Consider the following 144,179-nt stretch of genomic DNA (forward strand, 5'->3'; position numbering starts at 1 on the left):
CAGGGCGGTGAGTAAGTGCAGGAGCTGCCTCAGGCTTTCTGGCAGCATAATTGTTTTGCGGTTTTAGGGTCTAAAAGCCTGCAAAAAAAATGCACCGCTTTTATACCCTAAAATCTGAAAATAATCATAACGCCGGGGAGGTTGATTCTACCCCCCCCCCCCCCCCATGTTGCTTCTGTGCATTGTCTCTATTTATTTGTCTACCTTAAAAATTAGCTTTGTTCAATTTTTTGTGTATGTGGGTGGGGGGATATAGAAGATTTGTGTTGGCCTGTATGTTGGTCTCTAATAGGCTTTCTCTATTACCCTACAGGACTACCCTCTGTCAGATGGTGATGTCCTGCCCATCCTGAAAAAAGCGAAGGAACTTCAGGATTCCAAATAAGGGTGGGGGTGTACCGGACTCTGCTCTGGGCGGAGCCATCCTGGCTGACACTCCGCATGGTCACTTGGACACTTCGCTCACTTCAGCCTGGCAGGTTCAGCAGCTCAGTCACTGCTGATATTGGCTTAGGTGAGGACAGGTCAACTACCCCTGCACACTTGTGTTACATGGACAGACATGTTCAGTGAAGTGTTACTGTGTCAATCATGCCTTGAACACTCCTGATTGAGGGACTTTCCTTGTGGGCGCTTGGCCGGGACTCGCCGTGCTCCCCCACGTGCCTCCGTTTCGGCCTTTTCACGACTAGCCATTGCACTATAGACCTTTTTGACCTTGAAGTGGCTTTTGTGAAAGCATGTTTGGCACCTTGAAGTGCTCATCAGTGTATAACAGGTAATAGATGACTGGTAGTGATTAGTTGGAAGCGCCCGGCTGCTGAAGGGAACGCCCACGGTGGATCTAAGCTGCCTCGTCGCTGTGGCCCTGGGGCCACTGCCTGTAAAGTATTTCTTGATTTAAAGATCATGTTTCATTTCTTAAAAGAATATTTTACTTAGATTGTGTAAGGGCCAATTATTTTATGTGTTTTGTTTTGTATTACTTTTTCTATGTATGCTATTTCTTTTGAAACTGTTCCAGTGAAGTAAGGAATTGGGCAACTTAGGTACTTGTATATCTAGCCAATCTGCAAGCTCCAGGGTAAAGTTTTGTTCAGTAATTGTTACAGTGCATCAGGGGTCGGGTTCGGTCTTAAAACACACACAAGGAGACATGTGGCATGATGAAATAGAATGTGTATGTACAGTGGCAAGCACACACATAACTAGGCTGTGTTCCTTTTTTCTTTCTCTGCCTGAAAGAGTTAAACATCAGGTATGCAAGTGACGGTCTGTCCGGGTCGGGACCAGGTTAGACCCTAGTGTTGCCTGCATTGATAAGGAACCACAACCATAAAACACTTTCCTGTCTGTAAATTGCTTCGGAGAGCAGGAAAGAAATAAATAGGGTCAATAGTTCACAGATTTTAGCTCTGGTGTACTTTAATGAATGTGTCATTGAGAAGACCACGAAACAGTTAAAACTGTAAACTGTAAAAACTTAAAAAGTAGATTTAAATATAAATAGAAGTGTGGGATATCTTAAAAAAAGGTCATGTTTAGGAAGAGGAGGGTAGATATAATTGTTTATCTCATCAGTTTATGTTTACCTCAGATGTGGTTTAAGATGGCCATTAACAAAACCATTCTTCGAACAATCGATTATCCGATTCGATCATAATATCGATCGTTCGGACCCAATAACAGAAGTAAAGCTGGTATCCAGTTCAATCATCAATTAATGGAATGGATCTGAAAAATGGATCGATTCGATCAATGTTCGGATTGAATTGGAGAATGGATTGTCCGAAGAATTGTACTTGCCACTTTAATAATGATTTTCTGCAGAAAGATTCAATATAATCGCACAGCACTGGTCACCTTGATTTCTGTAGAGGAATGTTATTTAACTGTATCATACTTATTTGTTTTCTTTTTAGTATCTTTCATAAACTACCTGATTCCTATATGTGGATGATGTACACTGCTGATGTGGTACAGGCCTAGTTTAAAAAAGGAGAGAAAGAGATATGATTGTTCCCATAGCAACCAATCAACATTTCTTTCATTGTCAAGTCTACACTCAGGGCCTGAACACACTCAAAGGACACCCGAGGTGACGTGACATGATGAGATAGACAGGTGTATGTACAGTGCCACGCACACAAATAACTAGGCTGTGTTCCTTTTTTTTTCTTTCTCTGCCTGTAAAACACTAGGTATACAAGTGACAGTTCCTGTCCGGGTCAGGACTGGGTTGGTTCAGGGACAGTTGATAAAAAATAAAAATCCGAATCCACTTACCTGGGGCTTCCTCCAGCCCGTGGCAGGCAGGAGGTGCCCTCGGCGCCGCTCCGCAGGCTCCCGGTGGTCTCCGGTGGCCGACCCGACCTGTCCAGGCCGGCGGCCAGGTCGGCCTCTTCTGCGCTCCATTGTGTGTTCCACGCCGGCGCGCTGACGTCATCGGACGTCCTCCGGGCTGTACTGCGCAGGCGCAGAACTACTGAGCCTGCGCAGTACAGCCCGGAGGACGTCCGATGACGTCAGCGCGCCGGCGTGGAATGCACAATGGAGCGCAGAAGAGGCCCGACCTGGCCGCCGGCCTGGCCAGGTCGGATCGGCCACCGGAGACCACCGGGAGCCTGCGGAGCGGCGCCGAGGGCACCTCCTGCCTGCCACGGGCTGGAGGAAGCCCCAGGTAAGTGGATTCGGATTTTTATTTTTTACCAACTGTCCCTGAACCTTCCCTTTAAAGGGAACCAGAGACGAATGGCCAGCTAAAATAGAAAAATATTTTATACATACCTGGGGCTTCTTCCAGCCCCATAAGCCTGGATCGCTCCCACGCCGCCATCCTCCTCTTCCTGGATCCGCCGGTACCGGGCCCGTCACTTCCGGCGGACGCGGCCAATTCTCCGCATCACAGGGGCTCCCTCCATGCCCGTACGCATGCGGCTGCGCAGTAGGCAGCCACATGCGTAACTGTTTGGAGAGAGCACCCTGTGATGCGGAGAATTGGCCGCGGCCGACTGGCGGTAATGACAGGACCTGGTATCGGCGGATCCAGGCAGCGGAGGACGGCGGCGTGGGAGCGATCCGTGCGTATGGGGCTGGAGGAAGCCCCAGGTATGTATACTTCATCCTCTCTGGTTCCCTTTAAATCTGAAATCAAAAATAAATATATCAATTAGAAACAAATTAAATAATCCAATTTTTCCTTTTTTGCTTCCCACCAACATTTCCAGTTAATATTGTTTTGTGAACAATTCTAATGCCTGGTACACACCATGCAATTTCCTATCAGATTGACTGTCTGATAATTTTCGACAGGTCCAATTTGATTTCTGATCGCTTGTTTGATCCATTTTGTATAGAAGTGATCGATCAATCAGAAAAAGGATCGGTAATCAGATCCGCCCTTTTGGAAATTATCGATTGAACCGTCAATGGGATGGAAAATTGTATGGTGTGTACCAGGCATAACAATGCAAGAGCAAAGTCCTCAGACTTGGTGATTGATGCACTAATCCCATTGTTCTCTATGAATCTTATTTTTAGTACACTGCATCAAAGCAAGGCATGTCTTGTACTGGCACAGCTTGCCAGTCTCACCAACAAGTGGAACTTATAACAAATATATTTTTATTTGTGATCGTTTATCTTTCACCTGACACAACAAAAACCACAACATTTTCTATATTTTTGTTTATCTGCTACCTACTTAATATATAAGCCCTACTGCCGACCGCTCCACGCCAATTGGCACGAACTCGGCAGCAGCCCCAGGACCGCTCAACGCCAATTGGCGTGAAGTCCTGGGATGGGGTTTTGCAGGTGATCGCACGCGCCTATCCGTGCTCCGCCCCGTCATCAGGCCGCTAGGAGACTATTAGTATTTACATTGTACAGCGCTGCGATCTACGGCAGCGTTGTACTGGGGGACAGCTGTGACACTCAGCTGTCCCCCTGAGAGACTCAGAGAGCGATCGGCTCTCATGGGCTGATGTCTATGAGAGCCGATTTCTGTGATTGCCTGGGAGGGAGGCTGCGGAGGGAGGGGGGTAGTGAAAATAAAAAAAAGCACATTTTATTTAAAAAAATAAACATTGTGGGAGCAATCAGAGCCCCCCAACAGAAAGCTCTGTTGGTGGGCAGAAGGGGGAAATCACTTGTGTGCTGATTTGTACGGCTCTGCAGCGAGGCCTTAAAGCTGCAGTGGCCTAAATTGTAAAAAAAAATAGCTTAGTCACTTGGGGGGGTGGGGGGGTGGAGGTGTACCCTTGTGGTCCTGAAGGGGTTTATATATGAGCTCTTTTACACTGAGGCTGTGTCTGATGCAAGTACACATTCGTATCCCTGCAAAAATGCAACCGACCGTCTGTTATTTTCCATGCATGTAATTCCGCATCCAAATTCATGTGTGGTAAAACGGACGGTTTTCGCACCAATAGAAATTGCCCTTGGGAGGATCCCAGCCCCTGAAAGCTCTCCCTTAAGCCTTATATACATGCTTTATTTCCATCACCTTAACATTTGTTCATTAGGGTGACCGTATTAGGGATGAGCCCTGTACAGACGTAGTTGAGCATGAGAGTTGTTCTATGGATAGGAGAGCAGGGCGAGAGGCCGCAAACAGACGTGCGAGCAGCGCCCCGTGACACGGAAAGCACAAGATAGTGCTGCTCATTTGCTGCTTGTCATTTAGCGATTCACAATGGCAAATCACTAATCAGCATCATGAGGCAGTTGTACATTTGCTATATTATCAGCTGGGACAACCCTAAACTATCTCAGCTGAGGATGATGTAGAGTGTGCACAGAGCAGTATTCCAATGATCGGTCAGATGCTGCTATCAGGGGGTGACAATGCTGGAATGAGGGGAAGGCTCTATAGGTCCCAGATCCTTAGGTAAGCATCAGTTTTGTTTTCCTTCACCTTACATTGGCTTTAAAGGACTTACGAGGTGACATTTGTAAAAAAAAAAGTTCAGTACCTGTCTTTATTCTGTATGCACGGAGGATGCCATCCGCGCCCTTTGTTTATTTCCGCCGGGTCCCTCGGTTGGCTCCCGACCCCACAGCCCGGGCTCTCATGCCACAGGTAAAATAGCCGCCGGATCTTGCTGGGGCTGTGCAGCTCTAGGGCCTTCCCCGATGCATGCACAGGAGACAGCCTGTAGCGAGGGAGGGCGGGAGGAGCCCTAGAGCTGCGAAAGTGCACTTGCATCTATGCGGACTGCACAGCCACGGGAAGCTTCGGCGGACATTTTACCTGTGGCATGAGAGCCCAACCTGGGCAGTGGGGTCGGGAGCCGACCGAGGGTCTGGCAATGAGCGAGGGACCCAGCGGAAGTAAACGAAGGGCGTGGATGGCGTCTTCCGTGCACACAGGTACTGAACTTTTTTTTACAAATGTCACCTCATAAGTCCTTTAGACTTAGATGTCGCCTCAACCCATCTCGCGTGACTCAACACTAATCCCAACAGATGCCTTTCTGGAGCAAGTAAGGGATATGTGCAGCTGTACTAGTGCTCTTTCCATGGCAGTGGGGCCGTTCTAGTGCTCTTTCCATGGCAGTGGGGCCGTTCTAGTGCTCTTTTCAGTGCTGCGGGGTCTGTACTAGTTCTCTTTCCAGCACTGCGGGGCCGTACTAGTGCCCTTCACAGCACTGCGGGGTCGTACTAGTGCTCTTTCCAGCGCTGCGGGGTTGTACTAGTGCTCTTTCCAGCGCTGCGGGGCTGTACTAGTGCTCTTTCCAGTGCTCAGGGGTCGTTACTAGTGCTCTTTCTAGTGCTGCGGGGCCGTACTAGTGCTCTTTCCAGCGCTGTGGGGTTGTACTAGTGCGCTTTCCAGCAATGCGGGGGGTGTACTAGTGCTCTTTCCACTTGAAACAAAAAGAAAAACCGAGAGCCCAATATAGTGCAGTAAGTCTAACAATTGTTGGCGAAATAATTAACAGATGTGGATATACTCACAAACACGGGTTACCACATAGGCAACCACTTGAACTGCAGGTGGGGAGTATTAGAACCTGACCCCACTCAGGTTTAAGAAGTCGCTCTCTGTAGATAGAAAGAAGGGGACAGTCCCCTCCACCCAAGGTGGACTATATACTGTGCAAATTTGGACAGAGGCGCCAGGCAGGTTAAAATGATCTAAAAACAACTAAAAAGGAGGAGTACAGGTGGACTTACCTCCTGAAATGATGGACAATCAAGATTGTTCAAATCGCAAATAACAATTTATTTTGGCACTCCGCAACGCGTTTCGCAGGTATAACCCGCTTCATCAGGCAAGGAGTGCAAGCTCAAAAAGGTCCAATAGTGGCAATGCGCCTCTGTGTCAGAGGCGCATTGCCACTATTGGACCTTTTTGAGCTTGCACTCCTTGCCTGATGAAGCGGGTTATACCTGCGAAACGCGTTGCGGAGTGCCAAAATAAATTGTTATTTGCGATTTGAACAATCTTGATTGTCCATCATTTCAGGAGGTAAGTCCACCTGTACTCCTCCTTTTTAGTTGTTTTTAGATCATTTTAACCTGCCTGGCGCCTCTGTCCAAATTTGCACAGTGCTCTTTCCAGCGCTGCGGGGCCGTACTAGTGCTATTTCCAGTGCTGAGGGGTCGTACTAGTGCTCTTTCCGGTGCTGTGGGGTTGTATTAGTGCTCGTTCCAGCTCTGTGGAGCCGTACAAGTGCACTTTCCAGCGATGCGGAGCCGTACTAGTGCTCTTTCCGGCGCTGCAGAGTCGTACTAGTGCTCTTTCCGGCGCTGCGGAGCCGTACTAGTGCTCTTTCCGGTGCTGCGGGGCCGTACTAGTGCTCTTTCCGGCACTGTGGAGCCGTACTATTGCTCTTTCCGGCGCTGCGGGGCCATACTAGTGCTCTTTCCAGCACTGTGGGGCTGTACTAGTGCTCTTTCTGGCGCTGAGGGGTCGTACTCGTGCTCTTTCCGGTGCTGTGGGGCTGTACTAGTGCTCTTTCCAGTGCTGAGGGGTCGTATTAGCGCTCTTTCCGTTGCTTCGGGGCTGTACTAGTGCTTTTTCCAGCACTGCGGGGCTGTACTAGTGCTCTTTCCAGCACTGCGGGGCTGTACTAGTGCTCTTTCCAGCGTTGTGGGGCGGTACTAGTGCTCTTTCCAGCGTTGCGGGGCCGTACTAGTGCTCTTTCCAGCGCTGCGGGGCCGTACTAGTGCTCTTTCCAGCGCTGCGGGGCCGTACTAGTGCTCTTTTCAGCGCTGCTGGGTCATACTAGTGCTCTTTCCAGCGCTGCGGGGCCGTACTAGTGCTCTTTCCAGCGCTGCGGGGCCGTACTAGTGCTCTTTCCAGCGCTGCGGGGCCGTACTAGTGCTCTTTCCAGCGCTGCGGGGCCGTACTAGTGCTCTTATCAGCGATGCGGGGCTTTACTACTGCTCTTTCCAGCACTGCGGGTCTGTACTATTGCTCTGTCCAGCCCAGCGGGGGTCATACTAGTGCTCTTTCCAGTGCTGCGGGGCTGTACTATTGCTCTTTCCAGCCCAGCGGGGGTCGTACTAGTGCTCTTTCCAGTGCTGCGGGGCTGTACTATTGCTCTTTCCAGCACTGCGGGGTTCTACTAGTACTTTTTCCAGCACTGCTTCCTGATTACTTTTCAACTGAATCGAATATTCCAATGAAATGGATTTTTACTAAGAAGTGCTGGTGATTCACTCTGTGATCTTTGCTAAATCTGTGTATTGTGTTTTTGTTCTTTGTGTTGGAATGTTGAGCGATCCATGAAAAATATTTCTCAGACTGTTAAATGTCAGTTTTGTTTCCCTCAATAAATTTGGTATTTGTTTGCAGTGTGTGTTCATGCATTACTGGGAAGTGGGAGTTTATGTTGTGGGTATAAAGCAGGAGTCCTGTACTTCAGACTGCCGGGGGGCCGGAACATACATAAAATGATGTTGAAAAACATTATATTGAATCTAGATATTTATTCCCCCAATCGTGCCTGGAGAACTCCCAGCAGCAGCTATTCAGTCATGAGGCGCTGAAAAGTGTCTTTGTGCACTAGACAGTGAAGCATACCCAGGTGATAACCTGCTGTCCATTTGGACAGCAGTGTCACCTGATGTAGAATTGGATTGGAAGCCGGCAAATGCTCGCTGGCTTCTACAGTATGTGGATGGGTGATACCAGCACTGCTATTCTATATGCAGGCAGCCGATATTTAAAAGGTACAGTGGGCCGCATTTATAAGTTATAGATTTTGTGTTTGTGGGGCCACTGCAAAAGCCTCGGCGGGCCGCAGTTTGAGGACCACTGGTATAAAGGATCTTCTATTTCTCTAATTGTCATCCGGGACAACCTGAGATCCGGTCCCGCCCCGGATCTGTGGAAACACGAATCCAAGAAGATTAAAAGCCCCCGCCCACCCTCCATCCTCAGTTCATCTGTGTTTCCGCCACGGAAACACCTTAGAAGCAAAGCTCCCGTTTTTTTGTTTTCTGGACTCACCAGAGGGTGAGTCTTGAGTACGCTGGAAGTTTTTTTGTGTGGTCCTTAGCGGCAGCAGGCAGAGCAGAGGCGGCCTCAGCAGCAGCGCGGACTACAGACCTCTTGGAGCGGTGTACGGCTTCCGCGTGGTGTATGGCCGTTACGCCGCGCCTCCTCCATCAGACGCCGGCTCTGCAAGGCGCATCCGGAGAGCTGATTGAACGCCGGAAGTGAGGTCAGACGTCGCGTGGCGTCTGACGTGGGCGTGGAGGAGGAACATTGGAGAAAGCCAGGAAGTGAGGCAGCGTGGTCCTGGCGTCTCCGATCAGACCTGCAGGCAGCAGCGGTGAGATGTCGCAGCCTCACAGGGGAGAGCAGCCTCAGCAGCAGCGTGAGTCGGAAGCGGCGAGTTCTGCTCCCAGATCCTCTTCGCAGGTCCTGCCATCAGGGTCCAGTGGGGTAAGCCTCCAGTTGGAGGATATCTTTCCTACTACCACATTTGACAATGTAATGTATAGGATGGCATCTCAGTACTTTGTCTTTGTTGTTTTTATTGCAGACAAAATCTGAGCCTAAAACTACTACTACTACATCCACTCAAGCTAAATATAAAAGATGTAGCTTATGTAATAGTAAAATAGCCTTAGAAGCCCCAAGAAATTTATGTCAGGCTTGCATAGATGCTATTGTGGCCTCCCAGACTCCCAACATCCTAAAGGAAGTTATGGATACTGTTAACAAAAATATGCAGGAAACATTAGAAAAATTTAAAGAGTCCTTGGTGCAGCCAATTAAGGAGTCTCTGCCAGGACCCTTTTCCGGCACTCCTTCCCATCACTCCTTTTCTGATATTTTTGGAGCTGACGAGGAAGAGGAGGGAGAAGAGGAAGGGGAAGAGGTGTCAGTATCCCAGGAGGAGGGAGAGCAGCCTCAGTCGGGGGGTTCAGAGGGGGATGATAGGGTAAAAACGCCTAGATTTTTGTTTTCCCCCGAGGAATCTCGAGTTACTTAAGGCAGTATATACCACGGAACAGATAAAGGAATCAGTTCCGGAAATTACTCCCCAGGATCAGGTGTATCTTGGGTTAGGTCAGTCCTCGGGCAGAGTTTTTCCTATCCACAAAACTTTACAGGATATTATTACTTCCCAGTGGCAAAATCCTGAGAGGCCGCTGTTCGTTCCCAAGTCAGCAAAAAGAAAGTATCCCTTTTCTCAGTCAGAAATTGACAGATGGACTAAATGTCCTAAACTTGACGCATCCCTGTCCCAATATTCTAAGGACTCGGATCTATCCTTTGAGGACGCAGGTGTCCTCAAGGATGTGATGGATAAGAAAATTGATGCGCTTCTCAAAAAAGCTTGGGAATCGGCTGCCTTTGGTTTCATCCCAGGTATTTCAGCCACCTGTATTTCCCGAAACCTTAGAATTTGGATGGATAATCTTATTGATCAGATTTCTAAGGGTGCTCCGATTAAGGATTATGCGGCGTCCTTGCCGGTCGTCCTTAAAGCCGTCGCTTTTTTAGCGGATGCGGTTTCGGAACTGATTCGGGTATCAGCTCGCACTACGGCTCTCGTTAACTCGGCTAGGGGAGCAGTGTGGCTGAGGACCTGGGAAGGGGACCAGACCTCAAAGAACAGATTATGTTCTATTCCATTTGAGGGTAGTCTCTTGTTTGGATCTGGTCTGGAAGAAGTATTATCCCGTTCAGCAAAAAAAGGGAAACAGTTTCCTAACAAAAAGAAGAGTTTCAAGGGAAAGAGACCGTTTGTTCCCAAGAAACAGGACTCTAACCTTCCAAAAAATAGGAATGTGCAGAGGAAGTGGTCCTTTCCCAAAGGGAAAGGAAAAGGGGGGTTCACTCTCGGAAAGACGGAGCCCCCCAAGCCGAGTAAATGACGATTTACCAGTTGGAGGGAGGCTAATTTATTTTCAAGTCGAATGGGAAAAGTTAAATCCCGATCCTTTTGTTTTTCAGATAATCAAGACGGGTTATCGTCTTCAGTTTTCAAGCCCCCCTCCACAAAGAAAATTTGTGAATCCAACTCCAAAGGACCCAGAAAAGGCCAGGGGTTTGGAGATGGAAATTTTGAAACTTTTAGAGAAGAAAGTTATAATTCCAGTACCCCAGGAGAGATTATTCCAGGGTTACTACTCCCATGTCTTTCTAGTAAAGAAGGCAAATGGGGAATTCAGGTTCATCCTGAATCTGAAATCTCTCAACCCATTCCTGACATACAAGAAGTTCAGGATGGAAAGCATTTATTCAGTGAGGGCCCTATTACAGGGCATTGAATATTTTGTGTCAATAGATCTTTCCGACGCATATCTGCACATTCCCATTTATTCCACAGCGGTCACCTGGGCCCAACACCACGGCAGAGATCTCCGGTCTCTGCTTTTGGCAAATTGGGACAGGTCCAAACTTTCCCTAGACTCACAGATAGCTATCCCAGAGGTAGTGAAGTCCAGTCTGGTCTGGTGGTTGGACTCTCAGAATCTAACCAAAGGACGTCTTTGGAGACAGGAGGAACCAATAAAGATCTTTACAGATGCAAGCTCTTGGGGATGGGGCGCAACGATGTTGGGCCATCATGCTCAGGGGCATTGGACGCAGCAAATTGCAAAGAAATCGTCCAACTTCAGAGAGTTACTGGCAGTGCAGAAAGCACTTCTATCTTTTCAATCCCTGATAGAAGGGAAGCACGTGTTAGTATTTTCCGACAATATCACGACGGTGGCTTATCTGGCAAAACAAGGAGGCACGAGATCAATCGAGCTCAGGCGCCTATGCTCAGAGACTCTGGACTGGATAGAACCTCAGGTTCTATCTTTGTCGGCGATCCACATAAAGGGGACTCTCAATGTAGAGGCAGATTTTTTAAGTCGTCATCAGGTGAATCAGTCAGAGTGGGAACTTCATCCGGAGGTTTTTCAGATGGTGATAAACAAATTCGGTATCCCAGAGGTAGATCTCTTTGCATCCCCGACGAATGCAAAGACGGACCAATTTTTCTCCCTGCACAGGTGCCAGAGATCTCTGGGGTTGGACGCCCTCAGCTTCCCTTGGGACTTCAACCTCTCCTATGCATTTCTTCCAACAGTACTGTTACCTCAGGTATTGGGGAAATTTCAAAGGGAGAGAGGGAACATGATCCTGATAGCTCCACTATGGCCGAAACGACCATGGTATGCGACCCTGCGGAGGTGGGCAGTGGCTCCGCCTTTTCTCCTGCCAGCTCGGCCAGATCTGCTAATCCAGGGCCCTCTCATCCACCCCAGGCCACAGTTATTCAGACTGGCCGCCTGGATCCTGAAAGGGTAATCTTGAGGAATAAGGGCCTTTCGGAGAAGGTAATTGACACTGTAATGAAATGTAGAAAGCCAGTAACTCAGAAGGTATACCGAAAGGTTTGGAAGGTTTATCTAGCCTGGTGTGGAACTAGAACTAGAAATCAGAATTTGACTAGTTCAATTTTAGAGTTTCTTCAGGAAGGTGCAGACATGAAGTTGGCACTTAGTACCCTTAAGGTTCAATGTTCAGCACTTTCAATACTATTAGATAGGCATCTAGCGCAGGAAGAGTTGGTAAAGAATTTCTTCAAAGCACTACAGAGGTCTACACCAGTAAGACAGAAAGTATTTCCACAATGGGATTTATCCCTGGTCCTCAAGTGTTTAACAAAGGCACCCTTTGAACCCATTGAAGAGATTGAGATGAAATTCCTTACCTTGAAATTAGCATTTTTGATCGCAATTACATCGGCTAGACGTATAAGTGATTTACAGGCGTTATCTATCAAAGATCCCTTTCTAATCATTTGCCCTGATAGTGTCAGGCTCAGGACTGATCCGGCCTATCTACCTAAGGTAGTCTCTGAGTTTCATAGGTCTCAGGACATTATTCTTCCTTCCTTTTGTGGCAACCCTTCGGGACAGAAGGAGGAAGAATTTCACTGTTTGGACGTAAAGAGATGTCTGCTAGTATACCTTTCGAGATCAAGAGAAATTAGAAAGTCAAGCAGCCTATTTATCTTATTTTCAGGGAAAAATAAGGGGCAGCAGGCATCCAGACAGACCATTGCTAGATGGATTAGACAGACCATATCTATAACATATGAGTGTAGTAATTGTCCCTTACCACCTAATATTAAGGCTCATTCAACCCGTTCTCTATCTACATCCTGGGCGGAAAGAGCAGGAGCCACCATTCAACAAATTTGTCAAGCGGCAACATGGGCAAGTGCATCAACTTTTATCAAGCACTACAGAGTGGATGTACTGTCTCAACAAGATCAATCGTTTGGCAGAAAGGTGCTCCAGGCGGTGGTCCCTCCCTAGGTTAGTCTTTTTTTGCTATAAAGACTTTCTTGTTTATCTCTCAGGTTGTCCCGGATGACAATTAGAGAAAGACTCCTATTAGACCTACCGGTAATGGAGTTTCTGATTGTCATCCGGGACAAACATTATAACCCTTTCCCTATCTCGACTGCGCACCTTTCTTGTTACAGTTAAGATCACTGGGATCTAGTACATTCACCTTTTTTGGTGTTTTATGTCTTCCTTCATCTTGGTGTTTCTAGTCTTATATACTTTCAGACGCACTGAGGATGGAGGGTGGGCGGGGGCTTTTAATCTTCTTGGATTCGTGTTTCCACAGATCCGGGGCGGGACCGGATCTCAGGTTGTCCCGGATGACAATCAGAAACTCCATTACCGGTAGGTCTAATAGGAGTCTTTTTCCCCAAGATGCAAACGGAATCTTCTCCAACCTGCTGTCAGGTGAGAATAGCCAGAACATGCAAGATTATTATTATTAATAATTTATATAGCGACCAACATCTTTCCATAGCACTATACATAGTACGTGTGTGTGTGTGTATACAGGTCCTTCTCAAAAAAATTTGCATATTGTGATAAAGTTCATTATTTTCTGTAATGTACTGATAAACATTAGACTTTCATATATTTTAGATTCATTACACACAACTGAAGTAGTTCAAGCCTTTTATTGTTGTAATATTGATGATTTTGGCATACAGCTCATGAAAACCACCAATTTACTATCTCAAAAAATTAGCATATTTCATCCGAACAATAAAAGAAAAGTGTTTTTAAAACAAAAAAGTCAACTTTCAAATAATTATGTTCACTTATGTACTCAATACTTGGTCGGGAATCCTTTTGCAGAAACGACTGCTTCAATGCGGCGTGGCATGGAGGCAATCAGCCTGTGGCACTGCTCGGGTGTTATGGAGGCCCAGGATGCTTCGATAGCGGCCTTAAAGGGAAGGTTCAGGGAGGGTGGGTAAAAAATAAAAATCAATTTCCACTTACCTGGGGCTTCCTCCAGCCCGTGGCAGGCAGGAGGTGCCCTCGCCGCCGCTCCGCAGGCTCCCGGTGGTCTCCGGTGACCGACCCGACCTGGCCAGGCCGGCTGCCAGGTCGGGCTCTTCTGCGCTCCAAGGCCCGGAACTTCTGCGTCCCACGCCGGCGCTCTGACGTCATCAGACGTCCTCCGGGCTCTACTGCGCAGGCGCAGAACTACTGCACATGCGCAGTAGAGCCCGGAGGACGTCCGATGACGTCAGCGCGCCGGCGTGGGACGCAGAAGTTCCGGGCCTTGGAGCGCAGAAGAGCCCGACCTGGCAGCCGGCCAGGTCGGGTCGGCCACCGGAGACCACCGGGAGCCTGCGGCACCTTGATTTCCGAATGACATGCAAAAGTTGCTTTCATCCGCAAAAAGTACTTTGGACCAATGAGCAACAGTCCAGTGCTGCTTCTCTGTAGCCCAGGTCAGGCGCTTTTGCCGCTGTTTCTGGTTCAAAAGTGGCTTGACCTGGGGAATGCGGCACCTGTAGCCCATTTCCTGCACATGCCTGTACACGGTGGCTCTGGATGTTTCTACTTCAGACTCAGTCCACTGCTTCCGCAGATCCCCCAAGGTCTGGAATCAGGCCTTCTCCACAATCTTCCTTAGTGTCCGGTCACCTCTTCTCGTTGTGCAGTATTTTCTGCCACACTTTTTCCTTCCCACAGACTTCCCACTGAGGTGCCTTGATACAGCACTCTGGGAACAGCCTATTCGTTCAGAAATGTCTTTCTGTGTCTTACCCTCTTGCTTGAGGGTGTCAATGATGGCCTTCCGGACAGCAGTCGGGTCGGCAGTCTTACCCATGATTGCGGTTTTGAGTAATGAACAAGGCTGGGAGTTTTTAAGAGCCTCAGGAATCTTTTGCAGGTGTTTAGCGTTAATTAGTTGATTCAGATGATTAGGTTAATAGCTCGTTTAGAGAACCTTTTCATGATATGCTAATTTTTTGAGATAGGAATTTTGGGTTTTCATGCACTGTATGCCAAACTCATCAATATTAAAACAATAAAAGGCTTGAACTACTTCAGTTGTGTGTAATAAATCTGAAATATATGAAAGTCTAATGTTTATCAGTACATTACAGAAAATAATCAAGTTTATCGCAATATGCTAATTTTTTTTAGAAGGACCTGCATTTTGGTGTCAGCGGTGTGGCACGCTCACCGCACCATCAAAAACAGGCCTTCATGAAATATCGCGTTACTACGCGGTATTCCCCTTTTGGCTTCCGGCCAAACAGGAAGTACAGTACGGTGTTGGGGAAGGTAGCAGGCACCTCATGGGAGGGTAGGTGGCACAGTATGGTTTAGGAGGAGGGGAGCAGGCACCTAATGTGAAGGGTAGGTGGCTCAGTATCGTGTAGGGGAGAGGGTAGGTGGAACAGGATGGTGTAGGGGGAGGATAGCTCTCCTTGGTGGTCTTGTGGCTCCACTCCCCTTGCTCTTCCTGTTGGTCCCCCTTTACACTTCCATTGTCTTTGGCTTCTATAATGAGAGGAAGGGAGAGACACATTGCTGAGGTAGGGAAAGCGTTAGCTAGGCCTCTTTTTTTGACTTTTCTGCCAACACCAGCAGGTGGAGTCCTGCTACAAATAAAAAAAATTTCTGTCGTGTACATTCCTAATTTTTCTGGACTATGGTTTTGAAATGTGGCTGCAAAAAAAAAAAAAAAAAAAAAAACATGATGTACATGATGTCAATTCCCCTTCATATGCATTACCTTGTCATGGTGAAGTGGCTTGCATGTCACAATGAACCAATGACCTATATAAGTGTGTTGGGGATACACCCAAGAGGATAAGGTTGTTGCTTCATTGTGGACAGACCAAATTCGATCGATGGGCTGGATACGTTTTGGCTCAACCTTTGGTCACCTCAGGTGATCATTCAATAAAGCCTACTAGGCCAACACTGGGTCCACACAGCAGTACCAGTGTTTTCTGGATCACTTTACGGTCATTAAGCTAGCTCAGCCCAACCATGGGGGCTGGAAAACTGCCATGGCCGGGACTCAAGCCCCAAAGTGTTTGCGTTGGATACTGGGGGTGGTCAAGTTATTGGCTGCTGTTGACCTGAGGTTTGTGGTAATACTCAGAAAATGGTACATGTAGACCATTTACACTTTAATAAAATTGAAACATGTGAACACTCTCACAGGAAATCATTGCATAAGAACTTTTAGTGCGAATTCTAAAATCGCCAGCGCTGGAAGAATTCTGCAAATGCTGATAGTGTGAACAAGCCAGAGCTGGGACTAGGTCCTCCGGCACCCAAGGCTGAGACACCAAAGTGGGCCTCTCATTTCCTCCCACCCCAGCCGTCACACACTGATTGCTATTAGACTAAGAGGCGCCCCAGGGCCCCAAACCACCCAACACCTTAATCTCTAGTCATGTTGCCTGCAATCACTGCCATGTATCCCCTTTTCTTATTTCTCTCTGCTTCAAACACAATAGGGGAATGATAGCTGAGTGAGTTGTGGGCCCCCTCCTACACTGAGGCTGGAGCATCTCTAGCCTCTGCCTCGCCCCCTCCTACACTGCGCCCTGAGGCTGGAGCATCTCTAGCCTCTGCCTCGCCCCCTCCTACACTGCGCCCTGAGGCTGGAGCATCTCTAGCCTCTGCCTCGCCCCCTCCTACACTGCGCCCTGAGGCTGGAGGATCTCTAGCCTCTGCCTCGCCCCCTCCTACACTGCGCCCTGAGGCTGGAGCATCTCTAGCCTCTGCCTCGCCCCCTCCTACACTGCGCCCTGAGGCTGGAGGATCTCTAGCCTCTGCCTCGCCCCCTCCTACACTGCGCCCTGAGGCTGGAGCATCTCTAGCCTCTGCCACGCCCCCTCCTACACTGCGCCCTGAGGCTGGAGGATCTCTAGCCTCTGCCTCGCCCCCTCCTACACTGCGCCCTGAGGCAGGAGCCTCTCTCAGCCCCTGCCTCTGTCCGGCGCTGGAACAAGCCCTTATACTACATAGATTTGATAAAATTGGATGAAAAAATTTGGATCTTTAGTGCCCTCCTGCAGGTTAAATTGAGTGAATGTATTGAATAGGTAATTTAGGCAGTCCATGTTTGCAGCATGTCAGATCCTCTCGATACGAGGACAGCCATTGGGGTTGTGTAAATTACATCTGGTCGGCTCAGATGTTTCCTTGCTTTTCCCTTTTTGATGTTTCAACCGTGCACTGCATACAAGGCTAACAGACAATACTTTCTGCAACTTGGCCTGATGAAGGGTCCTGCTGGGCCCGAAACGAGCGTGTCGTTGCCCTTTTATATTTGCATTAAGTTTATGAGTGAAGTATATGTCTGTGCTATATCTTTTTGACTTGAAGCACCTGCAAGGAATTTCTCACAGAGAATTTTAATGGAATTTTTTGGAAATTTATGTCAATAAAATCTTTTGATACTTTTTTGTACTTTGAAGATTTTGTACGAGTTTTTTCAGAATCCTTTCTATACAATCCAAGTCCCTAAAAGGACAGGTGAGAGAACAAAAAGAAAAACAAGATCTACTTACCTGGGACTCTCCTCTAGCCCCTGGCAGCCTATGTGTCCCTCGCCACAGCTCAGGTGTCACAGGATCCCCTCCGTTGCAGATGCCCATCTTGCCAGGTCGTCATCGCCTGCGCAAGCACGTGTCCGTGTCACTCACAATTGCGGTCACATAATCTGGAATGATCTGCGCAGGTGAAGAACTACTGCACCTGCACAGAACACTCTAGACTATGTGAGTGTGATGGCAAGGTGGGCATCTACTTAAAGCCAATGGGAACCGGGGGTTAAGGGTGGCCACTGACGATCCAATCTTTTTCATCCAATCTTACCAAATCTATGTAGTAGAAGAGTAAACTGAGTGATTATACTTGAACAGATACTATAGGCAGGCCCTTCTATTACATAGAAATGGTAAGATTGGATGAAAAAGATTGGATGGTTAGTGGCCACCCTAAAATACAAAGCCGGATACTTACCCCAGGAGAGGAAAGGCTCTGGGTCCTAATGAGCTTTCCCTCTCCTCTCCCGGTCCTCTCGTTCAGGCGGCAGCTCCTCCATTCATTCAAATCCCCTGCTGCACGGGACTTCAGAAGTCTTCAGGAGCCGAGTCCTACCGAAGACAGGCGGCTCCAAACTGCGCACACATTAGTGCGCGTGAGTGGCCGCTCGCGCATGCGCAGTTTAGAGAGGCCCATCTTCAAGAGCACTCGGGCTCCCAAAGGCATTTCGAAGCCTCCGTTCCAAACAAAAACGCAGCATGCAGTACTGATGTATCGCAAATCTGAATTGCATGTAAAACCACATCAAAATCGCATATAGTGTGCAAGAGGCCAGAGCCAAAAAGATGAGAAACTGAGGGAGATGGCATGTACGATGAGCTGTCCAGATGCCCACCGCTCTCCCGTTCTCCTCCTTTGCCTGATAAATTAACACCGGCAACCTTTTCTGGGTCGCCGGAGCCGGGCAGCACCACACCTACGCTGGACCGGTTGCGTACACCCGACAGCACTCGAACCCAACTGGGAGCTGTCTGCGCATGACGTCAAGATGACATCATGCGCAGTGCACTCCTGGCCCCAATTGCGTGCTGTATGATGCACACAGATGGGCCAAGGTAGGCGCGGTGCTGCCCATCTTCAGCGAACCGGGGAGAACTTAGCAGGCAAAGGAGGGGAACGGGGGGAGCGGTGGGTATCAGGAAAGCTCATTGTACCTGCCTGTCCCCCCACATTTCTAATAAGCGAGTCGGCTCCGGTATCCTTTATGGTGATTTGCTCTTGGAATTCACCCTGACTGCACGGAAAACAATACTTTACTCTGTGACTGGACACATACTTAAAGGACTTACGAGGCGAAATTACTAAAAAAAGTAAATTATCTGCCTCATCTTTTAAGGCACAGAGGACGCCGTCCGCGCCGATCCGCCGGGTCCCCCCGCTCATTAGCTCCCCGGGCCGGTTGCCGACCCCACGGCCCGGGCTCTCCTGCCTCTCGCAACATGGCGCTTTCTCTGGTCGCGGCTGCGCAGTCCACCTGGCCGCGAGTGCGGCTGCGCAGCTCTAGGGCCAACCCCCCCGATCCACGATACGTAGCGTGGATCGGGGGGGTTGGCCCTAGAGCTGCGCAGCCGCACTCGCGGCCAGGCGGATTGCGCAGCCGCGGCCAGAGGAAGCGGCCATGTTGCGAGAGGCAGTAGAGCCCGACCCAGGCCGTGGGGTCGGCAGCCGGCCCGGGGGGCTAATAAGCGGGGGACCCGGTGGATCGGCACGGAGGGCGCGGATGGCGTCCTCCGTGCCATAAAAGATGAGGCAGGTAATTTACTTTTTTTTAGCAATTTCGCCTCATAAGTCCTTTAACCCTCCTGGCGGTTTGCTAAAAAATCGCCAGGGGGCAGCAAATCTTTTTTTTTTTAATTTTTTTTTTTTCATGTAGCGAGACAAAGTCTCGCTACATGATAGCCGCTGCTCAGCGGCATCCCCCCAGCCCCTCCGATCGCCGCCATGGCGACGGGGCGGGATGACGTCACCGACGTCAAAGGGGAATCCTATCCACCCCATAGAGCTGCCTGGCACTGATTGGCCAGGCAGCGCACGGGGTCTGGGGGGGGCGGCTGCGGCGCGACGGATAGCGGCGGATCGGTGGCGATCGGGCACTGCACGCAGCTAGCAAAGTGCTAGCTGCGTGCAGCAAAAAAAAAATTATGCAAATCGGCCCAGCGGGGCCTGAGCGGTGCCTTCCGGCGGCATAGCCCGAGCTCAGCTCGGGATTACCGCCAGGAAGGTTAAACTCCGTGGTAACAGGTAATCGGGACAGATAGTGTCAAGACAATATATACTGTACAGCGTTGTGTAAAATGTTGGCGCTATATAAATACTAAATAACGATAATATATCCCAACTAAAAAGTGTCTTTGCTCCTGGTAGTTATCTCACATAAAATAGGTCTCGCCTGCTAAAAAAAAAAAAGTGCAGTGACTATATTAATGTGGAAACTGAACAGCAGCTAGACAGCTGATTGGATTCCAGTCTCAGTATTCTAAATCAAGCACTTCTGACTGCTGTCTGCCCTGCAAATTAACCTAATGTCCTGTCAGTAATCTTCTACAATCAGCCACGCGCATTACAATAGACCCCATTCACAGCACGGAAGTGCTGCGGATCGATTACCATTGGAGGGCAGCTCTGCAGAAGCACAATCTGAGCTGTGCTATGTCTGATTGTGCTGCCTTCTCTCTGTGGAATGATAAAGTAATGTCTGCCATGGAGGGCAGCTTTGAGGCAGCGTAATCAGACATTACACCAGGCTCTGAGTGATGAGCCAGCCAGAGCCAGTACAGGGAGGGGGCGTGGCTTGACATAGAGCCTGAGCATTGAGCAGGCAATGAAAAAAATTGTCCTCCTATGCTCCGCCCCTCCATTTGAATAGACTAGCCGAGCCCGGGAAAAGTGACTCCTCCTCTCAGTGCCATTTTAGATCACTCAGGAAGACAGCAGTGAGTGCATGAGGAGGAGGTCGGGTCGGGAGTCACTCGGGAGACACTGGAAGTAGCTGCTACTGCTGCAGCCCAGCCAGCTAGTTCTCGGTCTCAGCTACTAGACCACTCGCCCAGACAGACAGGTACACAGCAAGCCCCCTCGCCCAGCTCAGGCAGCAGGCCACCAGCAGCTACCCAGCCAGGGTCACAGGCAGCAGACCCCCCCCCCCCCCCCCCCATTTTAATAGACTAGCCGAGCCCGGGAAAAGTGACTCCTCCTTCTCCTCCCTCGGCGCCATTTTAGATCAAGCAAGAGGACAGCAGCGCATGAGGAGGTCGGGTCGTGAGACACTTGAAGTAGCTGCTGCAGCCCAGCCACCCAGCTAGTTCTCGGTCTCAGCTACTAGCCCACTCGCCCAGACAGACAGGGCCCGAGCTGCCCAGCTCAGGCAGCACAGCAGGCCACCACCAGCTACCCCAGCCCAGGGTTGCAGGCAGCACAGCAGGCCACCAGCTACCCAACCCAGGGTCGCAGGCCTCAGCCGCCCAGACAGTAGGCCACCACCAGCTACCCCAGACCAGGGTCGCAGGGTCCAGGCAGCACAGCAGGCCACCACCAGCTACCCCACCCCAGGGTCACAGGCAGCACAGCAGGCCACCAGCTACCCCAGCCCAGGGTTGCAGGCAGCAGGCCACCACCAGCTACCCCAGCCCAGTGTCACAGGCAGTAGGCAGCACAGCAGGCCACCAGCTACCCCAGCCCAGGGTCGCAGGCCCCAGGTAGCAGGCCACCACCAGCTACCCCAGACCAGGGTCACAGGCAGCAGGCCCCAGCCGCTCAGGCAGCACAGCAGGCCACCACCAGCTACCCCAGCCCAGGGTCACAGGCAGCACAGCAGGCCACCAGCTTCTCCAGCCCAGGGTCGCAGGCCACCACCAGCTACCCCAGCCCAGGGTCACAGGCAGCAGGCCCCAGGCAGCACAGCTGGCCACCAGCTACCCCAGCCCAGGGTCGCAGGCCACCAGCAGCTATCCAGCCCAGGGTCACAGGCAGCAGGCCACCAGCTACCCAGCCCAGGCAGCAGGCCACCAGCTACCCAGCCCAGGGTCACAGGCTTCAGGCCACCAGCTAGCTACCCCAGCCTAGGGTCACAGGCAGCAGGCCACCAGGTCACAGGCAGCAGCCAGCAGGACCCAGCTAACCAGACAGAGCCAGCCGGGCCGAAATTTAAAAAGACCAACGTCACAAGGCCCAACACCTATCCAGCCAGCCAGGACGACAGAGGTCACAACTGCTGTGAGTATTTTTTTTTTTTGGGGGGGGGGAGGATCCCTGATCCAGCAGTGTAACTATTTTTAACTATCAGTCCTCCCTCCTCCATTAGGCGCTGTTAGCTGACGCAGCGCATGAGGAGGAGAGGAGCGGGAGACACGAGGGACTGTGAAGCCAGACTTGCCTGCTGCAGCCCAGCCAGCTCTCTCTCAGAAGCTTAGCTACCCAGGCAGGCCCAGCTATCTAGTTGCCCAGCCAGCCTTTGATATTCAAAAATTGACATCACGTTATCTGGTGTCTGCACTCATTGCGAATATTCTCTGGTGTTCTGCTGCACTCATTGCGAATATTCTCTGGTGTTCTGCTGCACTCATTGCGATTATTCTCTGGTGTTCTGCTGCACTCATTGCGATTATTCTCTGGTGTTCTGCTGCACTCATTGCGATTATTCTCTGGTGTTCTGCTGCACTCTTTGCGATTATTCTCTGGTGTTCTGCTGCACTCTTTGCGATTATTCTCTGGTGTTCTGCTGCACTCTTTGCGATTATTCTCTGGTGTTCTGCTGCACTCTTTGCGATTATTCTCTGGTGTTCTGCTGCACTCTTTGCGATTATTCTCTGGTGTTCTGCTGCACTCTTTGCGATTATTCTCTGGTGTTCTGCTGCACTCATTGCGCTCTATTCACAAACGCACAAGCGGTAAGATTTTTTTACTGCTATATTACCGCCAGTTATAACTACTGCATTTTTTCCACATTCACTAAAAATGTTACGCATGTTTCCCGCATGTGGGAAACATGCGTAATTACATAGTAAACATGCGGAAACCATGCTGAAAAAAGTGTCATAAAATTTTTTTTAAAGTTCAGCAAACACAGCACTCAAGGCTCCAGACTCCATTTAAGTCAATGGGAAGCGAAAAATCACCAAGTACTAGTAGGTGATAAAAAGAAAACGGTAGTTTAAGTCAATAAGGCGCCTCCTTTTTTTTTTTGTGAATTTGGATTTTTTTGCGGGAACTACCGACTTTTGCAGACTTTTACCGCATTTTTTACGCATGTGGGTAATTAATGTGTAAAATTTTACGCATGTGGTAAAAGTTCATGCGTACATTTTTGTGAATGTCAAGATGGTCTCATTTCAGTCGGGAATTTACTGCAAGTGCATTTCTGCATGCGGAAAATGATTGAGAATAGAGCCCATTGCGTTTATTATCTGGTGTTATGCTGCACTCATTGCCAATATTCTCTGGTGTTATGCTGCACTCATTGGGCTCTATTCTCAGACTTCCCGCATGCGGTAAAGTACATGCGGGAAGTTTGCACCCAAAATACCGTCAAGTTGGAATTCTCAAAATGTTCCGCATGTTTTTTCCGCAAAAGTCGGTATTTTCCGCAATAAAAGATCAATTCTCAAAAATGTTCAGGCGCATCATTTCGTCGATTACCTTTTTTTTTTTTTTATCGCCTACAAGTAGTAGGTGATATATTCCGCATCCCATTGACTTTAATGAAGTGTGGAGGCTTAAGGGCTGTGCTTAACTTTTTTTTTTTAAACACTTTTTCATGCGACCTTTTTTACCGCACGATTCCCGCATGAATAATGGCTGTTTCCGCATCTCTTTTCCCGCACGCGGAAAATATTAGTGAATGTGGAAAAAATGCGGAGTTTACCGCTAGCGGGAATATAGCGGTAAAATTTTGCGGAAAATTTGGCTCTTTGAGAATCGAGCCCATTGCGTTTATTCTCTGGTGTTATTCACTACAAGGATTGAATGTGTGCATTGAACACCTGACATATCTGGCTAAGCAAATTTGGCCTGCGGGAATTCATGCTACAATAGCACTATCCAGGAGCGCCACGAGGAGGCTTCCCAATGCCCCCATGCAGTGCTATTGCAGCATGAACTAATTCCCGCAGGGCTACCGCTTTGCGGCATTGGTTTTTCACCCTGCATAAGTTGGAGTGCGAAAGCGAATGCATATTTGCATGAGCATTGCCTTATGAATAGCCAATTAGACCAAATTTGCTTAGCCAGATATGTCAGGTGTTCACTTGGTGTTTAATGCACACATTCAATTATGTGTAGTGGTTCTCTGGTGTTATGCTGCACTCATTGCGATTATTCTCTGGTGTTATGCTGCACTCATTGCGATTATTCTCTGGTGTTATGCTGTACTCATTGCGTTTTTTTATTCTCTGGTGTTATGCTGTACTCATTGCGTTTTTTATTCTCTGGTGTTATGCTGTACTCATTGGGTATCATTCATAAAAGTGTTGTCGGTAATTAGAATCAGTGCGGGAAAACACCGCTGTCGATATTTAAGGCTTCTGTGTGGGCATTCATAGAAAAGGATACAGTTGCGATCAGGGCTGTGGAGTCGGGCAATTTTGGGTGCCTGGAGTCGGGAAAAAATGCACCGACTCCTAATGAATTTGTAACTGTAATTTAAAATAGAAAATATGATAAATGTTCTATTTCTCAGATAATAGTCATTAAAAATAATGTATTAATACAGTAATAGCTGTGCTTAGTCCACAAAAATGAAATAAACCAATCAAAATTAGTTAGTTGTGCTGCTTCAATAAAGCAGTCCCCGTATTATAAGGTCAGATATACATATCTGATTGTGACTGTATATATGATGTGTACACAGGAATCTCTTATATATACTAAATAACATCTATGCTGTAAGAATAAAGCCTGATGTGTAGCTGTGTCACTAATAGAGATGGTCAATGAGATGGAAATAATTCTGCACTGATGCTGATTTATGCAAATGTATGCACGCCCTTTGCTGATGAAATAAAATAATTTGATATGTTAAAATTTGGTTTGGTGACTAAAAATTAAAGGGTACCTGAGACGGATGAAAAGTAAAGTGTTTTTTTTTTTTTTTACATACCTGGGGCTTCCTCGAGCCCTCTTCAGGCTAATCAGTCCCTCGCTTTCCTCCACCACCCAGATCTTCTGCTATGAGTCCTGGTAATTCAGCCAGTCAGCGCTGTCCGGCCGCATGCCGCTCCCACAGCCAGGAACATTCTGCACCTGCGCAATAGTGCTGCACAGGTGTAGTATGCTCCTGGCGGCGGAGTGTGTGCATGCGCACTACGCCCGACTGGCTCAAGTACCTGGACTCATAGCAGAAGATCCAGGTGGAGGAGGACAACGAGGGACTGATTATCCTGAAGGCGGCTGGAGGAAGCCCCAGGTATGTATAAAACTTTAATTTCATCTGTCTCAGGTTTACTTTGTTACACAGTAGTACTATACTCTACATATGCACTCCCCACAGAGCTGCAGGGAATCCACTGAGAATGCTGTGCACATTGAACACAGAGGTGTTGTCTGTCACCCATAAACCTTGTTCAGATTGTGCATGAAGAATGTGTAATAGAGGAAGAATCTCCTCATTCCCCTGCAGAGTACCTGCACATCTATCTTACATGTACCCACACTTACATTGCCTAGGGCCTGATAGATGTTCTTTGTTCCGGTTTGTACCTTTTACAAGTACTCTTACCAAGGACTAGTTTTAGTCTAAAGGGAATAAATATAGTAGTCTACATATCCTTCTCACTTCAGTTGTCTTGTAAAATTCCTAAGCGTTGGCAGTTAAGAGACGAATTTCATGTTACATACTTTTAATCAACAAAATTGTAATATGCAAATTAGAGGAGTCGGTGGAATCCTAAACTGAGGAGTCGGAGTCGGTGGATTTTTGGACTGACTCCACAGCCCTGGTTGCGATGGCAGTGCGGAGATTCCCCGAACTAGGCTGGCGGTAGGCTTGCGGAAACAGAAGCTGCCGAGTTGATACATTTCTCCGTGTTCCGCTCTACTGCAGCTGCCTGGGAGGTCTGTGTCTCCATTAACTTAACATTATTTCCACATCAGAGGGGGTGGTATTCCCTGTCCTCATACCGCTTGCGGTAATCTTTAGGAATTAACAGTTTGTTACATTTGTTACGATAATCACCGCACAAGGCGATGATTTTATTGCTCTTCTCGGAAATGTCAGCTTCGCATGCGGAAAGAGCCTTTATGAATGGAGACTTTGCTAAGTGGTGGGTAAAGTGAGCTGATTTCAGCATTTCCGCATGCGGAAATGCTTCATTAACCAGTTCGCATTCAGTCGTTTTTCGCTTCATGCATCCGAACAATGTTCACCTCCCATTCATTAGCCTATAACTTTATTACTACTTATCACAATGAACTGATCTATATCTTGTTTTTTCCGCCACCAATTAGGCTTTCTTTGGGGGGTACATTTTACTAAGAGCCACTTTACTGTAAATGCATTTTAAAAGGAAGAATAAGAAAAAAACGGAAACAAATCATTATTTCTCACTTTTCGGCAATTATAGTTTTAAAATAATACATGCCTCCATAATTAAAACCCACGTATTGTATATGCCCATTTGTCCCGGTTATTACACCATTTAAATTATGTCCCTATCACAATGTATGGCGACAATATTTTATTTGGAAATAAAAGTGCATTTTTTCCGTTTTGCATTCATCACTATTTACAAGCTTATAATAAAAAAAAGAAATATTTCATCTTTACATAGATATTTAAAAAGTTTAGACCCTTAGGTAAATATTTGTGTTGTTTTTTTTTTATTGTAATGTATTTTTTTTTTTTTTTAATTAAACATTTTATGTGGGTATTTTTGGGAGGGTGGGATTGAAATTGTTTTTTTTGTAAATATGTGTATTTTTATTTTTACATTTAGATGTAGTTTACTTTTTGGCCACAAGATGGCAGCCATGAGTGACGTCACTCTAAGCGTACCACGTACGCTTAGAGCGACATAGGAAGCAGAAAAAGCGTAGCTTCCGAGAGAAGCTGTCGCTTTTTCTGCGGGGGAGAGGAATCAGTGATCGGGCACCGTTGCCCGATTCACTGATTCACTGGCTAACAAACCGCCGGCCGGGAGCGCGCGTGCAATCGGCCGCGTGGACGCGCAGGAGCGCACATGGCTTCCTGGACGTGAGTTTCACGTCCAGGAATGTCAAATAGTTAAAGAGAATTTGTATTGTTAAAATCGCACAAAAGTAAACATACCAGTGTGTTAGGGGACATCTCCTATTACCCTCTGTCACAATTTTACCGCTCCCCACCGCATTAAAAGTAGTCAAAAACAGTTTTAAAAAGTTTGTTTATAAACAAACAAAATGGCCACCAAAACAGGAAGTAGGTTGATGTACAGCATGTCCACACATAGAAAATACATCCATACACAAGCAGGCTGTATACAGCTTACTTCTGAATCTCAAGAAATCACTTGTGTGTGTTTACCTTCTGTCCCCAGCTTCTCTCATGCACTGAACATTACAGGCTTCCTGCAGACAGCTCTGCCTATGTCGTTAATTCCTCAGTATGTGACAGACCAGCTCCTTTCACAGCCTCCAGAGGAGGATTTTTATCCAGCTCTCTTCTATCACTGATAAGATAGCAGAGAAGCTGCTGGCTTATGTAAATAAAACACACACTGGAGTGTGCATAGAGGAACAGTTCAACACTGAAGAACTTGGCAGCCTTCCAGACACAGGCCGACAAGTCTGACAGGGGAAAGATACATTGATTTATTACAGAGATGGTTATAGTAGAAAGAGCTGCAGTGAGCCAAAACAGATTAGAATAGGTTTAGGAACTTGTAGGATGGTAGAAAAAACGTTGTAATTTTTGTTACAGAGTCACTTTAAAGAAGTTATCAGGCAAATGTATTACAATATAAGTGGCCTACCTTCCGCTGTTCAGTAGGCTAATGTCAGCAGGGTCGCATTGTTGTTTCCCCCCTCCGGTCTTCCCCGGCTCCGCAATTTGGGCCGTTTGTTTCGGGTGCCCCGGAAGTAGATGGTGTGGCTTAATTTGTAACTTCCCTGTTCCTGTGCTTGGAACGCAGAGGGAAGTTACTTATCTTTGCGTGCAGCCGTACAGTTCGTTACGGCTGCGCACGCGTAGTAGAGCGCAGGAGGAGGGTTTGGGCTTGCCTACGTCAAGCGCAAGCCAAACCCTCCGCTTCTGCCACCGCTTGTCAGGCCCGCCCACTCCTTCTCCCAGCCCACTCCTTCTCCCAGCCCCCAGCCCACAACTTTTCTGCAAAATGATTCTCCGCCAGCCTCCGCTTGCCTGCGCCTCTCATGCACGGATGATCTGTGCTTGGAGCGCGCATAGAGGCAAGGCGGCAGCTGTCGGAGTGGGCTGGCCAAAGGAGTGGGTGGGCCTGACGAGCGGTGGCAGAAGCGGAGGGTTTGGCTTGCGAGTGACGTAGCAAGCTCAAACCCTCCTCCGGCAGTTCTAGTACGTGTGCGCAGCCGTAAGGGAACGTACGGCTGCGTGCATCTGAAGTCGCTGCGCCAGCGTCCAGCAATACATTGCGCCTGCGGTGCCTCATTAGTTCCGGGTCGCTGGGGAGCCCGACCTCGATCGGGTCCCCGACCGGGGCTGACCGAAGAAAACTGGTGCGTTTGGACGTGGATTGGAGGGGGCGATCCAGCCACACAAAAGGTTAGTTGCACGCAGGCATGGGTGTTTTCAATTTAAGAAATTGCCTGATAACTCCCTTAATGATAGCCATTGCGTTTATTATCTGGTGTTATGCTGCACTCATTGCGTTTATCTGGTGTTATGCTGCTGTTGCGATTTATTTTATCTTATGGTGAAACGTTGCCCCATTACGATTATTTGGCACCTATTTTCGCAAGGGGCCCAGTGATTTCTAGTTACGCTCCTGACTACTACCTAAACTGGGGATACCTATAAACCTGGCTATCTATACTGGGGACACCTATAGTATATGTCTAGATTGGGGACACCTATAGACCTGGCTACTTTATACTGTACTTATACTAATTATTTATATAGCGCCAACATATTACACAGCGCTGTACAGAGTATGTATTGGCTTGTCACAATCTAATCCCTACCATAGTCATGTGTATGTATGTATCGTAGTCTAGGGCCAATTTTTAGGGGGAAGCTAATTAACTTATCTGTATCATATGGAATTGGGATATGGGAGGAAACCAGAGTGTCTGAAGGAAACCCACACAGGGAGAACATACAAACTCCTTGCAGATGTTTACCTGGCTGGGATTCGAAACGGGAACCCAGCGCTGCAATGCGAGAGCGCTAACCACTACGCCACCATGCTGCCATACTACTGTGCTATATTGTACTGCCATCTTCAGCAGTACTTCAGAGTATGTAGTCATGTCGCTGACTATCCTCTGGGGAGCTTACAATCTAATCCTGCCACAGTCTAATGTCCTACCATATTATGTAGTTATATAGCACTGGCATCTTCTGCAGCACTTTGAGAAAAGTCAGTAACATGACTGTTCTCTGCAGAGGAGCTCACATTCTAATACCTACCAATATTTTGTGCGAGAGAACACTGGCTAATGTTTTTTTATTTGGGAACATTTCCTACTTGCTTTTTAGGGTCACTTTACTCATACCCAGGGAGAAAACATGGCCCCACCGACTTTGGGCTGCACTCTTACCAGGAAATTTTAATTGGTCACACCCACTGTATGTTATGGACACGCCCACTGCATTCTGTGGCCACACCCATTTTTTCCTGGCTTGGTGTGGGGGAGCGCCATAGGTTTGGGGTGCCTAGGGGAGCCCAAACCCTAAATACAGCCCTGTGTACAAATGGACAACATGTAGCATTAACCTAAAACAATGGAATTTTTAATTTGTGCTGATTGGAAGTGGGGGTGACTTTAGGGAGCCGTTTTAGATTAGTTAATATTTTTATGGAAGATTCTCAGTATTTAATTTAATTACAAAAGCATTCCATGGAAAGGATCTATACAAGACGCTGTCCAGTCTCCCTACTCGCATGCACTATTGGCCAGTTGGACTGAGCAACTGCCATTCAGTAAGTGTTTTGTTTTTTTTGTTTTTTTTTAAATGTTTGAAAATCTCTCATGAGGCGCTAGACTAGTCCAATAACCTGTCAAAACTGTTAGTTTTTACTTTTACAGCCAGTTTTATTAATCTAACTAAAAAGTAGTTTATTGCCTTTTACTCTGAAACCTTTCTATATATAACTGATATGCATACATATGGAATTAAAATTGTATCACTTTTCATGATAGTGGTCTTTTATTTCTTATCCTCTCATTCACTCTTGTGCCGCACAAGACTATGTGCTTTTTATCCCTTACATCTAACGGTGTTGGCCCCTTTGGTGCCATCAAACCCTCCAAGGGAACCTTAATTGAATGTAAAAAAAAAAAGTTTAACTTACCTGTGGCTTCTACTAGCCCTCTGCAGATATCCTGTGCCCACGCCAGGACAAATTCTCCATTCCCCTGCAGCGAGCCAGTTTTGGTTTTGCCAGCTGATGGTCACTGCAGTATGAAAAAATCGTGATCGAGGACGCATGTGGCCAGGGTTGTTCAGGTGCAGTGACCATCAAATGGCCAGTCGGCAAAACTGATTCGCTGCAAGGACTGGAGGGTCGGTTTGTCCCGTTACGGGCACAGGTCTTCTGAGGGGGCTAGTAGAAACCTCAGGTAAGTTTAGATTCAGTTAAAGCGGTATTGTCACCATAAAAATAAAATTTCAACAGCAACTGGTCTGAGTGTATTAAAGAGAAACTCCAACCTAGAATTGAACTTTATCCCAATCAGTAGCTGATACCCCCTTTTACATGAAAAATATAATGCTTTTCACAAACAGACCTTCAGGGGGTGCTGTATGACTGATTTTGCGCTGAAACCACTCCCACAAGAAGCTCTGAGTACCTCGGTACTCTGGGCAATCTGCCACAATGTAACAAGGTTCACAGACAGGAATTAGCTGATTACAGCTGTCTCTAACAGCCAAAACAGCTAGGAGCAGCTACATAACCTTAACAAACAATGTAGTGGCAGTGGAAAAATTTAAATAGCAGGACCTACACCCCCTACTGAATTGACCAAAACCGAACCATAAATGGAAGCCTCAAATATAGCAAAAGAGTGTATAAATTTTATTATAAGTCAAAGATGTAATAAAATCAATAAAAGGTACATGGGATGGCCACCCCGTCACAACACAAACCATCCAGAGCTCCATGCACACCACCAATCACTCGCCGGCATCTAAAGGATCATACCCAAAATATGGGGTCTATTTGAAAAACTCCTAATGAACAAAGATGTCAGGACAGTTCAAAAGTGCCAACATTACTTCATAGAGCATAATATCCTGTTGATGTATAGTCCACCAAGATAAATTCAAACTTGTGTAACGGATTGTTAATCATTAGGGTTAGAGGCACAAGCAAAGTATAAGTAGATAATGTTGCAGAAAGTCCATGCAAAAGCCAGGCAGCACCGAAAGAAACACAGATAGGATCTTCAATGATCACAGTTCATATACGGTATACAGTGGTGTGAAAAACTTTGCCCCCTTCCTGATTTCTTATTTTTTTGCATGTTTGTCACACTTCAATGTTTCTGCTCATCAAAAACCGTTAACTATTAGTCAAAGATAACATAATTGAACACAAAATGAAGTTTTAAATGATGGTTTTTATTATTTAGTGAGGAAAAAAAACTCAAAACCTACATGGCCCTGTGTGAAAAAGTGATTGCCCCCCTTGTTAAAAATAACTTTACTGTGGTTTATCACACCTGAGTTCAATTTCTGTAGTCACCCCCAGGCCTGATTACTGCCACACCTGTTTCAATCAAGAAATCACTTAAATAGGAGCTATCTGACACAGAAGTAGACCAAAAGCTAGACATCATGCCAAGATCCAAAGAAATTCAGGAACAAATGAGAACAAAAGTACTGTAATTGAGATCTATCAGTCTGGTAAAGGTTATAAAGCCATTTCTAAAGCTTTGGGACTCCAGCGAACCACAGTGAGATCCATTATTCACAAATTGCAAAAACATGGAACAGTGATGAACCTTCCCAGGAGTGGCTGGCCGACCAAAATTACCCCAAGAGCGCAGAGAAAACTCATCCGAGAGGCCACAAAAGACCCCAGGACAACATCTAAAGAACTGCAGGCCTCACTTGCCTCAATTAAGGTCAGTGTTCACAACTCCACCATAAGAAAGAGACTGGGCAAAAACAGCCTTTATGGCAGATATCCAAGGCGCAAACCACTTTTAAACAAAAAGAACATTAATGCTCGTCTCAATTTTGCTAAAAAAAACATCTCAATGATTGCCAAGACTTGTGGGAAAATACCTTGTGGACCGCCGAGACAAAAGTTGAACTTTTTGGAAGGTGCGTGTCCTGTTAAATCTGTCGTAGAAGTAACACAGCATTTCAGCAAAAGAACATCATACCAACAGTAAAATATGGTGGTGGTAGTGTGATGGTCTGGGGTTGTTTTGCTGCTTCAGGACCTGGAAGGCTTGCTGTGATAGATGGAACCATGAATTCTACTGTCTACCAAAAAATCCTGAAGGAGAATGTCCAGCCATCTGTTCGTCAACTCAAGCTGAAGCGATCTTGGGTGCTGCAGCAGGACAATGACCCAAAAGACACCCGCAAATCCACCTCTGAATGGCTGAAGAAAAACAAAATGAAGACTTTGGAGTGGCCTAGTCAAAGCCCTGACCTGAATCCTATTAAGATGTTGTGGCATGACCTTAAAAAGGCAGTTAATGCTAGAAAACCCTCAAATAAAGCTGAATTACAATAATTCTGCAAAGATGAGTGGGCCAAAATTCCTCCAGAGCACTGTAAAAGACTTGTTGCAAGTTATCGCAAACGCTTGATTGCAGTTATTGCTGCTAAGGGTGGCCCAACCAGTTATTAGGTTCAGGGGGCAATTTCTTTTTCACACAGGGTCATGTAGGGTTTGAGGTTTTTTTTTCTCACTAAATAATAAAAACCATCATTTAAAACTGCATTTTGTGTTCAATTATGTTATCTTTACCTAATGGTTAATGGTTTTTGATGAGCAGAAACATTTAAGTGTGACAAATATGCAAAAGAATAAGAAATCAGGAAGGGGGCAAATATTTTTTCACACCACTGTATGTAATGCCCAACAAAAACCTTCAAAATGTGCAACAGCTTTTCTCACCAGACCACGCAGAGGAGTGACAGCTTTATCTCGTAGGCATTAAACAGTGCACTTCAGCCAATGTTCCGAGCGAGTGTACAGAAGGGTGCACGAAAGTGGCATCACAGGTCCAAGCAATCTCCAGCTCGGCCCCGGGACCGAGCGGCTTGCACGGCTAGATGTCAGTGCCTGACGGCAGCCCTGTGATGCGCTGGATGGAGGTCGGGACGGCGTGGCGTCCCATGCAGGAAGTGAGCGGCTCCCCCCGACGTTTCTCCGGCTTTCTCAAGGGGGCGTGGTTGCCATAACACTGTTTCCCCTCATCCTTTACCTAGCCAACAACCAATCAACCTCACGCAAAACACACGCTCGTTCCCATAGAAACTGGGAAACATACTGGGCATGCAGGACGGGAAGCGCTGCGTGAACGTCCCAATGACGCGATGCTGCCAATAAAGCGGCAGGCGCATAATATAAAGATTGCCCCACACAGGACCATCCGCCCAAAGGAGATAAACAAGGGGGAGGAAACAGTAATATGTTCCCACTCCGGCATCTACCAAAATGGAGTATCAGCAAAAGTGGCCACTGTGTGGAGCTTGAATGTGCCTGCCTCCACATGGCCCAACGCTGCGCTCCCAGCTCTACCCCCACTACATATAACCTCTAGTGGAAGCGTGCTTTGCAACGCCCCCAGCCAATTGAGAGCTTTTCAGCCATAGAGGGCAGCACTGCTTGGTCAGCTACGTCCATTGTTCGGTCGGCCGCGCCCCCCAGCCAATCAGAGCACTCTTTAGCTATAGAGGGCAGCGCTGCCTTGTCAGTCACGCCCACCGCTCTCTCTGCGTGTCACAATACTCTGTTAAAGAGAAACTCCAACCTAGAATTGAACTTTATCCCAATCAGTAGCTGATACCCCCTTTTACATGAGACATATAATGCTTTTCACAAACAGACCATCAGGGGGTGCTGTATGACTGATTTTGTGCTAAAACCCCTTCCACAAGAAGCTCTGAGTACCTCGGTACTTTTGGCAGTTTGTTACAATGTAACAAGGTTCACAGACAGGAATTAGCTGATTACAGCTGTATCTAACAGCCAAAACAGCTAGGAGCAGCTACATAACCTGCCCACAGTAAAAATGTCACCATGTAATGTCAGAATGTAAATTAGGGAGAGGAAAGATTTTACAATGAGCAAACACTGACTAAATCATTTATACATAATTATGGTAAAAAATGAAGCACTTTTTTTACTACATTATTTTCAGGGTCAGGCATCAGTAAGGCTGTTTATGTGGGGGGACAGGGTCAGGCATCAGTAAGGCTGTTTATGCGGGGGGACAGGCATCAGTAAGGCTGTTTATGTGGGGGGACAGGGTTAGGCATCAGTAAAGCTGTTTATGCGGAGGGTCAGGATCAGGCGTCAGGAAGGCTGTTTATGCGGGGGGACAGGGTTAGGCATCAGTAAAGCTGTTTATGCGGAGGGTCAGGATCAGGCGTCAGGAAGGCTGTTTATGCGGGGGGACAGGGTCAGGCGTCAGGAAGGCTGTTTATGCGGGGGGACAGGGTCAGGCGTCAGGAAGGCTGTTTATGCGGGGGGACAGGGTCAGGCGTCAGGAAGGCTGTTTATGCGGGGGGACAGGGTCAAGCGTCGGAAGGCTGTTTATGCGGGGGGACAGGGTCAGGCGTCAGGAAGGCTGTTTATGCGGGGGGACAGGGTCAGGCGTCAGGAAGGCTGTTTATGCGGGGGGACAGGGTCAGGCGTCAGTAAGGCTGTTTATGCGGGGGGACAGGGTCAGGCGTCAGGAAGGCTGTTTATGCGGGGGGTCAGGCGTCAGGAAGGCTGTTTATGCGGGGGGACAGGGTCAGGCGTATGGAAGGCTGTTTATGCGGAGGGTCAGGATCAGGCGTCAGGAAGGCTGTTTATGCGGGGGGTCAGGCGTCAGGAAGGCTGTTTATGCGGGGGGACAGGGTCTGGCGTCAGGAAGGCTGTTTATGCGGGGGGACAGGGTCTGGCGTCAGGAAGGCTGTTTATGCGGGGGGACAGGGTCTGGCGTCAGGAAGGCTGTTTATGCGGGGGGACAGGGTCAGGCGTCAGGAAGGCTGTTTATGCGGGGGGACAGGGTCAGGCGTCAGGAAGGCTGTTTATGCGGGGGGACAGGGTCAGGCGTCAGGAAGGCTGTTTATGCGGGGGGGGGCAGGGTCAGGCGTCAGGAAGGCTGTTTATGCGGGGGACAGGGTCAGGCGTATGGAAGACTGTTTATGCGGAGGGTCAGGATCAGGCGTCAGGAAGGCTGTTTATGCGGGGGGTCAGGCGTCAGGAAGGCTGTTTATGCGGGGGGACAGGGTCAGGCGTCAGGAAGGCTGTTTATGCGGGGGGACAGGGTCTGGCGTCAGGAAGGCTGTTTATGCGGGGGGACAGGGTCTGGCGTCAGGAAGGCTGTTTATGCGGGGGGACAGGGTCTGGCGTCAGGAAGGCTGTTTATGCGGTGGGACAGGGTAAGGCGTCAGGAAGGCTGTTTATGCGGGGGGACAGGGTAAGGCGTCAGGAAGGCTGTTTATGCGGGGGGACAGGGTCAGGCGTCAGGAAGGCTGTTTATGCGGGGGGGCAGGGTCAGGCGTCAGGAAGGCTGTTTATGCGGGGGGACAGGGTCAAGCGTCAGGAAGGCTGTTTATGCGGGGGGACAGGTGTCAGGAAGGCTGTTTATGCGGGGGGGGGGGGGGGGGGGGGGCAGGGTCAGGCGTCAGGAAGTGTTTTATATAACACTAAACATCTTCCGTAGCGCTAGTACAAAACAAATATTCTGGAACATATACATAAGTAAGACACGGTACAGTCATCACATCCAGTAATACAAATACATACATAGTTAAAGGACTTACGAGGCCAAATATCGAAATTTTGGTCATTACCTGTTTGATATTAGAATCCATAGGTGATTTCCTCTGCTCCCTCTGTCCCATTCCGCCTCCAATGCATTTTTTACATAGCCCCCAGGCTGCGACCCGACCCCACAGCACGGGCCGTCTTGTATGCCACAATCAAGATGGCCGCCGCCAAGATCCGCGCCTGCGCAGTACGCATGGCGGAGAGTGCGGCTGCGCAGCTCTCCGCCCTCGCCCAACCGCGTACTCTATGTCAGCGTCCTCCTAGCGTGGCAGCGGGCGCGCTAATGGCGAGGGCGGAGAGCTGCGCAGCCGCACTCTCCGCCATGCGTACTGCGCAGGCGCGGATCTTGGCGGCGGCCATCTTGATTGTGGCATACGAGACGACCCGTGCTGTGGGGTCGGGTTGCAGCCTGGGGGCTATGTAAAAAATGCATTGGAGGCGGAATGGGACAGAGGGAGCAGAGGAAATAACCTATGTATTCTAATATCAAACAGGTAATGACCAAATTTTCGATATTTGGCCTCGTAAGTCCTTTAAAGGACCACTATTTCGAAAATCGTAACATTTAAAATACATGTAAATACATACAGATAAGTGCATTTCTTCCAGAGTAAAAAGACATAAATTGCTTTTCTCCTATGCTGCTGTCTCTTTCAGTAGGTAGTAAAAATCTGACAGAACCAACAGGGATTCTCAGGGTTTTCTTTATTTTCAAAAGCATTTAGTTGCTCTGTCCAACTGTCAAAAAGTGTGAAACCAGCAGGGAGGCTGGCCAGCATCTTTGTATAAATACTTTTCAGGGAATGTCTTTGCCTTGCTGAGAATCCCCCATGAAGAGATGAACTAGTCCAAACCCTGTCGGTTCTGTCAGATTTCTACCTACTTACTGTAAGTGATTTATGGCTCATCTTTCTCTGGAAGAAATGTATTTTGTATTTGCATGTGTTCACATGCATTTTAAATTTTACAATTTTTTGCAATAGATATCCTTTAAAGAGAACCCGAGGCAGAATTTTTAAATCTTAATAGTGGCCATAGGCATGTCATGTGCACAATGACATGCCTCTCTGTCCCTCCATCGCTGCTGCTAGTGCCCCCTTCGCTCTGCTGTCCCCCCTGAAAATATCGCCGGGCTGGCACCAATCTGCTTGTTGCTAGCCTGCTTTGTTTACCTGAGTCTTTTTTCAATCATGCTGCCTCCATTACAGGCTCTCCCCGCCTCTGCTAGCTTCCTCCAATCGGAAGCCAAGCCACGACCCAGGAAGTACTTGTGATTGACAAGCCTCAGGTAAACAAAGCAGGCTAGTGACAAGCAGATTGTAGCTAGTCTGGCGATATTTTCGCGGGGGGCACTAGCAGTAGGCATGTCAATGTGCACATGACATGCCTCTGGGCCCTATTAAGATTTTAAAATTCCGCCTCAAGTTCGCTTTAATGTGTGGTTTGAAATATCATTAAAATTGGTACACATTCATATGGTAAACTACAGCAAAATGAAAAGCAATAGGGGTTGGTCCCTGCCCTTGCGAGCTTACAATCTAGAGCAGGGGTCCCCAAACACTTTTTCGGTCTAGGGCCGGATCAATATACTTCAGACTGCTTGGGGACCGGAACATACATAAAATGATGTTGAAACACATTACATTGAATCTAGCTATTCATCCCCCCCCCCCACCATGCCTGGAGAACTCCCAGCAGCAGCCATTCAGTCACGCGGCAGAACGTCTTTGTGCACCAGACAGTGAAGCATACCCGGGTAACAATCTGCTTTCCAGTTGGACAGCAGTGTCACCTGATGCAGAATTGGATTGGAGGCCAGTGAATTACTGCTCGCTGGCTTCTACGGTATGTGGATGGGTGATACCAGCACTGCTATTCTATATGCAGGCCGCTGATATTTAAAGGTACAGTGGGCCGCATTTATAAGTTATAGATTTTGTTTGGGGGGGGGGGGGGGGGCAGTGAAAAAGCCTCAGCAGGCTGTATTTTGAGGACCACTGATCTAGAGGGTATACTTGGGCTATCTTCTGTTCAGTTAACCTTTAACTATGATTTATTTGCATCCAGTTTACCATCCCTATCCATGAGCATGTCAGTAACCACTGAATACAGAAGTAAAGGCTACTGACAGTTATTCCTGTAGTGTAAGGAATGGCAGTGACAAGCTTGTAGCTGAAAGTGTGTGTGTGTGTGTGTGTGTGTGTGTGTGTGTGTGTGTGTGTGTGTGTGTGTGTGTGTGTGTGTGCGTGCGTGCGTGCGTGCGTGCGTGCGTGCGTGCGTGCGTGCGTGCGTGCGTGCGTGCGTGCCCCGTGATCACTCAAACGCCTTGACTGATTTCAACAAAACTTGGTCTTACTACCTGGGATGATATGTTCTGGGGGTCGCATTCTCACAGAAATAAAGCCAGAGTCCCCAAACTTGGCACAGTTGGTCACTTGGTGACCAAGGTGAAAATTGACAGTGGGCAGAGCCTAAAACAGCCATTCAAATTACAGTAATTCATTGTCAATGGGAACATGTAAACAGCCATTCTTACTCTGTGCCGGAGAGATGCCATGGGGCTGGTTCCTGAAAGCAGGATTCTCAAACTTGGCACAGTCTGTCACTGGGTGACTAGGAATTATAATCAGGAAAGTGGGTGGAACCTACAACAGCCATTCAATATTCAAAACCTATTGATTTTCAAGGGGAATATTGAAACTGCTGCCATTTTTAAACTGTTAATAGCAGGGGCCTCAAAACTGCTACAATCGGTCATTGCATTAAAATTCAGAAAAGGGGGCAGAGCCACAAACAGTCAAACAGATTTGTTTACTTGATTTCAATGGGATAATTTAACAGGGCTGTGGAGTCGGTATAAAAATCCACCGACTCCTCAGTTTAGGATTCCTCCGACTCCTCTAATTTGCATATTACAATCTTGATTGGAAGTATGTAACATGAAATTTGTCTCTTATCTGCCAACGCTTAGGAATTTTAAAAGACAACTGAAGTGAGAAGGATATGGAGACTGACATATTTATTCCCTTTAGTCATAGACTAAAACTAGTCCTTAAGGGTACTTGAAAAAGGTACAGGCCGGAAAACAAAACATCCATCAGGCCCTAGGCAATGTAGCTGTGGGTACATGTAAGAGTGATGTGCAGGTACTCTGCAGGGGAATAAGGAGTTATTGCACATTCTTCATGCACAATCTGAACCAGGTTTATGGGTGATAGTCAACACCTCTGTGTTCAATGTGCACAACATTCTCAGTGGATTCCCTGCAGCTCTTTGGGGAGTGCATATGTAGAGTATAGTACTACTGTGTAACAAAGTAAACCTGAGACAGATGAAATTAAAGTTTTATACATACCTGGGGCTTCCTCCAGCCCCCTTCAGGCTAATCAGTCCCTCGTTGTCCTCCTCCGCCACCTGGATCTTCTGCTATGAGTCCAGGTACTTGAGCCAGTCTGGCGTAGTGCGCATGCACACACTCCGCAGCCGGGAGCGTACTACACCTGCGCAGCACTGTTGCACAGGTGCAGAATGCTCCTGGCTGTGGAAGCGGCATGCGGCCGGACTGCGCTGACTGGCTGAATTGCCAGGACTCATAGCAGAAGATAAAGGTGGTGGAGGTGGACAGCGAGGGACTGATTAGCCTGAAGGGGGCTGGAAGAAGCCCCAGGTATGTATAAAACTTTTTTTCTTTTCATCCGTCTCAGGTACCATTTAATTTGTAGTCACCAAACCAAATTTTAACATGTCAAATTATTTGATTTCATGAGCAGAGTGCATACATTTGCATAAATCAGAATCTACGCAGAATTCTTTCCATCTCATTGACCATCTCTATTAGTGACACGGCTACACATCAGGCTTTATACTTACAGCATAGATGTTAGTATATGTATGTATGTATGTGTATCTCTATCCTTATCTCGAACCTCTATCCTTATCTCGAACCTCTATCCTTATCTCGAACCTCTATCCTTATCTCGAACCTCTATCCTTATCTCGAACCTCTATCCTTATCTCGAACCTCTATCCTTATCTCGAACCTCTATCCTTATCTCGAACCTCTATCCTTATCTCGAACCTCTATCCTTATCTCGAACCTCTATCCTTATCTCGAACCTCTATCCTTATCTCGAACCTCTATCCTTATCTCGAACCTCTATCCTTATCTCGAACCTCTATCCTTATCTCGAACCTCTATCCTTATCTCGAACCTCTATCCTTATCTCGAACCTCTATCCTTATCTCGAACCTCTATCCTTATCTCGAACCTCTATCCTTATCTCGAACCTCTATCCTTATCTCGAACCTCTATCCTTATCTCGAACCTCGACCCTCTATCCTTATCCTTATCTCGAACCTCGACCCTCTATCCTTATCCTTATCTCGAACCTCGACCCTCTATCCTTATCCTTATCTCGAACCTCGACCCTCTATCCTTATCTCGAACCTCGACCCTCTATCCTTATCCTTATCTCGAACCTCGACCCTCTATCCTTATCCTTATCTCGAACCTCGACCCTCTATCCTTATCCTTATCTCGAACCTCGACCCTCTATCCTTATCCTTATCTCGAACCTCGACCCTCTATCCTTATCCTTATCTCGAACCTCGACCCTCTATCCTTATCCTTATCTCGAACCTCGACCCTCTATCCTTATCCTTATCTCGAACCTCGACCCTCTATCCTTATCCTTATCTCGAACCTCGACCCTCTATCCTTATCCTTATCTCGAACCTCGACCCTCTATCCTTATCCTTATCTCGAACCTCGACCCTCTATCCTTATCCTTATCTCGAACCTCGACCCTCTATCCTTATCCTTATCTCGAACCTCGACCCTCTATCCTTATCCTTATCTCGAACCTCGACCCTCTATCCTTATCCTTATCTCGAACCTCGACCCTCTATCCTTATCCTTATCTCGAACCTCGACCCTCTATCCTTATCCTTATCTCGAACCTCGACCCTCTATCCTTATCCTTATCTCGAACCTCGACCCTCTATCCTTATCCTTATCTCGAACCTCGACCCTCTATCCTTATCCTTATCTCGAACCTCGACCCTCTATCCTTATCCTTATCTCGAACCTCGACCCTCTATCCTTATCCTTATCTCGAACCTCGACCCTCTATCCTTATCCTTATCTCGAACCTCGACCCTCTATCCTTATCCTTATCTCGAACCTCGACCCTCTATCCTTATCCTTATCTCGAACCTCGACCCTCTATCCTTATCCTTATCTCGAACCTCGACCCTCTATCCTTATCCTTATCTCGAACCTCGACCCTCTATCCTTATCCTTATCTCGAACCTCGACCCTCTATCCTTATCCTTATCTCGAACCTCGACCCTCTATCCTTATCCTTATCTCGAACCTCGACCCTCTATCCTTATCCTTATCTCGAACCTCGACCCTCTATCCTTATCCTTATCTCGAACCTCGACCCTCTATCCTTATCCTTATCTCGAACCTCGACCCTCTATCCTTATCCTTATCTCGAACCTCGACCCTCTATCCTTATCCTTATCTCGAACCTCGACCCTCTATCCTTATCCTTATCTCGAACCTCTACCCTCTATCCTTATCCTTATCTCGAACCTCTACCCTCTATCCTTATCCTTATCTCGAACCTCTACCCTCTATCCTTATCCTTATCTCGAACCTCTACCCTCTATCCTTATCCTTATCTCGAACCTCTACCCTCTATCCTTATCCTTATCTCGAACCTCTACCCTCTATCCTTATCCTTATCTCGAACCTCTACCCTCTATCCTTATCCTTATCTCGAACCTCTACCCTCTATCCTTATCCTTATCTCGAACCTCTACCCTCTATCCTTATCCTTATCTCGAACCTCTACCCTCTATCCTTATCCTTATCTCGAACCTCTACCCTCTATCCTTATCCTTATCTCGAACCTCTACCCTCTATCCTTATCCTTATCTCGAACCTCTACCCTCTATCCTTATCCTTATCTCGAACCTCTACCCTCTATCCTTATCCTTATCTCGAACCTCTACCCTCTATCCTTATCCTTATCTCGAACCTCTACCCTCTATCCTTATCCTTATCTCGAACCTCTACCCTCTATCCTTATCCTTATCTCGAACCTCTACCCTCTATCCTTATCCTTATCTCGAACCTCTACCCTCTATCCTTATCCTTATCTCGAACCTCTACCCTCTATATACAGTCACAATCAGATGTGTATATCTGACTTTAAAAATACAGGGACTGCTTTATTGAAGCAGCACCAGTAACTAATTTTGATTGGTTTATTTCATTTTTGTGGACTAAGCACAGCTATTACTGTATATATAAATTATTTATGATGACTATTATCTGAGAAATAGAACATGTTATCATATTTTCTATTTCAATTAGTTTAAATTCATTAGGAGTCGGTGCATTTTTTTTTCCCGACTCCAGGCACCCAAAATTGCCCCGACTCCACGACTCAGACTCCACAGCCCTGAAATTTAAACTGCTCCCATTCTCACATTATTGATGCCAAGGACCCCAAAGCTCACAAACTTGGTCATTGAGTTACTGTGTCAAGGTTACAAAAAGTAGTCAGACTCAACAACCAAATACATACCTGAGCAACTCCAGGTCTTCAGCTTGTAATTACACTAAAACTTATTTGTTGCATTTTACAGGACATTCCCCTCTGAACAATGTCTTCAGCTGACTGTATGCGGAAGAAGTGATAGTTGCAATCTGAATATTATATCCAGTTCGGCCTTTCTGGACGAGCTTTCTCGTCCAGAAAGGCACTGCTGCTTTCAATGCGTGGTGCGCGCGATCGGGCGCGCGCACCCGCCGCTAGCCCCCCGATCAGTGAATGGGAATATAATTCCCATTCACCGATCTAACTTCCCCGCAGAAATACCGGCGCTTTCTCTCCAGAGAGCGTGGTATTTCTGCCCCCAGGAAACAACTCCTCTAAATTTCTGTTCCTGGATGCGAGATCGTTCGCATCCAGGACTTTTCTCACTGTGGCCATCTTGTGGCCAAATAGTAAACTGCACCCACATACATTTTTAATTAAAGAATTTGCTTATTTTACATGTAAAATAAGCAGTTTCCCTCCCACACCAAAAATTACCCACATACATTTTTTTCATTAAATAAAAAAATACAATTCAAAAAAAAAACAGTTACCCAAGGGTCTAAACTTTTTAAAGGAATACTTAAGTCAAAAAAAAAAAATGACATTTACTCACCTGGGGCATCCCTCAGCACCCCGAAGCTGGATGGTGCCCTCGCAGCCCCGCTCCGATCGTCCTGTCCCCGCCGGCGGCTACTTCCGGTTCGGCGACAGCCGCCGACAGGCTGGGAACGCGGCTGATTTTCCGCGTTCCCAGCCGCTGCTATCACTCTCTATGCTGCTATTGCGTCTATATAGACGCTATAGCAGCATAGAGAGTGATAGCAGCGGCTGGGAACGCGGAAAATCAGCCGCGTTCCCAGCCTGTCGGCGGCTGTCGCCGAACCGGAAGTAGCCGCCGGCGGGGACAGGACGATCGGAGCGGGGCTGCGAGGGCACCATCCAGCTTCGGGGTGCTGAGGGATGCCCCAGGTGAGTAAATGTCTTTTTTTTTTTTTTGACTTAAGTATTCCTTTAAATATACATGTCAAGAGAGTATGTTATTATATTATTTAAAATTATAAGCTTATAAATAGTGATGGACGCAAATTGAAAAAAATGCACCTTTATTTCTAAGTGAAATATCGGCACCATAAATTGTGATAGGGACATCGTTTGAATGGTGTAATTAACGGGACAGATGGGCAAATAAAATACATGGGTTTTAATTACGGTAGCGTATATTAATTTCAAACTATAATGGCCAAAAACTGAGAATGAATTTTTTTTTCATTTCTTTCTTAATCTTCCTGTTAAAATGGATTTAGAAAAAAATAATTCATAGCAAAATGTAGTACCCAAAGAAAGCCTAATTAGTGGCGGAAAAAACAAGATATAGATCAATTCATTGTGATAAGTAGCAATAAAGTTTATAGGCGAATGAATGGGAGGTGAACGTTGCTCGGATGCATGAGATTTTCGGCACTGCGGTGCTGAACCGGATATGCCATTGTGAAGATGACTTAGAAGCAAAGTTTTGCTTTCAGGGGTGTCCCTGGCAGTCGGAGCTGCGCTGGGTGCTGGAGTGATCCACTGGAGACTGCGGGGGGAGCCTGCACCCCCCCCCCTATCCCATCGTACAGGCAGCTTCAGAAGTATCCCTGCCCTCCGCTGTGACATCACTAGGTTTGCCCTGCCAGGCTTCAGCCAGCTGAAAATCCGCAAGCCGCACGTTCTTAACTGACACCCGGCTGCGGGGCCCACCGTGGGTTCTAGAGCAGCTGAACGTGGAGCGGATACGTGGCACTGCTGACAGGCAGAACTCTGAGTTCACAGAAGATGAGTCTGTACATCCTTACCATCGGGCCAGCAACTTGAACTACCAGGGCAGTGGCTTTGACCGGGGACATCTAGCAGCAGCTAACCACATGTGGAACCAGCAAGCCATGGATGAGATTTTCATACGGAGTAATGTGTACCCGCAGGTCAGTACGGCTACCCTCCCCCATCAGTAATATACTTATATCTGATTCAGTATGAAAGCAACTTTGATTCCCCAGATGTTATAGGACAGTACAGATGAGCAATAAGATGTAGATGTTTCCAGCTTGTGTGAAAGTTTAATGACCATTTATGCAGCTTGGAATTGGACCAAAGAAATATACTTCCAATGTTGGTTGAATTCCCAGCAGGGGTGTACTCGAGCACTATTAGTTTCTGATTTTCCTGATAAATTTAAAAAGGCCCTATGGCGGCACCCACATTTTCATCGCTGGGGGCTATTAGGCATCAGGAAAATGGGGGGGTGTGGAGGTTTAGGCGTCAGGCAGGCTGTTTATGTGGGGGACAGGGTCAGGCTTCAGTAAGCCTGTTTATGCGGGGGGGACAGGGTCAGGCGTCGGGAAGGCTGTTTATGCGGGGGGGGGGACAAGGTCAGGCGTCAGTAAGCCTGTTTATGCGGGGGGACAGGGTCAGGCGTCGGGAAGGCTGTTTATGCGGGGGGACAGGGTCAGACGTCAGGAAGGCTTTTTATGCGGGGGGACAGGGTCAGGCGTCAGGAAGGCTGTTTATGCGGGGGGACAGGGTCAGGCGTCGGGAAGGCTGTTTATGCGGGCAGGACAGGGTCAGGCGTCAGGAAGGCTTTTTATGCGGGGGGACAGGGTCAGGCGTCAGGAAGGCTGTTTATGCGGGGGGGACAGGGTCAGGCGTCGGGAAGGCTGCTTATGCAGGGGGACAGGGTTAGGCATCAGGCTGTTTATGCGGGGGGACAGGGTCAGGCGTCAGGAAGGCTGTTTATGCGGGGGCGACAGGGTCAGGCGTCGGGAAGGCTGCTTATGCAGGGGGACAGGGTTAGGCGTCAGGCTGTTTATGCGGGGGGACAGGGTCTGGCGTCAGTAAGCCTGTTTATGCGGGGGGACAGGGTCAGGTGTCAGGAAGGCTGTTTATGCGGGGGGACAGGGTCAGGCGTCAGGAAGGCTGTTTATGCGGGGGGACAGGGTCAGGCGTCAGGAAGGCTTTTTATGCGGGGGGGACAGGGTCAGGCGTCAGGAAGGCTGTTTATGCGGGGGGGGACAGGGTCAGGCGTCGGGAAGGCTGTTTATGCGGGGGGGGACAGGGTCAGGCGTCGGGAAGGCTGCTTATGCAGGGGGACAGGGTTAGGCGTCAGGCTGTTTATGCGGGGGGACAGGGTCAGGCGTCAGTAAGCCTGTTTATGCGGGGGGACAGGGTCAGGTGTCAGGAAGGCTGTTTATGCGGGGGGACAGGGTCAGGCGTCAGGAAGGCTGTTTATGTGGGGGGACAGGGTCAGGCGTCAGGAAGGCTGTTTATGCGGGGGGGGGGGGACAGGGTCAGGCGTCGGGAAGGCTGTTTATGCGGGGGGGGACAGGGTCAGGCATCAGGAAGGCTGTTTATGCAGGGGGACAGGGTCAGGCGTCGGGAAGGCTGTTTATGCGGGGGGACAGGGTCAGGCGTCGGGAAGGCTTTTTATGCGGGGGGACAGGGTCAGGCGTCGGGAAGGCTTTTTATGCGGGGGGACAGGGTCAGGCGTCAGGAAGGCTGTTAATGCGGGGGGACAGGGTCAGACGTCAGGAAGGCTTTTTATGCGGGGGGACAGGGTCAGGCGTCGGGAAGGCTGTTTATGCGGAGAAGGCTGTTTATGCGGGGGGACAGGGTCAGGCGTCAGGAAGGCTGTTTATGCGGGGGGACAGGGTCAGGCGTTGGGAAGGCTGTTTATGCGGGGGGTCAGGCGTCAGGGGGGCTGTTTATGCGGGGGGACAGGGTCAGGCGTCAGGAAGGCTGTTTATGCGGGGGGACAGGGTCAGGCGTCGGGAAGGCTGTTTATGCGGGGAGGTCAGGCGTTGGGAAGGCAGTTTATGCGGGGGGACAGGGTCAGGCGTCAGGAAGGCTGTTTATGCGGGGGGACAGGGTCAGGCGTTGGGATGGCTGTTTATGCGGGGGGACAGGGTCAGGCGTCAGGAAGGCTGTTTATGCGGGGGGACAGGGTCAGGTGTCAGGAAGGCTGTTTATGCGGGGGGACAGGGTCAGGCGTCAGGAAGTGTTTTTATATAACACTAAACATCTTCCGTAGCGCTAGTACAAAACAAATATTCGGGGACATATACATGAGAAGTAAGACACGGTACAGTCATCACATCCAGTAATACAAATACATACATAGTTAAAGGACCACTATTGCGGAAATCGTGAAATTTAATATACATGTAAATACATACAGATAAGTGCATTTCTTCCAGAGTAAAATGAGACATAAATTGCTTTTCTCCTATGCTGCTGTCTTTCAGTAGGTAGTAAAAATCTGACAGAACCAACAGGGATTCTCAGGGTTTTCTTTATTTTCAAAAGCATTTAGTTGCTCTGTCCAACTGTCAAAAAGTGTGAAATCAGCAGGGAGGCTGGCCAGCATCTTTGTATAAATCCTTTTCAGGGAATGTCTTTATAAAGAAGAAAGGCCTTGCTGAGAATCCCCCATGAAGAGATGAACTAGTCCAAACCCTGTCGGTTCTGGAAGAAATGTATTTCGTATTTGCATGTGTTCACATGCATTTTAAATTTTACAGTTTTTGCAATGGAGATCCTTTAAAGAGAACCCGAGTGTCACGGACGGTTGCGGGGACGCAGGCGCGTCCTGGAACCGCCCGTGAAGAAAAGAACGATCGCACTCGATTCCTGCATCGATTGCGCTTCAGATCAATAGAACCAAGATTTGATGTGTAGTATCTCTCTGCCTAGGAACAGCTGGGGGATCTGTCTTAGCTGAAGTGACAGCCTGGGGGGAAGGTGTTAATTAGCTTGGACATATTCCCTGTGGAAGGCACAATTCCCCTTTTGGTTCTGGGAACCAGGTGACACTTAGCTGATCTCATGGAGATGTTAATTAACCAAAGGATGCCTAGGTACAGCCAGGCAGGCTACGAATCCACGGGAGGTCTTGACACTTTGCTCCCTAGTAAAGATCAAAGGAAAGTCAGCTGTTAGCAGCTAGAACACACCCTGAATAAACCTGAAGTCTCATGGCATAATCCATAACTTCCCAGATCTGTAATATTTCTGGGGTTCCTGAGATGGCAGCTTCACCAAACGTGGGGGAAGTGTAGCATGAGCCCCGGTGCTGGTTCTGAGGAAGTGTCAGAACATTCTGAGGTAAGGACTGCCAGTTAGGCAGTTTGAAAATGCCCTGATGATACCACAGGGGACCCACCCCTCATGTCTGGTATCAGGGCGCTGGGTAAATCGAGACAGACCTGAAAATGTTAATAAATCTGCCCTGACCTGTACGGTTCTGTGAGATAGAGCCCATATATGGGTAGATATGATTTCTAGCCCCCAGGATAAGGGGAGGGCTCATCTCATCTTCTAAGGGGGTGTATGGCTCCCCGCCCTCACTCCCTCCTACTGAAGCAGGGGCATAAGAATGGCTGAGGACCCAAACTCAGTGTCCTCCACACTGAAACATCTTGAATTCATCAGATGCCAGCTTGAGGATATGCTGGCATCCACCTGGTCTGAACTCTGAACTCAAATTGAAACCCAGAACTCTGTTTTCCCACAAAAAGGACATCTTTCCAGGAACTAAGTATTTTTCTCCCTTCTTTTATTTTTTATACTGGCTATTACGGTTTTAATAATTGTTGATTTTAATAATTGTCTGTATATATTAATTATTTATATTGCGTGAATAAACGACTTTCTCCAAGTCATTCACTGTCTGCTACCCTGCTTATCAGCACACACAGAACTGATCCCGGGTCTCTGAAGATACGCTACTGTTTGTTTGTTGGCTAGACAGAATACCGTGTGTTTAACCGTTTTATTCGCAGGACTAGTCAGTCAGTTAGTGGGCTCCACGGTCCCATGGTAACCGCGGTGGTGGCAGTTTACTCTGAACCAGTAGGTGACGTTGTAATTACCCGTGTCTCACAGGCTCCCTTCTGAGTTGTCTGCGGCTAATTCTTAACGGTTCCTGCGCATTGACTGCGACCAGAGTTCGCACGATCTGTGCGCTGGCACCGTTTAGAAGGCTAAGTGCGGTCAGCAACTAGGGCTCCTGTGACACCGAGGCAGAAATTTTAAATCTTAATAGTGCCCATAGGCATGTCATGTGCACAACGACATGCCTCTCTGTCCCTCCATTGCCGCTGCTAGTGCCCCCTGCGCTCTGCTGTCCCCCGTGAAAATATCGCCGGGCTAGAGCCAATCTGCTTGTCGCTAGTCTGCTTTGTTTACCTGAGTCTTTTCAATCATGCTCCTGCGAATTGCTGCCTCCATTGCAGGCTCTCCCCGCCTCTGCTAGCTTCCTCCAATCGGAAGCCAAGCCGCGACCCAGGAAGTACTTGTGATTGACAAGCTTCAGGTAAACAAAGCAGGCTAGTGACAAGCAGATTTTCTGGGGGGACAGCAGAGTGCCGGGGGCACTAGCAGTGGCAGTAGGCATGTCATTGTGCACATGACTTTCCTCTGGGCCCTATTAAGATTTAAAAATTCCGCCTTGCGTTCGCTTTAATGTATGGTTTGAAATATCATTAAAATTGGTACTCATTCATATGGTAAACTACAGCAAAATAAAAAGCAATAGGGGTTGGTCCCTGCCCTTGCAAACTTACAATCTAGAGCAGGGGTCCCCAAACACCTTTTTTCGGTCAAGGGCCAAGTCAATATACTTCAGACTGCTGGGGGGGCCAGAACATGCATAAAATTATGTTGAAAAACATTACATTGAATCTAGGTATTGATTCCCCCCAATCGTGCCTGAAGGAGAACTCCCAGCAGCAGCCATTCAGTCATGGGGCAGAACGTCTTTGCGCACCAGACAGTGAAGCATGCCCGGGTAACAATCGGCTGTCCAGTTGGACAGCAGTGTCACCTGATGCAGAATTGGATTGGAGGCCAGTGAATTACTGCTCGCTGGCTTTTACAGTATGTGGATGGGTAATGCCAGCACTGCTATTCTATATGCGGCCCGCTGATATTTAAAGGTCCAGTGGGCCGCATTTATAAGTTATACTGTATATTTTGTTTGGGGGGGGGGGGGGGCAGTGAAAAAGCCTCAGCAGGCTGTAGTTTGAGGACCACTGATCTAGAGGGTATACTTGGGCTATCTTCTGTTCAGCTAACCTTTAACTATGATTTATTTGCATCCAGTTTACCATCTCTATCCATGAGCATGTCAGAAACCACTGAATACAGAAGTAAAGGCTACTGACAGTTATTCCTGTAGTGTAAGGAATGGCAGTGACAAGCTTGTAGCTGTAAATGTGTGTGTGTGTGTGTGTGTGTGTGTGTGTGTGTGTGTGTGTGTGTGTGTGTGTGTGTGTGTGTGTGTGTGTGTGTGTGTGTGTGCGCGACTCATAAACGCCTTGACTGATTTCAACAAAACTTTGTCTTACTACCTGGGATGATATGTTCTGGGGGTCTCATTCTCAAAGAAATAAAGCCAGAGTCCCCAAACTTTGCATAGTTGGTCACCGTCACTTGGTGACCAAGGTGAAAATTCAGTGACAGTGGGCAGAGCCTAAAACAGCCAATCAAATTACAGTAATTCATTGTCAATGGGAACATGTAAACAGCCATTCTTACTCTGCCGGAGAGATGACAAGGGGCTGGTTCCTGAAAGCAGGATTCTCAAACTTGGCACATTCGGTCTCTGAGTGACTAGAAATTATATTCAGGAAAGTGGGTGGTACCTACAACAGCTATTCAAAATTCAACACCTATTGATTTTCAAGGGGAATATTGAAACTGCTGCCATTTTTAAACTGTTAATGGCAGGGGCCTCAAAACTGCTACAATCGGTCATTGGGTAACTTGCATTAAAATTCAGAAAAGGGGGCAGAGCTACAAATAGCCAAACGATTTGTTTACTTGATTTCAATGAGAAAATTTAAATTGGTACCATTCTCACATTATTGATGCCAAGGACCCCAAAGCTCACAAACTTGGTCATTGAGTTACTGTGTCAAGGTTACAAAAAGTAGTCGGACTCAACAACCAAATACACACCTGAGCAACTCCAGGTCTTCAGCTTGTAATTAAACTAAAACTTATTTGTTGCGTTTTTACAGGACATTCCTCTCTGAACAATGTCTTCAGCTGACTGTATGCAGAAGAAATGATAGTTGCAATCTGAACATTATGTGCCATTGTGAAGATGAGACTGGGAAGCAGTTTTGCTTTCAGGGGTGTCCCTGGCAGTCGGAGCTGCGCTGGAGTGATCCACTGGAGACTGGGGGGAGCCTGCACCCCCCTCTATCCCATTGTACAGGCAGCTTCAGAAGTATCCCTGCTGCCGGCGTCACTAGGTTTAGTCTGCCAGGCTTCAGCCAGTTGAAGAGCCGCAAGTCGCACGTTCTCAGCTATGACTCTCCGCTGCTGGGCCCGTGGGTTCTAGAGCAGCTGAATGTGGAGCGGATACGTGGCACTGCTTACAGGCAGAACTCTGAGTTCACAGAAGATGAATATGTACATCCTTACGATCGGGCCAGCAACTTGGACTACCAGGGCAGCGGCTTTGACCGGGGACATCTAGCAGCAGCAGCAGCTAACCACAAGTGGAACCAGCAGGCCATGGATGAGACTTTCATACTGAGTAATGTGTACCCTCAGGTCAGTACGGCTACCCTCCCCCTTCAGTAATAGGCTTATATCTGATTCAGTATGAAAGCAACTCTTGATTCCCAGACGTTATAGGACAGTACAGATGAGCAGTGCGATGTAGATGTTTCCAGCTTGTGTGAAAGTTTAATGACCAATGTATGCAGCTTGGAATTGGAACAAAGAAATGTACTTCCTGCCAATGTTGGTTCAGTTCCCAGCAGGGGTGTAACAATAGCGGCAGGGGGGGTGGAGCAGGAGCTAGGCGAGGGTGGTAGGGCTGCACGATTTTAGGGGAAAATTGAAATTGCGAATCCCCCCCCCGCACTCAGAAATTGCGATATTGATTTTTTTCACTTTTTTTTTTTTTTTTCAAAGCAAGCTTTAGCACTAAATTGCACATGTATGCTGGTGGGGCCTTTTGTGAGGACGCTGGGCTGGGGGCAGTTAACAATGTACAGCGTATTGCCAGGGCCGGATTTATACATTTTTACCGCCCTAGGCCCACCATCACCAGCCGCCCCCCGACCTACAGCATCTCAACCAAACCCCCCCCCCCCTCCCCATCTTACACACACTCACTCACTAGGTAACCTCACCTAACCTTCCTGCATTATAGGTATCCAAATTACCACACACCCCACTCCTCTCCTGCAGTATACGGTAGGTAGCCATGTGACAAACCCCCCCCCCCCCCCTCCCCATCCAGTATAGGTAGCCAGATGACCTACTGCCCCCTATAGTATAGGGTAGAGACCACCCCCCCCCCCCCTCCTCTGTAGTATACATAGCCACTGGTGGTCGGACATTGGGCGGCAACAGACCTCCTGCAGAATTGCGAGTGGGAGGAGTATAGGCAGTAGCTTTAAGGCCCGGTGCACACCAAAACCCGCTAGCAGATCCGCAAAATGCTAGCAGATTTTTAAACGCTTCTTTAAAAAAATTTATGAGGCGTTTTGCGGATTGCTGCTGCGGATTTCAGTGTAGCATATTTCATATATTGTTACAGTAAAGCTGTTACTGAACAGCTTCTGTAACAAAACTGCCTGGCAAACCGCTCTGATCTGCCGTTTTTCAGAGCGGTTTGCGGTTTTTCCTATACTTAACATCGAGGCAGAAACTCCTCCGCAATCCAAAAAATGCTTCACCCCGGGAGGATTAGTTTCTGCAAAACGCCTCCCGCTGTGGTGTGCACACTCCCATTGAAATACATTACCCTAGCGTATACCGCACTCGCAAGCGGCTGCAAAAGCGCTCAAAAAGCCGCTCGGTGTGCCCCAGCCCTTACTTCTGAGCTTTGCAATCATTCAATCACCGCTTCTGGCTGGAACAGAGTACACTACAATACCGAAGCTTTCTCTTCCCCTTAGCTGCCGCTGTTTGTCTCTCTACCCGGCATCTCTCACACGTGATTTACCGAGATGTCCGGTGGAGGAGAGACAAGCAGACGCCAGCTACGACTAGCAGTGCATATTTTTGAATGTTAATGGGGGGGGGGGGGGGGGGGTGAGTCCAGTCCAGAGCGGCACACAGCGCCACCAGTCACTGGATAGAGATGGTATGACGTAGGTGGAGCTGTACCCTCTGTACAGCTCCGCCTACCCCCTCCGTCATACCATCTCTATCTAGCTATTGGTGGAGCTGTGTGCCTCTCTGGACTGCACTCGCTCCCTGCTGCGTGGCTCATTAACAGTCAAAAATATGCACTGCTAGTCGTAGATTCTGCCAATCAGTGACTCTTTGTGGCGGTAGGCGGAACCATGTGGCCAAGCGCAGCGAGCGCTGAAAAAAAACGGAGCTACTGACTGAAGATCGTCTGCACGTGAATCACGGTTTCGGTTTTAAACTGCAAAACCGTGCAGCCCTAGAGGGTGGGTCCTGTATTTCGTTAATGTACAATGCAGTGAAGCATTATACGGTACCAGGAAATGCATGCAAATTACATGAAGCGTGGAACCAAGGCATAACTACTTTATGGCCGTGTACACCCCCCCCCCACCCCCCCCCCCCCCACACCTCCATCATATGAGAGGGGGAGCGGGCCAGGAGTAAGGAGGGCCAGGCCCTGTACATAATGCAGAGCGGCAGCTTATGTTATACATTTACCTGCTTCCAGCAGTGATACAGGTCTTCTTCACTTCCTTTCCAGTTTACAGGAGCCATGCAGTCAGCCAATCATGCGGCTTCCATCCCTGTCACACGACACAGGATGGAAGCATGGTCATTGGCTGGCTGCACAGCATTGTAAACTGGAGAGGAAGTACCGTGGACCTATGTCACCGCTGGAAGCAGGTAATGTATAACGTTCTGCTGCCACTCTGCATTATGTACAGGGCCAGGAAAAGTTAGATAACTGCATGTTTGGAAGGCACGGAGGACGCCGTCCGCGCCCTCCGTGCCGTTCCGTCAGGTCCCCGCCACTTAATAGCCCCCCCCGACTGGCTCCCGACCGCACGGCCCGGGACGGGCTCTCCTGCCTGCATAAAGATGGCCGCCGGAGCTGACCGCGGCTGTACAGTCTGCATAGCTGTGAGTGCGGCTGCGCAGATCTAGGGCCAACCCCACGAAATAGTCTGTTACCTGGATCGGGGGGTTAGCCCTAGAGCTGCACAGTTGCACTCGCGGCTATGCGGACTGTGAAGCCGCGGCCAGCTCCGGCGGCCATCTTTGTACAGGCACGAGAGCCCGAGCCGTGCGGTCGGGAGTTGTTCGGGGGGCTATGAGTGACGGGGACCCGGCGGAACGGCGCGGATGGAGTTCTTCGTGCCTTCCAAACAGATGCAGGTATCTAACTTTTTTTTCTTTTTCAAAATTTGGCCTCGAAGTCCTTTAAGATCTGGGGAGTTTCCAGGCCATGGACCCAAAATTTCAATGTTTTGGTCCCTAAGCCACTAAGAAGTTGCCATTGGAGGGTGTTTTGGTACCATTTGTTATTCATGGCTGTGTTTTTTTTTTTTTTTTTTTTTTTTTTTGGGGGGGCAAAATTGTGAGTGAGCCCACTCCCTTGGATGAGAAGCAACCCCACACATGAATGGTGTCAGGATGCTTTACTGTTGGCATGACACAGGACTGATGGTAGCGTTCACTCTTTCTTCTCCTGACAAGCCTTTTTCCAGATGCCCCAAACAATCGGAAAGGGGCTTCATCAGAGAATATGACTTTGCCCCAGTCCTCAGCAGTCCATTCACCGTACTTTCTGCAGAAGATCAATCTGTCCCTTGTGTGTTTTTGGGAGAGACGTGGCTTCTTTGTTTCCCTTCTTGACACCAGGCCATCTTCCAAAAGTCTTTGCCTTAAAGGAATACTTTTAAAGTTCTACTAATTTCTGGCAACAGCATGAATCAATATGCCAACAGTAAGAATGAATACAGTATATGTTTCTTCTGTGCAGTGTTTTTTTTTCTATCTACCTTACCGACGGCGTCCCCTTAAGAAACTGACGGCGACGGATAATGGACGAGCTCATTATAGAGGCGATTCCTCTTTTTGAGCGTGGCAGTAGAATCTCCTATTGTGAGGCTCCCCCAAACCAGAGCGCGTTATACAGCGCGTGCCCCGCCGAACTAAGGTGCTATGAAGAGCGAGAGACAACCGCTCTCGCTCCTAATCTGCCCCTCATCGTGAAAGTAACTTTCATTAGCGAGGAGCCTCTTCTTCATTGGTTGTTTGCCGTTGCTAAGCAACAGCAAACGAATGAGTCGGAGGAGGGCGTGTCATTGCTCCGAAAGGAGCCGAAGAGGGGGACTTTATTGGGCGGGGGGCGGGCACAGCCACAACCACAAGTAGTCTCTGTGGAAAGGATTCCACAGGCTACTGTGAGGAGAATGCGGCCAGCAGATTACTGAAGGGGATTTTGACACGCCCTCCTTCGGCTTCATATTCGGCTCCTTTCGGAGCAATGACGTGCCCTCCTCCGGCTCATTCGTTTACTGTTGCTTAGCAACGGCAAACAACCAATGAAGCAGAGGCTCCTCGCACATGGAAGTTACTTTCATGATGAGGGACAGATTAGGAGCGAGAGCGGTTGTCTCTCGCTCTTCATAGCACCTTAGTTCGGCGGGGCACGCGCTGTATAACGCGCTCTGGTGTGGGGGAGCCTCACAATAGGAGATTCTACTGCCACGCTCAAAAAGAGGAATCGCCTCTATAATGAGCTCGTCCATTATCCGTCGCCGTCAGTTTCTTAAGGGGACGCCGTCGGTAAGGTAGATAGAAAAAACAAAACACTGCACAGAAGAAACATACTGTATTCATTCTTACTGTTGTTGGCATATTGATTCATGCTGTTGCCAGAAATTAGTAAAACTTTAATAGTATTCCTTTAACTGTGCATGCAGATGCGCTCACACCTGCCTGCTGCCATTCCTGAGCAAACTCTGCATTGTTGCACTCCGATCCCGCGGCTGAATCCTTTAGGAGACGATCCTGGCGCTTGCTGGACTTTCTTGGACGCCCTGAAGCCTTCTTAACAAGAATTGAACCTCTTTCCTTGAAGTACTTGATGATCCTATACATTTTTGATTTAGGTGCAATCTTAGTAGTCACAATATCCTTGCCTGTGAAGCCATTTTTATGCAACGCAATGATGGCTGCATGCGTTTCTTTGCTGGTCACCATGGTTAACAATGGAAGATCAATGAGCATCCACCCTCCTACATGTCAAGTCTGCCATTCTAACCCAATCAGCCTGACACAATGATCTCCAGCCTTGTGCTCGTCAACATTCTCACCTGAGTTAACAAGACGATTACTGCAATGATCTCAGCAGGTCCTTTAACCTCTTGACGACCAGCTAACGCCGATTGGCGTAAACTGGTCGTCTGCGGGTTACCATGGAAACGGCCGCTCGATCGAGCGGCCTTTCCATGTCAGTTCACGGAGGGTGTCTCTGTGAACAGCCGGAGAGCCGCCGATGGCGGCTCGCCGGCCAAATGTAAACAGGCGGGGAAGAAATCCCCGCTGTTTACATCATACGGCGCTGCTGCGCAGCAGCGCCGTAAGGCAGATCGGCAATCCCCGGCCTCTGATTGGCCGGGGATTGCCGGCACATGATAGGCTGAAGCCTATCCTTCAATGCGCAGGACGGAAATCCGTCCTGCGCAGCACACAGGGGAAGGGAGAGGGAGGGAGCTGGCGAGAGGGCTGAAAGCGCTGCGGAGGGGGGCTTTGAAGAGCCCCCGCTAAGCAACTGCAGCCAACGGCGATCAGACCCCCCCCCCCCCCCCAGCAGGACATCCCCTTAGTGGGGAAAAAAGGGGGGTAGTCTGATCGCCCTGCTGCACTCCTGATCGGTGCTGCGGGCTGTAGAGCCCACGCAGCACCGATCAGTGTAAAATCCCCTGGTCGGCAAGTGGTTAATGACAGCAAATGAAATGCAGTGGAAAGGTTTTTTTTTGGGGACTCAGTTAATTTTCATGGCAAAGGCCTATGCAATTCATCTGCACACTCTTCATAACATTCTAGCGTATATGCAAATTGCTATTATAAAAACTTTAGCACCAACTTTTCTCATTTCTAATATTTTTGACAGTCTTAAAACTTTTGGCCAGGACTGTAGTGAACTCCACAGGACCAGTAAAAAGTAGCTTACTATATCAGAATTGGTCATACATTATGTATTTATACAGACACAATTGCTGGGACCTGAGGACTGAGTTTACCATATCCAGAGGTTTACTATAACGAGATTCTACTGTACTATATATCTATGCTTTGTGTAATACTGTTGTATTTGAACACATCGATTGCAGCCATGAACCTTGATCCAGTCGTAGCTTTCATTTACAATGATTCCTGGTCATACAAAAAATGCAAGCTCTACTGAATAGCATGGCACTGTATTACTACTGCTCAGCTCCACCCTGAACTAAACATGGCCTATAAACCTGAGCAATGTGCTGACAAACTATTGATCTCCTCCCTTCCTGCTACTCAGTAGAAGCTCTTCAGTAAGAGAGATAAATCTTAAAACGTTAAAATAATTCAGTAGCAAAGATCCACTGGTAAGGCTAAGAAGCAGCAGGTCCGTAACATGTAATTCACCGGATACTGCTCCATAAAGGATTAGATTGCAGCCTGTGGTGTAATTTGGTCATGTTAACGCGGACCTGAACTCAGAACTTTCTCTCATCTGTAAAAGATAAGCAGCAGCATAATATCCTTGAAAGAAAAACATTTGTTACAGCTGATACACATCCTGCAGTGTGTCTACTTCTTGCTTTTATGGTAGCAGACAGGTTTAACATCCTGCCGAGGCAGCCAGCTGACACTGCTGAGAGATCAAATTACAGTCATGATTACTCACAGATGAATGGGGAATTATACCGGCTAAACTTTCTAAATAAATTTCTATATGTTTTCCCTCTGTCCTGTGCAAGAGTTCAGGTTCACTTTAAAGAGAACCTGGGGCGACGCTCAGGTTCAAAAACACAAGTACCTAAGGAGATGGAAGCCTCTGCATCCTAGTGAGGTTTCCATTACTGTCGTCCACCACTGCCCGGCTGATCTGGGCTGCACCCCCTTTCTGGCAGAAGCATGGCAGCGCCTGCACAGTACCACAAACCACTTCTGCACATGCGGCTCTGGCTTACTGCAGAGGCGTGGCTGTACTCAGGCAGGTGCTGTATGGCTGCACTTGTGCTTGAACAGGAGCGTGGCCCCGATCAGATTACCAACAAGCCCTTGTCTGTAACCTTTGGAAGGTCCGTGCTTGGCCAGAGCTGTGGAGTCAGAGCAATTTTGGGTACCTGGAGTCAGTGGTTTCATAAACTGTGGAGTCCGAGACGGAAGTTGGATGACTTTTGTAGCAAATCCACAGCCCTGGTAAGAGTCGAGGAATCTGAGTCAGAGTAACTTTAGGTACCTAGAGTCGGAGTTGGTTTCATAAACCTTTGAGTCGGAGTTGGAGTCAGATGATTTTTCTTTTACCGACTTGACAGCCCTGCGCTCAGCAATGGGGGATCAGGGACAGGGAGGGAAGCCTCGTTGGGATCCACATGCGTCCCTTTTCTTAGGTATGTGATTTGGGTACACTTTCAGGCCCCTTTTACACTTGCATTGCCAGTGTGCGTTGTGTTGCCGTGTTTTACCGCAGGGTAACGCAACCGCAATGCAAGTATATGGGGCCTTGCACCCGTATCACGTTGCAGCGGAAGCTTCTGAATCGCCACAGAGCCGGCGCAAATTCTGCAGCGCGTTACCGTATAACTTCTGCAGCGACACAGCGGTGGTGGGAGTCATTGGAGTCAAAGGGCGAAGGAGGAATTTAATCGACCGGAGCTGGGTGCATTGCGATGCGCGGTGCGGTGGTAATCCCAGTGGCGTACTTTCTGCCCAGCAGGTCATGTGTTTGTCATTTTTGCGTTGCGGTGGGATGTGGTAGGAGCATTGCTTCACCACCGTAACACAAATTAGCGTAAATCCGGCCTCAAGGTTGAAATTTAACCTTCTAATTATTCTTTCAGAATCCAAACTGACCCAGAATGCCTGGAGCGACTTGGAGAAATTCTGCAGCTCTCTAACCAAGAGTAACAAGAATGTGTATGTGTGCACCGGTCCTCTCTTCTTACCCAAGTAAGTCACTTGTGTAGCTAACTGGTTAACCTGCTTAGCGGTAATCACGAGTACAGCTCCGGGGTGGAAAAAACATGCCAGGAGCAGTAACCCCGAGCTGAACTCGTGGCAGCCGTCAGAGGTCTATGCAGAGCAATTCGCACAGCGGTCGTTACCAGGGCTTCGGAGTCGGGGCAATTTTGGGTGTCTGGCGTTGGAGTCGGGGAAAAAATACTCTGACTCCTAATGAATTTAAACTGTAATTAGAAAATATGATAATGTTCTTTCTCAGATAATAGTCATAACTAATTTACAGTGGCTTGCAAAAGTATTTGGCCCCCTTGAAGTTTTCCATTATCATATTACTGCCTCAAACATGAATCAATTTTATTGGAATTCCACGTGAAAGACCAATACAAAGTAGTGAACATGTGAGAAGTGGAACGAAAATCATACATGATTCCAAACGTTTTTTTACAAATCCATAACTGCAAAGTGGGGTGTGTGTAATTATGCAGCCCCCTTTGGACTGAGTGCAGTCAGTTGCCCATAGACATTGCCTGATGAGTGCTAATGACTAAATAGAGTGCACATGTGTGTAATCTAATGTCACTACAAATACAGCTACTCTGTGACGGCCTCAGAGGTTGTCTGAGAATATTGGGAGCAACACCATGAAGTCCAAAGAACACACCAGACAGGTCTGGGATAAAGTTGTTTTGAAATCTTTTTGTAGCCTAAGTCTGCTTTAAATTTCTCAAGCCTTGAACATCCCACGGACCACTGTTCAAGCGATCATTCAGAAATGGAAGGAGTTTGGCACAACTGTAAACCTACCAAGACAAGGCCGCCCACCTAAACTCACAGGCCGAGCAAGGAGACCACTGATCAGAAATGCAGTCAAGAGGCCCATGGTGACTCTGGACGAACTGCAGAGATCTACAGCTGAGGTAGGGGAATCTGTCCATAGGACAACTATTAGTCGTGCACTGCACAAAGTTGGCCTTTATGAAAGAGTGGCAAGAAGAAAGCCATTGTTAACAGAAAAGCATAAGAAGTCTCATTTGCAGTTTGACACAAGCCATGTGGGGGACACAGCAAACATGTGGTTGAAGGTGCTCTGGTCAGATGAGACCAAAATTGAACTTTTTGTCCAAAATGCAAAACGCTATGTGTGGCGGAAAACTAACACTGCACATCACTCTGAACACATCATCCCCACTGTCAAATATGGTGGTGGCAGCATCATGCTCTGGGGGTGCTTCTCTTCAGCAGGGACAGGGAAGCTGGTCAGAGTTGATAGGAAGATGGATGGAGCCAAATACAGGGCAATCTTGGAGTCTGCAAAAGACTTGAGACTGGGGCAGAGGTTCACCTTCCAGCAGGACAACATCCCTAAACCTAAAGCCAGGGCAACAATGGAATGGTTTAAAACAAAACATATCTGTGTGTTAGAATGGCCCAGTCAAAGTCCAGATCTAAATCCAATCGAGAATCTGTGGCAAGATCTGAAAACTGCTGTTCACAAACGCTGTCCATCTAATCTGACTTAGCTGGAGCTGTTTTGCAAAGAAGAATGGGCAGTCTTTAGATGTGCAAAGCTGGTAGAGACATACCCTAAAAGACCGGCAGCTGTAATTGCAGCAAAAGGTGGTTCTACAAAGTATTGACTCGGGGCTGAATAATTATGCACACCCCACTTTGCAGTTATTGATTTGTAAAAAAATGTTTGAAGTCATGTATGATTTTCATTCCACTTCTCACGTGTACACCACTTTGTATTGGTCTTACACATGGAATTCCAATAAAATTGATTCATGTTTGTGGCAGTAATGTGACAATGTGGAAACCGGCAAAGGGGCCGAATACTTTTGCAAGCCACTGTATACATACAGTAATAGCTCTGCTTAGTCCACAAAAATGAAATAAACCAATCAAAATTAGCTACTTGAGCTGCTTCAATAAAGCAGTCCCCGAATTTTTAAAGTCAGATATACACATCTGATTGTGACTGTATATATGATGTGTACACAGGAATCTCTTATATATACGAAATAACATCTATGCTGTAAGTATATAAAGCCTGATGTGTAGCTGTGTCACTAATAGGTGGTCAATGAGATGGAAATAATTCTGCGTTGATGCTGATTTATGCAAATGTATGCACTCTCATTGCTCATGAAATCAAATACTTTGATATGATAAAATTTTATTTTGGTGACTACGAATTAAATGGTACCTGAGAAGGATGAAAAGAAGTTTTACACATACCTGGGGCTTCTTCCAGCCCCCTTCAGGCTAATCAGTCCTTCGCTGTCCACCTCCACCACCTGGATCTTCTGCTAGAAGTCCTGATAATTCAGCCAGTCAGCGCAGTCCGGCCGCGTGCCGCTTCCACAGACAGGAGCGTTTTGCACCTGCGCAATAGTGCTGCGCAGGTGTAGTACGCTCCCGGTGGAGGAGTTTGTGCATGCGCACTACGCCAGACTGGCTCAAGTATCTGGACTCATAGCAGAAGATCCAGGTGGCGGAGGAGGACAGCAAGGGACTGATTAGCCTGAAGGGGGCTGGAGGAAGCCCCAGGTATGTATAAAACTTTAATTTCATCTCTCACGTTTACTTTGTTACACAGTAGTGCTATACTCTACATATGCACTCCCCACAGAGCTACAGGGAATCCACTGAGAATGTTGTGCACATTGAACACAGAGGTGTTGTCTATCACCCATAAACCTGGTTCAGATTGTAAAGAAGGAAGAATCCCCTCATTCCCCTGCATTCCTCATGCACAGAGTACCTGCACAACACTCTTACATGTACCCACAGTTACATTGCCTAAGGCCTGTTAGATGTTCTTTATTCTGGTCTGTACCTTTTACAAATACTCTTCAGTGTTCTCCCCAGAAATTTTTTCCAGCCGGGTGGCACGAAAAAGTAGCCGGGTGGCGTTCGAGGGGGGGAAGCAAGGCCAGTGCAACTATGCTTACAGAATAAAAGGAGGGTGAGGAGGCAAGCCGATGTACCTGCTAAGTACACACAATGCAATTTTCTGACAGATTTACTGTCTGACAATTTCCAACAAGTCCGATCTGGTTTCCGATTTTCTGTTCACTGCTATAGGAAATGGTGCGAAAATCAGATTGGACATGTTAGGAATAATCGACCCGACAGTAAATCTGTCAGATAAGTGCATTGAGTGTACCTAGCATCAGGGAGAGGTGGTTTCAGACTAAGGTTCTCAGGTCACTTTTTAAGCCAACCTGAGCTCAGAACTTCCTCTCTGCTCTAAAAGATACACAACAGCATAATTTAGCAAGCAACCTTAAAGGACTTACGAGGCCTGATTTTTAAAAAATAAACAAAAAAAGTTAGATACCTGTATGTTTTTGTAAGGCACGGAGGACGCCGTCCGCGCCCTCCGTGCCGTTCCGCCGGGTCCCCGCTGCTGAATATCCCCCCGACCGCACGGCCCGGGTCGGGCTCTCCAGCCTTCACCAAGATGGCTGCCGGAGCTGGCCGCGGCTGCGCAGTCCGCATAGCCGCGAGTGCGGCTGCGCAGCTCTAAGGCCAACCCCCCGATCCACGTAACAGAAAGTAGACACTGCAGATTTATTACAGGATTTGTATCAGCTGTAACAAAGAAATGCTTTTCTTTTAAAGGACTTACGAGGCCTGATTTTTAAAAACTAAACAAAAAAAGTTAGATACCTGTGTGTTTTTGTAAGGCACAGAGGACGCCCCCCCCCCCCCCCCCCCCCGACAAAGTAAAGACAATAAACATGCTGTGCTCAGAATAGGCACCACTTCTGTTTTCCGAGCCTCCCCCAGCTGGATTAGACCAGCAGCTGCAGGTGGTTACCTGCAGTCTGGGGGAGGAAGCCGATAATTAATTAGTAGCTCTGTGCTGTCCAGGACTGCTGGACCCACGTGGCTCTCATCTCTGTAACCCCTGGGAGCTGCTTGCCCAGGGTTGTGTGGGTGTAATTGCTTAGCTGCCTCTCCATTGACGAGAGAGGCACGGCCATAACAGATCCTACTTCTCATTGGAGGGCAGGAGGGAGAATCGGAGCAGGAGCCCCGCCCCTTACAAGCCACCCAGCCAATCCCTGCCTCACCAGAAAGCTCGAGGTGACAGGCAGAGGAGCGCTCCTGCAGAGTACAGCCTCAGCTTTAGCTATGACAGTTGGCGCTGATTGAAAGAAGGAAACGGAGCGCTGCTCTGTGCATAATGAGGTTTTACAGCGCAGGCTTTTAGAAGCAGGCAAGCACATAATAGGCGGGCAGGGTTTCAAATCAGCCAGGCGGCCCGCCCACTTAATTGGCCCTGGGGAGAACACTGCTCTTACCAAGGACTAGTTTTAGTCTATGACTAAAGGGAATAAATATGGCAGTCTCCATATCCTTCTCACTTCAGTTGTCTTTTAAAATGACTAAGCATTGGCAGTTGAGACGAATTTCATGTTACATTCTTTCAATCAACAAGATTGTAATATGCAAATTGGAGGAGTCGGTGGAATCCTAAACTGAGTCGGTGGATTTTTGTACCGTCTCCACAGCCCTGGTTATCACTCACCTCCCGGGGGATCCTGACATCAGCCGCCATTCTTCTTCCTCTCTCCCGAGGCTCTGCTTCCCCCTGGTGAGATGATGATCGCCGTCTGTCGTCATGACAGCCGCAATCTCACTATAGGGTTACAGGGCCACTTGGAGGACGTAGGGAGAACTGCAGTGCTGTATCCCAGGGAGGTGAGTGCTGAGTTGCTGCAGATCTCATTAGCAGCATGATTTTTTTCCCCATGTTTTAGGGTCTGAAAGGGTGCAAAAAAATTGTACCGCTTTTAGATCTTAAAATCCGGAAAGAATCATACCAACAAGGGGGTTAGTATATGTTCTCCAATGAGGACATCAGACTTTATAAGATCCCCGCAAGTCACGTAACTGTAGCAACACAATCCACTTAAAGCACACCTGAACTGAGGGATATGGAGGCTGACATATTTATTTCCTTCTAAACAATGCAGATTGCCTGGCTGTCTTTCTAATCCTTTACCTCTAATACTTGTAGCCTTGGCCTCTGAACAAGCATCCAGATCAGGGGTTTCTGACTGAAGTCTTACTGGATTAGCCACATGCTTGTTTCAGGTGTAGACCAGAAAGATGAGCAGTACTGCCAGGCAACTGACAACTAAAAAGAAATAGATATGGCAGCTAAGGCTGCACGATTTCTCGGCTTTAAACCGAAACAGCGGTTACTGTGAAGACTATCTGGGGATCGTCAGTATCCGCCGGTTTTCGGTTTTTAGTGCCCGCGCTTGCTTGCATGGCCATGGTCCGCCTACCGCTGCGCCGAACCACAGAAGCAGTGCATATGATAGATGTTAATGAGCCGGGGGGAGGAGAGTCCAGTCCAGAGCGGCACACGGCTTTTCCAATCGCTGGATAGCAATGGAATGATGGAGGCGGTAGGCGGAGCTGTACGCTCTGTATAGCTCCGCCTACCGCTGCCATCATACCATCGCTATCCAGCGATTGGAGAAGCTGTGTGCCGCTCTGGACTGGACTCGACTCTCCTCCCCCTCCCCCTTCCCTTACACAGCATGGGGGGTTGGAGAGCCTCTTTCACAGTCACCCCAGCTTTTAAAAATGAAGCCACCATACTGAAGGCAGTGCACAGCCATTACAAACCAGGATATAATTACAAGTAAAAAATAGAACTGTTACTAAAAAGCATGAAAGTCTTTGGGCATTGAAAACAGTGGAGGAAGGAGATGATGTCCACAATAACCAGACAGCTGCTATTTAGATAGACTTTTTTTTTTTTCCCCCTCTTTTTTTTTTTTTTTTTTTTTTTGCTATAGACTTCTGAAAGTCTCGCACAACCCCAGCCCCCCCCCCTCTGCCCGGCTCACTAGCAAATATGCACTGCTTCTGCCAGTGGATCCGCCCCCTGGCACTGACCCCGCCCCCCGCTAAAGCTTGTTTTGAAAAGAAATCGTAAATCGGAATCACAATTTCTGAGAGAAAAATTGCTATTTCGATTGTTACCCAAAATCGTGCAGCCCTAATGGCAGCCTCCATATCCTTCTCAGTTCAGGTGTCCTTTAACTGGTGGGTGGTTGCAACTGAATTGACTGCCACAACCAGTCACTGGGGAGGTGCTGGTATGGTTAAGATGGCAGTAAAGCTGTTACAGTATCGTTGAAAAATCATATCGCACTAACTTTTAGCTAACCGATTCTAGTGGCTTTTGACAGCCTTCAGAATTTCCTAGATTTTGCATATGAACAAGGGGATGATGCCCCTATGGAGTATACAGTGGCTTGCAAAAGTATTCGGCTCCCTTGAAGTTTTCCACATTTTGTCACGTTACTGCCACAAACATGAATCAATTTTATTGGGATTCCACGTGAAAGACCAATACAAAGTGGTGTACATGTGAGAAGTGGAATGAAAATCATACATGATTCCAAACATTTTTTACAAATAACTGCACAATGGGGCGAGCGTAATTTTTCAGCCCCCTAAGTCAATACTTTGTAGAACCACCTTTTGCTGCAATTACAGCTGCCAGTCTTTTAGGGTATGTCTCTACCAGCTTTGCACATCTAGAGATTGAAATCCTTGCCCATTCTTCTTTGCAAAACAGCTCCAGCTCAGTCAGATTAGATGGACAGCGTTTGTGAACAGCCGTTTTTAAGATCTTGCCACAGATTCTCGATAGGATTTAGATCTGGACTTTGACTGGGCCATTCTAATACATGGATATGTTTTGTTTTAAACCATTCCATTGTTGCCCTAGCTTTGTTTAGGGTTGTTGTCCTGCTGGAAGGTGAACCTCTGCCCCAGTCTCAAGTCTTTTGCAGACTCCAAGAGGTTTGCTTCCAAGATTGCCCTGTATTTAGCTCCATCCATCTTCCCATCAACTCTGACCAGTTTCCCTGTCCCTGCTGAAGAGAAGAACCCCCTGAGCATGATACTGCCACCACCATATTTGACAGTGGGGATGGTGTGTTCAGAGTGATGTGCAGTGTTAGTTTTCCGCCACACATAGCGTTTTGTATTTTGGCCAAAAAGTTCAGTTTTGGTCTCATCCGACCAGAGCACCTTCTTCCACATGTTTGCTGTGTCCCCCACATGGCTTGTGGCAAACTGCAAACTGGACTTCTTAGGCTTTTCTCTTTTAACAATGGCTTTCTTCTTGCCTCTCTTCCATAAAGGCAAATTTTGTGCAGTGCACGACTAATAGTTGTCCTATGGACAGATTCCCACACCGGAGCTGTAGATCTCTGCAGTTCGTCCATAGTCACCATAAGCCTCTTGATTGCATTTCTGATCAGCGCTCTCCTTGTTCGGCCTGTGAGTTTAGGTGGACGGCCTTGTCTTGGTAGGTTTACAGTTGTGCCATACTCCTTCCATTTCTGAATGATTGCTTGAACAGTGCTACGTGGGATGTTCAAGGCTTTGGAAATCTTTTTGTAGCCTAAGCCTGCTTTAAATTTCTCAACTTTATCCATGACCTATTGATGTGTTCTTTAGACTTCATGGTGTTGTTGCTCCCAATATTCTCTTAGACAACCTCTGAGGCCCTCAAAGAGCAGCTGTATTTGTACTGACATTAGATTACACACAGGTGCACTCTATTTAGTAATTGGTACTCATCAGGCAATGTCTATGGGCAACTGACTGTACTCAGACCAAAGGGGGCTGAATAATTACACACACCCCACTTTGCAGTTATTTATTTGTAAAAAAAAAAAAAAGTTTGGAATCGTGTATGATTTTCGCTCCACTTCTCACGTGTACACCACTTTGTATTGGTCTTTCATGTGGAATTCCAATACAATTGATTTGTTTGTGGCAGTAATTTGACAAAATGTGGAAAACTTCAAGGGGGCCGAATACTTTTGCAAGCCACTGTATATCAACAAAGGCTGGCACATCCCATGCGATACTTTATTGTACATGTAAAAGCTCAAAGCCAACATTTCTAGACCACGTAGGGTCCCTTTATCAAAGCAATATGTGCTCAAGGCACTAATCTGTGTGCCGAACACTGAATATTGCTGCTTTGTTAGCATGTCGGGTAGACACCTCTGAGCACTCTCACCAAGTAATGTGCATTGAGCGAGCGTGCCGTGCCTTGAGAACATATTGTCCTGATAGGGTTTCTTTTATTTCTACACAGTGTCATCAGTAGCCAGGTTGAGTAGTGTGTTAAACGCCATTGGGATATTCTAAAGGACTCTATCAAGGAATTTAATCGTGCCCCCCCCCCCCCCAATGTTTTGCTATAAAAGTTCACCCTCTCTTAGCAGTAAGTTGGTACATTCTGACAGAAGAAAATGTAATTAACCAAATGTGGCACATTTCCATGTCTTCGGTGTCACATTTGTAGTAGTCTTATTAAGGGTAGTGTTTTTACCATCCCACTAGTGGTAAATGTTATAACATACATGATAGATATGTGTGATTGTAGTTGGGTGGTTAATATGTTGAAATGCCCTCATGGCAAATGCTATTTTGGTCAGACTACCCAACTACCCAGAGGCTTAAAGGGGTTCTTTCACGAATGAGGAAACAAAAACAAAGTGGTTTATGCATAAACTATTAAAAATTCTTCTAAAATAGTGTGAAAAGTTTTTCAAAAAAAAGATTGGTTTCATCAATACAACATGTAATACAGTGACTGATGACGGCTGGGAGGCTAATCCATTTGTTAGTAGTGTTTTTGTTTTTTTTACATTCACAAATAACTGCTTCCTAGTTTTCCTTTGTGTAATCTAGGGCTGTGATGACTTGTTGTTGAATTGCAGTAACCACTGTTAAAATAACGGCTCAATTGCTCTGTAGTTTCTTCATTTACTTCCTCACAGAGAGAGGACTCGTGCCCCCCCCCCCCCTTGCAGTCAGACTTCGGGGCAGCTCCTCCATGAGCACATCACTTGTTTACCTGTTGCCTGGCAACCAGACTCTAGCATCTGTGCAGAGTACTTCCTCCTATCCTCTGCACTGCAAGCCAGTAATCTGTTTATCCCTGCTGTGAGAAGCTGTATAAAATAAGTTTTAAAACGAGTGACTCCAGCATCTCTGCAGGAGTTACTTGTTATCAAAGGTGTTCTTATTTTGTTTTAGCTGACAAAACTATGAGTTCATTGTTACACAGTGAGCCATACCATCTGTTATTTAGCTGCAAGGAAAAGCAGCTAGAAAAAGTTTTATTCTCTGGAATTGGTAGTGATCTGACAACGTTCATTTTATGTCAATCTTTGTTTTTAAAAGTTTATGTACATTGCTATAAAGTTTTGAATGTATGGCTCATATATATCTAACATCACATTTCACACCCCTATGATATACTTACCCGGGACTTCCTCCAGCACCTTGAAGCCGACATGTCCCACGCTGCATCTCCAATCACAGCTACCAGCCCGGGGTCTTTGCCGTGTGCAGAGGCTGAACGTGAGGTCATCCTTACTGCGCCTGTGTTAAGCGCCGCTGTCAATCAAATCCACACTGTCCATTAAATCCATGCTGTCTACAGCGTACTGCGCAGGCACAGAACTACTGCGCCTGCGCAGTACGCTGTGGATAATGTGGACTTGACAGCGGCGCTTAACACAGGCGCAGGAGAGGAGGTTGGACTCATCACACGGCGTGGGCCATGGGCTGGCAGTGGAGGCTGTGTTCGGAGGCTGCGCAGGGGTCTCGGGAGGAGTTCCTTATGCGGCGGGTAGCAGCGCGGCGGTGATCGTGCCCCACACACAGCTAGCAAAGTGCTAGCTGCGTGTTTTAAAAAAATTGTGTAAATCGGCCCGGCAGGGCCTGAGCGGTGACCTCCAGCGGTCATGGACTAGCTGAGCTCGTCCATACCGCCAAGGAGGTTATAGGGTCTTCCAACACGTGTCCAAATAGGTTTGAATCAGTGCTGTGGAGTTGGGGCAATTTTGGGTGCCTGGAGTCGGGAAATAATGCTCCGACTCCTAATTAATTTAAACTGTAATCAAAATAGAAAATATGATAAAATGTTCTATTTCTCAGATAATAGTCATCATAAATTTATACATACAGTAATAGCTGTGCTTAGTTCACAAAAATAAAATAAACCAATCAAAATTAGTTACTTGTGCTGCTTCAATAAAGCAGTCCCCGTATTTTTAAAGTCAGACGTACACATCTGATTGTGACTGTATATATCAGGGGTAGGGAACCTTGGCTCTCCAGCTGTTAAGGAACTACAAGTCCCACAATGCATTGCAGGATTCTGACAGCCACAGTCATGATTAATAAAGGCAAATGCATGCTGGGATTTGTAGTTTTATCACAGCTGGAGAGCCAAAGTTCCCTACCCCTGGTATATATGATGTGTACACAGGAATTGCATATATATGTTACGGCCAGAACCCGAAGTTTGGCCACTTCTAGTTCTGGCCGGCCACTTCGGGTTCTGGCCGGCCAATGCGCGAACTGGCCGCTGCGCTGCGGCCAATGTGAGGAATGGAATGAATCCTGTAACATTCATGTATATTCTGGCCCCAGCGCAGCGGCCAAACCTATCGCAACTTAGTTATTTTAATGAAATTAAGCCGGCGGCTTTTTCTCTGCCTCTTTCTCTCTCCTCCCCCCCCCGCCTCTCTCTCCTTCTCTTATTATTGGCAGCACTACGTGTCCCCCTCCAGAGTCGTTCGTCGCACCAGGGAAGCCTGCCGTTCCTGCAGAGCGGGGTGCTGGCAGAAGCGATGTCTGCAGCCTCCCCGCTCTGCTCTCCCTGGCGCGACGAACGACTCTGAAGGGGGGACACGAGTGCTGCCCATAATAAGAGAAGGAGAGAGAGGCGGGGAGAGGAAGGAGAGAGAGAGAGGCAGAGAAAAAGCCGGCGGCTTCATCTGTTTCATTGCCGCCGGCTTAATTTCATTAAAATAACTAGGTTGCGATACATTTGGCCGCTGCGCTGCGGTCAGAAGATACATGAATGTTACAGGATTCATTCCATTCCTCACATTGGCCGCAGCGCAGCGGCCAGTTCGCGCATTGGCCGGCCAGAACCCGAAGTGGCCGGCCAGAACTAGAAGTGGCCAAACTTCGGGTTCTGGCCGTAACATATATATTAAATAACATCTATGCTGTAAGAATAAAGCCTGATGTGTAGCCGTGTCACTAATAGAGCTTGTCAATGAGATGGAAATTCTGCGTTGATGCTGGTTTATGCAAATGTACGCACTCTTTTCTCATGAAATCAAATAATTTGATATGTTAAAATTTAGTTTGGTGACTATGAATTAAATGGTCCTGAGAAGGATGAAAACATTTTTATGCATACCTGGGGCTTCCAGCTCCCTTCAGGCTTATCAGTCCCTCGCTGTCCACCTCCACCACCTGGATCTTCTGCTATGAGTCCTGGTAATTCAGCCAGTCAGCGCAGTCCGACCACATGCCGCTTCCACAGCCAGGAGTGTACTGCGCAGGTGTAGTATGCTCCCGGCGGAGTGTGTGCATGTGCACTACGCCAGACTGGCTCAAGTACCTGTACTCATAGCAGTAGATCCAGGTGGTGGAGGAGGATAGCGAGGGACTGATTAGCCTGAAAGAGGGAGGAGAAAGCCCCAGGTATGTATAAAACTTTATTTTCATCTGTCTCAAGTTTACTTTATTACACAGTAGTACTACACTCTACATATGCACTCTCCACAGAGCTGCAGGGAATTCACTGAGAATGTTGTGCACATTGAACACAGAGGTGTTGTCTGTCACCCATAAACCTGGTTCAGATTGTGCATGAAGAATGTGTAATAGAGGAAGAATCTCCTTATTCCCCTGCAGAGTACCTGCACATCACTCTTACATGTATGTACCCACAGTTACATTGCCTAGGGCCTGATCAGGGCTGTGGAGTCGGGGCAATTTTGGGCACCTGGAGTTGGAGTCGTGGTTTCAGAAACCGAGGAGTCGGAAGATTTTTGTACCGACTCCACAGCCCTGATAGATGTTCTTTGTTCCGGTCTGTACCTTTTACAAGTACTCTTACGAAGGACTAGTTTTAGTCTATAACTAAAGGGAATAAATATGGCAGTCTCATATTGTCTTTTAAAATTACTAAGCGTTAGCAGTTAAGAGACAATTTTCATGTTACATTCTTTCAATCAACAAGATTGTAATATGCAAATTAGAGGAGTCGGAGTCTGTGGAATCCTAAACTGAGGAGTTGGAGTCTGTGTATTTTTGTACCGACTTCACAACCCTGGTTTGAATACATTTTTTAATTTAACGTATGTATGTTTATATTTTTTGTAATTGTACATATGTATATATACATATGTATATATACATATTTATATATGAATATAGGTATATTTATATACATTTTATATTTGCATATAGGCATAAATATATGCATATACCTATAGGTTTATACTTTAAGACCCCTCTACAAAAAATAAATAAATAAATAAATTTCCCCCTGGCAGATACTTACCTCGGGAGGGGGAAGCATCAGGGTCCCAATGAGGCTTCCCCTTTATCTGTAGCTTGGGGGAATCCAGCGCTGGTTTCCCCTCATTCTTCGACAAAGCCTGACATTTACTGCGCAGACACGGTAATAATTACCTGATGTAATCCTGCATAGGCGCTGTAGTGGCTGTTAGTTCGGGCTAAGGCGGAAATAGTGAAGCCCGATCGTATCCGCTGTACTGTCAAGGCGAAAGTACTCACACCTGCGCATTAGAGCGGATACGATCGGGCTTGGCTATTTTTCAGCCGTAGCCCGAATGAAGAGCCGCTACTGCGACTGTGCTGGATTGTGGCACAGCGGCAGGTAAGTATTTGCCTCATCGCTCTGTGTGGAGTCGCAGGGCTGGATTGTCGTGACGGGGAAGCCTCGTTAGGATTCAGAGGCTTCCACCTCATGATGCAAGTATCTCCAGAAGAGGGGTGTTTTTCTGTTACAGGTTTTCTTCAGATATGTCATATGTATATGCATATAATTATATGTATATTTAGCAGTATATGACTATCAGAATAGCTGTATATGTGTATGCAGGGGCGTAACTAGAAATTACTGTGCCCACCTGCAAAACTTTGGATGGGCCCCAGCCCAGGTATCCTCCTAACCCCCACCCTACGTATTTGTGCTCTCAGTATAAATAGCTAGGTATAGTTGCCCCCAGTATAGGCAGGTACAGGTTCCCGCCCCCAGTATAGGCAGGTACAGGTTCCCGCCCCCAGTATAGGCAGGTACAGGTTCCCGCCCCCAGTATAGGCAGGTACAGGTTCCCGCCCCCAGTATAGGCAGGTACAGGTTCCCGCCCCCAGTATAGGCAGGTACAGGTTCCCGCCCCCAGTATAGGCAGGTACAGGTTCCCGCCCCCAGTATAGGCAGGTACAGGTTCCCGCCCCCAGTATAGCCAGGGATAGGTGCCCCCAGTATAGCCAGGGATAGGTGCCCCCAGTATAGCCAGGGATAGGTGCTCATAGTATAGTCAGGCATGGGTGCCCCCCAGCATAGCCAGGCATGGGTGCTCATAGTATAGTCAGGCATGGGTGCCCCCCAGCATAGCCAGGCATGGGTGTCCTCAGTATAGCCAAGTATAGGTAGCCAGTTAGGTGCCCCAGACCTAGGAGCACAGTGCTTCATGAAAGGCTGCACACAGCGGCGGGGAGGGGGGCCCTTTCCCTCCTCCTCCCTCTTCAGCGCTTCCTCCTCCAGCATTGACGGCAGCAGCAAGCAGGAAGGGAACAATGAACACTGACATACTTCCGCGTTCCATGCAACACAGATTGTGCCGCTCTGTGTAGCCATAGTTCCTCCGTCATGCACTGCGCCCCCTCCTGCACCCCCAAAAACCCGACCCTAGGCAGACATCCCTTGCAAGTGTGATTGTTGTGCTACAGACAGATATGAATGTATACAAAAAGTAGAATGTATGTACATGAGAACATGTTTGTATTTGTACATATGCGTATTGAAATGTGTGTATGTAGATGTGTAAGTGTATATGCGTAGAGGCACTTGTGTTGGTGCACAGATATATTCAGTCAAGATATTGGAGTAGGACCGTTCCTAACTTATTGGAGTGAGAACGTTCGGTAAGTATAAATGGTTAATTAAGTATAACCTAGTTTTTTTTTATTATTTTTTTTATTGAAATGGGTAAGGGGTATGTCCACTATATTAATTTGATCTGAGGAGGGGGAGAGCATCTTGGGGTCACTTTCTGAAAGAGCACACCCAGATGCCACCATGAACCCCATTCAGGATATTTATGCTAAATTGCTTCCTGGGAAAGCGTGCAAAAATCCCCCCCCCCCCCATACACATACACACACCCATGTTAAAGATTATTTTTGCTGCATTATTTAGCACCTCAGTATAAGTTGGGAGGTATAGGTTCCCCCAATCTAGGTATCCTGGCATTGGTGCACCCCCTGTATAGGTAGCTAATAATGGGTGCTGCTAGTATAAGAGCCTGCCATGGGTTTCCCCACAGTATTGGTAGCAGAGCTATAGGTGCTACAGTATAGGTAGCCAGGCATGTGTCCCATCAGTATAGGTAACCAGCTCAGGGGAGGACTGGGACCTTTTGGCCTGGGGTGAAAACACAAACTAGACACCCGTTGTTATGGCAGCACCAGCCCAAATGACGTCACACACGCACCCCACGTGGTATATGCAGGGCAAATACAGCAAGGACACTCGAGGGACAGCTTGACATGTAAAGTACAGGCACCAAGAGCACAGAATACATTTTGAGGAGCAACGTTCAGGGATTCTGCCGTGTCTATCATTTAGCATTATCACACCCCATAAACTACATTGGCCTGAGATTTTACAGAATCTCAGATCGATAGATTTGATCAATTTTTGCCCCAAACTGTCATCCGATTTAGTGATAATTTTGAAAACTGTTGGTAGATCGGCCGTCAATTCAAGAGATATAATTCCCAGAAGCCCATATCCCCCCACCCCACGCGCACACACTTCTGTTCTCCCCTTAAAAACATCTATAATCCCTCAAATATGCCGTTCTTCTATCTCTGATATCCCCCTCCCACTTTACCAAACCATCTCCCTCAGTCAGGCAACACATATTCACTTACCTCCCTCCTGGCACCATGATCTAAACTCCGCTAATGCTAAGTTCTGAAGTTTTGGTACCTCTCCTTCCACCACTGTTGTCACGAATACCCCCCCCCCCCCCCTAAATATCCATACCTTTCTCACCTACTTTTTATTGAGTGACAACTGGCTGAAAATAAATGCAGACAAAACTGAAGTCCTGATTGGAGGGCAGAATTTGACAACAAAATGGCTTAACTTGCAATCTTCACCACTGGGAATAGGAGCCACGGATCTACACGGATCATGTGAGTAGTCTGGGAGTTATAATTGATGGGGATTTAAACTTCATAACTCACATCTCTGCTGTGGTGAAATCATCCTATTTTCACCCGAAGAACAATGCAAAAATCAAACCCCTCATCTCCCCCCCCCTCCCAGAAGATCTACCAACCTTAGTTAATGCCTTCATTACATCCTGACTGGATTACTGCAATGCTCTCTACACTGGCCTTCCAAAAAAGGACTTGTACCACCTACAGCCGATACAGAATACTGCTGCCAGACTGTTAACCAACCAACCCCGTCAATGCCACGCAAAGCCAGTCCTGCACTCCCTTCACTGGCTACCTATAAAATGGAGGGTTCTATTCAAGTTCGGCCTACTGACATTTTAATCACTAAATAATCTGGGCCCTGGATACATGAAAGAAATGTTACAGCTGCGTAGCAATCCCTGCAATCTCAGATCCACAGGTTCTAATAATCTAGTCATACCCAGAGTCCACTTGGAAACTTTTGGTCCCAGAGTCTTCTGTCATGCTGCTCCTACATTTTGGAACTCCTTACCTCAGCAGATCAGGACAGCTCTATCCCTGGACGAGTTTAAATCCAGACTGAAAACCCACCTGTTCAGTTTGGCATTTGCAGAAATATACGGTAACTTTTTTTGTGTGAATACTTCATTCTACTACCAACTACTGAATCTGAGAGAGCCTAAGCGCTTTGAGTCCTATGGGAGAAAAGCGCTATAGAAATGTTGTTGTATTTATTGGTGGCCAGTGGCAATGCATCAATGTCTGCCCATGACCCACTTCAGTATAATATGAAACCCTATAGGCCACGTACATACTCAGTACTGACAGGTGGAAAAGCCATTATGATTCAAAGTGAAAGAATTTGTCAGTAACAATTAATGCATGTATGGACAACTAACACACTATTAACAAGAATGTGGTGATTACATTGTGAGGGCAAGATCCCCCATCTTGATTAAGTAAAGCATGACAGAGGAGAGAGAAGGTGAAGTAGGTGGTTTCAGTGCATGGCACTTAGGGGTAGGTGTTGAAACTAGGCGCTAGCAGCAATGCCGGCACCCTATACCAGCAAGCACTGGACACCAAATTACATTTTCCTTTGAGTTGTGGTGATTCAGAGCGGGAATAGTATGTAATAGCACCGGGGAGTTTAGCAGCAGCAGGGTGAGTCGTTATTCAGCTCTCCCTGCGGGCAACACACTGACGACATACAAATACATACGTAGAGAAAGGAATAGGCAGTGAGGAAAGAGGGTAGAAAAGCTTGAATAGATTCAGGGCTCGTTTCCACTATCGCGAATCTGCATGCGTCCAACGCATGCAGATCCGCACATGTAATACAAGTGGATGGGCCTGTTTCCACTGTAGCGTTGTTGAGGTGCGTTTTTTTCAGCGTGAAAAAACCGCACAAAAGAGCCAACGATTTCGCCTGCGTTGGGAATCCGTGCGAATCGCCGCTAATGTATTTAATAGTAAAAACGCATGCGTTTGTTACATGCGTTTTTACCCGCGATTTCGCGTGCGATTTCGCACCTTTTTCAATTTTATTTAGCCCTGGCAGTGTCATGGTTAATTTCGCATGGCACCCTGCCATGCGAAATCGCAGGCGAAATCGCGGGTAAAAACGCATGTGGAAACGCATCCGCATGCGTTTTTACAAGCGTCGGAATGCGGCCGAAATCGCGTCGCAACAGTGGAAACAAGCCCAGAAGGTATTTGCCTCCCCAGGATTGCACTTTTATTTAACTTTTCTGTATGAGAAGATCCAGTTAGCAAGCACTAGGGGATGGAGGGAAACGAAGGTGAATGAGGGAGGGCTGATACACACCAAGGCCTTGATGCACTAACCGGCGCTAAGCCGGTTAGTGCACCTTAACAGTTTGTGGGCGCAAACCACAGCAATAGGTGGTTTGTGCCCACACATCGTGCACAAACAGCCACACTTCGTGCGTGACATGCGCGCTGCGATAGCGTCCTTTAGTACGCGAGCGGTGTGGCGTTAATGTCACACCGTGCGCCGTTGTCACGCTTCGCGTGAAGTGCGGTGGTTTGTGCGCGATGTAGCTTTGCGCGACTATTAGTGCGCGCAAAGCCACTTTGCAGGCACTAAGTGGCTTTTCACTCCGGCGATAACTTTTTACGCCGGATAGTGAATCAAGCCCCAAGAGTGCGTCTGAGCAGTTTTCAAATTGTCAGCGATTTTAAAAAGCACTTGGCTAATGCTACTCTATGAGGGTGTTCCCACAGCAGCATTGTGATTTTTTTTTTTTTTTCAAAATGGCAAACTCGCTGCATGTAGCATTTTTTGGAGTGTTTCCAGGGGTCGAGTCCTGCGTGAACGTGGGTGGACAACGTCCACCTGCTTTTTTCAGAGGTCGGACGCCGTCCACTCTGGCATGTGTGGAGTGGAAGGAGAGCTATGGGGAAGGGGGGGATCTCCCCCCTCCTTCCCTCACCTTGGGGCTCTCCATCCGTCGCTCTCCCCTCCAGAACTAATGTGCGGCGGCTGGCAGTGGGCGGGACTTGTCTCTTCCTCGATCCAAGCGCTGGGTAAGATCTGCATGCCGCTGCTCTGGCCCAGACTAGCGGTAGCGGATAGCTCCCTCTTGCGCCGGAACGAGGAATAGGCAAGTCCCGCCCGCTGCCAGCCGCCGCACGTTATTTCTGGAGGGGAGAGCGAGGGATAGAGAGCCCCAAGGTGAGGGAAGGAGGGGGCAGATGGCCCCCCCTTCCCCACCGCTGCCCACAGCTCTCCTTCCACTGCGCTGCTCCTCTCATGCTGGGGGGACACCTGACTACCTATTCTGGGGCTATATACCCGTGCCCTGCCTACATATACTGGGGATATATACCCGTGCCCTGCCTACATATACTGGGGATATATACCCGTGCCCCGCCTACATATACTGGGGACATATACTCCTGGCTACATATACCGGGACACTAAGGGCCCGCCCCCCCCCTCCCCCCCCCCCCCCCATTTTGGGCTCACATACACCTGTACTCTAGAATTTTTGCATGCTTTTATGGTAGGGAATAGATTGTGAGCACTTCTGTGGACAGTCTCCAATAGGGATCTGTCCACATGCGGCACGCGCATAAATAAATGGGTGTCAACACGCACTGGAACATCGGCGTGGTCATGAGTCATGGGCAGACTTTAAAGAGAATCTGTATTGTTAAAATCGCACAAGAGTAAACATACCAGTGCGTTAGGGGTCATCTCCTATTACCCTCTGACACAATTTCGCCATTCCCCGCCGCATTAAAAGTGGTTAAAAACCGTTTTAAAAAGTTTGTTTACAAACAAACAAAATGGCCACCAAAACAGGAAGTAGGTTGATGTACAGTATGTCCACACATAGAAAATACATCCATACACAAGCAGGCTGTATACAGCCTTCCTTTTGAATCTCAAGAGATCATTTGTGTGTTTCTTTCCCCCTGTTCTCATGCACTGAAGTTTCAGGCTGCTTGTTTCTTCCTGCAAACAGCTTTGCCCTTGTCTGTAATTCTTCAGTATGTGAAAGCCCAGCCAGCTCAGAGGACTATTTATCCTGCTTGTAAAAGAGAAGAGAGAAGCTGCTCTAATCCTAAATAACACACAGGCAGTGTGCATAGAGGGGCCTGGAAGGGGGAGTTCATAGCAGAACCACAACACTGAAGAACTTGGCAGCCTTCCAGACACAGGCCGACAAGTCTGACAGGGGAAAGATACATTGATTTATTACAGAGACAGTGATAGTATAAAGTGCTGCAGTTTGCCAGAACACATTAGAATAGCTTTTTGAACTTGTAGGATGATAAACAGGATGCAATTTTTGTTACGGAGTCTCTTTAAAAAAAAAACCAAAACAAAGCACAAAATAAGTAGCAGTGTTATTCAGAGATTAGGTCCGACCAGATACATTTTAGATAAAATATTCAAGTAGTTACATGCCTCGTGATAATTCATCAAGTAGTCACATGGCAGCAGATTTTCCAACAAAATGCAATAAGATTGGCAGCAGATATCCCCACTAAATGCAATCAGATTTGCAGCAGATATCCTAAAAAAATGCAAACAGGTTGGCAGCTAATACCCCCACAAAATGCAATCAGATTGGCAGCAGATATTCCCCCACAAAATGCATTCAGTGTGGCGGCAGATTTCCCCACAAAATGCAAGCTCCCCCCAGCTTGCAAGGGGGGCTAGTGGGCACAGAGCAGCGGGGGGGGGGAACCTCCCCCCTCCCTTACCTGGGTCCACCCCCCTTCCGCGCTCCTCCCTGTCCAAAATTGCAGGCAGCAGCGAGCGCAGGAATCACTTACCACTTGAGAATCGCAGACTAACCAGCAAGCTCATGGTGACCCAGAACTCATTGGGGTGTGTAAGGGACTACAGTGGTCCTAAAAGCCCCCTTACTAAGATGTTAAGAAAAACAAAAGTTTGCTTTCCTAAAACAGAAAGAATTTGCGATAATTCAGGTTGGAGTGAGCAGAGATGTCTCCCAGGCACCACTGCTGAATATATGCAAACTAACCATTGTACCCTTAGAAGCTAAACACACCTCCAGAACTTGAGAATCGGAGAGCTCTGCGTGCCGCTGCTGGTCCGGTGTCCTGCACTGCAACATCCAATCACAGGAAGTACTGCGAGAGCGTGATTGGACAGTCAGTGCAGAAGACCAGACCAGTGGCACGCAGAGCTATCGATCTCTGACGGTAAACTATTCCCCGCTGCTGCCGCTGGCTGGCTGACTGCAATTCTGGAGGGAGGAAGGGGGGGGGGCTTCCCCCCCCCTCCCTGTGGCTCACTTTCCCCCCTTCTTGCGCTTAGCCCCCCTCCTTTTCAGCACTGGGGCCCCCAGGAGGCAGGGCGGCCGGGGCCCACTGGTCGGCACTTCAGCGGCTCAGTACAAACCTGCCTGGCTACACATGCTGGGCACATATACCCCTGGCTACATACACTGGACACCTATACCTCTGGCTACATATACTGGGGACTACTATACTCATGGCTACTTATACTGGGGACACCTAGAGACCTTTTTTTATACATATTTGTATACATGTGCATATACAATTACAAAAAAATATAAACATTCATACGTTGAATTAAAAAAAAAAATATACAAACCTATTTGAACACGAGTTGGAAGACCCATTAACCTCCTTGGCGGTATGGACGAGCTCAGCTAGTCCATGACCGCTGGAGGGCGCCGCTCAGGCCCTGCTGGGCCGAAAACTTTTTTTTTTTTTTTTAAACACGCAGCTAGCACTTTGCTAGCTGCGTGTGGGGGCCGATCGTCGCCAATGCGCCGCTACCCGCTGCGTAAGGGACCCCCCTCCCGAGACCCCTGCGCAGCCTGTCCATTCAGTGCCACGCAGCGCTGAGGGGTGGATCGGGACTCCCGATGACGTCACAACGTCGATGATGACGACGGGGGAAGCCCTCGAAGAAATCCCGTTCAGAACGGGATTTCCGAATGGGCTAATGCGCCGGAAGCGATCGGAAAGGTGAGTAAGATGCTGCCGGGAGGGGGGAATCGGGTAGCTAGCGCTAGGCTAGCTACAGGATTAAAAAAAATAGTGCTGCACCGCCACCCTGGCGATCTTAATAGAACGCCAAGGTGGTTTTAAAGGAAGCATCAAGTAAAAATGAATTCCCCATGATATACTTACTGGGGGCTTCCTCCAGCCCCTTGAAGCCATGTCCCAAGCCGCATCTCCGAACGCAGCCGCCACTGCCAGCCCGGGGTCGGCGCCGTGAGGAGTCCGACCTCCTCTACTGCGCCTGTGTTAAGCGCCGCTGTCAATCAAGTCCACGTTATCCAAAGTGAAAAACTTTTCACACTATTTTAGAAGGATTTTTAATAGTTTATGCATAAACCACTTTGTTTTTTTTTTTCCTCATTCGCGAAAGAACCCCTTTAAGGATCATCTTGCGTCGCATAAATCTGCAACTCGTAAAAAGAATATGGATCAGGCAGTATCAGAACATTTTACTAGATTAGGACACAATGTGAGTCAATTAAGGGTATGTGTCATTGATTGAGTGAGGTTAGATGGGGAGGGGGGATCGCCATTCAAAATTATTAAGGCTGGAATCAGTATGGATCAGGGAATTGGACACTGTTAAAGAACAAGCGACACCCATGCTGACCTAGAAATAAAAAGCACAAAAAAACTTATAAGTAGATAAATACTACTTCTACTTACATAAGAGATGTATTGTGCTATCAACGTAATGATTCCTGTGAATTGTATGAAGGAAAAGCAGAAAATCCTATTGTAGGCAGTGGCCATCTTGCCAAGCTAATGCTGACATCATATCCTCGTTGACTCTTGTTTTCCCCCTTCCTTCTCTTGCTCATTGTGTATTCATTAGCTTCCCTCCTCCCAGAGTCTCCAGACACTCCCACTGACGTGTATACTAACAACTGCACTGTCTTTTTCTTGTTTTATTTACACATCCAATCACTGAGTCACCTCAGCTTTGCTTGTAAACACAAGTGAGAAGAGGGGTTTTCTGATCAGCAGCTAGGCAGGGAAATAAATGGAAGAGGAGAAATATATTATAGATAAAAAGAACTCCCAGCGTTCAACTCTTTGGCACTGTTTGGCACTAGGGCCAGTGCTCCTAAAGTATGTGATAATTACAAACCATAATAGCAGAAAAAGATTTTGCAAGTTTTGAATGCAGGGTTAGCATCTTTATCACTTAATACACTCAGACCAGTTGCTGTTGCAATTAAATTTTTATGGTGACAATACCGCTTTAACCACTTGAGGACCGCCTACAGCCGATGGGCGGCGGCAAAGGCTGGGCCTTAACGACCGCAATACGCCCATCGGCGGCGAGTCCTCATGTGGCTGGTGGCCGGGGATCGCGCGCTGTTATGCGCGCGCATACTCCGGCAATAGGCTCCGCCCACCCATGTTGTCAACCCGCCGGCCATTCGGAAGCGCCGGCGGGTTGTTAACCCAACGATCGCCGCATAGGAAGCGTATAATTCGCTTTGTAATGTATACAAAGTGTATTATACAGGCTGCCTCCTACCCTGGTGGTCCCAGTGTCCGAGGGACCACCAGGGCAGGCTGCAGCCACCCTAGTCTGCACCCAAACACACTGATCTGCCCCCCCCCCCCCCTGATTGCCCAGACCACTGTTTGCACCCAATCACCCCCCTAATCACCCATCAATCACTCCCTGTCACTATCTGTCAACGCAATTTTTTTTTTTAATTCCCTAAACTGCCCCCTGGGGACTCCTGATCACCCCCACCCCTCAGATTCTCCCCAGACCCCCCCCCCCCCCCCCCTGTGTACTGTATGCATCTATCCCACCTGATCACCTGTCAATCACCCCCTTTCACTGCCACCCATCAATCAGCCCCTAACCTGCCCCTTGCGGGCAATCTGATCACCCACCCACACAATCAGATTGCCTGCAGACCCGCCATCAGATCACCTCCCAAGTGCATTGTTTACATCTGTTCTCTCCTCCAAACACCCACTAATTGCCCATCAATCACCCCCTGTCACTGCTACCCATCAGATTAGACCCCTATCTGCCCCTAGGGCACCCAATCACCCGCCCACACCCTCAGAACGCCCTCAGACCCCAGCCCTGATCACCTCGCCAGTGCATTGCTTGCATCTATTCCCCCCTCTAATCACACCTTGAGACACCCATCAATCACCTCCTGTCACCCCCTAGCACGCCTATCCATCAGATCAGGCCCAATACAACCTGTCATCTAAAAGGCCACTCTGCTTATGACCGGTTTCACAAAACTTGCCCCCTCATAGACCACCTGTCATCTAAATTTGCAGATGCTTATACCCCTGAACAGTCACTTTGAGGCATTTGGTTTCCAGACTACTCACGGTTTTGGGCCCGTAAAATGCCAGGGCAATATAGGAACCCCACAAGTGACCCCTTTTTAGAAAAGACACCCCAAGGTATTCTGTTAGGTGTATGACAAGTTCATAGATTTTATTTTTTGTCCAACGTTTGTGAAAAAACAATAAAAAATCAATTTCCGCTAAGTGTCATTTTTCACTAACTTGTGACAAAAAAATAAAATCTTCTATGAACTCACCATACACCTAACGGAATACCTTGTGGTGTCTTCTTTCTAAAATGGGGTCACTTGTGGGGTTCCTATACTGCCCTGGCATTTTAGGGGCCCTAAACCGTGAGAAGTAGTCTAGAATCCAAATGCCTCAAAATGACCTGTGAATAGGACGTTGGGCCCCTTAGCGCACCTAAGCTGCAAAAAAGTGTCACACGTTGTATCGCCGTACTCAGAAGTAGTATAATGTGTTTTGGGGTGTATTTTTACACATACCCATGCTGGGTGGGAGGAATCTCTCTGTAAAATTTAGAGATATTTCTCCCACCCAGCATGGGTATATGTAAAAATACACCCCAAAACACATTATACTACTTCTCCTGAGCACGGCAGAACCACATGTGTGGCACTTTTTTGCACCCTAAGTGCGCTAAGGGGCCCAAGGTCCAATGAGTAACTTTCAGGATTTCACAGATCATTTTGCGACATTTGGGTTCAAGACTACTTCTCACGGTTTAGGGCCCCTAAAATGCCAGGGCAGTATAGGAACCCCACAAGTGACCCCATTTTAGAAAAGACACCCCAATGTATTCTGTTAGGTGTATGACCAGTTCATAGAAGATTTTATTTTTGTCACAAGTTATTGGAAATTAATTTGTATTGTTTTTTTTTTTTTTTTTCACAAAGTGTCAATTTCCGCTAACTTGTGACAAAAAAAAAAATCTTCTATGAACTCACCATACTCCTAACGGAATACCTTGGGGTGTCTTCTTTCTAAAATGGGGTAATTTGTGGGGTTCCTATACTGCCCTGGCATTTTAGGGGCCCTAAACCGTGGGGAGTAGTCTTGAAACCAAATGTCGCAAAATGAGCTGTGAAATCATAAAGGTACTCATTGGACTTTCGGCCCCTTAGCGCAGTTAGGGTGCAAAAAAGTGTCACACGTGGTATCGCCATACTCAGCATGGGTATGTGTAAAAATACACCTCAAAACACATTATACTACTTCTCCTGAGTACGGCAATACCACATGTGTGGCACTTTTTTGCAGCCTAACTGCGCTAAGGGGCCCAAAGTCCAATGAGCACCTTTAGGCTTTACAGGGGTGCTTACAATTTAGCACCCCCCAGAATGCCAGGACAGTAAACACACCCCACAAATGACCCCATTTTGGAAAGTAGACACTTCAAGGAGCATAACGAGTCCGAAGCAGATTTCCTTTTTTTTTTTTTTTTTTTTTGTCGCAAGTTAGAAGAAATGGAAAATTTTTTATTTTTTTTTTTGTCTGTCATTTCCCACTAACTTGTGACAAAAAATAAAATCTTTTATGAACTAATCATGCCTCTCAGTGAATACTTTGGGATGTCTTCTTTCCAAAATGGGGTCATTTGGGTGGTATTTATACTATCCTGGAATTTTAGCACCTCATGAAACATGAGAGGTGGTCAGAAAAGTCAGAGATGCTTCAAAATGGGAAAATTCTCTTTTGGCACCATAGTTTGTAAACGCTGTAACTTTTACCCAAACCAATAAATATACACTGAATGGATTTTTTTTATCAGACATGTAGCACAATAAATTTGGACAAAAATGTATACAGAAATGTTACTTTATTTGAAAAATGTCAGCACAAAGTAAAAAAAAAACATTTTTTTTGACAAAATTCATGTCTTTTTTGATGAATATAATAAAAACTAAAACTCACAGCAGCAATCAAATAGCACTAAAAGAAAGCTGTATTAGTGACAAGAAAAGGAGTTAAAATTCACTTAGGTGGTAGATTGTATGACCGAGCAATAAACCGTGAAAGCTGCAGTGGTCTGAATGGAGAAAAAGGCTCTGGTGGCGAAAAGACTGTGGTCCTCAAGTGGTTAACCACCCTGGCGTTCTGATTAAATCGCCAGGGTGGCTGCGGGAGGGTTTTTTTTTTAAAAAAAAAAACTATTTCATGCAGCCAACTGAAAGTTGGCTGCATGAAAGCCCACTAGAGGGCGCTCCGGAGGCGATCTTCCGATCGCCTCCGGCGGCAAGAGATAACACGGAAGGCCGCAATGAGCGGCCCTCCGTGTTTCGCTTCCCTCGTCGCCATGGCGACGAGCGGAGTGACGTCATGGACGTCAGCCGACGTCTTGACGTCAGCCGCCTCCGATCCAGCCCTTAGCGCTGGCCGGAACTGTTTGTTCCGGCTACGCTGGGCTCGGGCGGCTGGGGGGACCCTCTTTCGCCGCTGCACGCGGCGGATCGCCGCGCTGCAGCGGCGATCAGGCAGCACACGCGGCTGGCAAAGTGCCGGCTGCGTGTGCTGCTTTTTATTTCGTGCAAATCGGCCCAGCAGGGCCTGAGCGGCAGCCTCTGGCGGTGTTGGACGAGCTGAGCTCGTCCAGACCGCTCAGCAGGTTAATACAGGCCTTAGTAAGGAATATGATCTTCAGTTAGATTGGTAATTTGGATAACAACATCAAATAGCTGCGCACTTAGATACTGTTTAAGCAAGTGTCTCTCTTTTCCTTGTAAGTCAGTCAAACAATACAATTGAGGTGGAGTCCTCCTTAAATGGCTTCCAGAGTGCAGTGACCACCTCTCACGGAAATTCACCTCCACCACACCCCAAGCAGTGGGAACTCACCGCATATGTATGACCCTCTATTAGATGGGTCTCCAGCGCCTATGGGGTCATCTGGCCGCCCCCTGCCACCTAAGGATTATCCTCCACTGTTGTCACCTTGCTGCAGTATCAATGCACCTCAAAAAAGCATAACCAGAGCTCCCAAAGCGTAAAATTGTAAAAAAAAAAAACGTTTAAAACGAAATGCAAACTTACAAACACATCCGTTGTTGAAGGCACAGAGTTTTAGTGGGCTCTACCCCAAACGTGGGCCGCCGGGTCGGCTGTGCTGCGCTGGTCCTTTGGCTTCCCTTTGGCTCCTCACGTGTCCCCTTAGCTCTGTCCTCGTTTGCTGGCCGCGTGCGCTTTACCGGTTTCGTCGCCTATAGCGACTCCTTAGAAGCATGCGCGGCTCAAAGCAAGCTATCTTTTATACCTATCGAACAGCTTCCCTCCCCTCCTCGCATCTAACCCGGAAGTGATGTTCCCCCCGCTGTCTCCGCCAATGGAGACGCGTCTACCCAGAACTCACTCCGGACACGCGTCTCCTTGGCAACACTACATCACTCTACACGAGAGTCAGTACGTCATACCCACGCGACTACTTGTCGCGTAAACAATGTAGTCTGAGACTGTAGCCATCTAGCGTCCATTTACCTAACTGCCTCTTTCTCAACAGGCGTACATCCCTCTTACTATGCGGATTATTAGCCGCTTTGACGCAAGTAGTCTCAGCCCATGCCCTCTAGTGGCTAAATCCCCTTCAACACCCTCCACCAGAAACTGGCAATGGCATTAAGCCTCATGCCTCAGCGCGCCCCCTGCTTCCCCGGGGACCCTTAGGGGTATCACCCTAACAGCGAATTACTGGATACTCCTATACAACAATTTCTTTACAGGCTTTGTATTTTTCCAAAGGTTTTTTCCTTTTTTCCAAACTTTCCATACAGTTCCCTTAAAATGTACAGCATTATTCATATTAGCTCCATTAAGAACCCCTTTATTGTGCTAAGGTAAACATATCAAACTTAACATATACATGCAGTGCAAATTCCAACGTGCAAAAGTGAATGTCGCCCTTTCTTGAAAGAGCCACTTTTCATTAACTAGTGAAAGTTATTCATAGTATTAATATCCCACCCCTCCCTCCCCCCAATACACACCTTACATAGTCCCCTTACACCTTAGTGACATCGTGGGTGTTCAAATTGTACCTTTCAATCATTACTTAAAAAGCAGACTAGATCGATATCAGAGTTCAACCCTCTCGGTTTCAATGTATCCAACATGTATATCCATTTTGTCTCCTTCTGTGATACCCCTTTCACCAAATTCTCCCCTCTCCAGGGTTTAACTATTTTTTCCACTCCACAAAAGGATAACAACGATGGATCCCCATTATGCACTTTCTTGAAATGGGCTGATAATGTGTGACTCATTAGGCCTTTTCTGATATTCCTCAAATGTTCACCAATCCTCTCTTTTAGAGGTCTTGTCGTTCTCCCGACATATTGGTAACCGCAAGGGCACCAGGCCACATATACTACACATGTATCATTACACGTGATCAATATAAACAACTAGAGAACATAGTGGAACAATATTGGGAGATTTTATTAGCAGATATAGATTTAGGCAAATTACTACCCCCAAGACCCAAATTCATTTATAGAAAGGCCCCAAATCTTAAAAACCACCTGGCTCCTAGCTGTGTAGAACCGAAACAACTGCCACCAAAATTTCTGGGTTGGCAGAAGCCAGGTTTTTTTCCATGCAGGGACTGCAAAGGATGTAGAGATGCCAAACCGCAGAGAGTGGTTCAGGTTAGAACCCACTCTAATAATAGGGTCTTTAAGATAAGAGATTTTATCACGTGTAATGATACATGTGTAGTATATGTGGCCTGGTGCCCTTGCGGTTACCAATATGTCGGGAGAACGACAAGACCTCTAAAAGAGAGGATTGGTGAACATTTGAGGAATATCAGAAAAGGCCTAATGAGTCACACATTATCAGCCCATTTCAAGAAAGTGCATAATGGGGATCCATCGTTGTTATCCTTTTGTGGAGTGGAAAAAATAGTTAAACCCTGGAGAGGGGAGAATTTGGTGAAAGGGGTATCACAGAAGGAGACAAAATGGATATACATGTTGGATACATTGAAACCGAGAGGGTTGAACTCTGATATCGATCTAGTCTGCTTTTTAAGTAATGATTGAAAGGTACAAAAAGTGAATAGAAGCCATTTTTGAACACCCACGATGTCACTAAGGTGTAAGGGGACTATGTAAGGTGTGTATTGGGGGGAGGGAGGGGTGGGATATTAATACTATGAATAACTTTCACTAGTTAATGAAAAGTGGCTCTTTCAAGAAAGGGCGACATTCACTTTTGCACGTTGGAATTTGCACTGCATGTATATGTTAAGTTTGATATGTTTACCTTAGCACAATAAAGGGGTTCTTAATGGAGCTAATATGAATAATGCTGTACATTTTAAGGGAACTGTATGGAAAGTTTGGAAAAAAGGAAAAAACCTTTGGAAAAATACAAAGCCTGTAAAGAAATTGTTGTATAGGAGTATCCAGTAATTCGCTGTTAGGGTGATACCCCTAAGGGTCCCTGGGGAAGCAGGGGGCGCGCTGAGGCATGAGGCTTAATGCCATTGCCAGTTTCTGGTGGAGGGTGTTGAAGGGGATTTAGCCACTAGAGGGCATGGGCTGAGACTACTTGCGTCAAAGCGGCTAATAATCCGCATAGTAAGAGGGATGTACGCCTGTTGAGAAAGAGGCAGTTAGGTAAATGGACGCTAGATGGCTACAGTCTCAGACTACATTGTTTACGCGACAAGTAGTCGCGTGGGTATGACGTACTGACTCTCGTGTAGAGTGATGTAGTGTTGCCAAGGAGACGCGTGTCTGGAGTGAGTTCTGGGTAGACGCGTCTCCATTGGCGGAGACAGCGGGGGGGGAACATCACTTCCGGGTTAGATGCGAGGAGGGGAGGGAAGCTGTTTGATCGGTATAAAAGATGGCTTGCTTTGAGCCGTGCATGCTTCTGATGAGTCGCTATAGGCGATGAAACAGGTAAAGCGCACGCGGCCAGCAAACGAGAACAGAGCTAAGGGGACACGTGAGGAGCCAAAGGGAAGCCAAAGGACCAGCGCAGCACAGCCGACCCGGCGGCCCACGTTTGGGGTAGAGCCCACTAAAACTCTGTGCCTTCAACAACGGATGTGTTTGTAAGTTTGCATTTCATTTTACATTAAAAGTTTTTTTACAATTTTACGCTATGGGAGCTCTGGTTATGCTTTTTTGAGGTGCATTGATACTGCAGCAAGGTGACAACAGTGGAGGATAATCCTTAGGTGGCAGGGGGCGGCCAGATGACCCCATAGGCGCTGGAGACCCATCTAATAGAGGGTCATACATATGCGGTGAGTTCCCACTGCTTGGGGTGTGGTGGAGGTGAATTTCCGTGAGAGGTGGTCACTGCACTCTGGAAGCCATTTAAGGACTCCACCTCAATTGTATTGTTTGACTGACTTACAAGGAAAAGAGAGACACTTGCTTAAACAGTATCTAAGTGCGCAGCTATTTGATGTTAATTGTGATCTTATTTGTTTATAGAGCAGCGCACCACCAGTGAAACCCCGTTTTTAGTATCAGCGCAGTTTTATGGTCTTGTAATTGGTAATTTGGATAGCGTGTGTTGTATTTGTAGCTTATGATTGTTTCTGCTCTATAATGTATTATGCATTTATTTAGATATGCTTTTTAGGTTAACTTTATGTATCTAGCCTAGTGGGGGAGGCCGCTGTGTTCTTCTTGCCAAAAAAATAAATAAATTATTTATTCAATTTTTTTTTTATACTCCTTGTAGTCTCTCGCTCTATGCACGGCGCTTTTGTTATTATTGATGTGTTGTTGCTATGATACCACGCGTCCATGTGCGGCGATTGGTCGGGGCTTTAGCTATATGTTTGCTAGCAACTGCTGGCTGGTGTTATCTAATAGGTCAGCGTTTTAAGTGCGCACACCTCTTTTCACATTCTAGTGGCCGGCACATATGTTTTGTGTAGGGTCCGAAGTGCGGATGCCTGATTGGTTCCGCTATTTTTGGTGTGCACGTCCCGCTTTCTTTCTCCTTCTTACTTTTTCTGTTTTAACCCTCCTGGCGGTATATTAAAAACCGCCAGGGGGCAGCGCAGCCGGTTTTTTTTTTTTTTTTTAAATCATGTAGCGAGCCTAGGGCTCGCTACATGATAGCCGCTGCTCAGCGGCATCCCCCCAGCCCCGCCGATCGCCTCCGGCGATAGGCGATCAGGAAATCCCGTTCAAAGAACGGGATTTCCTGGAGGGCTTCCCCCATCGCCATGGCGACGGGGCGGGATGACGTCATGGACGTCGTGACGTCTAAGGGAGTCCCAATCCACCCCTTGGCGCTGATAGGCCAGGCAGCGCAGGGGTCTAGGGGGGGGGGGGGGGCTGTGTTGCGATGCGGATAGCGGCGATCGAGCGTGGGACGGCGGCGATCGTAGTGCTGACGCAGCTAGCAAAGTGCTAAAATTACTCAAATCGGCCCAGCAGGGCCTGAGAAAACCTCCTGGAAGGTTAAGGTAGCCTATTGGCCAGCGTATGGTCTTCTCCTATTGGATGACGTTTTTTTGTTTATTACGCCATCTAGTTTTTCCATAGGTCGGCGGTTTGCAGTGAGACCTAAAGGAGGGCGTGTATACTTTTCTCTTATTGGTCGGCACTCCGTATTGTGTTGTACAGATACGGAGGCCTTTTCTATTGTTTATTTTTAGTCCTTGTTTATTTTGAACACTGCGACTGAACTCCTTTACATATGATATACTGATGGGTAACTCTTGATGCTTTGGAATGTTTATTAATAAAGCGTTTTTTTGTATTTTTGCAACTGCATTTCCTAGACCAATAGTAATGTTGGGGGTGTGTTTAGCTATTTAAATGAATAGTTCCCCTTCAGGTTCCCTAATTTGTCTATAGATTCTGATTGGATATATGGGTATATACAGTGGACTGTCTTGCCATACAGTTCATTTATTTAGTAAAAAAAAGACATACAAAGTTAAAAAGAAGATACATTCTTGAAGGTGGTGTGGATTACTTCGTCCTTTTTGAATCACTAATAGGTGTCAATGAGATGCAAAGAATTCTGCGTTGATGCGGGTTTATGCAAATGTATGCACTCCTTTTGCTCATGAAATCAAATAATTTGATATGTTGTTAAAATTTTGTTTGGTGACTACGACTGAAAGGGTACCTGAGACGGATGACGAGAAAAGTTTTATACATACCTGGGGCTTCCTCCAGCACCCTTCAGGCTAATCAGTCCCTTGCTTTCCTCCTCCTCCGCCACCTGGATCTTCTGCTATGAGTCCCAGTAATTCAGCAAGTCAGGGCAGTCTGGCCACATGCTGCGTCCACAGCCAGGAGCTTTCAGCATCTGCACAATAGTGCTGCGCAGGTGTAGTCCGTTCCTGGCGGCAGAGTGTGTGCATGCGCACTGCACCCGACTGGCTCAAGTCCCTGGAACCATAGCAGAAGATCCAGGTGGCCGAGGAGGACGTGAGGGACTGATTAGCTTGAAGAGGGCTAGAGGAAGCTCCAGGTATGTATAAAACTTTCATCTGTCTTAGGTTTACTTTAAAGGGACACTTAGGCCAGAAATAAAAAAAAAAAATCAGTTTTACTTCCCTGGGGCTTCTACCAGCCCCCTGCAGCCGTCCCGTGACCTTGCAGTCACCCGTGAAGCCTCTGATCCCCCGCCACCAGCTAGTGTTGTTTTCGCTGGCAGGGAGTCGGCGGGCTTTCTACGCCTGTGCGGGCCTGGCCACGCGTATGTTCATGTTCCCATCCTTAAAGTGAACCTCCGGACTAAAAATCGACTCAGCAGCACTGAAAAGGCTTGGTGTTTGTTTAACAGTTTCACAACATCAGAACTTTGTTTCTCTTATACAAGCCTCATTTTTAGCTGCACAGAAGAAAACTGCCCGGGCTTTTTTCCCCTGATGCTGTGCAAAGCATGATGGGATTTCTGATTTTGTTGTTCTCGTTCTGCTGTTTTGGTGCAATTTTTTTTTTTTTTTTTTAATTTTGAATTTGACATTTGAAGCCTAGCGTGTGCAGCTGGGAGGGGTAATCAGGACACAGGACAGTTGGAACTGTGTTTCCTGCTCCTTGTCACCTCCTTTCAACCAAAAAGATGGCTGCCCCCATGACAAAGATGGCAGCCCCCATGAATCACAAACATTTGCCTGTTCTTTTAAAACAGGGTGGGTAAGAGATTATATTACCTATCTATTCTAATTAACATAACTAATGTAACTTTATGACAGTATGTTTGTTTAGGCTGAAGTTCCCCTTTAATAGTGTCCTGTGCAGGATGCTATTGCAGATGGGAACGAAAAGAAAAATACGCATGGCTAGGCCTGTTGGGCCTGTCAGCAAAAACAGTACTAGCTGGCGGCAGACCGGAGGCTCCGTGACTGACTGGGAGGGAACAGGACGGCAGGAGGGGGCTGGTAGAAAGTAAAACTGATTTTTTTATTCCTGGCTTAAAGAGAACCCGAGGTGGGATTTAATCATGTTAGTGTGCACAACCAGCCTCTGTGCCCCACTAAGACCAGCCTCCGTTGCCCCATGGTGTGCCTCCATGTCCCCCCTGCGCGCCGCTATACCCCCCGCAGTGCTGGCGACACGCAGTGCGTCACCAGCACAATGTTTACCTATGTGCTGTCAGTCAGCGCCGCTCCTCCGCATCGGCGCTACCCGCCCGTGTCCCTTCCCTCCCGCTGATAGGAGGGAAGTGACGCGGGCGGGTAGCGCAGTGGTGCAGTATCGTTAGGTATAATATGATTATATGTTCACAAAGGTGGGTTGCAGTTCCTGCAAGCACCATATAAGCTTTCGGGGTAATTCACCACCCCTGCTCGGTGCTCCAGGTCCTGCCCGATACAGGCCGGCCGCTCTCATGTAGGTCAATACATTTTCCAGAAAACTGTAAAGCTATTACCTCCAAAGGAGGTCTGACTGATGAAAGGGTGGGGTGGAAACAACCCAAATGTATGGGTGTTAACCCTCCTGGCGGTCTATTAAAAACCACCAGGGGGCAGCGCAGCAGTTTTATTTCTTTATTTTATTTCTTAAAATCATGGAGCGAGCCTAGGGCATCCCCCCCCCCCCACCCGCTTCGATCAGGAAATCCCATTTTAAGATTTTAGGAACGGGATGACGTAAGCGACGTTGTGACGTCAAAGGAGTCCCGATCCACCCCTCAGCGCTGCCTGGCAATGATTGGCCGGGCAGCGCATGGGGGGGGGGGAGGGGGGAGTGCACACGCAGCTATCAAAGTGTTAGCTGCGTGTAGCAAGAAAAAAATTATGCAAATCGGCCCAGCGGGGCCTGAGAAATCCTCCTGCATAATTTTTTTCCTCAGATTACCGCCAGGAGGGTTAAAACATAACATGTAAATGAGAGGTAATCGCTTACCTGTCCAGAAGATGGACACCAGTTCAACTGGAAAGATATTTATTCAAGATTGACAACGCAATTCGCAGATCATGGCACGCTTCCTCAGGTCAATAAAAAGAAAATGCCTTCGTATCATGAGTAGAGTGTAGATTCTTCTATAGAATAAAGCAATTACCTTTTGTTTACACGTTATGCTCTAAAGGACAAGTGCAGTGAGAGGGATATGGAGGCTGCCATAATGATTTCATTTTAAGCAATACCAGTTGCCTGGCTGCCCTGCTGGTCTATTTGACTGCAGTAGTGTCTAAATCGCACCATAAACAAGCATGCAGCAAGTCAGAAACACCTGATCTTCTGCATGCTTGTTCAGGGGCTGTGGCTAAAAGGGTCAGCAGGATGGCCAGGTAACTGTATTGCTTAAAAGTAAATAAATATGGCAGCCTCCATAAACCTCTCACTACAGTTGTTCGTTAACCACATAACGACCAGCTAAAGCCGATAAGCGGCGGCTAGTTGTTTGTGGGTTTTCATGGAAATGGCCGCTTGTTCGAGCGGCCGTTCCATGTCAGAGGCGGCACAGGATGGATCTCCGACCTGTGCCGCCCATAGGAAGGAGGGGAGGGCGGGAAGGACAGGGAGGCTGGGAATCGCTGCGGAGGAAGGCTTTGGGGGAAAAAGAGGGGGGAGGGAGGTGTGATCGCCCTGCCTTTTACACGATCTGTGCTACGGGCTGGAGAGCCCACGCAGCACAGATCAGAGAAACCAGCCCTGGTCCTTAAGTGGTTAAAGTTTTAACACCCATATGTAACACCCATATATTTTAGGCAACTTCACCCCACTCTTCTGTCAGATTGTGTAGCTAAGCTCTCATACTACATGTAGGTGGTAAAATTGGCCAATCAAAATTTGGATGTGTGCATGCACCTCTAAGGTGCCCATACAGTGGCTTGCAAAAGTAATCGCCACCCCCCCCCCCCCCCCCTCCTTGAAGTTTTCCACATTTTGTCACATTACTGCCACAAACATGAATCAATTTTATTGGAATTCCACGTGAAAGACCAATACAAAGTGGTGTACATGTGAGAAGTGGAATGAAAATCGTACATTATTCCAAGCATATTTTACAAATAAATAACTGCAAAGTGGTGTGTGCGTAATTATTCAGCCTCCTTTGGTCTGAGTGCAGTCAGTTGCCCATAGACATTGCCTGATGAGTGCTAACGACTAAATAGAGTGCACCTGTGTGTAATCTAATGTCAGTACAAATACAGCTGCTCTGTGACGACCTCAGAGGTTGTCTAAGAGAATATTGAGAGCAACAACACCATGAAGTCCAAAGAACACACCAGACAGGTCAGAGAAAAAGTTATTGAGAAATTTAAAGCAGGCTTGGGCTACAAAAAGATTTCCAAAGCCTTGAACATCCCACGGAGCACTGTTCAAGCGATCATTCAGAAATGGAAGTAGTATGGCACAACTGTAAACCTACCAAGACAAGGCCGTCCACCTAAACTCACAGGCCGAACAAGGAGAGCGCTGATCAGAAATGCAGTCAAGAGGCCCATGGTGACTCTGGACGAGCTGCAGAGATCTACAGCTCAGGTGGGGGAATCTGTCCATAGGACAACTATTAGTCATGCACTGCACAAAGTTGACCTTTATGGAAGAGTGGCAAGAAGAAAGCCATTGTTAACAGAAAAGTATAAGAAGTCCTGTTTGCAGTTTGCCACAAGCCATGTGGGGGACACAGCATCCATGTGGAAGAAGGTGCTCTGGTCAGATGAGACCAAAATGGAACTTTTGGGCCAAAATACAAAACGCTATGTGTGACGGAAAACTAACACTGCACATCACTCTGAACACACCATCCCTGCTGTCAAATATGGTGGTGGCAGCATCATGCTCTGGGGGTGCTTCTCTTCAGCAGGGACAGGGAAGCTGGTCAGAGTTGATGGGAAGATGGATGGATCCAAATACAGGGCAATCTTGGAAGAAAACCTCTTGGAGTCTGCAAAAGACTTGAGACTGGGGCGGAGGTTCAGCTTCCAGCAGGACAACGACCCTAAACATAAAGCCTGGGCAACAATGGAATGGTTTAAAACAAAACATATCCATGTGTTAGAATGGCCCAGTCAAAGTCCAGATCTAAATCCAATCGAGAATCTCTGGCAAGATCTGAAAACTGCTGTTCACAAACGCTGTCTATCTAATCTGACTGAGCTGGAGCTGTTTTGCAAAAAGAATGGGCAAGGATTTCAGTCTCTAGATGTACAAAGCTGGTAGAGACATACCCTAAAAGACTGGCAGCTGTAATTGCAGCAAAAGGTGGTTCTACAAAGTATTGACTCAGGGGGCTGAATAATTATGCACACCCCACTTTGCAGTTATTTTTAAAAAATGTCTGGAATCATGTATGATTTTCATTCCAATTCTCATGTGTACACCACTTTGTATTGGTCTTTCACATGGAATTCCAATAAAAATTGATTCATGTTTGTTGCAGTAATGTGACAAAATGTGGAAAACTTCAAGGGGGCCTAATACTTTTGCAAGCCACTGTATATTTGGCGGCCGATCGACTATCCAATTCGATTTTTATAATCCAATTTTATGAAAATCATTGCCGCCAAGTGCATGACCGACAAAGAGACCAATTTCGGGACAGAAATTGGTCTCTTTGTCTATTGCGCATGCTGCAAGATGTCGGGCCGAAGTTGCTTGGTCGGGTGTGCGGCAATACGGCGGCGATTTTAGAACGATCGACAAGACGACAAACCCCCGCCGCAATGTATAAATGTGACCCCCGTGTGCAGTTATGCGTTACCTGTCCTGTTGCTGCCTTCGCACGGTGTCCATTATCCTCCGGACGGCTATCCATACACGCTGCCGATGCATAGCGGCTGACGTCAGATGCTATGCTATGCTGACAGATACTATGCGCCAGTAGCACATATGGAAAAACCGCCCGAAGGTGACGGGACATCGCACGGAGGCTGCAACAGGACAGGTAACGTATAAATGCATGCACAGGGGGGGGGGGGGGGGGGGGGCTGGTCACATTTATGCATTCGGGGGCAGTGACGGGGCGAACGCGGCGGGCTCCCTCCCCTCCAGTGCGTGTCCGCGGGTCTGAGAGCAAGGGGAAAAAGACCGTCCCCAAAGTACAGGTGGGTGTTTTGTTTTGCCTACAGAATTTTTATTTATTTATTTTTAAAGTACTTTCCTTATTCATACTTATGGCAGTCAGTAGGGAGAAGCTTCTGGATGCTCCAGATGCTTCCGCAATTCTCCAGGGCCCCTCCGCCATCTTCCGCAACCCTCTTCCTCTCTGTTGGTGGATATTTTAACAGAGGAGCTGTCGCAGGAGCCCTAGTGGTCAGACCGCAAATTGCCTTCCAATCGATTTCAGCACACAGACCATGCAAGCTTTGGTCGTGATCTTTGCGCAGAAACAGTCAGAAATTTGGGCAGCAGCCCGACCAGAAGGGAGCCTGTGAGGTACGGTAATTACAACTTACACACTATTTCAGGGTATCTGCCACCACCACTGGTATGGGCCAGTGGACCCAACTGACTGACTAGTCCTGCAAATAAAAACGGTTAAACACACTTTATTCTGTCTAGATATCAACAATAGTAGCGTCTCTTCAGAGACCTGAGTTCAGTTTCTGAGTATGCTGAATAATAGGGTAGCGGAACAGTGAATGACTTTGATAAAGTCTTTATTCACGGCAATATAAATAATATATACAGAAAATTATTAAAATCAACAATTATTGAGACATGAGATAACACAGTATGAAAATAAAGGGGAGAAAAAACGGATACTTAGAGTTCATGGAGAGGTGTCCTTTTGTGGGAAAACTTGTAAAGTTCTTGGTTTCAATCAAAGTTCAGACCAGGTGGATGCCAGCATATCCTCAAGCTGGCACAGATGTGATTAAGATGGAGTTTCAGGGTGGAGGACACCAAGTTTGGCTCCTCTGCCATTCTTATGCCCCTGATCCAGTAGGAGGGAGTGAGGGCGGGAGCCACACACCCCCTTAGAATATGAGATGAGTCCTCCCCTTGTCCTGGGGACCAGAAATCAAATCTAACCATATATGGGCTCTATCTCACAGAACCATACAGGTCAGGGCAGATTTACTAACATTTTCAGGTCTACCTTGATTTACCCAGCAGCCTGATACCAAACATTAGGGGTGGGACCCCTGTGGTATCATCAGGGCACTTTCAAACTGCCTAACTGGCAGTCTTTACCTCAGAATGTTCTGAAACTTCCTCAGAACCAGCGCCAGACAGGGCCAAGCATGCTCTGTTAGTGGAGGGTCTGCCAGCCTGGCAATACAGAAAATATGACACATATAGCAGTTTATGGAATATGGTATCCATCTGGGATTTACAGCAGGTCATTCCCAGGCAAAGGCTCTTTTGAAGTTTGGGGGCAGCCAGCTACGTGTTAGCTCCCCTGCTGGGATTGTAGCCAGAATGTCTAACTTTCCCCAACTAGATTGTTTCTGCCATCCTGCTTATCAACTATATCTGATGGATGGGCCATCAGCACAGCTTGAAGCCAGGGACACTCTGCAGCAGGCTCGTGCCTTTTGGTGGGAGGAGGGAAAGGACTGTCTTTATTATTAAAAAAAAAACAGGAATGTCAGTTCTGCTCGCTGCAATGAGTAGCCGATCTGACCAAGAAATCGGAGAAACCGACGGCGAATCTCCCAGATTCGCCTACGTTCCTCCCGGCTGTTCAGTGACAGCTGGGAGAAAGGGAGACTCCAGGTTGCTACAGGTAGCCCCTACACAACCAATCCAGATTCTATTGATCTGAATCGTAATCGATGCAGAGAATCGATTGCGATTGCATTTTCTTCACGGGTGGTTCTAGGACACGTCTGCGGTCCCGCAACCGTCCTTGACAGATGCCAAATTACGATAAATTATAAGAGGAAAAAAAATGTTACCTCCCCAAGAAAACGTACAACAGTCAGTTATCAGCAAAAATTTTCTACGTAACTTTGCAACGCATTTCAGGGGTCTGACTACTTCATCAGGCTATAGCAGGAGTAACTGCTGTTTCACCTTGGCCAGCAAAAGCGCCTGATGAAACGGGCATAGACCCGTGAAACGCATTGCAAAATCTGGAATTACAAATAAAAAGAATTTTTGCTGATAAGTGACTATTGTAAGTCTTCTTGAGGAGGTAAGTCCACCACTACCTCCCTCTTTAGAACAGTTTTTTAATATTTTATCCTAATTTTGTGCCTCTGTTAAAATATCTTCTTGCGGACTTCCGGTTTCGGCGCTCATATGGTGACGTAAAGACCTCCGCTAAGCCGCTCTAACATACAGGGCAATCCTGCCTGCAAACGCCGCTCAGCTTGGCCGCATGAGCTGGCCGCGGCTGCGCAGTCTGCACAGGAAACAGCCTGTAACGTGGATCAGGGGGTTGGCCCTAGAGCTGCGCAGCGGCACTCGCGGCTATGTGGACTGTGCAGCCGCGTACAGCTCATTCTGCCATGTTTGTAGAGGCAGGAGAGCCCGACCCGGGCTGGCTCCCGACCTCACGGGCTATTGAGTGTCGGGGACCCAGCAGAACGGCGCGTACGGCGTCCTCCGTGCCTTTAAATATGATGCAGGTATTTCACTTTTTTTTTATTTGGCCTCGGAAGTCCTTTAAAAGCGGAACTGAAGTATGTTTTAAAACTGTTTCACGGGGGGCGTGGCTTGGCTATGGCCGTGGAGGGACGCAAGTAAGGAGAGCTCCGATACCCGCTCCTTCCCGCCTCTGATTTAGAGATAGAATTGACTACCCAACACCCGGAATCACGATGGGAGGAAAGGACAAGAAGGCTAAAGGCACAAGAGAAACCCCGAGGGCAGAGATAGCCACTTATTTCCGCCACACGAACAGACGCCAGAATGACGCAGCTCCGCCATCTTCGTCCAGATCGGAGAATCCAAAAGCCCAGCGTGACCGGACCTCTCCCACCCGTAAGTCTACACAATCTGCACCTATACAATCTTCCCCGGAGGGTTCAGAGGGTGAGGAGGAGGGCGAAGAGGGCGAAGAGGAACTAGATATAAAGGCCCTGTTACGCTCTATACCATCAAAGCGGGACTTTGAGGCCTTTGCCACTCGTATTGAAAACGCTTACAAACGAGACATAAAGGAGGTCAGAGAGGATGTACATGAACTCGGGGGCAGAGTAGATATACTAGAGAAGACTCAAGCCGCACTTATGGATAAGATTGAGGAGCTAGTTGATAAATCCAAAGCACAAGACCAGGCCTTACAGGAACACGTTTACAAAATGGATGACTTAGAGAATAGAGGCCGCAGGAATAATGTGCGTATCAGGGGATTGCCTGAAGCCACACATCAAGAAGATCTAATGGTATCAGTACAGGCAATTTTTAGACTCTTATTAGAAAAAGGAGATGACTTTCCGATTGTCCTTGACAGGGCTCACAGGGCTTTTGGAAAAGTACGCTCTAACTTAGCACGTGATGTGATCTGTCGCTTGCATTCATATACGCTAAAGGAGGAAATCATGGCCGCCGCACGAGACAAACAGTCAGTGGATTTTGATGGCGCCACTATCCTGTTTTTCCCTGATCTTTCCAGGTACACGCTGCAGCTACGTAGAGCAGCAAAACCACTGTTGGAAGCCATTAAATCAGCAGGAGGACTCTATTCCTGGGGCTTCCCATTTCGTATTCTAATAAAACTGGATGGCAAGTCTTTTGTTTTTCAAGGTATCCACGACCTGGACAAGGTAAAGGAATTTCTATCCAAAACTGACTTGAGTCTTCCAGACTGGCCCCAGGTGGAATCTGTCTCATCTCTACCTCAACAAGAACGTTGGCAAGTTGCAGGTTCCTCCAACAACCGACGTAGATCCCGAGCGGCATCCGAAGATGGGTGAACTGTATCTAATTCTGCTTTCTTATTTGAAATAGTCCTTTTCTTTTTTCTTATATTATAGTTCCTAATTATCACGTGTTTGCTCATTATGGAAAGCCTATGACAAAAAACGCTTTATTGTGCAGTATAATGGAGGACATAATAAGCTGCGCATACTATTTACAATGTTCTCCGTCCTACATTACTTTTTCTTTTCTTCACTATTATATGTGCTTCTTTAAGAGATAGCCTTTTTTCCTTCATCCTTCCCGTTCTGGGGGAGGTGATGGAGGACTAGGCACAATATGCAGAAGAATGGATACTGATGTTATGCATTACAACTACTCAAACTTTGCTGGTGGCTTGACTCCCCCCAAAAGTCGGTTGGGGAGTCACACAATGCAATGCACAATCACTCTTCTGGGAGTAGTTGCATATATTGTTATGCACAATGTTTATAGATTATTTTTATAGAGGTTTATTCTTAATACATATGATCAACATTATGATGGTTAATACGTTAGATAGGATGGTTCCGGGTGTTGGGTCATTTATAATGAATCACTAGCCTTCACCACGAGATATGCTCACAAGACCTTTTACATTGGCTTTTTAGTGGTGTTTATGTTTTTGATTTGTAGTGGGAGGGGGGGGGGCAGAGGAGTGACGGCCAGGCCTTCTACGTACCCCAACGATGGAGGGGCGGTCGAACAAGTCGATAGTAGACCGTGTTTGCTATTTGGCTTTTTGTACTGGATCCCACTTTTGTGAGATGCCAATACAACAGGGGGGGTGGATGGGTTTTTGGGCAGCTGGACAGCTGTGTGGGATGGGGGGTGGGATACTCTCTCTTTCGTTGGTTCAGGTATTTAGCCTAATTTTTATTTTCCCTTATATAGGACAATGACACTCAAGATATGTTCACTTAATGTGAATGGCTTTAATGAGCCATCTAAGCGATCCCATATTCTGTATCAATGCCATAAGGAGAAAGCAAAAATTATATTTTTACAGGAAACCCACTTTTTAAATGACAAGGCCCCTGATTTAAGCCACAACAGATATTACCCTAAATGGATATGTAGCAACTTTCCCGGTGGTAAGTCTAGAGGCACAGCTATTGCATTTCACAGAACAGCTGAGGTTGAAATTATAGATAGCAAATTAGACAAACAGGGTAGATTCACCTTTACTAAAATAACCTTAGGTGGTAATAAATTTACGCTTGCATGTATATACCTACCAAATTCTGACCAGGTTAATGCACTCTGTTCCATTTTAAACCAGCTTGATATCTATAGTGAAGGCAGGCTTATCATAGGCGGTGACTTAAATTTGACGCTAGACCCCTCAATAGATACTTCTAGGGGAACCTCTCATATCTCCATTAGGAAGATAAAACCCCTCAGGAAACTATTATTCGAGTTACAACTAGTAGACATCTGGAGAATCCTTAATCCAGGTGTTAAAGATTTCACCTTTTTCTCAAACCCACATCACAGTTATAGTCGAATAGATGTATTTTTGATATCTCACTCATTGTTATCCTGGGAAGCAAGCTCTAGAATAGGCAACCAACTATGGTCTGATCATTCACCCATCTTCCTTAAATTCAAAATTCCTGAAGTAAAACCTACCACTTTTAACTGGAAATTAAATAACTCCTTGTTATCTGATACAGAATATGGTCCTCGCATAGCTAGAGCATTGCAAGACTATATCACTTCCAACACGCAAACAGAAGAGGTGTCACCGGTTTCAATATGGTTTGCACATAAATGCGTGATGAGAGGTGCATTTATTCAAATGGGCACTAAAAAGAAAAAAGAAAAAGCTTCACAGGTTCTTTCTTTATTAGCCGAAATTCACAGATTAGAGTTATTACATAAATCATCTTTGAGCTCACAGATACTGAGCGATCTACAGAATACCAGGGAGAAACTAAAACATCTGTTGGAACTTGGAAGATTACATAACTTGATGCGATATAAGGGCCAACTATATGAACATTCGAATAAATGCAGCCGTCTCTTAGCACGCTCTTTGAGGCAAAAAAGAGCATCTACATTTATTCCTTCTATTCTGAATTTTCAAAACCAAAAAGTATATAAGTCAGAACAGATTGCGAAAGTGTTCCATTCCTACTACTCAAAATTATACAACCTGAATATAGACAATCCCCCTACAGCACTAATTGACAAATTCCTAAAAGACAACAAACTCCCTACCATATCTAATGAGCAATTAGAAATGTTAAATACTCCCATTTCAAGTGATGAGTTTTTCTGCTCAGTATCTGGTTTAAAAACAGGCAAGGCGGCAGGCCCTGACGGATTTTCACCTGAATATTATAAAATACTCAAGGGATCCTTAGCACCACTCTTTCTTTCAGCCTTCAATAAAATAGGCGAAGGTGCCTCCCTTCCTTCAGAGGCGAAGCTAGCACATATTTCTATAATTCCCAAACCAGGTAAAGATTCCTCCCATAGCTCTAATTACCGGCCAATCTCCTTGATAAACGTAGATTTAAAGATATACTCCAAGATCCTAGCGGATAGATTGATCACAATTATACCAGAATTAATTCACTCAGATCAAGTGGGATTCGTACCAGGTAGGGAACCCAGGGATAACACAATCAAAACTTTATTACTATCCAATTTTGCACAATCCTCGAAAACGCCCGCCCTCTTATTATCAATCGACGCAGAGAAAGCCTTTGATAGGCTTTCCTGGTGCTTTCTCAAAAGTGCTATAACCCACATTGGCTTTCCGCCAGGGTCTAGATTTCATGATCTCGTTTTTGCCCTGTATGATAAACCATCAGCTCAAATTAAAGTTAACGGTCTTTTGTCGGATCCCTTGAGTATTAGCAATGGTACCCGTCAGGGCTGTCCGCTCTCTCCATTACTATACATTATTTCTATGGAATTCCTAGCAAATTCCATACGCAATAATCCGGATATACATGGATTATTGTTAGGAAAAAAACACTATAAATTGGCACTATATGCAGATGATTTGCTTTTATATGTATCTCAACCAGTGACATCTCTTCCTAATTTGCTGAAAACACTGAATTTTTTTGGTAATATGTGCAATTTTAAAATTAACGCCTCTAAATGTGAAGTTTTAAATATATCAATTCCCTCACGTATGGCGAGAAATATTCGGGAATCCTTTCCCTTTAGATGGTGTGAGGATAGTATTACTTACCTGGGTTTAAAAATTACTAAAAATCCTTCTAATCTTTTCCGTGAAAACTTCCTCCCACTACTGGCCAGATTTGAGGAAGATATTCAGAGATGGAAAGGAATTTTACACTCTTGGACTGGACGCATTAATATTATAAAGATGAATTTAATGCCAAGATTGCTTTACCCTCTTCAAACACTGCCTATACATATACCAGCTTTTTTCTTTAAGAGAATCCTTATCCTCTGGTCTGGTTATATATGGGGAGGGCGTGGTCCGAGGATAGCAAGAAGCACACTTTTTAAATTGAAGGAGGCGGGAGGCCTTGCTTTACCTAATCCTAAACTTTATCAACTAGCTGTTCATCTAACTCGCATAAAAGACTGGGGAATGGGCATTAAACAATGGGTATGCATAGAAGATACACTGATAGAGGGGGGAATTAAATCTACACTTTGGATCCCACATAATAAACGGCAGCAGTTGCATAAGAAATGGCCATTGATCACAAAGGTTTCCCTGCAGCTATGGGATCAACTAATTACACATCATAGGATCTCATCACATTATGGGCCCCTTATGCCAATATGGAATAATGTATTATTTCCCCCTGGTTTTAATCCTACCTCTATAATAAGGAAAGCATTGGGTGAAAATATTACGGTGGGTTCTCTGCTGTCCTCGGACCAGGTTCCTTCAAAGCAAGAACTTTCAAACAAATGCCAAAATGCAAATATATCATTTCTTGAGTATTTTCAATTGACACATTTTTTAAGGCAGTGTTTGAGAGAGGGTTATGTGGTGAGAGACATCTCTGACGTAGAAAAGCAACTATTTATTTCACCTCCGGTTCGGGGTGCTCTCTCGCTATATTACAAGATGCTCTTGGACATTAACTATGAAAATAAGCCATCTTTTGTATCTAAATGGCAACAGGAATTAGGAATGGAATTTTCGGATAAAGAATGGGACAAAGCCTTCCTTTTTGCAAATAAAGCCTCAATTTCTGGCAGAGGAAAAGAGAATGCATATAAAATCCTATCAAGATGGTATAAAACCCCTGTAATGATACATAAGTTCTGCTCGGAAGTTTCCCCACATTGTTGGAGATGTGATATTGCTGAAGGCAATATGGCACACATATGGCACTCATGCCCCTTGATACAACCCTTTTGGTCTAAAGTCTGTAAAATAATATCTGATTGCTTAGGGATCACTATTGAAAACTCCCCTGCTACACTACTTTTATTAATGCTTCCAATGCCTATTAAAAAATTTAAGAAGTCAATGCTTAAACATTTTCTGGCAGCAGCTAGATTAGTGATCCCTAAATTTTGGAAATCTAAAATACCTCCATCCATTACTGACTGGTACAGGGAAATGGAATATATTGAACGTATGGAAAATTTCGTTCAAGAATCTCATCCTAAACCAATATCCCATGCTAATTCCTGGTTGCTATGGCATATTTATCAGGAATCAGAAGAAGGTAAAGCTATGTTAAGAGGGGGGACATAAATGCTTTGATATATAGAGGGTATTAAGTACACTTGAATCTCCCTTCACCTGGGTCAGGTTGTCCTATGGGTTGATTAAATAATGAACGCCAGTCTTACCTTTATAATAACCAACGAGAGAGAGGGAAAGGGAGGGTTTGGGGGGTGGGGAATGGAGGGTAGAAGGGTGGGAATGGAAGGGTGAGGGATTAAAGAGATATGTGAATAAGGATGCAAATTACCTTTTATCTTAAGCGGTACAGGTATAACCTTGTTTATTGCGCATTATTTTGCTATACATGAGATGTATTCTGTACAATGTGTAATTTGTCTTGAAGATAGCCTAATGTTTGGGCAAATGCTGTTCTAATGATGTTCCGATTTCCTTCTTCACTGTCTCAATAAAAATTTTTTGAAATAAAAAAAAAACTGTTTCACTTACCCGGGGCTTCTGCAAGCCCCCAGCAGCTGTCCCGCGCCGGTCCTCCACGAACCCATCCCCTCCCTTCCTTTCATATTGCCGGGACAGAATCCGGCAGACTCGTGGAGTAGGAGGTGTCTGGCAAAGGAGGAATTGCTAATGGCTGCCCCCAGTATAACCTTAGTTATGAAAATAGAAGCGTGAAAAGCATGCACTAAAATGCTCATATGCTTAAAAACAAGAAGAGAATCGAGAGCCCAATATGGTGCAGTATTGTCAGGTAAAATGAAGAGTTCAATACAATTTTATGTATATATATACTCACAAACACGGGTTACCAATAGGCAACCACTTTAAATGCAGGTGGGGAGCATTAGGACCTGACCCTACTCAGGTTAAGAAGTCGCTCTCTGTAGATAGTAGATGGGGATGCACCCCTCCACCCAGGGTGGACTAGAAGATCAGCAAAAACTCGGTATACAGAGGCGCCAGAGTAGAGTAAAACGTTTTAAAAACCGCTTAAAAGGAGAGGGGGATGTTAAGGTGGACTCACCTCCCTCTTACAAAAAAAGAAAACTCACTTGAGTCTCAATAAAATAGAATTGTCAAGTAATTTATTCAACTCCACAGTGGCTGTAACTCCTTTTAAGCGGTTTTTAAAACGTTTTACTCTACTCTGGCGCCTCTGTATACCGAGTTTTTGCTAAAATGCTCATAGGCTTGAAGGAGTGTTTATTTATCTTTGTATTTGTCAGTGGTGCAACTAAATAATATGAATTAAAAAAATTTTGGGGTCCGCTTTAGGCCTCTTTCACATCAAGACGTTGCGTTTTAGGGGACGTTAAGGTCGCATAACGTGCCCCTAACGCAACGCATGGTGGTGTTGAAGTTGTACGTCAGATTGAGGCGCGTTATGAGGCTCTTGGTGCTATCCTTGGAAGTCCGGATCTTTTCAATGATTCGGAAGATTCGAATTGGATCATTGAAAAGATCAGGATCTTTGAACCGAATCTTTGAATCATTTTACTAGGGAAGCAGGGGTGCAGCAGAGTGAGAGGTGCAGGAGAATGAGGGCACATTGAGGGTGCTAATGGGGAAGGGAGAGATGCAGCAGGAAGATTGTGTTTGCACAGAAGCTGCAGTTCCTGTTTCTTCCAGACATCCACTGTGGATCGGATCGGATCGGATCGTTCATTGTGGTGATCCGGATGATTCCACTCACAAAAAAGATCCGGATCAAAGATCCGAATCGTTCATGATCTGGACAACACTACAGTGCAGTGAATATTAATTAGCCATGTGGCTAGGAACAATAGCGGACTCTCCCCTTACTGAGCATGTGCAAACAGTCTAATGCTGGGTACACACTATGAGATCTTCTGGTCGATTTACTGTCAGAACGATTATTTCCAACATGTCCGATTTGCTTTTCGATCGATTTCCGAGCATTTTCCGATCGATTTCCATTAATCTGAAAGCAAATCGAACATGTTGGAAATAATCGATCTGACAGTAAATCGCCCAGAAAATCTCAGTGTGTACCCAGCATAACGCAGCTAAAACCGCCTATAACGCACAGCATGCTGCACTTTCTTTGAGCGTCCAGCTACACTGTAACGCAACGTGGGCGCTGTGAACAGCCCATTGATTCTTCATTACTGTGAGTTGGGCTGCGTTACAGGCTGCTCTAACCTGCGCCTGTAACGTCCCACTGTCAAAGCAGCCTTAAAAAATTTATAAACCCCTTTATATTTTCTAGTTGGTATTACACAGAACAACTGACTGGTACTTTAGCCAAGCTGCATGTAACAGATAACTGAATTAATACATATATATATGTTTTATTCGAACAACCAAACCCTGAAGGTGTTATTGCACTGAAAGAAAAAACAAATCTTCTTGCAATCTAAGTCCAGCTTTGGTGTTACTCTGTCTGTTTTACGGTCTAAGTGGCTGGATAGCGTAAAGGTTAAGGGCTCTGCCTCTGACACGGGTGACCCGGGTTTGAATCTCTGCTCTTCCTGTTCAGCTGGCCAGCACCTATTCAGTAAGAAGTCCTTGGGCAAGACTCCATAACACTGCTACTGCCTAGTGGCTGTAACTCAAGTGCTTTGAGTGCACCAGGAGAAAAGCGCAATATAAATGTTATTTGTCTTGTCAATATAAATGTTGTTTGTCGCATCTCTGGGAGCTTATTGCGCAAACGCAGTATGAAGTTTTCTTGTACTACGCCTGCGCAGTAAGCTCCCCGAGACGCGACCGGGATCTAGGATGCGCAAGGCGCAGTTGTATGCATCTAGTTAGATGAATGATTGAACAGTGACGGCGGCATGGGAACGGAGGATCATAGATGGTGCGGGCACATGACAGCTGCTTGGGGCCTGTAGAAGCCCCAGGTAAGTGTCCGTTTTTTGTTTAAAAAAACAAAAAAAAAACACAGAACCCCTTTAATTAATTAAGAGTTTAGTTGGGTTTTAATTCCAGCATTTAGAAGCATTGAAGCATTAAAGGATATCTGAGGTGACGTGTGACATGATGATAGACGTGTGTATGTACAGTGCCCAGCACACAAATAACTATGCTGTGTTCCTTTTTTTTTATTTCTCTGCCTGTAAGAGTTAGACTGGAACTACCACTTAAATACTTGATGTTTGAATCAGGACTGGGTCAGACTACAGTGTGACCCTTACTGATAAGAAATTACAACTATAAAACACTTTCCTGACAGAAAATGGCTTCTGAGAGCAGGAAAGAGATAAAAGGGGTCAATAGTTCATAGATTTTAGCTCTGGCATACTTCAATGAATGTGTCATTGAGCAAAAACAATAAAACAGTAAAAACTTAAAAAGTAGAGTGACCACAGCTGCTTAATTTCCAACTTCCTTGCAGTGTCTCACATGTGCCACAATGTATAATGGGAGATGTAGTCCGTGGAAGTGAGCACAGAGATGTTCATGTGGTATAGGAAGCAACCTGCTGTCAGTTGTTTTCCTATGGATAAGAAATTTCAGCAAATGGAAACAGCCTATTAGTTTACCTGGTCTTTCGGATCTAATGCATTCTCTGTACGCAGAACAACGGTTCCACAGCACTCTGCATGTCTTCAGAGCCTCTAGTTGGGCTTGGCCATTGAAGCCTGGCTCCCTGTGCTATGTACAGTTGACCTCTGTAAAATATGCTATATGGCGCAATAAGAAAGCATAATACAGATAGTACAGTGAGTAGCCATTAAAAAGGAGACAACACCACGGCTTTTGTTGGTTAAAGCAGATCTGAGATGAAATACTAACTATAACAAGTAACTTGTCTATATATCTTATCTAAAGTTTAGATAGTTTACACAATAAATCTAGCTGCAAAAAGCTTCAACAGTTTATGATTATTTCTTCCTGTGGTACAATGACAACAGCCATGTTCTGCTTGTCATCATTACACACAGGCAAGCTGATCTGCATCTCCTCCCCTATGCCTGTGAAAACTTCACTCCCCTCTCCTCCTCCCTCCTCCCCTCTGCCTCTGAAATCTCTGGCTAGTAACACCTCCTCCTGCCCAGAATGGGCTCCCATAAGCCCTTGCTACATGGGTCTCAGAGTGCCAAGGCACTCTGGAGAAGCTGTGGGCAAGGCTTGTTTAGTTTATAGGGAATTAGAGTATTAAAAAAGTATTTGGCTTGAAGTATGCCCTATAATCTACATGAAAGGAACACAATTATGTAATGAGTAAAAGTTTATCTCGGATCCACTTTAAAGATGTGTTTTGCCTCCAATCAGAAAGGAACCAAAAGCAAAGGAAAGAGTGATGCTGGACATCTGTGCCGCAGTGTGAATGTGACGACCACAGCGCCATGGATACCCCCAGGGAAGACTATGGTCCGAGACTCCGGATTCAAATGGGAGATAAGTGCTTGAACTCAGAACTACGCCTCTGCTCTCAAAGATAAGCAACAGCATAATAACCTTAATGAAAATAATTTCTTTGTTACAGCTGATACAAATCCTGTAATAAATCTGTAGTGTCTATTTCCTGCTTTCATGGAAGCAGACATAGGGTTAACATCCTGTTTTTTCAAATTGGCTGCTCTGCCGAGGTAGCCAGCTGATGGATCAAATTACAGTTGTGATGAGTCACAGATGAGGGGGAATTAGACAGGCTAAACTCTCTAAATACATACAGTTATAGGTTTGTTTTTTTGGTGATTTTTGTAAGGGCCAAGAATACCTAGGTGAGAAGTAGGGAAAGCCCAGCAGCCCAATGGTGCAGTATTGTCAGGTATAGGGAGGATAAAGTGATATAGATATACACTCACAAAGGCCGTGCTCTGATTGGACTCGATGACAGAGTGTTGGTTCTGCTGGCGAGACCATCGCAGCCAATCAGGAAAGGAGGCAGAGGGTGGCCGTGATTGGCGGTCCGGAAAAGAGCAGGGGGGTGAAACGCGACATCCCCATAGGTGAAGCTACTGTGGAGGGGGTGGACAGAGCATGAGGATTAGAAATGCGGCCATAGACCAGGCTGGAGCCAGAGAGCCGGTGCACATATGGACCGATGTCAGCCACAATCAGTGCAGGGATGATGGCCCAATTACTGAAGATGTTATGGAGGGGGGCAGACAGGGCGTGCGGATGAGACACTGCCAGAGACCGGGTAGGAGCCAGAGCCACATATGCGCACATATCAGTGCGGGGATAAATGCCTGTGACAATAGATCCTTATCAGCTGGCTGCAGGAGAAGTGAAATAGGAGGATGCAGGACTCAGAGCCGGGACTATGGAAGGCATTGTTCACATTTAAAATCGAAATCACTGACGCCAGCGGTTTTTAATTTTTTTTTTTATTAAAATTTCTGTTGAACTCTTTCACCCGAAAATGAATAAAATGTATTTATTCATGAAAGCGTTGGGGAAATCGCTATACAAAGTGTTTTTTCAAGCGTTTTGCGATTTCTCTGTACTTTTCAGGCAAATCGCCCCAAAAATGGTACAGGCAGCGCTTTGATGAGCGGATTGGAATCAAACCGCTCAGATGTGAACACTCTCATAGGGAATCATTGCACAATCGCTTTTTGGGCGATTTTTAAAATCGCCGGCGTTTAAAAAAAGGCGAAAACACCGTAGGTGTGAACATAAAATGACTTTCAAGGAATACAGTTTAGTTGCAAAAATGACTCTGATATGGGTTATCCTAGGTGGGGCATTGATAGGGGCAGGATTAGTGCCAGTAGGAGATCTCTGGAACAGTTGATTGGAACATCTGGGGTTGGTAGCCCTACAGGGAGCAAACCAACCAACGCCCCCCACCCCCCCGGGAGATTTTTTTCGTTACAGGTTCTCTTTAAGAGGAACTCCAGTGAAAATAATGTAATTTAAAAAAATGCTTAATTTTTACAATGATTATGTATAAATGTTTCAGTGAGTGTTTGCCCATTGTAAAATCTTTCCACTCCCTGATTTACATTCAGACATTTATCACATGGTGACATTTTTACTGCTGGCAGGTGATGTCACTGGAAGGAGATGCTGCTTGTTTTTTTTTTGGCAGTTGGAAACAGCTGTTATTTCCCACAATGCAACAAGGCTCCCACAGTGTGACGTCAGGACCTCAGAGCTGTGAGGCGCTGACATCACACTGTGGGAGGGGTTTCACCAAAATATCAGCCATGCAGAGACCCCTGATGATCCGTTTGAGAAAATGTATAGATTTCTCTAAAAAGATTTTCTCAAAAAAATAAAAAAAAAATAAAAAATATATATTTATATATATATATATTTATATATATATATATTTATATATATTTATATATATATATATATATATATATATATATATATATTTATATATATATATATATTTATATATATATATATATATATATATATATATATATTTATATATATATATATTTATATATATATATATTTATATATATATATATTTATATATATATATATATTTATATATATATATATATTTATATATATTTATATATATATATATATTTATATATATATATATATTTATATATATATATATATTTATATATATTTATATATATATATATATATATTTATATATATATATATATATATTTATATATATATTTATATATATATTTATATATATATATATATATATATATATATATATATATATATATATATATATATATATATATTTATATATATATATATATATATATATATATATTTATATATATATATATATATATATATATATATATATATATATATATATATATATATATATATATATATATATATATATATATATATATATATATATATATATATTTATATATATATATATATATATATTTATATATATATATATATATATATATATATATATATATATTTATATATATTTATATATATATATATATATATATATATATATATATATATATATATATATATATATATATATATAATATATAATATATATTCTTGGCTCAATAGAACAGGCTGCCCCGTATATGAACTATTGACCACCTTACCTATTCCCCTTAAGGTGGCCATACATCAGGCGGCTGATTGACCATCCAATTGGATTATTATAATTGGATGAAAATCGGGGCTGCCAAATGCATGCCCGATCGACTATGCGACCAATTTCGGGCCAAAAATAGGTCAAATTAATTGGTCGTACTTGCTGTAAGATGTAGCACAGATTTACTTGATCGGGTGCGCAGTGCTACTGGTGATCGATATCGGGATGAGCGAACAAGCCCCCGAACCTATCCCCCCAATGTGTAATGTGTCCAGTGCACTATACATTACCTGTCCATGGCCGCCACTTTTCCTCCGCTGGCTCCAGGTGAAGTCCTTCGTACATACACACGCCCCATGTGGTTGCCAGAGTAACTGGGTGCTTGTTTGACAGAGGGACAGCATCAGGCCGGTGAAGCCCAGAGGGACAGTGTCTGCCTTGTGACGCTGCATCAGACCGCCTCGCTGGCCCGATGCTTTCCCCCCTAATGTGTATAGATGGCGGAGGGATCCCGGAGCAATCGGCGGCCGCAGACAGGTGATGTATAGAGTGTACTGAGCACTAGGGGGCACATTGAACATTGTAGGGGACAGTGTCAGGGGCTCGCTCTGATAGCGCTGTCTGTTACCTCTGTGCACCAGATCTAGCAAGTCTGCCCTACATCTTGCAGCATGTCTGACCGATTAACCACCTTAGCGGTATGGACGAGCTCAGCTCGTCCATTACCGCCAGAGGGTGCCGCTCAGGCCCTGCTGGGCCGATTTTGATCAAATAAAGAGCAGCACACGCAGCCGGCACTTTGCCAGCCGCGTGTGCTGCCCTATCGCCGCCGCTCTGCGGCGATCCGCCGCGAGCAGCGGCGAAAGAGGGTCCCCCCAGCCGCCTGAGCCCTGCGCAGCCGGAACAAATAGTTCCGGCCAGCGCTAAGGGCTGGATCGGAGGCGGCAGACGTCAGGACGTCGGCTGACGTCCATGACGTCACTCCGCTCGTCGCCATGGCGACGTAGTAAACAAAACACGGAGGGCCGCTCATTGCGGCCTTCCGTGTTACTTTTGGCCGCCGGAGGCGATCAGAAGAACGCCTCCGGAGCGCCATCTAGTGGGCTTTCATGCAGCCAACTTTCAGTTGGCTGCATGAAATAGTTTTTTTTTAATTTAAAAAAAACCCTCATGCAGCTGCCCTGGCGATCTTAATAGAACGCCAGGGTGGTTAATTTGACCAATTTCGGCCTAGAATTGGTTGCATTGTCGGTTGGGCATGCACTTGGCGGCACCGATTTCCATTCAATTTATAATAATTTAATCAAATGGTTGATAGGCTGCCATGTCACCTGATGTATGGCCATAGTAATTAACCATTGCAGGGTTTTACCCTAGGATTTGAACATTGTTCTTCAGGCTTTTACTTCTGCTCCGTTTGAGCCGTTAGAACAAACATCATTAAAAAATGTGACAGCCTATCCTTCTACCTGCATTTTGTAATAAGCCAACAAATGTAAAGAAATTCAGTTTTTACTCATGAAATCAAATAATTTGATATGTTGTTAAAATTTGGTTTAGTGACTACGAATTAAAGGGTACCTGAGACAGATGAAAAGAAAAGTTTTATACATACCTGGGGCTTCCTCCATCCCTTTTCAGGCTAATCAGTCTCTCGCTGTCCTCCTCCGCCACCTGGATCTTCTGCTATGAGTCCTGGTAATTCAGCCAGTCAGCGCAGCCCGGCCACGTGCCACTTCCACAGCCACAAGCATTCTGCAACTACGCTGGTGTAGTATGCTCCCAGCAGTGGAGTGTGTACATGCGCACTACGCCAGACTGGCTCAAGTGCCTGGACCCATAGCAGAAGATCCAGGTGTATAAAACTTTAATTTCATCTGTCTCAGGTTTACTTTGTTACACAGTACTACTATACTCTACATATGCACTCCCCACAGAGCTGCAGGGAATCCACTGAGAATGTTGTGCACATTGAACACAGAGGTGTTGTCTATTACCCATAAACCTGGTTCAGATTGTGCATGAAGAATGTGTAATAGAGGAAGAATCTCCTCATTCCCCTGCAGAGTACCTGCACATCATTCTTGCATGTACCCACAGTTACATTGCCTAGGGCCTGATAGATGTTGTTTGTTCCTGTCTGTACCTTCTACAAGTACTCTTACCAAGGACTAGTCTTAGTGTGTGACTAAAAGTATTAGAGGCAGAAGATCAGCCAAATAGCCAAGTAACTGGCATTGTTTAAAAGGGAATAAATATGGCAGCCTCCATATCCCTCTCACTTCAATCGTCTTTCAAAATTCCTAAGCGTTGGCAGTTAAGAGATGCATTTTATGTTACATACTTTCAAACAACAAGATTGTAATATGCAAATTAGAGGAGTCGGAGTTGAGGAGTCTGAGTCGGTGGATTTTTGTACCGACTCCACAGCCCTGGTTGGCAGTGTGTGTACAAGTTGTTTGAGTGACATGCGCTTGTTTTGAATGACGGAATGCAGTCCATCATTCTGCTTGTACACAATATGTTAATGACTTAATCGTTCAGTTGGTTGGTGTTCTGAAAATACAAGTTGTGTAAGCGGTTTGTCGTGGAGTCTGTCATGTCATGGTGTTGGATGTGTGTATGCACCTTGAGCCTCAAAAGCTCATGTACACGTGTCCAAAGTAATGCACAGCCAACCACATATGACCAACCACACAAGTTGTTTAAACGGCAATAACGTACACACGCCAACCAGCTTAGAGGACACATCCGAGGTGCACTAAAATAAAAAAAATCCACTTACCAGGGGTTTCCTACCGCCCCTTACAGCCGTCCTGTGCCCTTGCCTCAGCTCTGCTACCCCGACGATTGCCCGGGGTCCCCTCTGGTACAAGAGGCCTACTTGCGGTCCAATGTGCGGTTCACGTGGTCACGATGATGTCATCCACACTGTACTACGCAGATGCAGTAGTTCTGCGCCTGTGCAGTACAGTCCAGATGTCGTCAGTGCACGCTGGAGCGCAAGTAGGTGCCAAACTGGCGAGGTCGGCATCTGCGCGGAGGGGACCGGGAGCCACCAGAGCTGTGGCAAGGGCACACTTATCAGGGGCTTCCTCCAGCCGCTGGCAGCCATCCTGTGCCCTTGCCGCAGCTCTGGTGGCTTCCGGTCCCCTCCGCGCAGATGCCGCAAGCTAAACGACAAACTGCACAACATGTCTGCTTTCAAATACTACAGAGTTGGTCAAAAGACTTACACGTTCCAACCTGCATGATGGTTGAGCAGGTTGATCCACTGGTTGGATCTGGCAAATCAACCTTTTATCAGTTGGTCGTCTGGTTGTTCTTGTAGAAGTACATAATTGCACTTACTGGTCAGGTAGTCCCTGGTTAACGAACGAGATAGGGACTGTAGGTTCGTTCTTAACCTGAATTTGTTCTTAAGTCGGAACATTGTGACATCAGAAAAACATTTCTGTTTACTCACGTTTATTAAAAGAAATTTTCAAATACAGACATTTAAACTGTTTGAAAAATAACAGTATTTAACACATGTAAATAAAACAGTAGACAATCGGTCAATTATGGCATGTCATATTAAGAAAACAAATAAATCCAGAGAGTGAATGAGATCTTTGTTATTAAACATGAATATTGCATATTAAGTATTAAAGTTTCATATCTGACAACCTTACACAAGGAAGTTAACTGACAGAAAGCCGTCTCGGAGGAAACCAACCCTGTGGCCCCGAGGCTCCATCTCAAAGAAGAGGAAGAGAGTAGGATTGTCTAGGAGTCTTATTGCCATTCAGTTTAGGAATAGAGATTCTTAAGCTAACGAAAGAGCTCTAGCAAGGAGGTCTGTAGGACTTTGATAGGTGATCCAGTCTTCCCATTCAGAGATAAATTTATCTTGGGAACCGTCCAGTGTATATGCTATTTTTTCCATTAATACAATTGGAACAAGTCTCGTCAACAAGAGGTCAAAATTAATAGTTGGTTGTTTCCAGTGGAAAGCAATCAACCATTGTGTGGCACCTATGAACACATTTGTTAGAGGTCTAGAGGGTTTTGGTACCTGTTTGGAGGGCAAAACCAATAAGGCATTTAACATGTCAAATTTGGCCTCAATTTTTAAAACCTCTTTAAGTAGAGCGGATGTTTTTTGCCAAATGTCGATTGCTACCGGCAGGGCTGTGGAGTCGGAGTCGTGGAGTTGGGCAATTTTGGGTGCCTGGAGTCGGAGTCGGGAAAAAATGCTCCGACTCCTAACGAATTTGTAACTGTAATTAAAATAGAAAATATGATAAAATGTTCTATTTCTCAGATAATAGTCATTAAAAATAATGTATATATACAGTAATAGCTGTGCTTAGTCCACAAAAATGAAACAAACCAATCAAAATGAGTTACAAAAATGAAATAAACCAATCAAAATGAGTTACTTGTGCTGCTTCAATAAAGCAGTCCCCGTATTTTTAAGGTCAGATATACATATCTGATTGTGACTGTATATATGATGTGTACACAGGAATCTCTTATATATACTAAATAACATCTATGCTGTAAGAATAAAGCCTGATGTGTAGCTGTGTCACTAATAGAGATGGACAACGAGATGGAAATAATTCTGCATTGATGCTGATTTATGCAAATGTATGCACTCCCTTTGCTGATGAAATAAAATAATTTGATAGGTTATTAAAATTTGGTTTGGTGACTAAAAATTAAAGGGTACCTGAGACGGATGAAAAGTAAAGTTTTATACATACCTGGGGCTTCCTCCAGCCCCCTTTAAGCTAATCAGTCCCTCACTGTCCTCCACCACCCGGATCTTCTGCTATGAGTCCTGGTAATTCAGCCAGTCAGCGCTGTCCGGCCGCGTGCCGCTCCCACAGCCAGGAACATTCTGCACCTGCGCAATAGTGTTGCACAGGTGTAGCAGTGTTCTCCCCAGGCTCTTTTAGCCGGGTGCTCCACCCGGCTAGATTTGGTGACCACCCGGCTGTCATTTGCTCACGTTCTCACCACCTCCTATGCTGTAAGCACAGTTGCCCTGCATTTTCATCTCTCCCCACCCGGCTGTTTTTTCATGCCACCCGGCTACAATTTTATGCCACCCGGCTGGAAAATAGTTCTGGGGAGAACACTGTGTAGTATGCTCCTGGCGGCGGAGTGTGTGCATGCGCACTACGCCTGACTGGCTCAAGTACCTGGACTCATAGCAGAAGATCCAGGTGGTGGAGGAGGACAAGGGACTGATTATCCTGAAGGCGGCTGGAGGAAGCCCCAGGTATGTATAAAACTTTAATTTCATCTGTCTCAGGTTTACTTTGTTACACAGTAGTACTATACTCTACATATGCACTCCCCACAGAGCTGCAGGGAATCCACTGAGAATGCTGTGCACATTGAACACTGAGGTGTTGTCTGTTTACAATCCCCTCATTCCCCTTCTGAGTACCTGCACATCATTCTTACATGTACCCACACTTACATTGCCTAGGGCCTGATAGATGTTCTTTGTTCCGGTTTGTACCTTTTACAAGTACTCTTACCAAGGACTAGTTTTAGTCTAAAGGGAATAAATCTAGTAGTCTACATATCCTTCTCACTTCAGTTGTCTTGTAAAATTCCTAAGCGTTGGCAGTTAAGAGACGAATTTCATGTTACATACTTTTAATCAACAAAATTGTAATATGCAAATTAGAGGAGTCGGAGTCGTGGAGTCGGAGTCGGTGGAATCCTAAACTGAGGAGTCTGAGTCGGTGGATTTTTGGACCGATTCCTCAGCCCTGGCTACCGGGCATTCCCAGAAGATGTGTTTAATGGTTCCTGAAGTGTTACAACCTCGAAAGCATAAGGGAGGACTGGGGAAACATTTTCTGAACCCTATCAGGGGTATAGTACCATCTAGTGGCCAGTTTGTAGGCTGTTTCCTTTATAAGATTAGATTTAGAGCTCTTAGCTAGATTACTGAAAATACTAGACCATTTATGATCTGTTAGAGGAGAGCCCCAATCAGTCTCCCAATCCTGAACATGCTTGGGTTTGTCTTGCAAGTGGCTATAAAGTCTTGAAATTATACCAAATTCAGTGTGTGGATGTAGGCAAATTTGTTCATAAAATGTGCCAATACGCTCAGGGGGGCTTAAAGCTGGAGAAGAGAGGAAATGCCGTATTTGTGCATATCTAAAAATTTCAATCTGAGAGATGGATCTATTATGAACAAAGAGCGAAAAGGGGATAAATGTGCTTACCAACCAGAACTTTCTGGCTATGAGCAAATTGTTATCAATCCACCAATGAAATGCTTCCGGGTTAGTTAATCCTGGTAGAAAATTTGGATTGCCTAAGTAGGAAAGAAGGGGGGGGGGGGGGGGGGGGTTCACTGAAGCTAGAAGAAACAAAATCGTATGGTCTTCCATAGCCGTAAGTGTTGCCAAACTTTTTTATTCAATTGGGAGACGGGTTGGGGAGTAAGTACCGGATTCCACAACAGGCCATTGAAGGAGTATGGTAGAATGGCCTCCTGTTCAAATTGTACCCATAACGGGGGAGAGGTAGTATTATTCCACTGAGTAATTTGGGCCAGTCTGGCGCAAGATAGTAGTACCAGATCTGAGGGACCGCTAGACCTCCTGCGTGTTTGGGTCTATAAAGGATCCTATTGCGAACTCTCGGGCGTTTGCTGTTCCAAATAAATTTATTAAATAAGATTTGAAATGCCAGGAGTTTTGATTTGGCAATAAATAGTGGGAGAGCTCTACAAATAAAAAGTAGTTTAGGGAGCAATACCATTTTCACTGCAATGATCCTACCTATCCAGGAAATTGGTATTGAAGACCACTCCTTAATAAGGGCTTTAAACTTGGTAAGAAGAGGAGCAAGGTTTTGTTCAAGGAGGGGAGTTAGTGAGGGAGTCAGAGTAACACCCAGGTACCTAAATTTGTTAATATTCCAGGTGAAAGGAAAATTTGCTTCTATCAATTTGTATGAGCCTGCTGGTAAATTAACTGGCATGGCTACTGATTTAAACATATTAACTTTGAGACCAGAGCTTCTCTCCAACATCTCTAGGATACGTAGAAGGGAAGGAAGGGATGTTAATGGCTGGGAAATAAAAAGCAAGACATCGTCCGCGTATAGGCTTGTTTTATAAATTGAATCTTCTAGCTCATAGCCCTTAATATTAGGATCTGCGGTAATAGCTAGGGCGAGGGGCTCCATCATTCTTGCAAAAAGCAAAGGGGACAATGGGCACCCCTGCCTAGTACCCCTAGATACCCTAGTTACCTCCTGGGATTCTCATTCTACTCTGTGGTAGACTATATAGAGCTGCAATCGCAGTCATAAATGATCCTGTAAACCACAGAAAAACATTTCTTTGTTACAGCTGCTACAAATCCTGCAATAAATCTGCAATGTGTCTACTTCCTTCTTTCATGGAAGCAGACATATTAACATCCTCCGTTTACAAATTAGCTGCTCTGCTGAGGCAAACAGCCGACACAGCTGAGAGATCAAATTACACTGGTGATTAGTCACAGATGAGGGGGAATTAGACAGGCTAACTAAACTCTCAGAATACATACAGGGTGCATTTGTCTGTTTGCCTTCTGTCCTGTGCAAGAGTTCAGCTCCCTTTAAGAAGTATTAGTGTGGGAAATAAGGGGCTGTTCCTGCTGTTTGTATTACGATTAGTAGGTAACTGTGCAGCTGGACAAAAAGCAACACTTCAGTTTCAGATATGCCAAAATTAAATCAATAGTTAGAGGTAAAAATCTCTAAAGCCTAAAACCCACTAGCAGTACGTTACTTAGCCATATCTAAACGCTTGTGATTTGAAAAGCTGTTCTCCCCACCTGCCTAATATGTGGCCACTGCTGTGACATACTATTGTGAGTATACTGTAGTTCCTGTGGCTAAAGAGAGTCCGAGGTGGGCTCAAAAAATATTAAAAAAAAGTAAGCTGCCTGATCCGCAGGGCTGAGCAGATCAGGTAGCCACAAAAACCGCAGAGTATGTCAGGAGGCAGAGAACATGCTCCTGTGTCCAATCTGCCCACCTCGGGTTGTCTTTAACCACTTGAGGACCACAGTGCTAAACCCCCCAGATCGCAGCGCTGTACAAGGTTTATAGATGGCGGTTTCGTGAGCGGTGATCGCCGCTCGGAGACTGAAGGTGGGGTGGAGCTCCGCCTTCCAAGCGGAGATGCTCGCGCGATCTCCTGCAGTAGTCGGCCCCTTCCTCTTCCCATTCTTTTTGAACCAGACAATAAAGACCCTCTCATAGTATAAAGCGCGTAGGAAGGGGGCAATCATTTTCCTGTCCACTTGCACTTTGCAATTGTACCAGCATGCCCTTTTCCACTAACAATCACAAATCACAAACGCCAGCAATTTTTCATTAATTCTGTTATGCGATTTGCGATTTTCATTTGCATTGCATTATTATTGTAAAAATCGCTCCAGAAAGCTTTTGCGATTTGCAATTTCCAGATCAAATCACTGTAGTGGAAAATACTTCTTGTGATTTCTATGATAAAGTAACAACTATAGCGATTTAAAAATCACTAGCAATTTGCGATTCAGCAATTTGCGATTCAGCAATCGCTCTAGTGGAAAATGGCCCTAAAGTTGTATTGAAGGGCATTAGGGCAGAAATGCCACATGCAGAGAATGGTATTGGCTGCACTTTGTTACTGTGCTTGTCTCCTTATATTTGCATGTGGCTCAGTCAGATGGAAACGCATGCAGTGTGAAAGGGGATGCATACTCAGATCTCAGATCCACAGGCTCCAATAATCGTCATACCCAGAGTCTACCTGAAAACTTTTGGTCCCAGAGCCTCCTGTCATGCTGCTCCTACATTATGGAACTCCTTACCTCAGCAGATCAATTGTCAGCGTCACCGGCGGCTCAGGTAATTTATAACACTAACCTCACTAAGGAGGGGGCGCAATCTTTAAGATAGGTGCTAAAGGTGGCCCTTAACCCTCTGGGGGATAATCCCGAGCTGAGCTCGGGGTAAGCCGCCACAGAGGTTTTCTCAGGCCCTGGTGGGCCGATTTGCATAATTTTTTTTTTGTTGCACGCAGCTAGCACTTTGCTAGCTGCGTGTATATACCGATCGCCGCCGCTCCGCGCTGATTCGCCGCTACTCGCCGTGCCGTGCCGCTCCCCCCCCCAAGACCCCCTGCGCAGCCTGGCCAATCAGTGCCAGGCAGCGCTGAGGGGTGGATCGAGACTCCCTCTGACGTCACGACGTCGTTGACGTCGATGACGTCATCCCGATCGTCGCCATGGCGACGGGGGAAGCCAAACAGGAAATCCCGTTCTGAACGGGATTTCCTGTTTGCTTTGTATGCCGGAGGCGATCGGAGGGGGTGGGGGGATGCCGCTGCACAGCGGCTATCATGTAGCGAGCCCTGGGCTCGCTACATGATTTAAAAAATTAAAAAATAGTGCTGCGCCACCTCCTGGGCGATATAATTGTATCCCCCAGGAGGTTAAGGATACAATTCTCTGGAAAATGGATCATCTAATTCAATCGTAATATCACTCGGCCCTATTAATGGAAGGAAAGCTGCTATGTAATTTCATCAGATTAATGGACTCGATCCATTTCTTATATCGATTCCATCAATCTGATCTAAATGGATAACAGTTTTCCTTCCATTATTGGGCCCAAACAATTATTTCCCAATTGGTATTATGATCAAATTAGTTGATCGATTGTCCAGAGAATTGTATTGTTAAGGGCCACATTTAGGCCTCTTTTCCACGAACTGTTGATAGGCAGTGAAATGCTAGACCGGATCACCGTGAGAACATCGAATTAGAGTGGGGGATGACGCCAGACAGTAGCGGAGAGTACAGGTCCATTCTCTATCAATACGCCTTGTCAGTTGCCCATCACGACGTCAGGGCGCGGACCTTCCGACCTCTTGTAAAAAGTGGTAACTGCAGTTTGGTGATAGATCCGGTTACCGCGGATGACAGTGGCTTTTATGAGGTCCACCTCCAACTTGATAGCGAGTATGAACCCACTCCATTCGTTTATGTCAGCGTCGCTGGCAATTTATAACACTAACCTCACTAAGGGGGGGCAATCTTCAAGATAGGTGCTAAAGGTGGCACTTAAGGATACAATTCTCTGGAAAATCGATCATCCAATTCAATCGTAATATCACTCGGCCCTATTAATGGAAGGAAAGCTGCTATCTAATTTCATCAGATTAGTGGACTCGATCCATTTCTTGGATCGATTCCATCAATCTGATCTAATTGGATAACAGTTTTCCTTCCATTATTGGGCCCAAACAATTATTTCCCAATTGGTATTATGATCAAATTAGTTGATCGATTGTCCAGAGAATTGTATTGTTAGGGGCCACATTTAGGCCTCTTTTCCACGAACTGTTGATAGGCAGTGAAATGCCTCTCAAACTCTCACAACTGCTCGCTGCTGCCTGGTCACTGCTTGTTGCTGCCTGGTGAGCACACAGATCAACAGTCCGTGAAAAAGAGGCCTTAATTAGTGGTCACCAAACCCAATTTTAACATATCAAATGAATTGATGAGCAAAGGGAGTGCATAAACCTGCAAACAAAATGTGCATAAACTTGCATCTCATTGCGCAACCCTACTAGTGACACTACTACATATCAGACTTTATTCTTACAGCAGAGATGTTAATTATTAGCTATACATAAAACATTCCTGCGTACAAATCAGATATACAGTCCCAATCAGATAAATGTATATCTGACTTTAAAAATACAGTGACTGTTTTATTGCAGCAGCACAAGTAACTAATTTTAGATTGGTTTATTTCATTTTTTGTGTACTACGCACTGCTACTACTGAATATACAACGGAAAATTTTATACTTACCTACCGGTAATTTTCCTTTCCTGGTGCATCTCCATGTCAATATACTATTGGGTTGACTCCGCCCTCCTCAACCCTGATAGGACCATGTCTATAAAAGTTTTGCACTGCTAGCTCCACGCCATTCTTTTGCATATTATCTCTCCACTAGGGAGGGTAAGTATATTGACATGGAGATGCACCAGGAAAGGAAAATTACCGGTAGGTAAGTATAAAATTTTCCGTTTTCCTGGTGCCTCCATGTCAATATACTATTGGGATATATATAGCTAAACAAAACATAACAAGGGTGGGTAATGCTCAAAACTTAACATAATTTTATTGGACAACAGTTTTATTTCACAGACAGTACAGCTCTTCCGAACTCTGCTGTAGTTAAGGCCATTGGGTCCACTCGATAATGTGACATGAAAGTGTGCACTGTTGCCCAACTTGCCGCTCGACAAATAGTGTCGGCAGATACTCTTGAGTGTGCTGCCCAAGAGGCCGCTATCCCTCTTGTGGAATGACCTGTTATTTCTTTAGGAGGTTCCAATCCCTTTGCTTTGTAAGCTCTCTGGATCAGCTTTACAATCCAATTTGATAACGTGCGTGTGGATGCTGATTGTCCTTTCCTGCAACCTGACGGTACTATAAAGAGTTGATCTGAGCTTCTGAAATCCTTTGTCTTTGCAATATAAGTCTTTAGAACATGAGCAATATCCAATGGATGATTTTGAGCTTGTGAATCCCCACTTTCTTCCATATGTAATATCGGTAACGAAATTTCTCGATTAAGATGAAAATTTGATACTACTTTCGGTAAGAATTGTGGACAAGGCCTGAGTGTTACTCGATCATTGAAGAATGATGTGTAAGGTTCTTTTACCATGAATGATTGTATTTCAGACACCCTACTGGAAGATGCCATTGCCACTAGGAACACAGCTTTTTGCGTCAAATTATATAGTGAGCAATCTTCTGTGGGTATAAATGGTTCTTGTTCTAAAAACCTCAACACCAATGGTAAATCCCATTTTGGGTAAATATTTTTCTTTGGAGGTCTCATCTTGATCACCGCTCTTAGGTACTGCAGTATTAACGGCTCCTTTGACCATCGAGTCCCTGAGAATGTTGAGATTGCCGATACTTGTACTTTGATAGAACTTAGGCTCAATCCTAGATCCACTCCTGTTTGTAAGAAAGTAAGGATCTCTGACACTCTTGGTTTGTTTGCATCTGTACCCACACGTACTGTATGTTCCACAAACTTTTTCCAAATGTTTCCGTATACTTTATTAGTAGTAGCTTTTCTTGCACTCTGCAACGTCTGTATGACTTGATCTGTACATCCCAGACGTCTCAGTTTCCGCCTTTCCGCTTCCAAGCCGCTAGATGCAACCTCTGTGGATTGGGATGCAGGATACTCTGTTGGGACAGTAGATCTGTATGAGCAGGAAGCATTATTGGGTCCATTACTGCCATCTGTAGAATTAGTGGAAACCAGTGTCTCCTCGGCCAATACGGTAGGATAGCGATTGCCGTCACTTTCTCCATTTTCAATCTCTGCAGAAACCTGCCTATGAGGGGAGTTGGAGGAAACGCATACAGAAAGACTGGCCAAGGTTGGCTCAATGCATCGTAGCCCGCTGACCCTGGACACGGGTACCTGGAGTAAAAGGTCTGGATCTTCGTATTGTATGTCGTCGCAAACAAGTCGATTAATGGTGTCCCCCATTGTGCCGTTATTTGTTGAAACACATCTTGTTTCAAAGACCACTCCAGATTGCTCGGTGAACTCCTGGATAGAAAATCTGCTAACACATTTTCTTTCCCTGGAATGTAAAATGCTCTCAAATTCCTTAGATTGTCCTCGGCCCATGTCATAATTTGCATCATTATCCTCATGAGAGTTGTACTTCGGGTTCCTCCCTGTTTCTGTAGGTATGCCACTACCGTCCGATTGTCTGATTGAATACAGATAGACTTCTGATAAATCTGCTTCCTGAACTCTCTCAAGGCTAGAAGTACAGCTGTTAGCTCTAACTCGTTTGACACTTCTGTTCTTTTTACAGTCCATAGACCCTGTACTGCTCGTCCTTCGCAGACTGCACCCCATCCAGTCTGACTTGCGTCTGTGGTTAGAATTATCCATTTTATCGGTTGAAGGGAGGTACAATTGGTTAGATTCTGATATTCTTTCCACCAGGGATGTCTTCATTGGAGGCGTAATTTGTATTAATTGCTGATAGTCCGTTTTCTTCCATTGTTGTAAGAACCCGAACTGGAATGGTCTGATGTGCCATCTGCTCCAGCGAATTATTGGAATTGTAGACGTTAATACTCCTAGAAGGCGAAGGCACTGTCTTGCGGTCATAACTTGTGATTTCTGCACATCTTTTATTGTCTCGATCAGGCTTATTATCTTGTCTGATGGTAGGGCTACTATGTTCCTTTTCGTATCGAACAGGGCTCCTAAGTATATCAGTTGTTTTGAAGGAGATAGCTGACTTTTCTCTCGGTTTATTAACCATCCAAAGGCTGTTAACGTGTTTATCACTTCCTCTCGATGTTGCAGAATTTCTTCCTCTTTTTGGGATAGAAGTAGTAAATCGTCTAGATAACTGTAAATCCGTATTTTCTGAATTCTGAGTTTTGCCACTAATGCTTGAAGTATCTTTGAAAAAGTTCGAGGAGAGGTCGATAGACCGAATGGAAGAGATGAGAATTGTAGGTGACTGTCTTCGATTGTAAATCTCAGGAATTGTTGGTAATTTTGGTGAATCGGTATGTGAAAATATGCGTCTCGAAGGTCTATGGAAAGCATAAAATCCTCCGGCTGTACAGCTGTGACTATTGTGTGTATGGACTCCATCTTGAATCTTTCCACTCTTATGCAGTCGTTTAAGTACCTCAAATCGATAACAGGCCTCCATCCTCCCGACTTCTTCGGTACTAGAAAGACCGGTGAGTATACTCCCATGAACTTTTCTTTTATCGATACTTCTTGTACAACGTTTTGTACTAATAAATCCCTTTTGAATTGAAGTAGCACCTGTCTTTTTTGTATTGATGATGGCATTCTTGTCTGGCTGAACCTCATTGTTGGGGTCCTTCTGAATGACCAAGTGTGACCGTGTTTGATTGTAGATATGACCCAGGGATCTTGAATAGCTCTTTCCCAAATCTGCCCGTAACACTTTAGACGAGACCCCACCGGAACAGACTGGGAGTGAACACCGTCAAAAAGGCTTTGAGGTTGACTGAGACGCGGTTGTTGTATTTCTATTATTCTTTTGACCTACTGGCTGGTTCACCTTCCAGGTTCTACGGAACTCTCGACCTGGTTTATAGGATCTAACGTCTCTAAATCTTGTCTGAGTCTGATTCTTATGAAAAAATCGCTGTCTACGTCCTCTTCTCTCCTGTGGAATCAAGGTTGACCTTCCTCCAGTAACACGCTTAATAGCTTCCTCTAACTTGGAACCAAATAAGTTCTTTCCATCAAACGGGATTTTAACCCAAACCTGTTTAGATGTTGCATCCGCCGTCCATGGTTTGAGCCAAAATGCCCTTCTGGCCGTAATGGACGACAGCATAGATCTGGATGCGGCCCTTATAGTGTCTATCGCTGCTTCACTTACAAACTCTGCTGAGATTTTTATATCCTGTGCAGCTGACAGAATGTCTTCCTTATCGCCTCCTGAATTCACAGTATCTTCAATAGTCTTTGTCCAAGCTTTGATTGCTTTCGCTATAGATGTAAGGGTTATGGCTGGTCTCATGGACCCTGTTGAAGAAAAATAGATCTTTTTCAAGTCATTATCAATGCGTCTGTCTAAGCCATCCTTAAACGTGACAGAATCTTCCATAGGTAGAGTTAAGTGCTTTACTAAGTTGGAGATAGATGCATCTACTACTGGTGCAGTTGATATGAATGGTGCCTCTGCCTCAGGAATTGGATACACTTTCGCCCAACGATTTTGTAGAGAAGGTTTTTTATCTAACCGGTCCCAGTCGTCCGTTATTAAATCCTTTATTTCTTCCATCAAAGGAAAGGTCACTACTTTCTTCTTTAAATGTGGATAATATCTTTTAGATTTTTTTAGGTGGCTCTTCTGCTTCTTCCCAATGGATTGCTGCCTTAACCGCTAATATGAGAGGTTGAACAAAAGCAAAATCAAAATTTGAAGAAATTTCTTCTTCCTCCTCATCTTCATTTATCTGGTCATCAGGCCCATTCTTGAGAAGTGGTGTACTATCATCGACCTGCATGTCTCCTTGGACCTCTACAGTCTTTCTTGCATTCATTTCTTCCATAACCGTTTGTCAAATTATGGCAATTAAACTCTCTGTATTATGCTGGTGTAGATTTCTCGACGTTGCAGGAACTGAAGTTGCCCGCAATGATCTTTCACGCGATCTTGACCGAGACTTTGATCTCCTGGCGTTATTATGCTTTGAACTGGTTGCTGAACTACTGTGATAATAGTGATCGTTTTTTCTATGGACAGAAGGTGATCTGTCATCATATTTTGATGAACGGTGTGATGATCTTGTCTTGGACCGTCTGTCCTTTGATCGAGATCTTGAATGATCAGTTCTGTGTGATCTAGAACAAAAATATGTATTATCACTATTAGTAAAAACATATAGAGGTATTTTTGCACCCCCTCCTTTTTTTTTTTTTTTTTTTTTTTTTTTTTTTTACCCATTTGAAGACTTGTGATCTGATGATCTTCCCATATTCAGGGCACAGTACACACTCTACAAACAAAAGAGAAATACAAACTAAGCAGCCGCATAGAAGGAATGATTATAAGAGCACAGCAAGTGAATACAAGATTACAACAGATTCCTGCAGAAAATAACATGTGTAACTAAAGATAAGGAGCGCTTACTTCAATATGACGGATATTGACAACAGTAGCTGGTCTGCTCTCCACGCTCTTCCGGCGTTACAACGAGCAACCAGCACTGTTCCCCGCCGTCCTTTTAAAGGCTGCTCCAATCAGCCGCTTCTACGCCCCTTTGCCATCAACCAAGATGGCCGCCGCACCTCCTGCCCACAGATGCGCGGACGAATGGCAAACCTAGGACAGAAATGCGTACTTCCGGTACGCGGACCCGACCGGAAGTGACCTGGCCGCCATAGCTCACACCACCTAGACGCCGACACGAGCGAAAATAGAAATGAAACAAACGGAAACCATAAGCCTCACCATAACCATAAGCCTCACCAACTGCAGGTATTCTCCATGCACTGTGCCCGCTCTTCAAAAGCAATCTGTCCGGCTTCGTAACAGTAAGTTTACTGCTACAATCTGGTGTCAATCTTCCAGGCTCATTTAGATGCCATTTGAGATTGCGAAGGGGAAGGGTAACCCCTTAATCATCCACTGTATGTTGTTATTCCAAAGCTTTTTTCAATAAAACAAAACATGATCCTGTCAGAGAAGGACAGAAAAAAGAATGGCGTGGAGCTAGCAGTGCAAAACTTTTATAGACCTGGTCCTATCAGAGTTGAGGAGGGCGGAGTCAACCCAATAGTATATTGAAATGGAGGCACCAGGAAAAGATATTTATGATGACTATTAACTGAGAAATAGATCGTTTTCATATTTTCTCTTTTAATAACAGTGTAAAGCGGAACTGAAAGCTGTTAAGAGAGTTTCACTTACCAGAGACTTATGCCAGCGCCCTTCAGCCGACCTGTGCCCATGCAGCTGCTCAACGATGCTCCGGTCCCACGCCACAGCCCACTATCACTTCGCGCAGTGCGTTTGCACTGTGCCTGCGTGGACCTGGCCACACACGTCTTCATTCACGCTCCCATAGCCGGACACGTTCTGCACAGGCACAGTAGAGAGTTTCTCATACTGCGTCTGCGCAGGGCGTTCCCGGGCTACAGGAACACATACAAGGATACGCGTGGCCAGCGCGCAGTGGAGGTCGACTTATAAGTTGGCTTCCACTATGAGGAAAAAAGTGAGCCACGTAGGGGGGACCGGGGGATTGGCATGTCATGGTGCCAGGACACATGTCGGCTTCAGGGGGCTGGCAGAAGCCCCAGGTAAGTGACACTCTTGAACAGCATTCCGTTCCAATTTAGTCGGTGCTTTTTTTTTTTTACTCCGTCTCTTGGTACCCGAAAATTGCCCCAACTCCACAGCCTTGCATGCATCTAGTGATGATGGGCAGATTTGACCAAGAGACATTCTCTGGGATTGAATTCGATCAGAGAGATATCTGTCAGTGCCCATACACCGCAGGCTGATTCTTAATTGATTTCAGCATGAAATCTCTCGAATTGGACTCTTGGTGCCGTGTCCGCCTCCTCCGGCACTGCCCCCCTAGTGTAAATGTGTACATGCATGCATTTATACTGCCTGTTCACTGCCGCCCACAGCGGTGCCCATCCATTTTCGGCTTCTTCCATTTTCCCTCACACACTGCCGGTGTATAGCATGTGCTATACACTAGGGGAGACACGTCCAATGGATACATGCGACCAATTTCGACCTGAAATTAGTTGCATCATCAATCGGGCATGCTCTTGCGGCAACGATTTTCATCCGATAACTTATGAATTGGATGGTCAATCTGCCGCCAAGTCGAGTGATGTATGGGAACCTTCACAGCTACACAAAAACAGGCGGAGGACATTGAAGTCAGATGGAGCCATAAGCTCTATATTCAAGGCAGCTTTAAAGTACACCTGAAGTGAGAGGAATATGGAGGCTGCCATATTTATTTCCTTTTAAACAATGCAGATTGCCTGGCATTCCTGCTGACCCTCTGCCTCTAATACTTTTAGCTATAGGCTCTGAACAAGCATGCAGCAGATCAGGTATTTGACTGAATTTGACGCAAGCTTGTTTCATGTGTGTTATTCAGAAACGACTGCAGCCAAAGAGATCAGCAGGCAACTGGTATTGTATAAAAGGAAGTAAATATGGCTGCCTCCATACTCCTTTCACTTCAGGTGTCCTTTAATGCTTGGAATTCAGGGAGTTGGGGACTCCGGCTTGAGAATTTTCCTACATGGTAGACAAATTATTTTAGGGTTTATTTATCCTCTCGCCATAACATTGACCTAACAGCATGTATTGATGATGTGTGTCTTGCAGGAAACCCTCCTGAACGCCGTCCTACAGAAAAGACTGAGCAAGCAACAAACTGCAACAGAGAAAGGCATTCCAGCCTGGTAGCAGGGAAACACAGACGACCACCACCACTCCGGATATTCTCCTTCCTCCAATCAAGAAAGGAATATCAACAGAAACTGTCAACATGATTGCAGCTGCAATATTTCTAGGCTTATTGCTCTTGGCAGTTGTAGGAATAGTAGTCTTTGTGGCCAGATTCCTGAAAAAGGACACAAACTTACTGAGACTACTAGAAGAAGGACGTGGAAATAAAGTAATCACGCCTACTTCCCCTACAGTATCAGAGAGTAGGCCCACTTCAAAAAAACTGTAACCTAAAAGTACATGCACATATACGCAAACCCAGGTGGGTACAAGCACTGGTCAAATAGACAAAATGAAAAAACAACACACTACCAGTATATGCTTTTCAACCACCAGTTATTTTTATTTGTATGCAAAATGGTGTTTAAGAAAAATTCCCAATAACACCTATTGTATTACTGTAAAAGTTACATATAGTTATATGCACAGAGATATCAATAAATGGGAAATTGCCCAAACTTGTCTCAGCCTTGAATATCTGAAACCGACTGTGCACAACTCAGGACAATAACTTCAATAAAAATAACGATAGCAATAAATATAACTGTGTCAAAATTGCACACGGGGAGAAGCAGGCATGGGCCCAATTAAGCCAAACAGGGCATCTAATATGCCACTAGCTTCTCCATGCTCATACCTCACCCCGTGCGCAAGCGACAACGGTCAACAACCATTAAAAATTGCGCTCCCCGCCCCCCTATGTCCCCCTGCAATCACAACACCATGTACCGCATACAAAGTTCTCATAGAGGATAATGATCTCGGGGGTCGTCACCCCAATCAATTAGCGTCAAATCAATGTGGATGGCACTCAAAAATTCTCTTTCAGATATTCAAGGCTGAGACAAGTTTGGACAATTTCCCATTTAATGATATCTCTGTGCATATAACTATATGTAACTTTTACAGTAATACAATAGGTGGTATTGGGAATTTTTCTTAAACACCATTTTGCATACAAATAAAAATAACAGGTGGTTGAAAAGCATATACTGGTAGTGTTGTTTTTTCATTTTCAGTAGGCCCACTTCCCCTGCATCATCTGAGGGAAGCTCAAACTCTCTGCCACATGCCTCCGACGAGTCGTCTTCTGTCAGCAGTGCCACCTCTGAACGAAGGGTCGGTTCAGACAGGCGTCTGCCCGGCGGCGCTTTTGATGACGTGCGGCGGCTGCTGCGCGGTCAGGCTTTCAGTAGCCTTCGCGTCCGGATGCGGTCGGCGTTTTTATTCCCCTAGGGGGACACTAGCCGTCGCGGTTGGCCGCCCTGGAAGCTACATGTAGCTTCCAGGGCGGCCCCGAACGCAAGCAAAAATCGGGACCCGAATGCCGCGTTCGGGGAAAAGCGCGCAAAAGCTCGGTGTAAACGCTCCCATACCGTGACGTTCCGAACGCTTGCGGTAAACGCGCCGCAAGCGTCCGTGTGAACCAGCCCTAACAGAGATACAGGATTCTTCACCTGCCAGAAGGATCCCAGCACAGAGAAAGAAGCCAGTACCTGCCTCTCCTAAAAAGTTAATCCTGCCAAAACCTGTATCTTTCCCAGACAGACCATCATCTCCTACTATTGTTTCACCATGGGCCTCTGATGTCTTATTTGGAAGAGCACCTTCTGGTGAATGGATCGCCATCGACTTGCCTCCACAGCTTGCCGGTCAAAGAAGACCAGCCACTGTCCTCCTCCAACATCACCACACACCAGAGTGCATGAGAGAACATTGCCCCTGTACATGTAGATCACCCAGATCTAGCCCTGCTACCATCTCTGACGTCTTATCACCATGGATCGGGAAGATTCTCTGACCAGATGGACACTGCACAGAAGGCAACTTATAGGCATATGACAAAAAAATAGACTAGTTTTGCATTTTATTTTCTGCCTCTTAAGTTATCTTTTTATTGATTAGAAAAATAATAGGGAACAGAATTTCATGAGGACTTCATTGTATTTTATTTTTAGAGGAAACGCCACCTAACAGTGGCGTAGCAATGGGGGGTGCAGAGGTCTCTACCACACCGGTTCAGTATTAGCACCTTATTGGTGCTGTTGTCAGAATTTTAGCGGTTTTATTTATTCAGGAAAAGCTGTAATATGTATAGGTTTTAAGTTTTAATGTTCTATGCAAAACTGTAAAGTTAGAGTACTTTTTTAAAATATTGCTCTGTGACATCTCAGCATATTCCAAGCAGTGAAACTCATAATTGGATTATTCTAGTTACAAAAATCCAGAACATTCTTGTTTATATTAGTGCGTGGCCTTGACATTTGAAATATGCTTCTGTGTAAAGACGGGGAACAAGTTAAACTCTCATTACTGCAGTAATTATATATGTACAATTTCTTAATTATTACACATAGATATTATTAATCTAAATATTAAGAATCAATACAGTCCTTCTAAAATAAGAAATAGTTATTGTTAAACCCTATATAATATAATTTAATACTTTGAAATACATTTAAAAGCTGGTGATGTTTTGAGACAGTAAAACATTCTCGTGAGATTGTTATGATTCTGGAGGATTGTTGATGATGTTTTGGGAACAGGCTTTATAAAAAAAATATAAAACAAGGTGTTTTCCCAATTAGTTAAAGATTATTCAATGATGCCACCTGGCGGTTTAATAGTCTTATAAAATTAATATTATTAATACCGATTGTTATGAAATGCTGACCTCTGCCGGTTGACGTTATTATATTTATTCATAAGAAAGGCAAATATATGTAACCTGATTTTATATTAAGATTTAATTTGCAATTATATCTTATATGATTGTTTTAAGAAGAATTATATAATACGCTTTATATTTAAATGAGTATATTAGAAGCCCTGTCTGTTTCAATAAGCCTTAAAGTGTAACTGTCGGGCATAAAATCAAAAATCAATTCTTTATTTTTAATTGGTAAACAAGTAATAGGGATGCTAACCAGGCAATCCAAAAGTTAAAATATCTATTACTTGTCTTGTTTATAATGGATCATTCCCCAGTTTACCTGACTCTTATTTGGTACGTTGCCGCACAAAGGAAATTGCAGGGCATGCTGGGTTGTCTTTTTTTGCTTCTTTATTTCCCCTCAGACTTAACTAATGTACAGAAGCAAAAAAGGACAACCCAGCATGCCCTGCAACTTCCTTTTTGCGGCAGCGTACCAAATAAGAGTCAGGTAAACTGGGGAATGATCATTTATAAACAAGAAAAGTAAAAGAGATTTTAACTTTGCCTGGTTAGCATCCTTATTACTTGTTTACCAGATAAAAATAAAGAATTGATTTTATGCCCGACAGTTACTCTTTAAATAGATGAAGTCTCACAGGTCTGTGTTAGTGTCAATTTGACCAACCTTATGTCTGGGAACGTATCGAGACATTCCAACTTAATTAGTAGAGAACACTATCACCAATGCGTCATGAATGACATTGTTTAGTCTCAATGTCTGAGGCAAAAAAAGTCAACCAGCAGATAAGATGGCTGGTGACGTCCATTTTTAATTAACTGCGTCAGAAATAACCCTATATCAAATGTCAAGCACTCCAAATGACGTTAATTCCCACAAGATAAGGTAATTAAGGAATTTATAAACAATATTATGATTTAGGTATTCAAACATGATAAAGCATTGATGCATGGAAGCTTTAGCCAATCAGAACCTGGGAATCAGGGAAATTCCAGATTAGGCAGCCATATTGCTTCCTATCCCTATAAAAGTAGGAGCTGAAAGCTCATAGTTTGCAGAAGCCCAACAATCTCCTGAGAAGACTCATGAGGCAGAAGCTACCTTCCCACAAGTGGTTCTAGATGATGAAGAGATGACAGACAAGGGGTAATATGCTTAATATTCTGGTGATTTACTTAATTCATTTTTCAGCATTAAGTTCTGTTAAGATGTTAGCAAGAAGTTTTTTTAGAAGCTATTTTTTATGCTATTTCTTTGCTACAAGTTTTACACAACTACTAGGTACACAGCTATTGATACAGATGAGACTACTTTTGATCTTATTCTACATAACACAACTGTTATATTCTTTTTTGAATGTACTTGGAAGATTGATGAACGCTTGGCTATAAAGGCCTTGATAAGATGCCGGATTTATATGCTATCCACAATGCAGGATTTATATGATAGCAACGCTTTAAGGGCTGGCCCTTTACTGAGTTAGCAATCATGAAAAAGGCAAGAACCGCTCAGGTTTTTGTCAGTTGGCACCCAACAGTTGATGGTTATCTTGATTATCTTGAAAAATCCTTTCTATGGTGGAAGTATAGACCATAGTTTTCTATCGCGATAAGAGAATAAAAAGTACTTATACACATCTATTATATACAAATCTGAAGCAAAGAAGGAAGATATTCTTATGCTTTAAAGTCTCATAGAAGAGAATTGCTAATGAGCACACCCAGTTTATAGTCTATGAAAAGACTTAGAAGAGAAAATAAATATTTTGGCCTATTGAACCTGAGAAAAGGAATAGCGCTACATGTATTTTTCTGACAAAATGAAGCAGATTATATTGGAGCAGCATACTGAAGCAGAGTATATAGCTACACATTATGAAAATGGCTACCTTAGAAGTGCAGAAACTTATACTCATTTTTGAGGCTAGATCCCATTAAGAAGCATTAAGAGACTCTATTTTTGTGACTACAATATACTAAGAAGGTTTGACTAAAGAAGAATTGAAAATGTTGCTACTGAAGCTTGGAAGTCTCACAAGATAATCTCCTTTGTCTGAACCAAAGAAGACTCCAAACAAGCATTCCTTGCAGGCACCCAGAAGAAACCCGCTAAGATAAGCGATGAAAGCTACATGCTAGAAGACTGCAAAGATATCAACATGAAGACAAGCCATTGAATGAGACTGTTATAAGAAGCTCTGATCTGCAAACAGCTGAAGAAACTATTGGAACTGGAGTAACCAGAGAAGTGTGAGGACTAAAAAGTACTTTTACTTCTTTAACAACTCCAACCACTGGTTGACGCACCAGCTGAGAGAAGATCGAGACAGCACTAAGAGAAAAGTGGGCCTGAAGGAATACAAGAAAAGAAGACCAGACAGAAGAAGACACCAGGTTAAAAGATACATGAGATTATCAGGTGAGTGAAGAGAGAGCATTAGAAGATGCAGATATTAAGTTTTTACAGATAAATCTGATGAACTAGAAGAGGACAAGATTTTTGACATAGAAAATACCAGAAGATGAGTGAAAGAAGGTTTTGATGGACATTTGAAACTACAATAGAGACTGTTACATCGTATCAAGATTTCAAGATCAAGACTAAGATGTCTAGATCATCCAGTCATTGAAGAAGACAGCCAATGCAAAGTTTTTGAAAAAGACTGATAAATACACATCAATATTCTATTTTTGATTCCGTATATGAAGAAGATGTGGAAGATACAGATTTTGTCTACCTACGCAGCGATATACTGCCATGCTACAATACAGAAGCAGATGCAATAAAGACTTATAAGAAGTTACAGGAAGAAAGCCATACTACAGGAGAAACAAGGAGATAACTGTTCATAATAATGACATACAGCAATCGAGCTGATTCTATAGAAGACTGCACTAAATTACATTATATGTACAAGATGATTAAAGGCCTAATGTGAAGAAAGAAGCCTGGATTGATGAAGACTTTTTTAAATATATGAAGGAGAAAAGAAATTATGTACACCGAGACTGAAAGAGATATCCATGCCTTAGGTAATCGACTGGCGAAGTTCAAGAAGAACAGTTTCAAGATGATGCTTTATTCAAGAAGTGTGACGCTGAGGACAACAGTTTACTAAAGTGATGAACAGATAACAAGAGAAAATGTTTTTGTACAAGGACTTACTGATGTCAAGCTATGATAAAAGCCATGACACATGTGATGCCACAAATGAAGACATGTATGATATGCTATTGATGGATTTTAATACACAACTTAAAAGGAAGTTTGTTTTTTTTATCAGAAGAAAATGGACACTTTTCAAAGAGAAGACCTATCTCAAGATTTACAGAAAATGGATAATACTACTTTGATTTTTAAAAGACAAACTAAGATTAACTTAAGAAAAGACATAAGCAAGAAGAGAAGGAACATGCTGTTATAACTTTGAACACTAGAGCAAATTAGTAAGAATGCACCCAGCACCATATAGCATCACAATATATTTTTCTTTTTCAACCACAAGTGGGAAGGTAGCTAGCTAGGTAGTGAGTTTAGTTTTTTTATGCTGAAAAGTCACCAGAATGTTGCATATTACTTTTTTTAGTGTTTCCCCTTCTCTTCCTTTTTTATTTTTTCCATAGGTGCTGAGAACAATACCAATCATTCGCAAAAATACCCATACAATGGGGTTTGCTGTACCCGATACATTTGATGACTACAAAAGCTGAACTTAGCAACTTACAAGGAAGGCTTCAAAATAAATTGAACTTGATGCATCAACAGTATGTCCAGCGCCTGAACAAGAGTGACTGCTGGATTTGCTCATACAGCCTTTGTCCTTGAAGATGATGCCCAACCTATCCATTCCAGTACTATCTGAAGAGTCGGAAACTAGAGTGCCCGGAGGAAACCAACGCGGACACAGGGAGCACATACAAACTCCTTGCAGACCCAGCGCTGCAAGGCGAGAGCACTAACCCCTACGCCACTGTGCTGCTCACATGAAGTTAAGGAAAACATTCTTCAGAAACTTTCAACTATGCAGTACATGGACAATTGAAAGAGAAGTTCCAATACTCCAGAATAAAGCACAGTTGTGTGTTTCCCAAGATAGATGAAAATATCCTAAATGATGAAAAGATATGTTCAGCAAGGGACTTATCGTAAATCTGCACATAGCTCTGCATAGTGAATGGCAACTGTACTCAATTGCAACCCGACTGATAAGGAGAACAATACAAAGATCTGTTTGAAAATACAACTTGGAGATGACTGATGTTACTCATCCTTTTACAAGTTTCAAGAAAGCATCCTGGGACAAATAAAATTGCCCTATAACTGGTTCTAGCATTGCCTGATGGTGGAAAAGGAAGATGCACCATAACTAGAGGAACACCCACTTAAGGAGCAAGAACAGCTCAAATATCAATTAAATACCTAATCTGTATATATACAAGAGAAGTACTGAAGAAACTGAGTGAAACGCCTTCAAATGCCATGGTATGCAAAGATTGTCCTACACACTAGACCAGGCATGGGCAAACTTGGCCCTCCAGATGTTACGGAACTACAAATCCCACAATGCATTGCAGGAGTCTGACAGCCACAGTCATGACTCATAAAGGCAAATGCATTGTGGGACTTGTAGTTCCGTAACAGCTGGAGGGCCGAGTTTGCCCATGCCTGTACTAGACGTATAGATGCAAGATGACTAGCCATAGTCAACTCAGAAAATATAGTTAAATGCGTGACTATTTGATAATATTACAGATGAAATGTTCTAAACAACCTGAACCGTCAATAATGCGTTAAAGTGGCAGATTAAACTGCTAGTAAAACATTGGACTGATACTAGATTGCTATAAAGCGGCACAAGGGGGGATCCTTACTGCATACAAGAATTACAGATAGTTGACTGAAAGCTATTTGAAACACATACCTGTGAAAGAAGTTTCCAGAAAAGAAAATTCGGAATGATTACTGATTCCAATACTAATGATTGATTGGTGCGGAGTACTACTTCCATCAGAGAGAAGATCTACACATGACATATCCAGGATCAACCGTGTATCTACATTAAATATTGCCATGAGAAGAGACTGTGCTCAACAAGAAAATAATCGTATATCACACTTAATCTACAAGATAATTTATCACATTTGACTTTTTGTGAAAGTAAACATGCAAGATTTACATACAAGAATGCTGACAGTCTACAACATAAGTTTCAAGAGACTTTTAAATCAGTGGTAAAGATCCTGATTAATTTGAGAGAGAATTACTCCATAATATTGGAAACATGAAGTGGAGAAGCAACTTCAACCCCGAGATGTTAATATATATGTTTTATTGAGAATATAATTGAAAACAGCTACTGCAACTAGTTAGCTTGCAATTTGAATTACCAAGAACTTTTCAATGCTTACATTTGTATATGATACCTATATTTAAATAGAAAGATGACATTATTTTATGGGATTCTGCTGGCAAACTACACATACTTTGTTCCGCTACAAACCATTTGTGAAGAAAAACCTTGTGGTATAAGAAAGGTGTAATTAACTGTATTAATACATAATACTAACCAACTAACTAACCTGTTGTAAGATAACAATAAAATGTTGAATGCATTGTGCTCAAAAGAACCTAGGGACCACATGAACGGTATAACTCCTGTTTATACATTTTTGAACTTTTACCACATGACTTGAAATGGGTAATAGTTATTGCCTAGAATTTCCCTACATATCTACACAAGCTACCACAGTGATAGAACCTACAAATTCAAGGGTGAATCCATACATATATGTCATAAACAAAGACTATAGCCATATCTAGACCAGCAAAATATGTTTATTGGAGAAGATATTAATCTTACTATTGCGTCTATTGTCAGGCAGGCAACACAGCTGACAATGCTACTTAATGAGCAAGGTTTTGCATGAATGAAAGATTGCATTACTTTTAATTTTGATTATAGATTTTTTTTTTTGGGAGAAATAGAACAACGGAGATCGCTAATCATCTGCCATCATTTTCCTGAAAGGGGGGGATGTCAGAATGTTAGCGGTTTTATTTATGCAGAAAAAGCTGTCATATGTATAGGTTTTAAGTTTTAATGTTCTATGCAAAATTTCATTGTAAACTGTAAAGTTAGAGTACTTTTTTAAAATATTGCTCTGTGACATCTCGGCATATTCCAAGCAGTGAAACTCATAATTGGATTATTCTCGTTACAAAAAGCCAGAACATTCTTGTTTATATTAGTGCGTGGCCTTGACATTTGAAAGATGCTTCTGTGTAAAGACGGGGAACAAGTTAAACTCGCATTACTGCAGTAATTATATATGTACAATTTCTTAATTTTTACACAGATATTTTTAATCTAAACTAAATTAATACAGTCCTTCTAAAGAAAGAAATGGTTATTGTTAAACCCTATATAATATAATTTAATACTTTGAAATACATTTAAAAGCTGGTGATGTTTTGAGACAGTAAAACATTCTCGTGAGATTGTTATGATTCTGGAGCATTGTTGACGTGTTCTAGTCTCAGCTAGCTGATAACATTTGATGTTTTGGGAACAGGCTTTATTAAAAAAAAATATATATGGCTGTGTAAAACTTAAAGCTATAGGCTTGCTATACACCAGCGGTTCTGGATGCTTGCTTGGCTTAACAAGGGCGAAAAGGGATAATTTGCATATTCAGTGGTAGTGCATTGTGGGTAACCACAAATGTTCACTTATAACTGGATTACTGCAAATTACACCAAGCTTTGCTTTTTTAGTAGGAGGGCTTCTTGGTCCCTTTTATCCCCCTATACATTCCTAGTAGTTTGGGTCACCCTGAGCTGCTTGGTTACTCTGTTAAAAAATATAAAACAAGGTGTTTTCCCAATTAGTTAAAGATAATTCAATGAAGCCACCTGGCGGTTTAATAATCTTATAAAATTAATATTATTAATACCGATTGTTATGAAATGCTGACCTCCTGCCAGTTGAAGTTATATATATTCATAAGAAAGGCAAATATATGGAACATGATTTTATATTAAGATTTAATATGCAATTATATCTTATATGATTGTTTTAAGAAGAATTATATATTAAGCTTTATATTTAAATGAGTATATTAGAAGCCCTGTCTGTTTCAATAAGCCTTAAATTGCTGAAGGCTCACAAGTCTGTGTTAGTGTCAATTCGACCAACCTTATGTCTGGGAAAGTACCGAGACATTCCAACCTAATTAGAACACTTTATCAGAAATGTGTCATGAATGACATTGTTTAGTCTCAATGTCTGGGGCAAAAAAAGTCAACTAGCAGATAAGATGGCTGGTGACGTCCATTTTTAATTGCGTCAGAAATGACCCTATATCAAATGTCAAGCACTCCAAATGACGTTATTTCCCACAAGATAAGGCAATTAAGGAATTTATAAACAATAATATTATGATTTAGGTATTCAAACATAATAAAGCATTGATGCATGGAAGCTTTAGCCAATCAGAACCTGGGATTCAGGGAAATTCCAGATTAGGCAGCCATATTGCTTCCTATCCCTATAAAAGTAGGCGCTGAAAGCTCATAGTTTGCAGAAGCCCAACAATCTCCTGAGAAGACACATGAGGCAGAAGCTACCTTCCCACAAGTGGTTCTAGGTGCTGAAGAGATGACAGAGAAGGGGTAATATGTTTAATATTCTGGTGATTTACTTTATTAATTTTTCAGCATTAAGTTCTGTTAAAGCTAATGGGAACCCGTGTAAAAAAAAAAAAGTCAGATACTCACCTAAGGAGAGGTATGGCTCGGTCCTAATGAGCCTTCCCTCTCCACTCCCTGTGCTCGGTCCCGCGCAGGATCCCCCGTAGCAGTATTCAACCGATTCGGTCAAATACTGCCACTTCTGCCGCCGAAGGGAGGTTTCGGAAGTCTTCGGGAGCACTCGGGCTCCTGAAGACGGGCCGCTGCATACTGCGCATGCGCGATTGCCCCCTATGATGCGCTCGCGCGTGTCTATGCCTGAGTGCTCCCGAAGATTTCCCCACGGTGGTGGATTTGCACGGAGGATCCACCGGGCAAGGAGAGGGGAGGCTCATTAGGACTCGGAGCCTTCGATCTCCTTAGGTAAGTATCTGACTTTTTTTTTTTTTTATGGGGTTACATTAGCTTTAAGATGTTAGCAAGAAGTTTTTTTTTTAGAAGCTATTTTTTATGCTATTTAAGAAAATTACTACAAGTTTTACACAGCTACTAGGTACACATCTATTGATACAGATGAGACTGCTTTTGATCTTCTACATAAAACAACTGTTATATTCTTTTTTAAATGTACTTAGAAGATTGATGAACGCTTGGCTATAAAGGCCTTGATAAGATGGAATACTGTTAGAAAGAAACACTATTTGGAACTGTTCATATTTTGTATATATATATGCTGTATGATAAGCAAATACAATTTTTTATATAAAATCATATACTGAGTGCTCTGATTCATTTCAAGGTCCACCGTCAATCTATAATTACTGTTATAGAGGGTTCAGACCCCACTATGCCGGATTTATATGATAGCAACGCTTTAAGGGCTGGTCCTTTACTGAGTTAGCAATCATGAAAAAGGCAAGAACCGCTCAGGTTTTTGACACTGTGCTGGTAATAATCACTTCTATAGATGCTTTGAATAATAATGATTAACATGCTGTTCCCCATCCCCTTCTTGCACCTCTCTCACTGTGGCAGTCTTTGGCAGATTTTGGTGCGCTGTATCAATTGTAATATAGGGCGTGCTTGGGGGAGCCCAAAACATTTTTGTCCTAATTTATTGTGCTACATGTCTTTGATTAAAAAAAAAAACATTCAGTGTATATTTATTGGTGTAGGTAAAAGTTATAGCGTTTACAAACTATGGTGCAAAAAGTGAATTTTCCCATTTTGAAGCATCTCTGACTTTTCTGACCACCTGTCATGTTTCATGAGGTGCTAGAATTCCAGGATAGTATACATACCCCCCAAATGACCCCATTTTGGAAAGAAGACATCCCAAAGTATTCACTAAGAGGCACGGTGAGTTTATAGAATTTATTTTTTGTCGCAAGTTAGCGAAAAATGACACTTTGTGACACACAAAAAAAATAAGTTTCAATTTCTGCTAACTTGCGACAAAAAAAAAATGAAATCTGCCACGGACTCACCATGCCCCTCTCTGAATACTTTCCAAAATGGGGTCATTAGTGGGTTGTGTTTACTGTCCTGCCATTTTGGGGGGTGTTAAATTGTAAGCACCCCTGTAAAGCCTAAAGGTGCTCATTGGACTTTGGGCCACTTAGCGCAGTTAGGCTGCAAAAAAGTGCCATACATGTGGTATCGCCGTACTCAGAAGTAGTATAATGTGTTTTGGGGTGTATTTTTACACGTACCCATGCTGGGTGGGAGAAATATCTCTGAAAATGACAATCTCTTGAATTTTTTTACACACAATTGTCCATTTACAGAGATATTTCTCCCACCCAGCATGGGTATGTGTACAAATACACCCCAAAACACACTATACTACTTCTCCTGAGTACGGCAATACCACGTGTGGAACCTTTTTGCACCCTAACTGTGCTAAGGGGCCCAAAGTCCAATGAGTACCTTTAGGATTTCAAGGGTCATTTTGAGACATTTGGTTTCAAGACTACTCCTCACGGTTTAGGGCCCCTAAAATGCAAGGGCAGTATAGGAACCCCACAAGTGACCCCATTTTAGAAAGACACCCCAAGGTATTCTGTTAGTACGGTGAGTTCATAGAAGATTTTATTTTTTGTCACAAGTTAGCGGAAATTGATTTTTGTTTTTTTTTTTCAGTGTCATTTCCGCTAACTTGTGACAAAAAATTTAATATTCTATGAACTCACCATACTCCTAACAGAATACCTTGGGCTGTCTTCTTTCTAAAATGGGGTCATTTGTGAGGTTCCTATACTGCCCTGGCATTTTAGGGGCCCTAAACTGTGAGGAGTAGTCTTGAAACCAAATGTCTCAAAATGACCTGTGAAATCCTAAAGGTACTCATTTGACGTTGGGCCCCTTAGCGCAGTAAGGGTGCAAAAAAGTGCCACACATGTGGTATCGCCGTACTCGGGAGAAGTAGTATAATGTGTTTTGGGGTGTATTTTTACACATACCCATGCTGGGTGGGAGAAATATCTCTGTAAATGGACAATTGTGTGTGTAAAAAAAGAAAAAAATTGTCAATTTACAGAGCTATTTCTCCCACCCAGCATGGGTATGTGTACAAATACACCCCAAAACACATTATACTATTTCTCCTGAGTACGGCAATACCACGAGTGGCACTTTTTTGCACCCTAACTGCGCTAAGGGGCCCAACGTCCAATGAGTACAATAAGATAAGGTTTTATTTTTTGTCACAAGTTAGCAGAAATTGGTTTTTTTTTTATTTTTTTCACAAAGTGTCATTTTCCGCTAACTTGGGACCAAAAAAAAAAACTTCTATGAACTCGCCATACTCCTAAAGGAATACCTTGGGGTGTCTTCTTTCAAAAATGGGGTCATTTGTGGGGTTCCTATACTGCCCTGGCATTTTAGGGGCCCTAAACCGTGAGGAGTAGTCTTGAAATCAAATGTCTCAAAATGACCTGTGAAATCCTAAAGGTACTCATTGGACTTTGGTCCCCTTAGTGCAGTTAGGGTGCAAAAAAGTGCCACACATGCTATCGCCGTACTCAGGAGAAGTAGTATAATGTGTTTTGGGGTGCATTTTTACATATACCCATGCTGGGTGGGAGAAATATCTCTGTAAATAGACAATTTGTGTGTAAAAAAAAATCTCATTTACAGAGATATTTCTCCCACCCAGCATGGGTATGTGTAAAAATGCACCCTAAAACACATTATACTACTCCAGAATATGGCAATACCACACGTGTGGCTCTTTTTTGCACCCTAACTGCGCTAAGGGGCCCAAAGTCCAATGAGCACCTTTAGGCTTTACAGGGGTGCTTACAATTTAGCACCCCCACTTGCCAGTACAGTTAACAAACCCCACAAACGACCCCATTTTTGGAAAGAATACACGCCAAGGTATTCCATGAGGGGCATGGTGAGTTCATAGAAAATTGTATTTTTTTGTCACAAGTTAGTGGAAAATGACACTTTGTGAAAAAAACAAAACAATTTCTGCTAACTTGTGACAAAAAAAATCTTCTATGAACTCACCATGCACCTCACGGAATACTTTGGGGTTTCCTCTTTCTAAAATGGCATCATTCGTGGGGTCTGTCCTGGCATTTTAGGGTCTCTGCAATCATTATATGTATGGCCAGTATTAGGAGTTTCTGCTATACTCCTTATATAGGGCATATGGGTAATGCATTCTGGGCTGTGGATGAAAAAATATCTGCCGTAAAATGTGGAATAAAAAAGAGGGGAAGGCGTCTGCCAGGACATAGGAGCTACCACCCAAAAACGTCCAAACCCGCTTAGCTCGTATGCCCTGGCAAACCCGATTTCTCCATTCACATCGATCGATGTGGATGAACAAATCATTGCCAGAGTTGTTTTTTTTTTTATACAAAGTGTTTGCCAAAGCATATGAACTCCAACACCGCTCCTCAGCTCAAATGCCTCGGCAAACGTATCTTTTCTACTGCGGAGGAGTAATCTCGTCCTGCAGCGCTGCATGCTCCAATTTTGTGTAACCCGACCAGACGCGCAATGTTCTGTCAGGATGCACCATCAGTGCTGCAGCTGGTTAGTCGTTCGCTCAGTCCACCTGGAAGGTTAATGGATGGAAAAAGAGAAAACAAAAAACAAGCAAGCAGCAAAGCAATTACTTCATTAACATTAATAAACTTTGAACTTTTTTAAACAAAACCTTAACATTGCGAACCAAACATTAACTTTTTTGCTTACCTGTTTTTGGGTTTTTTTTTTTTTTGTTTTTTTTTTAGCTTACCTTCCGAGGACAAACCTCTCCTCCCCCATGGGACAATGTGCGAAGTGTAAATCGCACAGAGTTGTGGCGAAATACATTACGCATTTTGTCCCAAGTGAAAGGTTTCTGGCAGCCGTGTGTATTAGGGTCTCTTGAAACCAGATGCTTGGTTTCACACTGCATATTGACATATCCGGTGGGTCGAGCCCGCCGCACCGTATCGCCCAAAACAGACCTTCAGGGAATACCACAAGAGTAGCATTCGGCCTAGTAATGAACTGCGTCGCCATAGACTAACATGACTTCCGAGCCGACCGAAATTGCCGCAGAAGCCACACAGTAACGTAGGCATGCACTAGCGTGAAGTCAAACACTTCCGGCGTAGGGGAGGACCGCAAAGTGTGACTTTCGCTAGGCATTTTGCCCTAACGCATCGCAGCAGTGTGAAATGGCACTGAGAGACCCTTGTGTGCCTACCGCTGTGTCTGGAGTTCCCTACTCTCTAATAATGTACCTGCTCGTGATACCTCTCAAAACACTCCCCTAGGCATAGGCCAGGCTGGTCAGGGCAGGTGGGACAATAAACAGTGGTGTCACGCCTTGTTCCAGCCCTGTTGCAGACACGACAACGTTTTCTTTGGGTGCGTTGACCTGGGGTACACGGAATCGGATAGGCGTAATGCCTTCCATGCGGCCGGCTAGTTGCATCTTGGGGTTGGGCCCGGACACCCGAATACAGGAGTTCCATAATGATCGGTTTCTGAAATTGAAGAAACGATCCAGTTCTCCCAGCCTTACTGTACAGAACAAAGCTGTTGTAAACTGCCAATTGAATTAGATAAAGACACTTTTTTTTATACCAGCATCTTGTTTTACGGGAAAGTAAATAGGGCGCTAACCTCTGGTCATTGAAGTCCACCCCTCCCATGTTCGTATTCTAGTCGTGGTCGACAAGGGGCTTTTCAATGACCCGAGTTCGCCGTTGAATTTGGACTGTTGTGTCTGTGTGAATGGTGGACAGAAAGTAAACGTCCCTCTTGTCCTTCCATTTCACCGCAAGCAGGTCGTCGGCACTCAAGGCGGCCCTCTACCCCCGTTGAAGTCTGGTGGTAATGAGCTGTTGGGGGAAGCCCCGGCGACTAGGCCGCACGGTGCCACAGCATCGGATTCCTTCTAACTTTAAG

General features: G+C 45.5%; 1 long non-coding RNA gene across 1 annotated transcript; it reads left to right on the forward strand.

The window, feature by feature from the left end:
* The first annotated feature begins 50,404 nt into the window (after positions 1–50,404).
* On the forward strand, positions 50,405–109,277 carry LOC137528507 (uncharacterized). The gene is made up of 3 exons (XR_011023417.1): positions 50,405–50,692; positions 58,144–58,252; positions 107,555–109,277. It is a non-coding gene; the product is annotated as an uncharacterized lncRNA (long non-coding RNA).
* The last annotated feature ends 34,902 nt before the right edge of the window (positions 109,278–144,179 follow it).

The sequence above is a fragment of the Hyperolius riggenbachi genome, chromosome 8 (assembly GCF_040937935.1).
Source record: "Hyperolius riggenbachi isolate aHypRig1 chromosome 8, aHypRig1.pri, whole genome shotgun sequence".
Taxonomy (NCBI): Eukaryota; Metazoa; Chordata; class Amphibia; order Anura; family Hyperoliidae; genus Hyperolius; species Hyperolius riggenbachi.